Consider the following 120024-nt stretch of genomic DNA (forward strand, 5'->3'; position numbering starts at 1 on the left):
TTTAATAAGGCTGGGGCGAGGGGGGGGGGGGATTCCACATGCATTGTATGTGCCGTAAAACTTACAATTGTAAAAATTATGACAATAGTGTAAAGAAAATTAACGCTATTTTCATCTTTAATTTTTGATATCCAAAACAGTATCGACCGTTCTTATTTCCTCTTCAATCGCGATCACGCCTGAAGTGATTGTTCCTAATGATAATTGCGATCTTGATTGCAGACCACAATTTCTCTAGAAAGGGATGTTATCGTATTATATAAATCTCTTATCGACTTGGCAAGCGGGCGGCGTCCAGCGTTTTCCGAAATCCTCGTTTTTTCGTAATCCTGTCTCGTAGACCGGTCGAGACTCGAGCTGTCGTCTATTTTTATTGACACGTTATTAAGTATACACGAAGCAACGAAGAAGCGCGAGCGTAACGCGCGGCGTACCACCGTCCGCGACGTGCGTTTTATTTATAACCGCGGCGCGGCGCGGCTCCGGTCATGACGCGCGTGTCGAATATTACGCTACGCTTATCCTCTCTCACGTGCGTATCGCGGCGGCTCATTGAAGAGGTGCTCCGCGGTGATCGCGAAGCAGCCGAACGGTAAACAGTGGCGAAACCATTATCTTTTATCTTATCAGACTTGATTAAATTTGAGAATTAAATTTAAGAAATAAGGGTCGTTGTTTCGCAATGTTATATTTTATATTAATTCTGTCACACGTGCCTAAAAAAACATCAATAATCGATGAACGAACGAATAACAATTTGAATTCAGGTATGTCGTTAATTTTTTGGTATATTGGTATTTTTGATATTTTGAGATATGCAAGTAACGTATGACATCTTATGTGATTTGTTGATATTTTAATACACATTATGCGTTAATCTTACTCCTTTTGATACAATGGGAATAAAGAACGTATTTTTTTTATAAATGAAAAAATTATTAAAATGTTACTCCTATATTGTATTTAAAAGTAATACAAAAAGTTTGGCAATTTAAAAACTGGATCAAAAATTATTATTTCATAAGCTGTTTAAAAAATAATTAAGATAAAACGAGAAAATTTTCATTTAAACTATAAAATTGTATCGTTAAATGTAAATACTGACCATATTGAACTGTTTTACACGTAATAATATTCATTTTTATATAGAAAGTGTAAAGTTTCAATTTCAGAGACGATTCTACATACCTGATATATCCTTACTTAATTGGATGGAAGAGTAATTAAGAAAAGACACGTAACTTCTGATGCTAAAAGGCTGATTGATGAGAGACTGAAATGGTATATGAAATCGGGAAGCATGGCAATGTGGTTAACTTTAATAATGAGGATTTGATTTCTCATGTTTGATCCTGTACAAACACATTTTGCGTAATCACGTAGTAGCCTATTTCCGACTTTAAATCGGTTTTATTAGAGATGCATACACAAACGATGTTTCTTAGGTACGGCAAGATATGGCAAACTTGGAGGAATTTCTCTCTAAGAAAATTGTTGAAAATTGGTTTCAGTAGAGAATCAAGTGATTAAGCTTCCGCGAGATTCTCGTCGTTGGCATGAATTTCACGATAAATTTCTTCGCTCAAGTTATGTTATATGATCAATGCGGAAGAGTCCCTCAGCGGAAACCAATACGTATACAACGACGCTGGCGAAATCTATCATAACCACCATTAATAACACATTAATAACGTACCACCAGGAGCGTCATTAATTTCCTAATGACGACGGTTTAGCAAAAGGACTCCAACAAACAGCCTTAGGAATGACGTCACCCACAAACACGAACAAGCATAATTATATGTAGTCCACTAAATGAAACATTTGCAATCACTGAGAAAAGCATATTTATCACGGTTTTTGCCAATCTAATCTTACACATCACATCTTACGCACACACGTAACGCGCACGGAAATCGAAATTCAACTTGGAGTGGGGGATTGCGACTTTCACAATCGCAATATGAGACTGTGATTGACGCAACAACGGTTTGAAGAATCATAGATAGGTAATTTTAAATTCTCGACACACAGTTTTGCTCCGAAATCACGACGAATGAGGCGCGGGAACCTCATCTATATCGTTTTTTACCGTCTTAAACGTACGCGCGTATCTCTACGCACACACGTGGGGAATGCGAGAGCATGGCGGGGCGGTGGCGAGCGTCGCGACGCGCGTGCGATCACGTCACCAGGGCATCAACACACAAGATAAAAACTTTTGTATACTTAAATTTCGCTTATTTAAGTATCACACTGATGACGGCTGCGTTCATAGTGACGACGACGACGATGACGGCGACGCAGAGGACGATGACGTTCGTCGATCGACGTGACAACACGACGCGTAACTGGATCGAGAATGACGGACAGAAAGATGAAAAACAAAAGAGAATGGCGGGTAAAGAGAAATGATGTGACGAACGTGATAATGAAATGTATCGGTGCACAAGTGTGTGTGTGTGTGTGTGTGTGTGTGTGTGTGTATATGCACCCCGGCCACACCGGAAGAGTGAACGAGATGGAGAAAGTTGCAGCCGCGAGCCGGGTACAGATAAGCGGAAACGAGACGGGCGAGTTTAGAGACCGTGTGTTTTGCTCGCGGCCGGCGCGGCGAGAGCGAGCGACGCGCGCGGAACACGAACGAAAGAGAGAGTGACCGCGAGCGCGAGGCGTGCCGAGAGGAAGAAACGTAAAGACCGAGAGCGATCGCGCGCGGTGGTGAGAGAAACCTGGTGAAAGAACACTCGCGCGACAAAGAGAGAGAGAGAGTGTAATAGAGAGAAAGAGAAAGAAACGGTCTGCGGTGTGTGTGTGTGTGGGTGCGTTAAAGCTCGCGCGAAAAGACCGCGAAGGTCGTGAAGGAATCTCTTTCCGCGTACTCGGGATAAGTACGACGGGATAAATGACAGATGAGAACCAAAAACGGGAAGAGATAATGCTAGATGGGAGTGGGGGGAGTAAAATGTGCGCAAATCGGGAGGCCCGGACGACGAACGGGACGTGTCATCTATATTTATACGTATGTATGTGTGCGCGAGGAATACGTGCACGATGAATAATAATATGTAGGAGTCTCTCTCGATCGCCCGCGAGGGCGATCAAGCCGGGTGAGTCTTCTCCTCGTCTTTTCCTTGGTCTTATCAAGTTTCCTCCGGTGGTGGTGATCTGTCTGACTCAAGCACGTTGCCTCCGACGAAAGCTCCACCACCGAAAGCTCCGCGGGAGCCACACCGAGAGACACACACACAGGAAGGAAAGATCGTCAGAGGTATACAAACGAGAGAGAAAACTTGGTCACACACTGACGCACGTGTTCGCGGCACACATTCGCGTACTAATTCGTCGCGCTCTCTTTCACCGTGGAGGAGTCGTCGTCGGTGCCGTCATCGCGCGCGAAGCCGGCCCGACGATTCGTAACAACAAACGCCGCGCACTACTGTCGGTCGGTTGAGTTCGGTCGTCGCACTCTCGCGGCTCTCCTCCTCGGCTTCTCTTCCTCCTCCGCCTCTCTTCGCCACCGAATAATCCCTCCTGTCGCACCGCGGGGAACTGGCGCGCGCGCCACGTCCGACACCGTGAGGCTCACGTGGAACGACGACTACGACGACGACGACGACCACGACCACGACGTGCGAATCCCGGGTGAGAGAGAGAGAGAGAGAAATCACTTCTGTTGCAATGGTCTCCTCTCCCGTTGGTCGGTGTAGCCCAACGATAGGGAGACGAGAAGGAGCTCCGTCCCCGGCAACACCGATAACCGGGACCTTTCGCGCCGGCCGGAGCTTCTTGCGGAGCGTGGTGCGCGATTCTCTCTGTATATATCCTATACGCCGGTGGTTTCTTCCTCAGACGAGCGGATGGATCGGTGATGATCCAACTCCGGTCCACGACACACGTTTCTCCGCGTTTCTCTGACGATTGTTGAACGTTGTTGACGTTGTGTTGCGGACTACTACTATCACTCGCGGCACATCAAGTTTCGCTGGGTTGCACGACGACGATGACGACGAAGACAACAAAATCGCCGAAGAAGGCGACTCGGCAAATAGAGCGAGAGAATGACGATGGTAGAACGGGGGGGGGGGGGGGGGGGGGGGGGGGGGGGGGGGGAGGGAGAAAGAGAGGGATGACACGATGATGCGAAACGACGCGACGCACGAAGGAGAAGAAACGGAGGAGTTACGCGGAGTTTAGTCGACGGAACGAGACGTACGCGAAACACGCGCTCCACGGTTCGCGCCAATCTCTTCTCGATGTAACGCACGTCGTCGTAGGGAAGCACCACGCTACGTATTTCTTTCACTCTCTCTCTCTCTCTCTCTCTTTCTCTCTCTCCTCCTCCTCCTCCTCCTCCTTCTCCCTTTCTCCCTCGCTCTCCTTCCGTCCCTCTATTTTTCTCTTGCACTCTTTATTTTTCGCGCTTTGCGAAGTCGGTGATGTGCGAGGAGAGGCGAAAAAGTCGTAGAGAGAGGTATGACGGATGGAGACGTGTATGCACACGTGTGTATCTATCTGTACACGTGTTTATGTATATGTATATATTTATTTGTTTAATATATAATTATATATATATATATATATACGTAATGTATGTTTATCTATATATAATTATATAGATAAGACGTCGTGCGCGAAAAGTGCGAGAAAGCGGCGGGCCGTCGTCGCGCGCGCAGAGAGCACACACGAGATTACGGACAAACACGGAACAGACGACGAGGAGAGGCCAGGCGGCAGCGCGCGCGCGCGCGGCACTCTAGCAGCCGACAGCCTGCCGCTTGGGTCAATGACCTCTCCTCGCCGTCGTCGAGCTCCTCTACGCTCGCCACCGATCCCCCACCACTCTCCCACGTCCGCCCCACCAGCGTCGCGTTCCTACCACCACCGACGGAGACGTGCAACCGAGCGGCGCGGCGCGGCGGCGTCGTGACGCTCACGGCCGCCGACGACGGCGACGACGACGGCGTTTCGCGCCGAGTCGTCGCGCGCTAACGTCACTTCGTTGAGGGGTAAATTCGCACTGGGGCTGGGAAGGGGAGAGAGATGGTGGGGAATCTCGCGTACCCCGTTCGCGGCACCGTTGCTCGGCTCGGTGGGTGCGTGAGAGGGGAAAGGCCGCCGCCACTCCCCGCTCTCGCTCGCACTTGGCTCGCTCGCACCCGGGGTGGGGATCGCGTTCTCTGGAGGCGCGCACGCCGCCGCCGGGTTCACTGGAACAGTGTACCCTCCGAGCGGTGCAACGCTCTCTCCTCTCTTCCTGATTCCGTTTCGGAGCGACGCTTTCCCCTTCCCAAACGAGCGCGGCGAGAAGGCAGGAGGAGAAATACGTGAGGCGAGCGGAGGGTCAGTGATGACCGATTCCGACGATAAACGGGGGCTACGATCCAGGGTCAAATTCTATGCCCCCGATGCTGGGGGTTGCTGGCTACGGCCTCCGACGAAACTCGGTCTTACGTCTGAATTTGATCTTGGAACGAGGACGCGCTACGGGAACGCAGGCGAGCGATTTTGATCTCGCGGGGTCAGGCGAACTCGTTGTTGCCGCGATATGTATATCGCGTTCTAGTTATTTCTTTAAAAGAATGAAATGACCCATGAATTTTTTTCGACGGACGTATCAAAATTTAATGGCACGTAGTACCAGAGTGAAGAAACTTTGGCAATTTCTTTTTTTGTTGAACGGAATTTTCAATATTCCGTTTGATTTCGAATTTCAGATTAAATTTAACATGATATTCACGCGTATCTGCATGGTGAATTGCAAAAGGTTAACGGGGCTCGAATATACATATATTTAAACTCCCTCGCCCCTTGCGAAATATTTGCATTTTACTACCTCTCATTATGGAAAGTATATCTAAAGCATTTTTTCTTATTTCGAGTCACCACCAAATGAAAATATGATAATAAATAGTGAATAACTAACAGGCCACTGGGTTACTGTGTCATGTTTATCAAGGAACTCTAGTATCAGGGTCAAATTTTCATTGTCGCGAAAAGATCATTACGATAACATTGTTATCATGATGAGCAAATTTTTCCAATCTTCAAGCACATTCACAAATAGCAAATACTACGAGAACAACCTTTCTTTATCGCGACTTTCGTTGCTCGCGCGCTCTCGATCAGAGATCAAAGATTAAATTTTGAAGATACTCGAGTTACTCTTACGGAATCTTAAAATATATAGCTTACTTAAAAATCTTCAACACTTAATCCTAGTTACGGTAGTATTTTTCGCGGTCAATTCTTTATAACGATTTAAAAATGCTTATTAGCACCATTATTCTAATTGATTTGATTTTATCAATTTAATTCGTGATATTATTATTCCAGCTTTAGAATTGCATTTCAAAACCGACTGTATTTGGTATACGTTTAAAAAATTAAAAAATATATTAAGCACATTACCAAAGATTCAGCTCCGACTGAATAAAACGTTTTTCACTTATTTGTTTTATTCACATATCGGACGATTTTCACTTTTTTGTTCAAAATTTGATTTTAATAATCTTTTAACGCGAATCCGGAGTTAATATATTTTTAATAGAAATTGTAGTAAACTTATTACCGAATATAAGCTTACCCATTGGAATCTTTGAACATTAATTGAAAATGTTTTTGTGTAATTAAATTTGAATTAAAATATTTCAAAAAAGAGAGAGAGATTTATTCTCATTGAGTTTTATGATTTAATTATAACTTAGAAGCTTAAAAATCCTTTACTTCGATCGCTATATTAAAATTAGGTAAATATTTATTTTAGGTGACATCTCGCCGATTTTAATGTTCTTATGATATGTTGTAGGGGAGAGTGTCCTGAGTGATTCCCCATAAGAATTAAGTGGGGGACGGCATTAGTTTAGGAGATATAGTAAATTAAACTTCTATAATATGTAGAAAATACATAATATGTAGAAAATATATGTAGAAAATAAATGATGTAAGGGATATAATACAAATAGTATTATATCCCTTACATCATTCGTACTTCTCGCAGTCTGTTAACAGGTTTCAATATGCGACTGTACGAATTTCTAAGTCTTATTGATGATAACAATAAGTTATTGTAACTCAACCCATTTGTTGGTGTAAGATAGCTTTCGCTTCGCGTGGAAAGTCGAAATTTACGTGTAACGGTTCACTTATGGAAGTTATCATATCTCCTAAACTAATACCGTACCCCACTTAATTCTTGTGGGGATTCACTCGCAGGACACTCTCCCCTACAACATATCTAAAGAACATTGAAATCGGTGAGGTGTCACTTATAATAGATATTTACCTAAAATTATTTTTAAAAACATCTTGTTTTAAATCATTGATTTGAAATTTTGATTGAAAAATCTGCTGTAGTAAATTCAATAATCTATAATTAAAAGTTTCAAGAGACACCACATATACACGGTCAAAAAGCGGTCTGTTACCTGATATTTATTTGAGTCGTGTGCTCGAATATGTGACACGAGAAATTGTGTAAAGTAATTAATCATTGATCAGGCTGACGCTAACGATTACTTAAGAATTTCCTTTCAGGAGCTTTCTTTTGATCGAGCCGCTCAAAGTCAATATTAATCGACGGATGCCTCTGTGTTTTTCGCAAAACGATTTAGCGACATATCGTGATCAAGGGCGTTTATTGCGTGATGACGGCAAGTCACAATTTTAGAATTGTATACTTTTTAAACATATTATGCAAGTGATTTTTTTGAATAACAATTGTGACTAATGTTTCTGCCGATTTAAAAGCATGATTGAAGGAAAAATGAATAGATTTATTATTATTATTCATTGATATATAAAATAGCCGGCATGTATTTAATTACATTTAAAAAATGAAAATTGTTTTAATATTCTCATTTATTTTTATAATTTTAGTGCGAGAAAATAACATGCGTATATGCATATCGAATTATTTACATAATATGATTATTTTCTTGTAAATTATGTATGCGTGAATAAAATCTATGAGTGTGAAATAAATATACGTATTTATCATACATAACTTAACTCTTTATTTTAATATATGTAAATATTTCTCGATGAATATAGCAACCTATGTGCATAAAGTTTAATCGCGAGAAATGTGGAAATCCGATATCGCATTTCCACTCAGGAGTTCCAAATATTAACTCTTTGCACTTGTATCTCAACTCTCTGTCAATAGAGTATGTGGGGAGTATATCATGTTGATATATTTTATGTAATTTCGAAATATATATCGAATTTTGTCGAATGCTTAAAATTACTTTACCAAATATACATTGTTGTTACGTGATTGTAATATTCTATCATATCGTGCTATGCAATATATGTATGTGTATAGGTACATTATCTGTGTATCTATAGTATAATGAATAGATAGCCAAAATATGAAATCAATAAATAACGTCGTGTACAGCCACTTGAGCCATAAAATCAATAAATTATTTTCTAAATATTATATGATATAAAAAATAAAAAATAATTTAATTCATAAATTATTATATGAAATGATATTGTTTCTATTAACAAATTAACATATTGATATTTATTCTAAATAGAAATTGTATTCTCTTTTTTTTATTTTTCGTGTTATAATATATATTTATCATTGAGAAATCTTATTTTAAAAACGTGCAAAAAAAGCACCGAAAGTATTATACTTTCAGCAACTTACAGAGCATAAAAATCTCGCATTTATGTATTTTATTTTATTCTCTTATCATTATTATTAGTTAAAAATACGAATAAAAAATACTATAAATTAATCTACACAATCGTATCTATAAAATTAATTACCTGTATCTATAAAAATGTAATTCTTACGCAAAAGTCGCTTTTTCATACGGTCTCTTAACTTGACAAAATCATACAATTTATTGGCTTGTTCTCATTTAAGATACTTCACACGTTAAAGTATAGTGGCTGAAGTTTAAGGTCATCCGCGTATATTCGGCCACTCTCCCGGCCGAGTACTCTTATCGCCGTTCCTTAATGATTACGTTCGTGTACGTGCACATGAATGTGCGCTCTTGCCCACCCACGTATCGAGAGCGGCGCAGAGAACGAGATTAAGAGCAGGAAAAGAGAGCGAGAAGGAGGAAAGAGCAATCTGTTCTCTTCTCATTCTCAGGCGAGGGAGAGGGAGAAGAGGAAGAGGGGGCGGGGGAGAGAGATACTTGCACGATCAGAAAAGCGTATGCGAACGCGCTCAAGCGCCTCGCACCAGTCCAGTCCTTCATAGGACATTGACTTTGAGATATCGTTGACGACGACTAGCCGCGACGACGCTATCTCATTTCGGGGCTTATCGCACTTGTTTCGCTGTACTTATCTCCCCGCGCTATGTCTCCTTAAGTCACCACTCGCTCGTTCGCTCGCTGCCGTGCTGATTATTGCGGCTCGTGAAATTGTCGCCTCGCTCGCGTACATTTCCACGTACTTATAATACATACCTACTCGATTCCTTCTCTATATTCCTTGACGATCAATTGAATCTAGCAAGCACCTCTTTCCCATTGAATACTAGTAAACATGATTTCTTCTACAGTATGACATTTACAATAATTCATTTCGTTCACTTTTTAAAAATAATAGTTTTTTAATTTCCTTTTGTCACCCTGTATATTATTATTATTTGTGCGATAATTTCATTCATTCATGAAAATATAATGTAAACCAGACCTGTCCAATTTTAGCTACGGAATTCAAATTGGCTTATATAAATAAAGATATAAATTGATAAAAATCACCTTGTGACGTATCATCTTATGGCATTATTTTTCTCTGTTATTAGATTTTTAATTTTTATTGAATGCAAGGTTCTAGCGCGATTTTTATATTATATCTTTCTTTTACTTTTGTAGAATGTGCGTGAACGCTTATTAATATTAATTTTAATAATAAAATAATATTTGAAAGAGTATAAAGTCAATTTTTTAAGTAATTGTTTTGAGATATAATTTATATAATTTGTTTTATTTATTGCTTTTCGATGTTGAATTTTTAAGAAAAAAAATCTGTCGAAAATGTAAACAATAAAATTTTATATTAATTATTGTTCAACAATTTATTGGTTTGCTACTGAACATAGAAATTTTGAGAATTTTTTAGTAAATTAGTAGCAGAAATCATCGTGTGTTGCATTTTTCTGTCTCCATTTTTGCAGATCTGAAGTTCGAAGTTGCAGTAAAAGTGTTATGTGAAGCCTTGACACTAATTAGTGGGAGAATGGAATGCTTAGACAAATGCAGAAAAAAGTATGCATTCGTCGGCACGGGAATTAATATCTATCTATTTATTATTAAATCACAATGACATGTTAATGTAGTGATTATGGTATATCGAATAATTGCAACAATCTAGAAGTTTATCTTTTATTATTAATCATTCAAGCAAGGATTCTTATTGTCAATTTAAAAAAAATTTCGTTGAAATATTAAAAAATTTAGATAAATACATGTCTAAAGATAATTACGTAGAATACTGAAATTGATTGGGCAGTTAAAACATTCTGCAGCATTATTCATCATGCTTGAGCCTTACGTAATTATTTGGATAGTCCAACTAAATTATTTTTAGATCTGTATCTCTAGCTAAATTTTTAGATATTTTGAACCAAATTGTCATTTCTGTGCACAAATGCAATATAAAATATTTTTTGCTTAGATACTTATGAACAATAATAATATTATGTAATACTACAATTAGATTGCGCAAACAGTAACAACTATTAGTACATGATGGTAGTAGCGAAGGATAATAAAAAATCAGTATATTAAAGGACGGATTCCATCGCCGTTAGATTCGCAAAAACAAGCGAGAGTGTATATTATTGGCCGCAAGGTGGAGTAGCAATTTACATAATTACGAATAATATTCATCTGTAAGAGCTGAAAATAATAATAATCGCGTAGCAGTTGTGACGTAGTTTGATTTTTAGTTGAAAAAAGCATTGCTTAAGCTATGATTGCACTATTTAAAAATTGTTGGATGTTTGAATCACGCAGTTTATCACGTATTGCGATACAGTTGTTAATTTGTTGTAGGATAAACAGTATAATGGTGACAGTATATTGTGTATATGTATATACACAATAAATTATATACAGCACGGACAGAATAAAAAGAGAAAAAAGCATTGTATTCAATTTTTGAACGCTGTAAATTCCAAAAGCAATAGCTTTCTAGATTCATTTTCACTTTATTAACGTAAAATATTAGAAATCAATTTTCACGTTTTTAACTCTTCGACAACATAAATTTCAACTTTTCCATTATTATAGTAGTAGTTTTTGAGAAACAGAACAAATTTTGTATTTTGTTCTGGATTATATAAAAATCTGAAAAAAATTTAGTATTGTATATTTGTCAAAATATATTAAAATGCAAAATATATTTTTTCATTAATTATTATATCACATAAAAGTCGAATTTATTTTACTTATTTTGTACAAATTTAAATTTATCATAATTTACACTCAACATATCGATGGAGTTTTTAAAGACCAATTGCCAGCGATGAGTTATAATCTATTATGTATTAATTTTGTAATTCATGTTTTAAATAAAATAAAATAGGAGACAATCTTGACGTAATTTTTCTACTACATTTTTTCCATATAAATAAAAAACAAAAGATTTACGCATTCATGTGCCTATAATTTTTGTGTCTTACATTTTCCGTATTCCTGATTGAATGGCTACGTTTAGGAAGGATTTATAGGTCTCTAATGTACACTATACAGAAACTGTTATAATATATGACTCGATAAATTCTGCGCATATATGCATTCGCTAGAAGGCTACATCAACTCACGCACTCTCATGGCTCATGGCGATCCGAAAACTGTGAGTGTTCGGAAACAAATGTGAATTATCCGTCTATTCCAGAAATCTATGGATTTAAGCGACGTTATACGGAATATTCATCGATGCCGTATTTTCCTATCGTCAGCGTTTACGTTAGTGCGAAGGGTTGTTATCCGGAGTATCGATTCCAACTATATGGGAAATATGCAAATCTGCCAGCGACACTAACGAGCACGTGCGATCGTATAGAGTCAGCGTATGTCAGAATATGAGCAAGTAGAGCACGGTAGACTAAAGAGAAGGGGAAGAGAAAAAAAAAAATAAATGAAAGGATTCTGTCCCGGAATGTGAAGATTAATTCAATGTGAATCACGCGATGCAGACAGTGATAGCGCATACGATGAACAATCAGAGAGACAGAGGCAATTTATGTAACACTACCTGAAAAGTTGACGACCTTTTTGTTTGCAGAATTTCGTTAAAATTCATAAAACGAAATAGAAGATTTGCGTGCATTTATGGCACTGTAAAATATGTATACAAAGCTGAACGTTTAGTCTCTTGAAAAAATGCTTTCATGAAAAGGAGATCTGGTATTTTTTATTGCGTTAAAATATAGTTTATTCCGGACAATGCACAATTTTACAGATAATTTTAGTCAACCCATTTTTCAGTTTATATTCTAAATTAATAAAAATTTTTTAGAACGCGATCTATTTAAGAACATATTTTAAATACAGAAGCACTCACCGTAAGTATGAATATCTGAAAAAGAATAATTCTTTTTCATTCAACAAAAAGTGACTTGGAAAGAGGGAAGTGATTTACCCCTATGTTCGTCTCGTTTTCTAAAGTTCTAGATTACTTGACTTTTTCATGAGAAAAGAGAAGAATAGGGGATATCGACAGGTAAAAAGACACCAACATGTGAACGTAAATCAGTCAACGTTGTTTAACTAACGCTCGCAAGTGGTACGTCTCCAAGCTATACCATCTTTCTGTTTTCTGCGTTCGATTTCTCTCCCTCTAGTTTTCTTTTCCCCTCACGCGGCATACTTTTTCTTCTTCGAGCCGTTTGAACTGCAACGACCCCCGGCTGGAATTATATTATCGGCACTGCCAAGTTCACTTCTGTTTACATTCGACATGCCACACGTAACTGCGAGGATATGTTTTCTTACGGACTCGCGAATGATCGAATTGATCATGAAATTTTTATGAGAATTAACGGATTTGTCACAAATTGACGAAAAAATATATGATTTGAAAATTTTGTTATAAATGTTGTCTAAAAATTTGTGCGATTTTTAACAGTTTTTTAAAACGACTTGACGTATTTGATATTTTTATTTTATAAATGATAGAATATAATTAATATACCTACTTAAATGTCAGATTTTTGGCCCTTTGATACGAGTGTCGATGTAATTTACAAATTCTAGTTTCGTTGTTCCAAATATTTAGGGGAACACCCATAGGATCATCGTAAATCATTGTCGCGGCTACGATTGCTATTTGTAACGAGCGCTATTATCTTGTCGCTGGCCTTTTATTTCCAGGCATTTATTTTTACACGCATTTCCATTACAACGGTCGTGCTTATTCAACAGGTTTATAGCAAGGATGCTCGTAGTAGAAATCGCTCTCGAGTCCCCGCGCTTATGTTTCATAAATGGAGCAGAAATTATTCCTCACACATACACACACTCATATACATATACGGGTGCTCCCGCCAATGCGGAGAACGATAAAATCCGTGGCTAGTCGATGGCATTCGTGTAAATCTCACGTGTATTCACGAAACCGGGAAGGCAATAGATTAACGCTCAACAGGGTTATGCCGTATAGTGAACTATCTTAAGACACCAAAATTTAAAAAACGAAAGATTCAAATTACGCTAGGAAAAGTTGGATAGATTGCAACAAATTTTGTAATGGACATAAAATTTGTAAAATTATTATCGCAGAAAAGCAACATTATTTTTTATATTTTAGTATTATTACTCCCAATATCGTGTGATTATAAAAATATAATGAAAAATATTATGGTCATTTTCTTTTTTGTTCTATGTATATAGTATAGTTGAAATTTCACATTGTAAAAGACGAAGAAAAAAGTTTACTTGTCAATAAGAGTGAGAAAAGCATGAACAAATTTTTTGTTCATACATTGCTACCTTCTGGCAACGTTAAGGTTGCATCAGATATTATGGTGAGTGTTACTCGGTCGCAGATATCTAAAATTAGGTACAAGAGCATTAATATGTATTATTGCGACTCAAGCTGTCGGGAGTCCTTGATATCAGTGACTAAACATCTCGCCTACCTTATAATGTTGCGTTATGACTACCATGTTGCACGCGTTAATCGCCATTGCCATTTCTCTACGTCATCGTTGTTGCAACTCCGTTCTCTACGAATATTATCTGTAAATATTTCCGTTTGAAACTATCTTTCAAATTCATCGGACTGAAATACATGCGATATATGTGAATAGTGCTCCGATTTTCTGACTTTTGTATAATTTACGTCCAATAAATCTAATTATATGACTTACATAATAAGCCAATGAACGGAGATAACGCGTTTACGGCGCTCGGCAACATAAGCATCGTCGCGAATATATTTTCGAGCGAAACTTACACGATCAGATATCATTATGACGCAATCTTTTATTAAAAACCTCATTTTTAAAAACTGAAAATTAAACCGCTCTTTTTGAACTTATTCAATTTTCACTCATTTTGTCAGAATAAGATTCTACTCCAAAAAATTTAGAGAGTTTTTGGATTTTTATGTAACTTTACATTTATTTCGACAGTTTATCAATATATATGTAATTTACATGCTAATTTGTCTCATTTAGCGTTCTTACAAAATACCAGTCATTCAACTCAACAGTATCCCGATTATTATTACTCCTATTATATGCTCATTGATCTTTTAACTATCTTAGAATAGATATCATATCATGTCTAATTTTAAGCGACATTAAATTGTCATTTTAAATCTTGTCATATTTTCATTTTACATCAAATGTTTACATCAAATTAATATACCGAGTATATTAAATGATACGTATATACATATTACGCTGGCGCTGATTTGATCGGAGCGACTATCTTTACTTGATGTGTTTAACATCGTGCTCGGATTTTTTTTCGCAGTAAGTAGAAAGATGCTGTCCTCGGTACTTAAAAATATTGATCGCAATGTGAAGAGGATCTCGCGAAAGAACGAATGTTAGTATCTCGTATTTAAACGCATAAGCTAAGAATCAATAAGATTTAGTGCCGATAAAAGAATTTAGCCAGTGTAGCGTTAAATGCGAAACCGTCGGATAGAGGAAAGATTTTTACGTTTTAGAGATTTTTTCCACTCGTTCGTTCGCCGGGGCTACCTTGGAAATACCGCGTGTGGCGTCGTCGTTCGTGCTGGCATGCCGGAGGGCTGTGTATTATTGATTTTTCGAGAGCCACCACCGTTATCGAAACTCATCTCGATTAGATTGATTGGCCGGCGATGATCGCTCGGCGACCGCCTGTTTACATGGCAATATCGCGGACGCTGACTGCACGGTGATAAGCATCCAAGAGGATTATGACTAATGCGATTAGTAAGTATATATATATGCTCGTGATTGAGCAGTCTTATTTTCTCATAAGATCTTGAAAGAAATCAAGACAGCGTGGTAGTTCAAATTGCTAGTACTAATAATTGCGATTTATTTATTTAAGCAAACAATTTTGGTATGTTTGTATATTTGCGATCATTTTCCTATGTATACCTGCGATGATGTAGGTAGCGCAATTTCGACAGAAATTGATAGTTAATTGTTGATGAAAAAAAATGAATCTTAAAGAGAGAGAGAGAGAGAGAGAGAGAGAGAGAGAGAGAGAGAGAACAGTGGAGATATTTAAAAATAAATTACGAAGTAATTTTAATCAATAAACAATTTTATATTAACTTAATTCGAATTTTCATGTTAGTCTTAACTTTGAGGCTTATAATGGACTTATGGCTCCATCTTGTGTACACCAGGAAGAACTGGAATATTATAAACCAGAATTTCAGGATAATACATTTCAATATTAATATAAATTATTGTATATATGTTTTTCTGAATCTTAATTATGCACAATAAAAATATCTAAAATAATAATTAGAAGCACTACACTGAAAACTTATTTTTCAATTACTTTATCGCGTTATTGATCATTGCCCTTACATAGAAATATATTTATCATAGAAAGATAAATATGCATATGCGACGACAAGCATTTCATTGCTGTGATCAAATTTTATATAATATTTTATTTTGGAACGATTCTTTGGTTTTTTATTAAAATTAAAAAATTATAAATTATAATATTTAAATTAGTTAAGGGAATGCTGAAGTGACCAAATTATTGACACATTACAGTTTGTATAAAAATCCGCATGGAATAAAAAATTAATTTACAGGATTAAAGTAGACTTAAAATTATAAGGTGCTGCAATAAACTTTATACTAAAATAAAAAAATAAGTTAGAAATTTACTCAATTTTTTAAAAAATAAATAAAGTAGCGCTATACAGGATTTACAGATGTTTCGACTCCGATCGAGTTATTTAACATCAATGTTAAATATAATATAAATATAGTCGTAATAAAAACGGTTGAAAGTTATGAACAATGAGTAGAGATTGATACAGACTTATATGTACAACTCTGTCCAGATGCAAGTGATGATATTAAATCCATATAGTCCCTAGCTTATTTAAAAAAGATAACGTATCCTTTTTATCTATTATCATCATTACGTACAGTTCTTTTTTTTTTAAATAAAATGTAGTAAGAAGTCGCAGTAGGAAAATCTGATAAAATAATGAATATAGTATGTGGAGAAATAATTAATACTGAATTAAAATTTGATTTGTGTTTAAGTGAGACACAATGATCTATAATAATGTAACATAATATAAAAAATGAATGAAAAATGTCACTATTATCGAATTTAGTATTAAAAAGATCCGTACTGTCGACCTCAGTAAAGTTCGGCCGTCACTCCAACATTTCCTTAAATAAAGTTCGAATTGGATAAACTTGGAAAAAAGAGGGTCGTTTATATGTCTAATCGTATTTATTTGTTCATGTAGTGTAATAGTCACTATATGCTTAAATACAGGTGGTCTATTGCAGAAACGAATATACCAAAACTTAATAATGTACACGCTATTTAAGTGATTCTTTAAATAGATATTTATCGATTACATCGTCCAAGAAGAAAGGAGGATAGTATTAATATATTAATTTTATCAAATGTAAATACTCGACGAGTCGAAGAAAGTGTCTTCTAAAGGGGCGGTTTCCCGCGAACGCAGTACGGTTGTGGTTTTCCGTGATACGGAAGAATGGAAAATATAAAAGGAAATGATAGAGAAGAAGAAAGAAGAATAAGGATATTTCTATACAAAAGTAATAATGTGTGCGTCAGGCAAGAGGCTCAAACGCTCGGACAGGCGAGAATAACACTATGGTACAAAGTTGACGAGATAATACTTTTTTTTCCTTAGCGAGATTAAACTGATTATCTTTTCTCACGCTCCCTCGCACGCGAACTGACACTCTTTCATTCTCTCTTTCACGCTTTCTCTTTTTCCACCTTTTTCGCCTGCTCTCTCACTCGCTTTCTCACTCATCAGTCTTTCACACGCATTATACGACAATGGCTGCAATAATAATTGTTATTGTGATGTAAAACGTAATACATTAACGTTTTGCGAATGAGCGAGACCTTCGAAAAATCTAATTAATTGTCATGCGTTATGTGCAATGCTTATACACGCATAAAATTACGGCTTGATGTGCAAAAATTTTGCTTCAAACAATATCGAGTGAGAAAAACAATTTTCGAATTCACGTGTCGTTTTTCTCGAGTACCGTTCCCGATTGCGTCGCGTACATGGCGATAATTATTATCGCTTTCGTCGGGAACGGTAAAAGTAAAAAAAAAAAAGAAAACAATCAAATATCTTACATAAATCTCAATACTCTCTTTACAATGTGAAATTCTTCATCTTTGGTAGATACTACTAAATAAATATCGTTGCTTAGAATAAAGAATCATGCTGAACCAAAGGTAGTCGTTATTTGTTCGCGGTTCGTCAAGATAAAAAGAACGTTCGAAGATGGACGCGAAACGTCATTTTAAAAGTCCGCTTGCCTTTTTCGTTTGACTGACTTTTTCGTTCACCTTTTGGTTGTGGAAGTTCGTTTTGCTTCTTACTCAATATTCGATGATTTAAAAAAAAAAAATCGCGCGAGCTATTCGGCCAAATTCGTTCGTTTTAGAAAAGAAACGCAACGCAGGCTTTACAATCAAATAATAATTCGCACGTAAAAATAAAAGTCGCGTTTTACGGTCGTGAGAGACCGTGCACTCGAGGAACAAACTAGAAAAATAGACGCGCCTATATGTATAAATATGTAGGGCACGAGGTCCTGCAGAACGATCTCCGGTGCTCGAGGATGCTCCTATGTCGTATGTGGCGCGAACGTTAATATTATACTCCACAGGTATCACACTATTTCTAAACTGTTACGGTACGTGCGTCTGTGCGTAGATACAATAGAAGAAACAAGGGAGAAAACATATACGTGATTTGACGATCAGGACTTTTTCATGTGCCGTTTGAGTGCCCGCTGCCGTATGATTCTTAATTGAATGATCCAATTGGAATCGAACATCAATTTTCGTCGCGCAAGCAATGCAAACTGCTAGATACCATCTGATTTTTAGTACAGTAAACTAAAATTGATAAAACTCATGATCATTCTAGATGTTCTAGATAAGTGATTGAGATAAATACAAATAACAAGCTACGTTTTTTTAACTTAAACTCTTACGAATTTCGGGACTCATACTTTTCAATAAAGTTCAATTTCTATTTATACGTTCGCTAATTGAATAGACATGATCAAAATAATTCGTATTGAATCAATGAAGATGCAATCGATTCGCTTTTCGCTGCTGATCGAGGATCTTCAACTTGAATAAAATTAAAATTCAGTCTCGTTGCCACTTTCGTTTCGTTCGTGCCGAACGAAGCAAAGTCGCCGTTAGAAGACTTGCGGTCACAAATATTCATTTCAATGGTCAGCACTGTCGCGAGTCGATCGTCATTCATGTAATCAGAGCGATTTCCACGATCGAACCTTGGATGAGTCGCAGATTTTTTTCTTATCCGCTTACAAATAAACCTAGCTTAACGCTATGTCACATTATATAAATTCGACGAAAGTTGTCTACTTATTCGGTTTGCCTATTTACTAAATAGCCTCTATTTCTCGCACGCAATTCTCTCTTATGTCGCAATCTATTATTTTCTGGTACGATACTCCGCATCCTCGAGTTTCGTGAGTCCAGGTCAACACCGGATCTATTCGCGCTGCATGTTTAACATTCTTTTCGAGCGCGTAATCTCAAGATCGGAAGGTAATGAGTGTCGATTAAATAATTCGTGGAATTCATGCAACAAATTGCAACCAAAGAAGATCAATGCACCCCTCGCACTTCTCTGAATAAAGAATTTTCCCTTATTTCCTTCGAATAACGACGTTAATTCGCATAGACTTGACTAATGATTAGTCCCTTTTGGAATTCTTATCTCTTGCAACAAATCGACTACATCATAGAGGTGCTGCAAGATTATTCAGAGAAGATAAACGTCGTCATTGATGACGTCGTTTATAATGCGTATTGCAGTACAAGACTTCTATGAAAGAAAACATTTTCTCCGTTCGAAGATTTCTTCTTGTTTTCTTGATTTTCAATCTAACATCGCTTAACACGATGAGCTTTTAAGCTCGCCAATATCGGCGATGTTCTGTAGGAGAGGTGCAGCTTCATTGTTGGCCTGAGATTTGGCATTGTAGCGTTGCTTGCTCAGCGCCGAAAGCAGACTCGCGTTTGTCGACATGAGACGTGAGTTCGCGGCACCCAAGGCAGCTATTTGCTGTTCCTGCGCGTCGATCACGCGCTGTTTATACGACAACGCCGCCGACATCTTCTGCTGTTCACGACGTAGTTCCTCCTCCACGGAGATTAACCTGCGAGCAAAAAAGAAAATATTAAATTGGGATTGAATGCGTGATGACATCAGAAAGAAAGAGAAACGTTTGACAAAAGATTCGATAAAAGAACTAAAGCTCCTCTCATCTGAAATGTCCCTTGAAACGATCTTTATTCTTCCAGAGCTTATACATATTTGGATATGCCGAAAAGATTATTTCGAATGATTGTGTTTTATGCGAGGAATAAAGAGCGTCGAGGAATTAAGCTCTGCCGAATTAACTCTCTCGAGCTTCTGCTGTTCAATTTGTATAATTTTACTTTGAGAAAAAATATTCAATTTTTGATGGAATTCTGTCGTCTATTTGAAACCGAGAGACATTACAGCGAAGCTGAAAAAAAACCAAGCGCAACGCAATGCATAATTACTGAAACAACATCAAGAAATAAAAACAAAGTTATAAGAAGCAACAGTGTTTGGTGCATAATTTAATATACTCTTGGAAAAGGATAACTGGAACATAAGGTCTCCCCCGAAACTATATATGTTTGCTTTGTATCATAATCATAACGAGTATGTATGTATGTATAATGAAAGAGAGAAAAAAGAAATGTCCACACATTGGAGAGTTTGATACAAATGCCATGAACATCTGTTTGATGTACATACGGTACCCGGACATTTCTTTCTTTGCGATATACTTGGATAATTCTGTCATTGAATATCCGTGCATATGATCAAAATGAATGTGTTGAAATGTGAGTCATGAGATGTGTCGATGTTCGATGAGCGCTAATTCGGTGAAAAATTGATAAAAAAGACGTTTCGTGGTCCGTAATATCAAAACGGTAAACAAATTCGTTCCGAATTTAATTCTGAGTGGCGAATTTTCGAAAACCAAGAAAGAACACGATGAGCTAACATGTGAATATAAAAATGTAAGAAAAGCTTATAAATATAATTGACTCTTACACCAAAAGGTCCAGATCAAGCCAGAGTATACCAAATGCAGCGGATAGAATGCACAGGAACACACAATCAGTTAAACATACATCGTTTCGATAAAGTAGCCGTTCATATACGAGTGAGTGTTTCCCCATTAGTTCCGTTAGACATAGAAAAAGTGGTACACGCGATTAGATGACTATCGTTATCAATATACACGAAATAGGCAATAATTCTAAAACTAATATCTAATATCGCGTTATTTATTATATCAATAAAATTTAATCCGTCCATCACCACAAATTGTAAATATTATAAAATTGTATATTTTTGTTAGATATAACATTAAACGAAAGTTGTCAATTCAAATGCCATTCTATGTATATGACTGTAGAATTTCTTTATGGAGACTTCAAATGAATCTCACGATAAGTCGAGAAATGAGGATATGGAAGATCGAGTGGTTGAACGAGAAGACGAAGTAAAAAAATGTAGAAACGGTGATAATGATCACGGTGATATCAGGGTTCACACTCAGGCAAAGACTCGATAATGGGTTAGCAACGTTAGTGCGGAAATGAAGATGAAGTACCTGGAAATGATGCTCTTCATGTTGTTGTCGGACGCGAGATCTAAATCGGCATCCTCGTTGGCACCTAATCGCGCGCGCAATCGCAGCCGATCTACGCTATTCTGTAGCCTCTCCACTTCATACAGATCCACTTCGTACTAGAAACGAGGAAACATGACGTGTTAGTTACAAAGGATAGATAGAAAGAATATTTGTATAGAGAAATATTCGTTAGACGATTACAGAAAATTATAATCATTTATATGCTGTAGTCAGTAGATTCATAATAAAGTAAAGAATCTGTTATTTACAACTTTAAAAAATTGAAAAGTTGCAGATTTCTCCATGTTTAAGAAACAATCGTTAATTCAATTTATAGTCATCTCATTAATTACTCATAGTGCGTAAAACAAATTGCAAGTATTTTTCATATATTAGCTCACCTGATCGATACTTCGATGACTGCGAGATTTGCTTCTCCTGTTTGGGCAATTTTCTTCCTCACTGGTGTCCGATAGATCTCTTGTAGAATCGAGCGAGAGTCTTCTTCGGAGCTTCGTGCAGCAAACATCTTGCGTGTGTTCTGAATTATTTCTGTGAGTCTGATTGCCTTGTCGCCATTGGTTTTGGCCGTTCCTCTGATGATTTCGTACGTTATTCTTGGGCGGTGGCGAGGGGCTTAGATCAACGCCTCTTACACTATCAACGCCGCCGCCGCCGCTACCATCTCTCTCTTCCGAACTACTGCTGCCTCGTCTGCCTGTTCTCGCGTGATTCGAGTCCATATGGTAAACAGGATTGGCAAATGCCAATGGCGCCGTACTGAGAATGTGCGCGTTTGCATTGTTACTACTGAGATCCACCGGACTGGAGCTCTGACTGTAGGCGGCGAAACTTTGATAACCCGAGGAAGCCACATTGCTCAATTGCGAGATGGAAATTTGCGAGCCCTTCTGTGACTTGGATTCCGACACTTCATCATCCGCATATCTCAGTAAATCAGACAACTCATCAAGATTACCGTTGGCGGACGCGTTATTTCCCTTGGAAGTGTTATAATTATTGTTGGGTTGATGATTGATTGATAATGTGAGATTCGTAGGTGGATTGACGACCACGTTAGCATTTACTGTGGTCTTCGAGACATTGTTATAATTGCGCTGTTGGGTCTGATTAGCGTTCTCTTCCTTGTGACAATGGTTCCGGCTGGCCGATCTCGACACGTTATAATTGTTATGATTAAAATTGTCTTCGCGATCGTGAATATCGAGACTTTGCGCGAGACGTGCGATGTTGTGCCGATGCTGTTGCTGCTGCTGAGAAACAATACTACCGTTACTCGACTGGATGCTTTGAGGGGACGTGGTGATATTGTAATTGGAATCCTTTAGATTGTTGTGACTCTCGGAACGTGTGGGGCTTGTTGGATGAGTCTGGCAGTGATTGACGTTTGCCAGGCTTGCGCTGGTTGTCAGTCTGTAACCTGGTCCAGATCGATTGGGACCAAGCGGTCGATGTTGCCGCGTGATCGGTGTCGGCGAACGCGACACGAACGCCGGCGGCTCTAAAGGATAATCATCGGAGTTGATTTGCAGCTGCAGCTTGCCATTCGTTGGCATGTAAGCGTTTCGCGGTAAGGTCGCTGCTCTTGTGACGTTTGGACTACGCGAACTGTTGTGACCTAGAGTGTTAGTTTGCAACACCTCATTGCTATCCCTGATTGTACCATTTATAGTACTATGATTGCTCAGTGTCGACGTGGCCGAAATGGAGAGATTCGAGTTGCTGTTGACGATCGTCGGATCATTGTAGCGGAAAATATTATTTTGTAAGTTCGGATAACGATGTGTGGTGGGTACGGGACTCGGACCTGGTTGATCTAAAGCTATAGAGATTCTGTCGAGGATCTCGGGTAATCGCGATGGTGGCATCGATGGCGAGGATGGAGCTATCGTTGCCACACTTTCGCGTAAAAGAGCGTGCAGCAGAGACAATTGTTTACCCAGATCAATATACCCATCAAATTCAAGCGAGTTATTAGTTGGTGCATCCTTTGGCAGTGGATTCTGTTGAATGAACAAAAAGATTATATTTATATAAAACACATGTTTTTATACATGTAGTTATATATAATTATAGTTAGGTTTTGATTTTAGTTATAGTTTTAATTTGTAAAAATATTTTTTTTTTTTTCATTAATCTATTCAAGAAGAAATCTGATAATAAAATTAAATATGAAATAAAATATGAAATAAAATGTTATACGATACTTACGCTAATTAGCTGCAAGAAATTTTTCATAGACGGAGCCTCGCGTTCGAGTAAATCATTCATGAATTCCATGAAATTTTCCTTGCCTTGGAATCTCGTGAAGTTCGCAAGCGTTTGAAGAGTCTTAGCGACCAGAGTGAGATTTCTCGCTGCTTTTTCATTAGGATATTCTAAAGCAGAAATGATTTTTTTAAGAATTTTTATGCATTAAGTGTGTTTTCATATAATCTTTGTTTTACAATTATAATTAATGAATGTTTTTATAAATCTATACAAATATAATGCGTGTAGTAATCAACAATCCATACTGATCGAAAATCAATTGAGATATAATTAATGTTTTGATTTACCGTGAGTAATGTTGAAGAGAGACGGACTGAGAATTGCGGGACAGAGGAATCTTAGAAAGATCGATGCGGAGATGAGATTGTCTGCAATGTCCTCGCGACCTAAATCGGCCAGACGTTCACGGAAAATGCGGAAGCACTCGCGTAATTCTAGCGGAAAATGAGCGTGGCTCGATAATATTCTGTTCCAAGCCAGCTCTACGGCGTTGCGAAGGTTCTGTTGTTGTTTGTGCAACGCAGCGACGGAAGCGACCTTGAGTGGATCTACTTCGCAATCACCGCCTTCGACTGCACCTCTCACAACGGCTCCTAGAGTTTCTTGTAGATATCTGTCTCCGGTCAATTTCAAGTAAGCTTCCATTGCCTTCGTGGCTAAAGAATTCCCTCGAAAAGTGAGTCTTTCATCATCTGAAATAATAATAATAAATACAAAGTGAGAATTATAAAAATTGCAAATTAACAAATCAAAAATAAAAAAGAAATAAACTAAAAATTTTAAACCACAATCGCGCTTGAAACAAAGCTTAAGAGATATTAACAGTTTTATACGTAATTATTAGTTACATGAAGACTGACCTATTCGATGAATATCCATCATGACGAGATCAGCGAGAAATTGCGGCGCTTTTTTTTCCCGTTGCATCACCGCTACCAAGGCAGTCGCAATGTCTTCTTTCGCCTTGACGCCGATAACAGGTTCCAATTTTTCGCATAGCGATGCATAATCAGTTTTCAGATATTCCAGAAACTCTTGATAGACCTGAACTGGCAATATGTCAACTGATTGGAAACGGCATTTTACTCTTAGAGCAGGAGGGTCTTTGAGAGGTCCCTTGTCACCTACTACGGTATACCATTTCTCTGTTAAGTAACGCGATGTCACATTGTGCACTGGTATACTGACGGAACCTAGAAAAGACAATTGGTATGTATATCATTATGAGCATATTGCATTTATTACCGTGTTACGATCGTGATAATTTATTTCGTATAATTTTGGTTTCATATGTATGATATGATTTATATATATCACATTTTAAATTTATATCTATACATGTATATAATCGAACATTTTTCTATGTATAATGTATGAATGATATCAAATAAAAATTTTGATCATTAACTTAAGTTATTTAAAAATATTAAGATTCTTCGTGATCGAGTGCTTACCGATTAACACATTTTTGTCTCTTTTCTTTTTCCTGTCTGCTTCCCTGTACAGGTTCACCTGGATGGTGTTGACAGAAGGTAAATGATGGAAGTCGAAGTGTTCGCCCCAGAAACACAAGTCGGCCTTCAGTTTGGCAGTCGTTCGCGCATACAAGGTGCTGTCGAGGCAGACCTCGCAAAAATATCGCTTCTTCGCGGGCACGCCCTTCGCCTCCAGTAACCAGATTTGCAGCGAATTGTCCGTTCTGCGTGTCTGTTCCGCATCTGGCTGAACGGATTTCCTTAAGCTGCGCATACAGTAAAATAGATAATTTGTAGCTTGTACGTCCCTGCTTATCACATGAATAAAATTTTGGATCGAGTAAAGATCGAATAATGATATAAGAGACTTGTAGTGTCTCTCAGTTTTTGAACATGGCCGGAGACACTATCGCGTCTCCTGATAGATTTATTTGAGGATTGTTATACTTCAAAATTAGATATTGTAATGACATAAATACTGAAAGTATATATTTATGATAATGTTCTAGTTTGCATATGTATATATTCTCTTGACTCTCGATCCGTTTGCAGTGTATTACCGAGATGAGCACTTCTTCAACTTTGCGTAATTCAAGTCGAATGTCGTATTTATCAAGGACTCCGTAGTCGAGAAACTGTGCGGTAAATCTAGAGCGTCGCGTATAGTATTCAGTTTCGAAATGATTGAGTACATTATTCTCGCATGATAAAAATAAAACGACTGCTTATGGCGCGGCGTGCGGCAGGGCGATAAATAAAAAGCAATGCGCAACCCGATTTAACCGACCTGTGCAACCACTGGTCCCGTTCGTGAGCGGTTCTGCAACTGAAATACTTCGGCCCGCCAGTACTCGGTGTGACCTGGAAGCAGTGGGGCCTGCCGAGGAGACTCGGATGCAGCGGCGTCACCGCTGCGAGGTCCATCGAGGTCACCGCCTGACCGCACAGCAGAGACTCGTGCGAACGGCATCCTCGGAGACCGGCGCCACGTTGCTTTTGCCGCTCGAGCTTCGTTACGCTCTTCGTTCTCTTCAAAGGGTTCGACCGGAATGATCGCTTCGAAAAGAAGTTCTGTAAATGAGAAAAAACTTACTTGGTTAAGAGTTATCCACAGGATTTAGTATACGGTTCACAATTTGTGAGCATTTCGTGAAAAAACATAATGCATGTATAAATTTTATCTTTTTAGTGACATAGCAATTGTGTCTACAGAAATTGTATGTATAGCTATAAATGAAAGTAAAAGGAATATGGGCGTAGCCAAGATAATTTTGTGGGGGGGGGGGGGGGAAAATATTAGTTTACAATTTTAAGAAAAAATAAAATAAATTAGTAAATTAAATATGTAAATTAAACATATTAAAAAACGAGAAAAGTATTTTGAAAAGAAAACGTAACGATAGGAGCAATAAAATTATAGAGTTTCTTAATAAAGAATTCGGCACTCTCTGTCTTCCTCTCTCTATCTTCCGAATAGACTTTGCGAATGTTTGTAGAAGCCTTGGTTTTTTGCGATAGCCGTCCGCGCGATATTTACCCTCGCACTAAAATAGTTGACGATCATGCTGACAACTTTGTCATCTTCATTCTCCTCCATTGGCTTGACGCACATTTTTCTTCTCAACATTCGCGTGGTTTCGAGTAAATTCGGCCGTATGTGAAAAAGGCCGAATAAGTGTTTATGAACACTTTTATTAAATTTTATAGTATTTTTTACATCGCAAAATAAAGCGGCGCGTTTGCCAGATAAAGTATATTAGGATGTTAAAATATTTCATTAGCAAAACATTTTTCAAATAATCTGTCATTTGATAATCGATAATCCTGATACCTTTAAAAGTTATAAATTAAATATTATATTGAATTTTTATTATCAATTAATTTATTAGTATTATCGTAATATTCTACACGTGTATATTTTTTGCTCAATTTATATTGTCTATTATTGTCTAAATATTATCTTACTTCTGTACCGAGCTGTTTCAGAACAGAAATGCAGGTTTATTGCGGTTATAAAATAATTGTAAGATATAACTGCTTGCAGTATCCAACGTGTAAACGTTGTAGAACTTATTTTTGGATGATTGTAAACTTACTTGTAACATGTCTTCTGCGAACATTTATTTTTAGTAGTTTCCACGATTTTAAATTTTTACATAAGGAGCGTACAAGAGAATCATATAATTAAGATTCGCTCATCACTTAAAATCAGGCGCATTGCTTGCACGTGCAAAGTTTTTTCAATGTATGTGCTGTCCGTTACCAGGTCAAAGATGAGTGACGTCGAAGCATATTATCGTCGTAATAAGATGTCGCATGTGCACATGCATGTGAGATAAAGCTTGCCCAATGTCAGGATGCAATTTAATCACGTGTGACTATGTCTCGAATTTTGGTTGGAAAGTCCGGTGGAAATCCTCAGTTATTCTTTTCAGAATTTTATTCTTCATAAAATGTGTTCATAAATTTTAATTAAAATGTATCTTTTATAGCTGACTAGCGTGCAAAAATTTCATAATGACGCATTCCTCAATTTAACATTCCTCGGTAGGTTGTTCACTGGATTCTTTGAGAATCTTCCCTGGGCAATTGGAACCGTACGATGAATCATTTACAGGTAAAAAATTCTCGAGAAAATGAGCACTTTCACGTATCGAAATATTTCACATTCTCTTTCATCTTCTGAGTTTTCCGTATAGTGATTCTTTAGATGGCGAACATCTAGCATTATTTTTGCGAAGACAAAATCACGAAGAAGAATTTCAATTTCGATATGAGTCACGTTTCACGCACTTGCACATTTTGAAGACATTCCTCGGGCAGCTGTTAACCAACAAATGAATGAATGGTACAACCCAAGACCCAAGTTTCTTTGGATTTGAACTCAGGTATTCCTAAAGCTTCGAAAGCGACATCTCTAGCGTACCTGAGGTGCTGTATACATTTTTCGATCTTGTCAAATAACTTTGCAGAACTCGACGACTGATCCCAACCGGTGGGTGATTTAAATTAAAAAGCCCTTTAAATGGTTACAAGTGATGAAACGATCAAAAAGTGCTCGATCGAACATTTTTTATCCGTGATCGTACGGAATTTCACAACTTAGCTGATGAGTAGTGCCATGCATTGGTAAGGATAATGACCAATCGATGCATTACGTAAATGCATTTTGTTTCTTTCATTATGGAATGATAGCAAAGTCATGGAATGCGCATGGACAAGCTATGAATAAACGGACTTTCATTGTCAAGCGCACGAATATAAATTGTTTTCTTTTTAAATTAAGAGCGATATATCTAATCAAAACTAGGATAAATCATTTTTTATATAGCTTTGCATCAATTAAAACATATTGAAAATGTATGATATATACGTATACTAGAAAACATGCTAATTCTGTATTATTTTACCGTATATGAGACTTCATTATAAAGACTTTTTCGTTAATATTGAGATTAATAATTATTTAGATTATGTTTTAAGTCACGAAATTATATTTTTGGCATTTAGTTTTGACTATGGTTATAATTGCTTTTAAACTGCTTTGAAACGGCAGTATAAAATTCAAATAATATTATTTATTTGAATTAAGAATTATTAATTTTTAAGTTTGAATTATTAATAATTAATTTCTTTATAAATTATTATTTTTGTAAATTATCATATTATTTAGTAATATATCGTTTGTTCCAGATTTCGAGTAAAGTTTTTATCAGTGCATTACGGTTTCATGTGTTCAACTAAAAATCGGCATTAACATTTTGATGATAATAATTAACATGAACATCGTATAAATATTTATCGGAAATTCCATTAAAATATCTTTCAAGTTTATACTAAAAAGTTATTTATACGTAGAATCAATAATAAATTTTTTACAACAGTCTTTTAAATTTTCATTTATGTTACAATTTTTTATGTAACTCGGCACAATATCACGATTAAGTAAATTAAAGATTGTGGTTTCATCCTCCTACAATTTTGTTGACACTATAGTTACACGGTCAGTTACATACATCACATATGTGTGTATATGTTAACACGCTTCAAACAAATTCAAATAAAATTCTTTTTTAAACAACACAAAATAAATACAATCACATTATGCGTAATTGTAAATTTTTCAGTTTATATTGGTCAGTGTAATTTTTTAAATTATTCTATTAATAAATGTATTTCTGACGCGAAACAATGACAATTATAATGTTTTTATCCATCACCGTTTGACAAGATAACTGTTTTCTGAACGCGAATGTGCCGACTTTGTTCTGCGAGATTTCGAGAAAGCGGCGCGCGCGATTTCGCGGCGAAATCTCGTCGTCGACTGACGCAGATGTTTGCTCATCCGGGTAGCCGAAGTCAAGGGATCCTTGGGGCGCGCACCTTTGTGTCGCGACCGAAAACTCTGCCCCTACATTCAGGTAAGGTAAAACGGGCTAAACCCCTCGATTCCCCTCATAGTCCCTCTTCTACGACGCGCTCCTCCGTTCCCGACACCGGTAAGGACAAAAACGTCTTCGAGGGGTTCTCAAATCGGAGGCTGCAGCGTTCGCTGATTGAATCTTCCAATCGGTCTCACTCTATCGCGTAGAACGTGCCGCACATACGAAATAAGCGACCGATTGAATGTCTCAAACGTTTCCTTTATTGCACTTGCAATGCATATAAAGTTATTCATTTCCGTTATTTTCCGTTAATGTTTCAATATAATATAGAGGAACTAAGAATTATTTAAAATAAATGTGTCTCGGAGAAGATAGAGTCATGATCCCCTTGTAAAGTTTATTTAAAATTCTATATATTGATTAAATTTTTTATTTTCTTCAATTAATCGTAGCTACATATTTATTAGGTTTTTTGCAAATATGGAAGAAAGACTTTCAACATATAAAACAATTTATTACTGACATTCGCTTGATATCTTTTTGTCTTATTCGGATATCGATGGCAATCGGATTATTAAGCCACATATAGGGGACAACTGGTAAATAATTCGTTTCATAAACGGTAGCCTTCGACGTTCCTTAACCGGAAATAGCAGTGTAGTTGTCAAGACTTGTCCCGAAACCAGTCCGTTCGTCCTTTTGTTCCTTTAAAACCCTTTGCCAACGACCTTACAATCCCCTTCCTATCGAACACTGCATGTGTAGACCGCCATCATGCACCGAGCATCGATCGTGTATGAAAAACAGTGTACTAAAAAAGTTTTTTTAAAATCTTAATTGATGACTGAATAAAATATGCCTATCTTTTACTTTCCTATAGACAGTTTAGATTTATTTTTGATAGAATCAATATAAAATGGAACTCTCTTACAGTTTATTTATAATTTTTGATATTGTTTCGTAAAATACAATAAAATTAGTTTGTTTAATCATAAAGATGTGGGAAAATTTGCGTATACCTATTTAAATTGTAAATAGTAAGTTTTCTCTACAAAAAAAAATTTGGCGGGAAAACGATAGTTGCGACCTAATCTAGCACGTGAGAATTGAGAACACCTGCAAAGCCTGGATCGATATATCACATTGCATATTTTTCACATTCGAGTTAAATACAAAGTATTGTAATAACATGAATGAATAATAATTCAAATAACTATAAAACAAATTTTACGAAATAATTCTTGAAAATATTTAAAAAGTAAAGAAAAATTTGAGGAATCTCATCGTGATTGAAGAAAAAATAAAAATACAAAAACGGGTTATTTCACATTCAAAAAAGAAAACATTGGCTGGTCGCCGATTTGGGAGATTTGTAAAATCAAAATGTGATCGCGAAAGATTGAAATCCTGTTTTCGTGAATTGGCAAACAGAACATGCAAGGAAGAGCAAGAAAGAGATTTCTGGTCTGAAAATACAAGTAGTAGAAGTTTGGATGTGAGTTATATGTATAGGTGTACGATGTAAAATGGTGCGACAATACGTTCTCTGTTATCGGGAATTCGACGATCGGTATGGGAACATTTTCCCGAAGAAGGATGTTGATCTGATAACATATCTCTTGAAGTGTGCTTGCAGAGTAAAACCTTTGTCCGTTCGATCCGTTGCCGCAAGAAACACCCAAGTGCCGATAAATCTGTCCGAGAGAATCCGCGCGTGATTAGCGGAGATCTAATCCGCGAAGTTAATGTACTCGCTAAGACGCTGTTGACGGAAAAGTATTCTCGCGCGATAGCAATCTGTGACCTATCGGGTTAAAAAGAAATTCAATGCGCGATTGTGCGGCATTCGCTGAAGGGATCAAAAGTTAAATATCTTATAACAGTAAAATCTGGCGATCACGACATTCATTCAATTCAATGCAAATTTGACGCTATAAAAGTTTGTTGAGTGATCGATTACTACCCTATTAAGCGAATTACGACACTTGATTTGAAATCAGTGCACTCCGATAGATACTTTCATCATATTTTTAAAATGTTTAATGTTTCACACATTATATCATCATAGGATGCTTCTATATAATTTTATAATTTGCAAATCACCAAACATAGTTCGTATAAATGCTGATCGCAGAATGATGATTACCGCACACAAGATACATAGCTTTAATATTGATTTTACTACACATTCACGTTAAACAAATAAGAATTAAAATGTCTCACGTAACTTAATGATTATTACGTTTAAACGCACAATTGCTACTTTGATGTTAATAAAGTAGGAATTAGAATGCTACGCTAAATGAGCGAAGAAATTAGCGTACAAAAACATTTCACGCAAAGTCATTTCTGCTCCCGATGATGATCCGAATAGATAACGTGGCTAGTAATCATAAACTTTGCGATATCACGTGGACATTTCGCGCTAGAGAAAATTCTGTTCGTCGCACCAGGCGCGAATCACTCTATCATTACATCGATTGTCAGCCCGATAATATCGACAGTGAGAGGCAGGTAGATATATATGTGACGGCGAATATGGCCCCGTCCCCCCGTTCAATTAAATTAACGCGAAATTGTCAGACGAAAGCGATTCCCTCTCGCGCGGCGCGGGCGATGTTAAATATAGCCGTGAATCGGTTAACGTCAGGCGCCCATGGAAAATGAGATCGCTGAACCCACCACCATGTCGTCGTCGTCGCGGCGAGGCAGTCTATATATGGAGTACCAGGACGGTATAACGAACTAATTACAACGTATCATGTGTGCGAATACAGAGACATGGACATTTCGGCGGGATCTCGTGAATATTCAACGCGCCGGGCATTAAGTTAGCCGACGAGCCGACGTAAACTATGTACGTCCTCAGCTATCCGAGGAAAGCTCTTCTCATCCCGGCTCTTTCATCCTGGAGAATCAATTCTCATTCATGAGCGGCCAATCCACGATACATACAGAGTGGTCTATCTTAATTTACAAGAGGATATTGCATGTTAAACAAATGTATCAGAGATAAAAGTTACGCGATCGATTAATTTCATAGGTAAACACTTTTTTAATACAATAATCGATATAACTCTTTTTTCTTCTTTAAATATTTACATATATGTATATATAAAAAGGAAATCGATTCGATTTTCCTGGAAATATATTATTATATTAAACACAAAAATTTATAGACCTGTATTTTTTATATCGACCCTTTTTGATATTTTTATAATGAATGAAACAACTCTCTAAAATTAATGTTTATATTTGATTCTAAGTAATTATGAACGAAATGGTAAAATGTGTACATGGGAAAAAAACGTTATGGTTGCTGCACAACCAAAAATAAAGATAATTTTCTTCCATCAATATCGCAAAATATGTGTGCCAACGAAGTGTTAATAAAAAAAAAATCGAAAGATTAAATAAAAATTAATATTTTCCAATATAGTATATAATATTATTCTTCTCAGTTGTTAATATTTATAAATACTTATAAATAAACACAATATTTGCAATCTGTGTATTTGCAATGCTAAAGAGGACTCCAAAACAAAAGTCAAAGCGTACAATTAATTTAAAATAATAATGATATCATCCTTCTCATGAAATAATAAAAGTTTTAACATTACAATTTGCTGCGCCTTTCCACCGCGCTGTACTCTCATTAATCTTGAATTTCTTTGTTCATTACGTTTAAAAATTTGAGAGTAGGTATAATAATTATGTTACATTTAAATTTTATAAATAAGTTATACGAGAATGATACTTTGAATCGACGTGGAGTGCCATGTGTTAGGAAAATAGTATCATAGTATGACATTACTGAGTGAAGCATCCGCTTTTAACTAATTATGCGCAAGCAATAAAATTGACTTACAACAATTCTGTTTGGGGTGACATCCAGAGGCCGTGCGCCGAGCACGGGAGTGGCGGGCGCGCTACCCCTTCGACAAGCCTTCTCATATGATGTGTCTGAAACAGAATCGAACAACTCGCATGAGCGTGCGCTTAGACGCTTAGACTCAATAATAGTAATTGGCGTGTCGTGTTTCGGATACGCCCGCAGTAGTAATTCGGCCGAAGTAAGCTGAAACCACGTTGTGGCGATGATTATACAGTCTGCGCCAATGTTAGTTCCATTGGCTGCCATTGAGCGAGCAGTACTCGGAGTAACGCGATATGTTCGTTCAATCGTTTTGTTGCACAAAGCTACAGTTAATTTTGGATAAACATAAAGTCTTATAAATAAGAAAAATTTGAAAGTCAGAAATCAAACGCTTAAATCTTATAGAGTAACAGACGATATTGTCAACAAAATCGATCGGCATTATTAACAAAATATTTTATCATCTTTTGCTTCTATTCACTTTTCTTTAGAATTTCACTTATCTCACATATTTTCACTTCCGCTACTTTAGTGAGCTATTTGCACAATTTGAGATAGTTATTTTTTCTTTCCTTTATTTATATATACTATTACTAAATTAATTCTTTGCAGTTAATCCTTTCTATATATATATATATATATACAGGGTGTCCCATTTTAATCTATCGGTCGAAATATCTCCTAAAATACGCCAGCTATAAAAAAATGTTTCAAATAAAAATGGAATGGTGTCGAGGGGGACACATTTTAGTCATATTGTTTTTTTTCTAAGTGGAGGCGCTAAAAAGATATGAAGGTCACCTCCACTTTTTTAAATGGAATTATGTAATTTTTTTTAGATAACGTGATTCCTCTAACTATTTTGCATAAAAGTATTAAGGTAGAGATACCAAAAAACCAATAATTTTCGAGATATTTTACACTTTATTTTGGTACATTTTGACACACAATGTTAAATAACTCGTAAACTGTTGACTTTTTGATTATCGTACCTTAATACTTTTGTGAACAGAATAATGAGATAAATCAAATGGTGTAAAGAAAACACATAGTTGCTTTAAAAATAATATGTATGCAAAATGGATAATTTTTTAAATACGCAACTATGTGTTTTCTTTACACCATTTGATTTATCTCATTATTCTGTTCACAAAAGTATTAAGGTACGATAATCAAAAAGTCAACAGTTTACGAGTTATTTAACATTGTGTGTCAAAATGTACCAAAATAAAGTGTAAAATATCTCGAAAATTATTGGTTTTTTGGTATCTCTACCTTAATACTTTTATGCAAAATAGTTAGAGGAATCACGTTATCTAAAAAAAATTACATAATTCCATTTAAAAAAGTGGAGGTGACCTTCATATCTTTTTAGCGCCTCCACTTAGAAAAAAAACAATATGACTAAAATGTGTCCCCCTCGACACCATTCCATTTTTATTTGAAACATTTTTTTATAGCTGGCGTATTTTAGGAGATATTTCGACCGATAGATTAAAATGGGACACCCTGTATATATATATATATATTGTATAAGATATATTTTACATTGTAAACAAATAATTTGATTTATAATACTATTTCAGAAATTAGATTAATTTTTGGTAGACATGAAGTGAATATTCTCAAATTTAAATCATTATTAAACAAAACCTTTCAATTATATTGTACTTAAAACCACCATTACAATATTATTAAGAACATTAAAAAAAATGTTTAATTTTAAATTAGAACTCAATTCGCTTGGCTTACCTAAACATATTCGTCGTAATAAAAATAACAGCCAAGTTCTTCTGATAAGAAAAATGTTAGTTATTGTATTTATTTGTATTAACTACTTCAGACAAGTATACCAAGAATAAATAGGCGCGTACTTGACGTTCATATTATTTGCGTTTACTCCTTTGCTAGAGAGGGGTACTCGGGTAACAGAAATCGGTTGAGGGAGAAGAAACCGAAAGCAGCCCTGTAATTAACGCCCTTACAAGAACTTGGGGTACTTTTTAAGCCTTCCTCCTGAGCTTCTCTGTTTACGGTCAGCGGTTTAAACGGTTACCTTACACAAGAGTCTCGGATTACTCGCGCTTCTATGTAAAGGGTTCTAGACGTGTACAGAGTGTTCTCGCATTCAAGTTCTTATACGTAATCTTAAATAAAAATATTCTTTTTTAAATTTTATTTAAAGTATTAAAATTAGCTTTTTCGATCCCTTTATACATAAACAGTCAATTATACTTGTCACATGAATTGTCAAAATAAGTTATTATAAGAAATAAAGCCGACAGTATTTTTATCTTCAGATTGAAATATGAAGAAGGTAATTAAACAAAATTTATTGCTCACTTAAATACAAATAAATTTTATTATAAGTAAATTGATAATGTACGAAAATATATCTGACATTTTTTTCAAATAAACTCGATAATCTTACAATTTTTAAACGGTACTTTATTAAAGTAACGATAAGCGATACACAAACATATTGAATATGCCATGACTGATCGTAATATCGTATGTATGTATATAATACCTACTATACGCGTTTGGTTATGACGATGATAGTTTTGCGCACACACGATTCCTTCCATCACGATTACACGTGGAACCTGTAAAACTTTAATGCGAACATCTCGCTCTTTTTACGATGCAAGATGATAAAGATGTTCGGAAATAAATGCCTGTCCAATTGGAGCAATTCCGGTGAGAGGGCGTAAAAACATAAAAGTCGAGTGAAGATGTTACGCGTACATGTTTCGTGTGTTTATGAGTCTTGCTAAACATACGGAAATCACTTGAAGGAGATTACTTAAAGAAAAGCTCATGTATCACATATCTTTGAAACGAGGTATTTTCGCAAAGAAATTATTTTCACAAAAAAATTATTTTATATTTTGGTTACATGTAAAATTACTCACGATAAGAGCCAAATTGAAGACACTGCGGTATTTTCCACAATAATAAAGTTGATTGTGAAATTTTCGAGCATTTGAGGGAGAATTTTGTACATTTTCTACAGTAATTAATTGTTCCCGTTTATTCTTTTCAATATCATGTGTGTTACCTATTATTTGCATATAACAATTCTACAATTATATTCTTTCCATTGTATTATTGTCATACTGACCATATATATAATAATTCATCGCATTGCAATACTATTCTATTATTATGACACGTTATTGTTATCTTTATTAACACACAGATTGCGTCTTTATCGCGAAGTACTGGCGAAACAAGACGGCTGACATAAGTATCGCTGGTCGTGCGAAGCAAATCCAGAATCAACTTTTTACGAGCATCGTAAAAAGCTCTCTGCTCCGGCATGCTACCTGCTAATTAATTTCTGGTTTATACGGCTCATCGGCATAAAGAAAATGCCGCGGAAACTTATCGAGGATTAGAGTTGCTTTAAAATATTTCAAAGTCTCCGAAAAACCAACATTTACTATACAGATATTATTTCATAGAACAAAATAATCATTAAACAAATAAAATTATACAAGTTTCTGTATAGCTAACTTTCTTTGACATTTAAAGAATTATATTTAAATTGTTATTAAATTATTCAGGATAGAAATGTGATAAAAGATGGAAAAATAAAAGCAATAATAAATAGTTTGTTTCTTTGTGAAAACTGTCTTCACATTTTATTACCATACAAAAATAACTGGTATCTTATATTAAATACAATTAGTTAAAAATACTGATAAATTTTTTGAAAATAGTTGTATGGTCGTAAAGGATAAGAATTAATAACAAACTGAACGGATATATGTTAAAATAGAAAAAAAGTTAAACAGATAATCAAAATAATAGAGTGCATTTTTTCGCAATATACTATTTAATATAATATTAAAATACTAAAAAAGAAAATAAACTTTCGTTGAATAAAATATAATAAAATATTACTAAAATAATATTAAAAGTTATTTCATTAATTAAAATTAATTAATTCGAATTATTGAAAATATAGCTAAAAACATATCACAATTAGAAATTTTCTGCTCCATGCGTCAGTAAATGTTAATTAAGTTCACGATGAAGCAATCTCTCCTTCGTTCTCTTTCTTTTGCGATTTCGCCCTTTTTTCCTCGTGGCCTTGCAGCTGCACCGGTTGCATCGGCCTGGTGCAGCATGGGGAGAAACGCATCCTTTGTGTGCGCTCGAGTGGCCTGAGGAGGAGGCGACACAAAGAGAACTCGAATCGAAATCGAAATGCGACGACGACGGAATGAAATCGAGCGTAATGGCAGGAGTAAATTTACTCTCCACCTCGGCAATCCTTTCGCGTTTCGTGATTTAGCGCTAACAATCGCAGCATAAGTCAGCGATTATTTTAATGATCGAGAAACGAGCGAGTCGGTTGTGCGAGTGAAAGCGAGAGATCGTGATCAATCTCGAAATACTATATGTAGATCAATCTTAGACACATTTTTCAAGCATTGTGTTCTGAAATCTGACCAATCGAACTCCTAATCAAAAAGTGACAGTCGAAAGCGTACGATTGCGACTATTTTTCATAAGAGGAGTCGTTCCAGTGGAGGAGGGCGTGTGCGACACTGTCACAAAACGGTGACTTTATAATATGGCTTGTAGAAAAGAGGCGTTTCTGCTCCAATCTTTCAGATTGGAGAAAATTGACCTTGTCAATCATTGTGGTAAAGAGATTTAATTATTGTAATCAAAATGCTTACTTATTGATTTTTAATAGGGTTAATAACTGGCATTAAGTATCTATAATATACTACCTGCTTGTATTAGAGAGGAAAATAAAATAATTATTTTTTTAAATTTTATTTATATTATTGTTTTATTATTATTCAGCACACAATAAAATCTCAGAATGATAACAAATATAATTCAAAATTCAAGGCAGTATCACAATTTTCTCAAAATATAGATATGCAGATATATTATTTAATAGTAAGACTCTCAGTATTACGTTAAAAAGTAAGCATTTGATTTAAGAAATACATATCTATTTTTAATTAAAAAATTCTAATTTTAAAATAAATGTTACCAAATTATTAATTGCGTTATTTCAAAGTACAAATAATTGAAATATATTGGATGAAATATAATTACAAAATCTCGTTAATATCAATTACGCACATCTGGCACAGACACGCCTAGAAAGGAGTCAAACGATCTACCTCCCCATATCCTTTCTGTTCATATATTCGTACGTTTCTATTTCATGTATTATAGTATTATACCTTACGCACAGGGAGACTCATTAGTCCGCTATCGACGACTAAAAGGGACCAGTGCAATTTTTCATCGCACGACTGGTCATTAACGAGACGTATACGGAACTGTAACAATAGCAGTCGCCAGGCTGACTCGCGGATATTTATGAATTGATATGACGTGTGCTTATCGCGAGGGTCAGATAAATCATGTAGACGAGGTCGGCGTAATTGTTATGAGCGAAATGCGGACCATTTGGGGTCTCTCGTTTCACGACAAATGACTTGTTGCGAAATCGACGAGCGCGAAACGAATGTTCGTAGATCGATTTAGAAATTTGTACTCGTAACACAGTTTCTCTTGGATGCGATCATACGTACGTTACGTTTTAATGTTTAAGAATATGGATATATGGTATACATATTTTTAAAACTACTATTATTTCATAATTTTCTATAGACATACAAATTAAGTTAATCAAATTAATTCTATCAAAGTAAAGCAAAATAATTTGAAGATTAATAGAAATTTTCAAATTGTAATAAAAAATTGAGCTCTCTCTCTCTCTCTCTCTCTCTATCTCTCTTGCATAGTATATTCAATCAAACATAAAAAAACATACACTACTGCATCAATAGTGTATGTTTTGTATGTTTAATTCTGTATATAGGTACTATATATGCGATCTTTTATTATATTGTACAATTTGAAAATTTCTATTAATCTATTCAAATTATCTCGCTATATCCTCAATTTTACTATTTTACAGTTCTTGTATTTCATTTTCCTGTATTATATTAAATTTGTTCTATTTTTATTATAAATAAGGCATTCGATTTTCAATTTTTCAATAAAATTATATTTTAATAATATATTATTATATAATACGAATAAAAAGTGCTGACGTAACAAATAAATTTACTAAATATGATCTAAATATAGCTTAACAAATTTTATTTAAAAAATCTTTAAAAAATATAACTTATTACGTCTTTTAAAATAATAATTTTAAGTAAAACAAAGATTATTCACAAATTGATAATATGTGATTGTATATAATCCTCGTCAAAAAAATCGGTCTCTTAAATTCTATATCATGGTGTAATCATAAGTAACAAACCGCTTTTGTTTATTGGTTTTTCGATTGGAAACTTATATCGAATAAAGCAATTCTCTCTCAATAATAATCGAATGACTCGTTCGTGTCAATGTGACAACGGAAACGCGTTTCGAATTGACACTCATCGTTGTAACACGCGCGAGTTTATCGCAAACGTCATGTGCAGACAGCAGATGTAATCTGGACCGGAGGATACATGAGATGAGTGTATCCAGATTTTCACGGAAAATATTTTCTTCTTATAACAAAGTCCGAAAACTCATTTGCGATTAATTTTAATTATTAAATATTGTAGAATAATACTTGCAGAAACATAAGTTAAAATATCTTATAAAATTTTTAAAAGATAAAAAGTAATAAAGAAAAGTAGCAAAATTTTAAATATAGGTTTTTATTATAATTTTTATCTAATTTTTTATGTGTATTTTTTATTAGATTTTTTATTAGAATTTTTCATTAATAAAAATATCCTTTTTCGTGTGTCCCTTCGAAATTTCGTTCTAGTTCATCGTCGCACGTTGCGATTTCAATGCATGCATGGCATTTGCGAATACATCACGATACACCGTGCTGTTTACGGCGTTATTGTCGTCCGATAAACTGGCCGTTGTAAATAATTATTTGTGTATGCGTATCGCGTCTATACACCAACGCAGTCCGTCCACCAGCCATTGGATGTACGCCCATAGATAAGATCGCGATGCTAAGCTCGTTGGTCGACCGTGTGAGGAAGCAGTCGTGAATTTACGAGCTTCTTCTCGCTGCTGCTGTCTTTAAGTTCACCGAACATTTGTCTCATATGATTCCAAAGAAAAAATAACGTCAAGAAATGGTAATAACATTGGATTCAATACAAGCACACATTACCAGAGAAATCTTACAAAACTGTAGTCACTAGTGTATTAATAATACACGGAAGGAATGGTTTTGCTAAAGTAATCTAAAAATTTAGCGATATAAATAGATACAGATCTGAAAATATTACAATTTCGTTTAGACCATCAAAATAATTACGTACTCTAAAAGTATTGGTGTAGATTTAACACTCATGCGGAGTCTATATACATATTATGTAAACAAATTCATGTAATTCCATTTAAAAAAGTGGAGGCGAACTTCATATCTTTTTAGTGCCTCCACCTAGACAAACAACGTAACCAAAACACGTTCCCCTCTCAAAATCGTTCCACTTCCATCTGAAATATTTTTTATATAATTAAAAACAAGTGAGTTACTTAGATGATCTGTTTTAGATACTTCTCCCTATATATTAGACAAGGTGTTTCGGAATCTTAGAGGAAAACTTCAAGAAATGATATATCTTATCAAAACAACTTTTGTTAAGGAATTTGTGCTCTCCAATGCGCGCATTTTTTTAAAATTAAGATCATTGCACGTATAGAAGTTTAGTTGTAATTATAAGGCAGTAAAAAATGATTAATTTGATACCGTATCGAGACAAGCGATAAGTTTTCCTGTTGGTTAATCATAAGGCGTTAGTTGTAATATTTCGATGAAAATCTTGCGACTATAATCATGGCTTTGCCAATCGTGTTACTCTTGCGCACAGATCGCGGCAACGCTTGCTCTGACATGATAGTCAATTAATTATATCTTTTTATGATTTTACGGTTATGACTAAAACTTTTACGTGCAATGGCCTTCACGCGTCCTTGTTCGGACCGGCTGTTAGGTACGCAATTAATCGATCGTGCGATAGCATTGCGCGTGTCGTTTGATAGTATTAATCGAGTTTTTTATTGTCTTCTTGTAAAAACAAAATCGATAAAAATAAAAAACGTAAACTAGTGCTCTAGATCGCATGCAATCGGACGAGTAGCTTTTTAGAAAATGCGTCGAAGAACACAAATTTTTTAATAAAAAGTTCTTATGATGTGAGATTTACCATCTTCTAAAGTTTGTCCCCAAGTTCTAAAATACTTCGCATAATATATGTGAGATATGCATATTTTGTAATTCACGAGATTTAATTCTCTAGCTGAAATTTGTCCCTAAGATCCTGAAACATTCTGTATAATGTAAAATATATTTAATATTATAAAAAAGTCAATTTTTTTTATTACAACCTCTTTTTATTTTGCTTGATTAATATGCTCGAGCGACAGATGTTTTGCTGATGCCTCGACCCTCGAAACGTGCCTCGATTCAGCACACGCGCGAGTAACGCTGTAATGAACGTTCCGCCTTGTCATTGACGCTTATTACGATATCCACACCTCTCGAGAGGTCTTTCGTGTGTTATATCTCGCACCCGCGTCTCGTCCGAGGATGTTATATGCATCCTTTTGTGTTCTCGCACACGTTCTTGTGTAACGTAACGTTCGCTTTGTCGCGACACAGTGGATTGACAGTCGATATTTTCCGGTTAATCGCAAGATTATACTATGTCGGATGAATGAGCGGCATCGATGCTTTATCTCTATGTGCTCCAGTACCTATATGTGTATGTATATTGTAGGCACAAGATGATTCGCGTCTTACAATATGCCTACGGAATATCGACGCATAGTAGTGGCTAATTCGACCTTAGATAACAAATCCTCGAGCTGCCATTGAAAGCTACTTACTACAGGGAAATAATCTTTAGGATAATCTGCTCTAATGAGAAACAAAGTTCACCGAATTAATTCATCGTTCATACAGATAATTAAATTCATCTTATCACATCTTTCATAAAAGATATTCTCAGGAGTAGGAAAATTTCAAAGGTATTAATTATCAAATTATTATCTTTTTTACAAGAAAAAAGATATACTATAAATCTCATTATTTCTCTTAGATACATTCGTATAATACTTAGACGAACAAATAGTGTATTAATTTTAAGTCGCTATAGAAAGTTATATTTAGAAATATGCGATAATTCGTAATATTGATAAAAATAATTATGGATCCGAGTCATTTCAAGAAATTCAAGAAGAATCTCAACGTTCTCCAGAAACGTCTCGGACTGCTTCTATGTTCTGCTCAACGCTTGGCACTCCGACACTCCGGCACTCGGCCAAGAATTTCTCCTGAATAGATGAGAGAGCTATTCGGAGGACAATGCACCCAGGCAATGCACTATCGGCTATCCAATCATTCTCTTATTGAATTTCTCTTAATGGATCATCAAAAATTTTGTCTTTTGCATCCGTGAAACAACGACGTTAATATTACAGCGTGGAAATTTAAAGATGCGCTTCACATACTTTTACATATTAAATAAGTATTATTTAAAGTTACATAATACATCGAAGAAGGTAAAATTAACTTCCATGCTGCAATATAATAAAACAAATCAAGACTATTGGATATTTAAACATAAAAAATTTGTTTTAGCTTAATTATAAACCCCTTCAGAATCTGTGTACATCAAGTTTCAAGATTATTCGTTGAAATTATTTAGTTCTATCAACATTAACCGAGATCAGAGAGATGTACATAATAATGTACATTTAAAAAAATAGTTAAAATTTTGTAAAAAATTAAATTTTTAGAATATATAAATTATTTAAAGTGTCCTTGAATTGAATTAAAATTGTATAACGTAGTTCCATTAAAATCAAGTTAAAAGACGGTTAATTTAGAGGAACACTTGTGTGTGTGTGTGTGTGTGTGTGTGTGTGTGTGTGTAAGAATAAGATTTTAAAATTCGCCAAAATTGTATATCTAGATAACAAATTTCAATTTTTTCTGAACGGTGATATACGGAAGATCAGTACGTCGTTGGCTATAAAGAGACGTGTCAATCGCGTCAGCATAAACATTTACCGCGGCAGCAGCACGTGCATAGCACGTTTCTTCATTCTTACTCACGCGAGCGGAACTTTCACACGAGACATGCTCGCTCGGTTTCTCAGAGCCACGGGCCAGTCGGTCTTATAAGCCAGACGCATCCAGAGCATCAGACACTGAATCGCCGCGAGGTGAAGGAACGAGACGAAACGAGGTTCCGTGACTAAATGCGCGGAGAGAGATAAGAGGGAGAGGGAAAGGGAGGAAAAGAATAAAAAAAACAGACATGGTACGGGGCACTGGCCGCTTCCAAGCACGACGTGTGTATCTTGTCGTACGTAAGGGCCCTGCGGGCATAGCGGGTCCTCGTCGTAGGCTGAATGACTACGGGGCCTTGTGATGGCGCGACCAGTCGACGATTGGTTCCATCTCGCTCAAAGACCAGTTGACTTGTACAACAAAAAGCTCCATTGCACAACTTTAACATATACATTTTTCTCTTACATTTTTAGAATTAATTGAGAAAATTTAATTTAAAAAAAAAAAAAAATTTTTTAAATCATTACATAAATCAGTAAGATTAAGGGAAATTTCTAAAGAAAAGTATAAATCTTTTGAAATATTCAACATAAAAATTTTAGGCAAGTTTTTGATAATTTAAATTGAACTTGTTAAAACTCGATTTTCGGAGATAGTCAAGAAATCTATCATTGAAACTAATAGTAAGTCGTTATATATATTACGATTTCTTAGAAAGAAATCAAAGTGTGGTTTGGGCTTAAGTCGATCACACGGACGAAAGGGTTAGTGAAACTTATAGGTAGTCCACCGTTACTAACCAGCGCGATTCATGAGATTCACACGCCATTAACTTTAGGACAATTGCTAATCCGGCGAAAAAAGAAGGCCAGTGAACGTGGGGCTGGCACTTTTAATTTATCGCTTTATTATGTACTACGCGGGGGACTCACAATGCCCTGGTCATTAGCAGGCATAAATACAATGTAATACTATTGTGCGTGATTTAGCGTACCGTCACAGGATCCAGTTCATGAAGATTTGCGCGTTCGTGCGCGCGACCTCGTATGCAAATCTCGCCACTCGCAGATGACATTAAAGATCGGCCATACGTTTACGAGTCTCGTTAAGAGCAAACTTTCTGCTATTGCGAGTAAATGTCAGCGATCTTAGAGCCACGTTTTATATATGATCGCGCCTTGATTGCAGTTGGGTTGCTAGATTGAAAATCGTTCAATTAAATATGTATTTTCTCTTCGTTACATTGCTATTTTATCTACTGACTGAAATAATTAACAAACTAATAATAAATTAAAAATACATAAAGTATATATACATTTATTCAGCCAGTGTTTCTCTTTTATAGTACTTATATATTCTATAGTATTATTATTTTACCATCTTACAAATTTGTTGTTTGTATACACTTCTTATATTTTTAAAAATATATATATACATATATATTATATAATTGCATGTGCAATTTAATAAAATTGAGTGTTTTATTAAATTTTAAAATTTATGGAATACCTATGGATTTGCGCTGTTCAAAAGTCTCTCTCCCTCTCATCATTGCGTTTTAATTTTTTCGGTTCGTTGACAGACACGCGCTTCTAATGAAGTGGGTGCTATATCGATTGCTTTGGATGCAACGCATTTCGATACACACCCTCAAGAAATGAATCGTGGATCGGTATTTTCATGTCTTCCACGAGTTCCCCCCTCACAATTTTTTTTGCGGTAACGTTTCATCGAGAAATCATCTCGATAGCTCATTGCGAAATGGGATGGTTTTAAGGGCGTTTTCATCTGTCCACTGCGCCATTGTCCACTGCGGAATTATTTATAGGCAGAGGATGACCAAACACAATTTACACCGGCGCGGCGACTACGCGTCGCAAAATGAGCAGCGGTGTGGTCCCATTGTGCGCGTCGCCATAAACGTCGATTCTCGCATTTCTATGTATATACGTATGTATGGGGGTATGCGTGCAGTCTCGTTGCGTTTCTCCATACAATGTGCGACTCGCAAAGCATGGTTCCACGAACAATCCGGTCTCCGATTGCCGATTCCCGAGGTATGAAGAGTAAAATCGTGACGCCGCGGATTCAATTGCAAGCTTGGGATGTTCTGTGATTGCCCTAGTCGTTACGTTTGAAATGTAATGTTTTGCTTATTAACAATAGACACGGTGTTTCAGCCCTACAGAACACGTTTTCAATCCTAGAATAACAAATTTGAGATTATTTTTTGTTCAGAATTTTGTGATTATTAACGAGAGAGACAGACAGTTTTCAATCCTTGATAGTAAGTACTTTAATAATCAAATTTCGACTAAATAGATAAATTTGAAAGAGTTAAAATTATAATTATAAGTTATAAAGTTAAGAATCTAAAATGTAACTATAAGTTAAATTAAAATTAATTAACTTTTTAATTTAACAATACGCAGTCCTGTCCAAATATAATAATGTCACATATAGAATAATCTCATATATTTCATAAAGCGATATAAATTCGCCAATAGATATATCAGTAAATCATATTCAAATATATCATTTTATTTTTATTCTATCTGGAGACACGGTAGTGTCTCGGCGCTAAGCCAGGCGCAGCGACACTGCCCCGTGTAGTTTTACTGCATTGTATGTAATGCATTACGTACGTGCTTACAAGAGACTATAAGTACGCGACTATATAGAAGTATAAGAGATATTTAACATGTGTTGTTACTCTCTAGCTTAAAGACCTGTTCATTCCACATACGTTGTAGTATGCTCACGTTCAATATGTCGCAACTTCGCCTAAACAAGTAACGGGAAGAGAACGCATTGTAATTTGAACAAACGGATTCCTAAATATCGACATTCGGGGCGCGAGCCGAAACTGCTTGTGAACGCGATCGCTATTGTTCGCGAGACTATAAATTCACGCATACATTCGCAACTAATCTGTCGCTCTCCAGAGAGTTGCACATTTGGAACACCATAGTGCTTACATGCCTACCTACCTATTCGGTGCTGCACATGACAGCGCATAAATTCGAAAGTCATTTGTCACGTGAAAGTCGAAATATAAACACATATTTTCTCTTCCTATATTTATATTTTCTCGATGTGTGTGATGATATATATATATGTAGTGTTTCTCTCCCGAAAACTCAAATATATACATACGTAGTATGCATAAAATTGTATTTTATACGCGTTATGTTATATATTAAAAATATAAAAATCTTTAATGATAAAATATAAGAGGTAATTGATTGTTACAAAAATTATTGTACAACTTTTAATTAGAGACGTTATGCAATCGAAATAAATAAATTTATTTCGCAGATAAGACTCGAGATCTCTACAATTTTCTCTGTATACTCAAAGTTTAAAAATAACTGTAAAATAATATTTATTGGAAATGCGCGTGGCGGTCCACTTGACGGAACAAATCGATTGCACTAAATTATTTAGTCGTTATAAGTGAAATTGCGCCTATCGATTCTACCAGCACTCGCGTTCCTCAATTATAGTCTACATAAGAGAAGTGTCTGGAAAAGTCCGACTTGGAAAGCAACGGGATATTATGTACGTTTTGATCCAATTAAGTCAATGCACCCGTTAATATTCTACCGGTTTAGTAAGCCGATCAATCGCAAGTCCCGAACCACAAGTGTTACGCTCATCGGATATTCCATGGCAACTTTGCAGCGCTTGTTACCGAGTTGACTCACATAACTTTGGCTTGCAGTACCGCTGCACCTGCATAGTTTATCATGATACCATAAAAGGAGCTTCGACATAATTAATTCTTGGCATTAAATAGCGTGATAAATAACAATTTCCTAAATTTGCTACAAAGCAGTATTTCTGGTATACTGCAGTTTATACTTTTCGTATTTCAAAATTGCTGCACAGAAATTATTACGCCAAACAAATCAAACACACCACAACTGATGTTCAACGGACAGAATTCGATGCATTATGTGAGGCGCACACACATTGTAGCTGGTATACAAATGAGTAAAAGGTGGGCTTTCAAAGTATCGATTCGCAGAGAGCACAGAATAGGCAGATGTCGCCGTTTCCTCCGCTCGAGTCTTTTCCGCTTCGGATAGCGCGTCCCGCACGTATAATTTCCGTCCGAAGCCATTTCACTTTTAATAAAGCCGTTCCTTTTTGCTGTATCGCAGCGCTGACTAACAATTCCCGTTTCACCGCGCACGAAATAAAAAGCGAAAGAAAAGCATGTGATGCGTTTTACTTTAATTAAATCTTAACAACGAGCGACGTTTATATGTCGTGATATATGTGCAATAAAAATTATTAAACACATTATTACAATGAGATTATTAAACACTGATGGTGAGATTGGTTTTTCTATGATTTAACTCGAGATCTCTACAATTTTCTCTGTATACTCAAAGTTTAAAAATAACTGTAAAATAATATTTATTGGAAATGCGCGTGGCGGTCCACTTGACGGAACAAATCGATTGCACTAAATTATTTAGTCGTTATAAGTGAAATTGCGCCTATCGATTCTACCAGCACTCGCGTTCCTCAATTATAGTCTACATAAGAGAAGTGTCTGGAAAAGTCCGACTTGGAAAGCAACGGGATATTATGTACGTTTTGATCCAATTAAGTCAATGCACCCGTTAATATTCTACCGGTTTAGTAAGCCGATCAATCGCAAGTCCCGAACCACAAGTGTTACGCTCATCGGATATTCCATGGCAACTTTGCAGCGCTTGTTACCGAGTTGACTCACATAACTTTGGCTTGCAGTACCGCTGCACCTGCATAGTTTATCATGATACCATAAAAGGAGCTTCGACATAATTAATTCTTGGCATTAAATAGCGTGATAAATAACAATTTCCTAAATTTGCTACAAAGCAGTATTTCTGGTATACTGCAGTTTATACTTTTCGTATTTCAAAATTGCTGCACAGAAATTATTACGCCAAACAAATCAAACACACCACAACTGATGTTCAACGGACAGAATTCGATGCATTATGTGAGGCGCACACACATTGTAGCTGGTATACAAATGAGTAAAAGGTGGGCTTTCAAAGTATCGATTCGCAGAGAGCACAGAATAGGCAGATGTCGCCGTTTCCTCCGCTCGAGTCTTTTCCGCTTCGGATAGCGCGTCCCGCACGTATAATTTCCGTCCGAAGCCATTTCACTTTTAATAAAGCCGTTCCTTTTTGCTGTATCGCAGCGCTGACTAACAATTCCCGTTTCACCGCGCACGAAATAAAAAGCGAAAGAAAAGCATGTGATGCGTTTTACTTTAATTAAATCTTAACAACGAGCGACGTTTATATGTCGTGATATATGTGCAATAAAAATTATTAAACACATTATTACAATGAGATTATTAAACACTGATGGTGAGATTGGTTTTTCTATGATTTATTCAGATAAAAGCGTCGTATTATTATTGGACGATAATTTCCCACGAATAATCGAGGACTTACAGAAGTCGAGAGCAAATTTTGAATGAGACGCTGATATCTAAGTCTATTCTTACTATGAAATAGTAAAGATATTAATGAGCAATGTCGATATCGAGAGAGAGAGAAAGAGAGAACCCGGATTAGCGCAGATATATAAATACCGACAAGGCTTTCAATTCGCTAGGAATGCATTTAATGGCATCTAAGGCATCAATTTACAGCGTTTATGTTTCCTTTTCTATTTTACATTATAAGAAAAATCATAATTACAAGGAGTTGCACCGTTATCGTTAACGTTATCTTTAACTAGAACGCAATAAAACTTTCTGATATTTTTAATAAAAAATAATTGTCTTAATAAAAATTTACATAAAAAAGCGTAAGTAGAGCTTCAGCGACTACCACTAATTATAATACATACATATTTCAAGGATCTTCGGTGGAGCAAGTATCCAAGGCGAGCATGCATAAATAAATAATTAATTGCAGCGTTTGCAGGAAATCGCGACACGATTACGTAAACTCCAACATTACTGCTTTATCTCGTATTAGCGTACCTCGGATTTCCGGATCTATGCTCCGGATGCTAGTTAAAACATTTCCTGTGATGACTGAAATCGGACATAAATGTTTTACGTTTCAATTTCTACAGGCGCACGAAAAATGCAGCGTTAGCACAATCTGGGTTTTTTTAGAGTTATTGTAGCTAAAAGAGTGTTTTACAATATTTAAGACAATTATTTTCTTATATTCTTAATTAAAATAAAAACTGAACCACTCGAATTCTTCAATTAAATTCATTCGAAAACTAATCTATTTTTTTTTCAGAAATCACATGACTGCATAATTTTCCAAACATAAATGTTAATTATTACTACATGATTAGTTTTTGCTTGTATTGTTACCGTAAAATTAATAAATTGCCGTTCGGCTAAATCTTGTTCCACAGTCGAGTGGAAAAACTATAAAGAAAATATTAAATTTTTGCGTTTTCCGCAATAAATTTCCCCCGTCATACACTTTGAAAAAAAGAAAGGATCTAAAGGAATCGTACGAGGTTTCTTCCTCATAATGATACCCATGTCCTTCCATAACGACGAGGTTTCCTGTTCGACAATTCCTTCGGCTTCTTTTACTTGTTTCGTTCAGCAAGTTCGATCGTAAGTACATCAAGGTTTCTCACTTCTGCTTAAAGAATTCCGAGAAAGAAGCAAGTATTACAATAGCTCTCTAGTCCCTTCTCTCTTAATGGACAATGATATCACGACAAATAATTGATTGACGATATTAGACAGGAATCATAGAAAGCACTGATAAAAAGATAAGTGTGAAAATACTGGAATTATTTGATCGGCACTTTGCAGTTAATTTAAAATAGGTTATCAAACCTGTTTAACGTTTCACTATATGAGACTACATTACAGAAAGCATTCCGTATTACGTGTGAGACAACACCAATTAATCCTTTAAAAGTGCTTATATTAAGTGTTAACTGTATTCGTAACCGATGAAAATTATTAAGACCACTTTCATGGTGAGCAGATCAAATGCCGTGCACTAATGACTCCTTTTTTACGTTTGGGTGCGCTAGTGCAAATTTCCTTTTAGCTCGGTTTCAATATGCGCGTCGCGCACCAACTTTGACTAGATATTAGATACTATATGTTGTACTATGCCGTCTATACCGACTATACGGTAGGTCAGTCACGTTATGCAAGGAGCGTGGGATCGCTTGCGCCGTTACGGGAGCGCATCGTGCGCGTTCTCGGCACGCCACGTGCTTTTAGAACGCAATGTGACGCGTAAAGTTGCACTGAAATAAGTCTAAAATATTTCCTGGGGTTGCATCATGCCCACACTTATGGAATTATTTTCTGTTTATTTTGAATATTTCTGCATCTGGAGTTGATAACATTTTTGCGAAACTGAATCGAGGAACCGAGTCTTTCATGCATAAATGGCGAGAAATATTACGTATTAATGAGGTTTTACTGACTTCTGAGTTAAGTTTATGATTGACAGTAAACAGAATTTTGCTCCTCGTTTAATTTGTAAAAAGACTTTAATCTGATTTAAAAATATTTTGAGGCTGAACTCCAAAGATACTTATATAAGAAAGGGAGAAATATCAATGCTCTCTAACAATCAGAGAACTTACGTATAAAAAGAGGTTAGGTCTGAGACATAATTCTGGGACATTCATTTAGTACGATTGCGAAAGCGCACGCAACATCCAGGAAATCCTTGACGTATTTCTTAAATGTTAGCAACACACTGCACGCAATATTCTCGTAAAAAGTATTACGACATTTCACGGTGTTATGCAAAGGTACTGGGAAATTTATCTAATTGTAAGTTACTAGAATTCAGGTAGCACCCCTGATGCAAATAGAAATTGGAGTTTAAGTCGAATGTAAGGAAAGAGTAACAGAAGCGTAAACGAAATTTCTAAGAGGCGTAAATTGGAACAATGAAACGTAAAAGAAGCGTTTAACTAAAAGGTGGCATGAAAGTTGGACATCCAGGTCATAAGGGGCATATAAGGAGGAGCAGATAAAACTGAACTCGTTCTATATAAAAAAGTAAAAGAAGAAGAAATACTTCTCGTGTAGATTATGCAGATTATAAATGGTACGTGCTTGCTTATACAACAATATTATACATACATATATAACTATAAGATTATTATAAAGTACTTATAATTTTACTTGCAAATGTCATTTTGATAAAAGAAATTATAGTGAAAGTGTTAAGAGTGTTTCTACAGCAAATGCAACGTTAATGCTAGCTGAAGAAATTGTATAAAACAAAGACAAAGATTTTATTTCCTATAATCAGAAACCGGATAAGAAACTTTCTCCACATGTCATATGTCGTTTAATCGCTTTCGATATTATAATTGGCGGTATGGAAATTGCTACTTACTGGACAGATGAAACGAAATAGTTTCCAAGTTTACTCAACCGAAAAATAAATGTGATTTAAGAATTATTTTATGTACGTAAATTAATTTCTCAGTGAAATTTTCACACAATGATTTATATTTAATCATATTTATTTTCTTTGTTGAAAGTGACAGTTTTAAAAGAATAATAATTAATTACAATTAGAACGTAATTTATCTCATTATTATTTTATTATGCTCTGCGGACTTCTTACTCGTTTTTGTTGTAGTTTTCGATGTAGATTATTTTATTTTCAAGAGTAAAAATACTGTACAAATTTAATTCTACTAAGACTATCTTTAAAGCAAAGTTGCAATATTGCTCGTATGTGAGCATAATATTGTCGATTTAAGATTAATTTTTTTTTTCGTGTAATTTCAACGTTTTTCTTTATTTTTTTTTAATTGAGTATACTCAAAAATTTAAACTCTACCTAAAAAGTAATTAAGAATTTTGCAAATTCTTAACTATATATTTAGCAAAAATAGCACATCTTAAATAAACAGAAAAATAAATAATAATTTTGTAGCAGGACTTGGTATTATATATTTATTCCGATTTATTTTCGATTCTCAAAAAGATGAAAACATCTACAGTCTAGTGGCCTAAATATACCTTAAGTATGCACGGGAGAAGATGCACGTACGAATTATTTGAAAACCCCTGGGGGGGAATTGATCGTTTCGCGAACGAACGAGGATGCTCGTTTCACGCGCGCGACGCGACGTGCGAAACGCGTTGCGCGCCTCCGGGCGAAAATCGAGATTAATTCGAAAACGCGCGACGAGAAGAACTCGGCGTCGGCGATTTACGGCGCACGGCGTAAGCCGACGTTTAATTAAAACGGAATCGACCCTCCGCCCAACAGAAACGCCATGTCCCACGGCTCGAACACGATGGTATTTTCGAAGCGGAGGCCCTTCTCCTTTGTACATAAGCGCGTCGTGTCCGCGAAACTGGTTTGTGCCGAATAATTATTCCCTCCCAGGTAAACGTGCTTTATCTCGCTATGTGGGTCCAACGAGTAACTGCAGTTCTCGGCGCATCTCTGATTCGCAGTTACGCTACGCGATGACTACCGATACAACCATCGGCGCTGAAATCAGGTAGATCTATTTTTCCTTATCGCTTTTTCTTGATTTGCCTAATTAAAAAAAATTGAATAAATTAAATTCAATAATATGTATAATCCTCAAATATAATTTTATATCTGTAAATCTTTTTTTATAAGATAACTTCTGAATAAAATTCACTCCGCGATTTTTACCTCATATAAGCCCGATGTACATAAGAATGTGGGTCGCAGATCGCCAGACTAAAAACTAACCTAATACATATATTTTAATTATAAATAGATTGCAGAACGCAGGATTTATCTTTGGCATAAAGTAACAGAAATACTTAAATGATTTTACCATTATTGAAGGATATGGTAATCACAAAATAAGTCATTGGACAAAATGACGAGTGTAGCATTCTTGCAGCATTTCTATCGAGTATCTTGAACGTGTTCACTATGTGAACAAAAAGCCATGTGGTTTTGTACGTTAAGACAAAACGCTCGTTTTGTGCGGCTCGTGCACTCGCTTAGCAGAGCTGGAGGCAAAGTACACGTGCTTTGTAGTATTTCCAATAGGAAGGGCTTTCTCTCGTTCTTTCCCCCTTCATTGGTCAGTCCAGACCATTCGATAGGGCTTTTGTGGGCGCTCAATTTAGTGCCGGTATCCTCATGTGTGAATGAAGAGAAAGAAAGTGAGAACCCTTGTGCATGCATTGTTGTGCATTTCGTGAAGTATACTCGTCATTCGGTATTCGTACCAGTAAGCTCGAATGGAATGATACGCGGATAAATTAGGCTAGCGTAAGCCCTTTTGAACCGTAAATAGAGCGAGCGTGCCAACCGATATCTCTAACGATGCTTGTATTAACGCGTGCTCGAGGGCGTGCATTAATGGATTAATAAATCCCTCATCGTAGCGATTCCCCATGCTGGAAATAGAGAAGATAAATATTGGAGAATCAGCATTTATATTCCATTAATAAAGAAAAAAGCTAATTAGGATAAGCATATATCAAAATTACAGTTGAATGTACCAAAACATTTCTTTCAATCAGGAAACACTTCGTTTAATGTTTATCAAATAATTTTTGAACTATAAATGATGAAATACAATTCCTAATTTTCTTTGTTACAATCAAATAACATAATTAATCGAATATTTTTATTGTTATCAAAATTAAGGAAACTTCATTTGTTCAGAATTATAAGATGGATTATTTAATTACCAAAATTATACATATAATATATTAAAAATGGTAATTGTCTTTATAGAAAAATTGAAATATATTAATTTTTCCTTGTCTTAGTATTTATTTCAATACGAATAAAATATCGATGATCTTCTTTCGATGTTCAAATTGGTACGATATTATCTAAATCTAAAGCCCCCCCCACGTAGCTTTCACGAAGTAGCGATTATTCTCATAGTGTGAGATCACCTTTAATCAACTCCAGCTCTCGAACATACAACCATACCTGTTATACGACGGGTGCACACCGAGTTCTAACGATCGTTCACAATAAATCGCCGTCGTTAACGCTACGAGGGTTCTCTACATTTTATTTCCGTGTCAGCAAGCTCGCGCTCGTGAAAAAGCGCGGCGAGAACCGAAAGATTTATGTCGAACGATGCTAATCTTAGAATTAAGTACAATGGTAATTTAAAGTGAAACTGGTAATGATAATGATTAGATCGAGAACACCAGTTGAATCTAGATTTAATTTTCCTAAATTTTTGCCATTACTGAAATTGTTCATCAAGATAAGATGTCTTCTAAGTTCTACGAAAAGTGGGTTAAGTCCTTGTTACATCAATCCTCAAATTATATAACAATCAATTTAAAGATGAATGGATACAAATGAAAAAAATTCATAATAATTTTTCCTGGAATACGTGTAAATACGGATAAGATTGCCAAGTTTGTATGACCTAAAATCGACGGACGCAATATAATTACATATCATGATGGTTTTTAGAAGAAGCGGATAATATACATATAGGATGTGTCCAGATAAAGTTATTATAGTTTCCTATACTTTATAATTCATTGAGAATAAATGCGATTTAAGTTAGAGTACAGAATATGATCACACAATCCTGGAAAATCGTCTACCAAGCCTGTAATAAACAACCGGAAATAAGCTTGCCACGATGCTTGCGTCGTAATCACTTTTATCATTATTCTTCTTTAAACCATATGCTTTATGACAGACTGTTGATAGCTGCAAATGTGACATATCTTCTCTCTTTTTAAAACTAATATGAGAATAGGGCTACGAGCCTTAGATTCATTAAAATCTTTAATTCTATTAATTCTATTAATTCTAATATATTGCGAAGAATATCACGTAATGTTTCTCTCTTTTTATAATAACAATCTATCTTGATTTACAGATTACAAGATTTCTCTTTTAATCATTTTAATATTTATATTCAATCAAGTTGCATGATATACCTTTCTGATACTTAATTCACTGTACTACATATTTACTTAGACTTTCAAGGCTCTACTACAAACGTATAATAACGATAAAATGTTTCTTACTTAAGTGTTATTTATTTAAAAATGTTCCCATTTCTATTTTTATGTGCGAAAGCACATAAATGATATTTTACTAATTTTCTAAATAACCTTAAGTTTAAATATGCGACGCAGGTGTCGTAAATGGTAATTAAATGACCCAAGTGTACCATCCTCCAGTCATGTGCCTTGTCTAATCGATGTACGCGAATAGCGCTAGCCATTTATGTATTTTTCCATTATTCATATCATTCTTGGGTTACCTTGTGTCATGAATCGTCACGATGGCGAGCGGGAACGTCAAATGCAGTTAAAAAAATAAGAGAACAGGACGAGCAGCACGCTTCGAGCGCGAGCCACTTATCTACATTGTCGATCGCGACATCCCGCTCCGGTAATGCCGATTATCGCGATAATAATTAAGCGTAATTGGAACGCAGCCAGGCACGCGACCCTCGTCGTTCTCAAGCAGATGCGTTCCTGAGCACATTGCGAAAACGATCATAAATGTCGTCCTTGCATTCTTCTCCAGGTGAGAGAGCCGTTGCAGGTGCGCGAACACATGCTGATTCTAAATATAAAGAAAAAAGGAAAAAGGCACAATGAAGAGATGAATAAAAAGATGAAACAACAATGCGGAACTAAACTAAACTCGGATATTTGGAGATACACAGCTTATCAGGATTCTGATAAAATCGAAACAAATTGAACTTAATTTTCTGAAACAATCATCGATCTATCGAGTGTTTAGATTCGTCGATGATACAGAGTGATCATTAGCGATAAGATCACAAAAAGCGATAATTTAATGCGAATAACGTAGTAATTGATTGAGCGTTGTAATCTCTAATCGTATATCGTACAATTTATTGCGAGGAGGATTTCTTCTCATGTAGATATCCCTTTTTGTAAGATTTGATAGATATTGATTTCATTTGCAAACCCTAGAAAAAAATTAATTGCCGTGCAAAAACCATAAAACAAATTATGTATTTATCTTGAAAATACGAATCGATATTCCTTAATCTTTGCTATAAACAAGAGCTCGATTGCGCTCTTGAGAGACAACTCAAAAGATGCACAACTCACTCTGCAATAGCAATAATTAGTTCAATTTCTACAACTACAGACGCGTTCACCGAGTACTCCCGAGTACTCCATGAGTCGAGTGTAATTAAGCAGTAACGACCATACACTTAGAGAGTGGCGTACATTTTCTCTTTCATCTCTGTTTCTTTAATGATCTTCTTTCCTCTTTCTCTCTCCCCCCGTTTTTTACATATTAACTTCCCCTCTAAATGCCTAAGCAATAAGTCACGAACCCAGTTATACTCCACTCAGCGCACATGCGAGGCTGAGATCATCGACACTTATGGTTATAATACTTTCCCCGGTCGATGTCTTATCTCTCTCGTCTCGTCGGTTCTTTTCTTCTCTTTTCTTTGTAATTTCTTTCTTTTTTATGTCTCTCACGCAATTTTTTTTGCACGTCGCATATACTTCTCGTTCGCAGCTTCGACAAAAACGCGTAATATTGTTCTCGCCGATTACTTGTTGAAAGCTACAAAAAATGTAGTGTATAAAGAAAATTTACCGTGTCCTAGATAAGTCGATGACGTTTTAAATCATGGCAGTACAAAGTACGACATAGCAAAAAGAAGCAGAAAGTATATTAAAATCAAGAATATTATAGTTGTTATTCCTCATGAAATCGATTCGCAAGTCTTTACCTCCGAGCAGCATATATTTTAACATGACACTATCCGACATGTATGTTGTGGAATAATATTACATTTTTATCTTTATTCTATTCGTATTCCAACAATATTAAATTTATATTTTTCCTTCATTTATTTGAAATTTGAAAATAATCTTGAAGTTACTATTATATTTAGAATTTTAACTTCTATTAATGTCTATATACAATGTACAATATATGTATATATACGAATATACAAAAATATGCACAGTACATAAAAATGTAAAAATATACAAACACACAATAAAATGTGCTACGTCTATAAAATATATGTCATAATAAAGAACTATCTCGTCATTAAATAACTATCAAATTTATAATTATTTTTAAATTATCAGTTAAAAAATATTATGTGATTAAAATATATTATATATTTAGCATTTTTAATTATAAATTTAATTGTCTACAAGTTATTGAAATGTGCTCTTATTTAAAAAATTACACATAAGCATACGTTTCTCGTAGTTTGTGAACCGGGAACATCAGTTGTTACGACAGACTCAATTCATTATTCGTGCATCTGCTTCCTCGCGATAGCGCACGAAGAGGCGTGTGGATCAGATGCGATATATTCGCTTGTGTGCGTACATATATTCCCGCGAGATATAAAAGTACCCAGTCTCAAATAAAACCGTGTCGACGCGAGAAATGCAGCTGTAAAGAAGGAGCTTTGAGAGCTCGTTCTAAACACACGCCGATTTTGCAGTGGCTTCTTTGCCGTATTGAAGTCGAAATAAAGTTCTTACGAATAAACAACACGCACACGTGCGCGCGCGCAGTTTCAAGTTATTAAGTTTCAAATATAAGTATCATAAAATTCCAATCTCACAAAAGTGTTTATTGAATTCTAAAAACGTTTTTAACTTCTTTATACAATTTATTATTTTTAATAATAGCGTTTTTGTTTTTATAAGAAAAAAGAGCTTAATTTTTTCATGGATCCAATGATTTCACATTTGCTAACTTCAATAATAATTTAAGACTGCGTTAAACTGTGGTTGCAAAAGTGCATTACCCTCCTCAAAATAGAATACATTATATCGCTATTTCTGGCGTTTTGCTCCAACGTATAATAGAAAGTGCGAAAATAAACAGTGGATTTAATTGATTTTCTGTCTATATTATCGCCGCGTAATAATACTTGGTTTCATAAGGGAACGCGCAAATAATATTTCCTACCACGGTGATATAAAGCGCAATATAAGCAATTGTGGTAATACATTTCCATGGCTATTTTATGAAAGTCATTGTTCATTTCGTAGATGTATTTGTTTCAATCAAAGTGAAAAAGAAACAGAGGCGTATACTTCTCTGGAATAGGTATTGACATTGTCGCTTATGTTTTGTAAAAATCCTCTCTTTAAACTCACCTGAAACAGAAAAGAAAGGGAAAGATCAGTGTTATATTCCAATGTCAAAGTATAAATTAATGACATTAGAGTAACGATAGATTAATTATATTATTAGTTTTTTTTTTTAGATAAATTAGTTAAAATATTATACAAAAATATGAAATTTTTATGAGCATTTTCAAAATTTAAAAAGAAATTATTACTTTTCGTTATAAAATTTCACGTTCTTTAAATAAATAAATCATTATTCATTCATTTAATATTAAATATTTATTAATAATAAATATTTTTTATTATACCATATATACAATAAAGAGAGAGAGAGAGAGAGAGTTAAATTAGATAATTGTGTTATCAGCTACATAAATTAATTTAAAATTAATATCAGATGTACCTGATTTTTTTAAAACGCCTCTAAATCATCCATAAAACAAGACATAGGCTATTATATTTATGTTTATATTATTTCTATATTTTATATAATTGTTACTAATCTATATTAAGTAATATATAATATATAAAATATTGATGAGATATAATTTAGACGCATTCAATACGCATTCAGCAACTCTCTTCTACATTTAAAAGCGTAATCATTTCTCATAGAAATATATTAATTACATTCATTTGATCAATTTACAGTACCCTCAGCTAAGACTATATCAATTACTAATTAGATATGTCTCGTTGGCGTTCATTTTTATTACATTATTTGTTAGCTCGTTCAAGGCACTATTGTGGTAACGATGGTATCGTTTTCTCAGGCGAAAAAAGAAGGCCACTCAGCCGTGATCACACTCGAGACAAACCAAGTGTTAGAACGAAAGACAGTGATAAATGAGAAGCTGGCAAGAAATACATGGCATGTCAAAAAAAAAGATGATTTCTCGAGAAAGCGAGAGTGACCCGAAAACGTCGCGCGCGAGTGGTGGGAATTAAGTCTGCAATATATTTTGAAAGGCGTCAGGCTTTTACTCAGAATTTTCAGTAGCTTATCGTTTTCCGAGGGGTTCCACACTGTTTATCGGATATTGACGCACGCAGATATCGTGCTCGTTAGAGCATATGGAAAGAAAGAGTAAAAGAACAGTTACGGGATATACCGGATTAGTAGTAGGAGAACCCGGATTGACTTCTATAAGTGAAAGTGACTCGACGTGCGAGAATTATCATGCATTACGCATGCATAAAAATATTTTTCTTGCTATTTTATTCGTAGAAAATGTGTGTTTCGGAAAATAAACAGTAAATTGCAAATTTTAATAACTATAACGTTAAACAAACATAATGTAACTCTCAACCTACTTTTACATAGATATTAATACCTATATATACTTAATGCTTATTTTTTTGTAATTTACAAAATAAGATACGAATTTTTTCGTTCAAAAAGTGACTAGTATACAAATAATTTGAGGTACAGATACATTAGTATTTTATATTATACAGTATACCACATTTTTTTCGAAGTCACCATAAAGTTTGGTAGAAGCTCGGTAGTTATTTCGGATAGTTATATTGTTAGTCTAAAGCATTAAACGTGCGCAGATAATCTCGTCATACACATGACTAAGAGAATTCTCTGAGAAAGCAGGATAGTTCCTATTTCCAAGTTGATTCAGAGGAATAGCTTTTAGTCCGACGCCGCTTTAATTATGTATTTTGCCACGGAGGGAGAAACAGCATTTCTAGAGTTACGGTCGCACCATGCGTGATTCATCGTTCATTTGGTCCACCATTGTATTATATATGCCGCCATTTATTCGTCGGACTGGGTAATACGTGCAAGTGCACGCTCTATTTCTTATCGTCTCGTTTTCTATCGTATGACGCACGCATAAGGGCTATGCCCTTTTTCGAAGAGGAGCGGAACGGGTGTATAAGAAGTAAGGAGAAAAGCGTTTGATCGTAAGCTCCTGGAGCAGCAAATAATATCGATATAAGGCATTTTATTGTCGCCAGTTCGCCACCGTTACTTTTATCGCCGACCTTGTTGACAGTATACATGACAAATGTTCTTATAGCCATATATATATGTGTACGCACATATAGTTTACCGTGAAATAATAATAATTTATTCGTCATATTCGTGGTCGTGTCGGTCCACGAAATATTCAATCTCTAACGGCGACGTTGTTTTGCAACAGAATATTATCAAAAACGGAACATCTTTTACAGCGGTTTTTTAACCTTTTGACTCTCAAGTGAGCCATATAAACGATCTTTTTATATATAAAATAATTCTGCCAGATTTTCTGATTATGAATTTTTCTAATTAATTTTTAAGTTATAAGTTTTTGTTTGAAACAAATAAATGTAAAATAAATACAATTATCATAAAGATATATAACTTATTTATTCGGGTAGTAAGTCGTTAGTCTCTCTTGGAAATATTACTTTATAATCACTTTGAAGATTTAACTTTTATTTATTATTAAAAAATTAACATCTCAATTTAATAATATTTAATAATATTTAATAATATTTAATAATATTATTTGTAGAGTTGTACAATAAGTACTAGAATATACTATATACTAGAGTACACTCTAGAGTATATTGTATGTTTCATTATTATAATTTTGAAGATATACCATATTAATATAAACAAAAATAAATGGCGTTGTATTTACATAACTGATATGTTTATTTACTATATTTTAATATAAAATAATTTTTTAACCTCATAAACATGCTATTACACAAAAAATTTTTTGGGGTCATCTGTTGTTCTACTTACAAACTTATATATGTTTGAAACTTATGTATGAAAATTAGCATAGAAATCGAAAGATTAAAAGATTATAATTATTAGTAAATGTTCATAAATAATAAATAATAATCAGTCTACTTCGTCATGGATTTTTCAATATCACGATGCGACGTCATAAACGCGAACGAAGAAATTTAATTTGTGATGTCTCTCGTGTCTAGTCACAATCGTGAATGTGCCGCAAAACATTGCAGCTGGTAATCTTGTCGTTACGCGACCGTGAAGAATCTAAGAAGGCTAAGTTTAACAGCCAGTTAATTAGATTCGTAATTAATAGAAGCACGCGTGCTCGTTTCGCTGACGGATAAACAGACAATGTGAGGAGCTGCGAAAATTTTTAAATGCGACTTTTTCCAGATGCGTACGACGATCCACTTTCCCATTTAAACGCATCGTCGAACCTTTTGCGAGGGAAAACCGGTATAATTTAATAACGCTATTCTCACTGTACGTATGTATTATTCACCGCCACTTTTACAACATTTACGCTCTGCTTTTGCCGGATGTCCCACTTCTGTAGCTACTGTTGCACTTACTTTTCCACGTTACATTCGCCGTCCAGCTTCATTCCCGGATGCACGAGTCATGCATAATATTCAATGATTTTTTTCCTCGATCGAAGACATTAAGATTATATACAGAGATAACGTACAATGGGAACACAGTCCCGCGGCTTGAAAGTAGAAGAATAAACGTGCTATTTTTAAGTATAACGATACTTTTTTTTTATTTCTAAGTGTTAGTTTAATAATAATGTTACTAATATATATAGGATATTTATCATCAAGAGTAATTTAAATTGCAAAGAAGACTACAGTTACAACACAGACGTATGAGATTCCTTATTATTTCCTGTCGGAAAACAGAGGCAAATATTTATTTGGCAACTGCTCTCATTGACGATAAATCTTCCCTGAAGAAATATTCGGGAAGGTACGGAGAAAAAATATTGGCTTTGGGGGAAAAACTCCGAAAATTGCGTTAGGGGAAGAACGGCATGGATATAAATAAAGAAAATTTATTTTTACACAGAAATGCAGATATATGACATAAGAGATGCGAATTGAAAACGTAATTATTGCAGATGCAAATTTTCTTATCTGTATGTTTTAAATTAAGTACAGATAGAATACTTAAACACAATTAAGAGAAAATTAATTCAAGCCATTAATTTAAGTCGAGTTTTCGGTCAAAGCGGGATATTAATCTCGCTTAATAACAGATTAAATGCCATCATATTATGACGTTTTAGCATATATAACTTCTTGGAATTATCAAGATTCCTGAACTATTTTTGTATACAACTAATACAACTAAAAATTGTATTGTTATAATACATCTTTCATAGTTACATTCTTCGTCAAACGCAATTTTAGGATCAGAGTGAATTTCATTGTATAAGATAGTTTATATGCTTATCACTATTTGGTACCTATTATACATATTTCGAACAATAAAGAATTATAGACTGTTTAACGTCGAGTTTAACGTATTTTTAAATCATTGTAATTTTACTATACCTTTTAGTAAAATAAATCAAGCATATTTTATAATTTATTGTGGAAATATTAAATTAGAAAGAATTACATAAAATTTTTTGAAATACTGTATTATCCCACAATTACCACAATTTTTAAGTAAGAGCAAATTCCTTCCGTCTACTGTCGGTAAAGTAATTAGTACAATTAATGAACAAAAAAATTATTTGCGTCACTGAAATATTTAGTAGAAAAAAATTCGGCTAAATTCGACATTTATATCCAAGTATTAAATCTCTAGTATTGTAATGTAAATGTTTAAAAATATTGTCGTTCTTTTTAAATATTTATTATGTACTTGAAAGAATTTTATTTGCGATGTGTTTAAATCAGGACATCGCAATAAGTGTTTTCCAGAAAATCACGGTGTTTCTGACCTAGTAATTAAGTTTCTCTGTAATAAAGTCCTAGTTAGATGACATCGAAGGATCGGTTTCTGGTTTGTGACGAGGAAAAAGGGACAGTCAGGGTCGTTACTCTCGGCGGATGACGAGGCAGGAGTTCACGGGTCTTCGTCGGAGTAAACGTGACTCATCGGCGTGCCCTAAGGAGAGAACTAAGAAACGTAGTAAGGAGGAAAGCAATGTTCTCTATGTCGAAGCTGACTCGAGAGTACATCCGGACGCGAAAGTCGATTCACGCTCTTGGATTGCGGTAAGAACATGATCATATTGATCATAGCAAATCGAGTGTTTCGTTCCGCGTAGTACCCTCGATACTGCGAGAATTATTGTAAACGGAATACACCGGATGTTTCCTGTACATAATAAAATATATGGATTTTTGATAGATTTATATTTTCCTGTCAGTAAAATTTGTGATAAGATTGAGTACCTATATGAAAAAAAGAGTCTGATTATAGCCACCAAATGTTGAGTAAAATAATTTCAGCCAAATATTCAGGTAATATAAACAAATATAATTTTACTTTTACAAATATTTAGCAAGTATTACCGTTGATAATACCGTTTGAAAATATTTACTAAAAATATATAAAGATAAAATTATGTTTAATTATACATACAATATTAAAAATTTGATTGAAATTATTTCACTCAACACAACACACACATTTGGTAGCTATAACTAGATTCTCATCTTAGTGCAGACATATACCGTTAGATATCAAAGAAGCAGTGTGGTAATCCAATCCTTTGAATTAAATAACATTATGTTTAACTTCTAACACATCTACGATGTATGTCAGAATGTAAATCAATCCATTTCCGCAGTTAGTTTTAAAATAAACAACATCCGTATTAACACGTATGCGTTATTTAGTAAATAACAAACTAAATTTGAATAAAATATAATACATATTCTGAAGTTAAATTGTTTAACTCCGTTGTTTTAATTAAATTAACGCTATATTAAGTAGAAATAGATCATGGAAATAATAAAAAATATTCCTATACATATAATTTCAGGAGTAATTATTAATTTGATATTTTTTATCACCATAATATTCGAGACCTAGCTGCATTTTAGAATGCAACACACATTGAGAATCATGAAAATCACGATCAAAGCAATAACATGATATAAATCAACTATGTTATGCTATTTCTAGGATTTATAGCGTCATCTTTCTAAATAAACTATCACAGAAGGGCACGTTGGATCGATTCGTGAATTATGCAGATACAACAAGAAAGGGGAGTGATTGATAGGATGCAGCATCAATAGAATGACGCTTGCACAAACATGGTGCGACAAAGCTCGAAAAAAGTTTAACTTCAACGGCAGTGGGCCGCAGAACCATAGGGACATTCATCTAGTCGTGATCTGTGCCATAAAGTAGCTTTCGAAGTGATTAAAAGGGAGATGGAAGGGAGAGGTGCAGTGGTGCTGTCACAATGGGATATTTTTGCGGATTAAGCTGTTCTTTATGTGTTCATTGTTCATGAATCAGGCCTAACCATCTCTATGCGTACATAGGTGACGAAGGCAACTATGTAGGTCACGCAACTCTTTTCTGTGAATGAAAATCCCAACAATGGAGGATGATCCTTATCGAGTAACGTAATTATGCAAATTAATACGGAGGCTCATTTCAAGGCGTAAATTGCGGATAAGTCAGATGGTGTGATTTGAAGCACACAAAGGTGTAAAAAAACGTCACATTTCTCACATTTCGTTACAAGCTTTTTAGAAGTTACAGAAACCGACAGTTGCACAATTGTGTATTTTTCGAATGTTCCTCCTTTTTTAATGATCAATTGAGAGATTTGATCTTCCATTACTAAATAAAAAATTATTTTGTTAAGAGTATACTTATCTCACACTTCATACTTTACCTATAATTAAAAATAATAAACGTTATCTCTTCCTCTTTCTTTCTCTTCTTTTTTATCAATGTTTCAATTTAGCATACTTTTACAATAAAAATGTTTTTAATTAATGATCTCAAATTCTAACTAATTGAAAAATATATATATTTAAGTTTTTGCTTTTTCCAAAAATTAATATTATGATAATTTCTCTAAAAAATATCTTATCATTTCTAAAAAAAAGTATTTTTTCTAGATGAATAGAGAATACACACTTAATAATTAAATTAATTAAATTGAATATTTATTGGTCAGAATGTTCTTTGATAATGAAGGAAGTGATGTTCGGACAAACGATGTAATTATCTTACAAATTGACAAATACTGATATTAATTCTGCCAATTTGGCAGGAATGGAAATTCCATGGTTTTGCAAAGGCGGAAACGCTCGCCTCGTCGTTTCTGTGGTTTGCAATTCTCGCGACGAGATGAAACGTCGCGCTGCAACGCTCTTGAGTGTGGAAAAGCAAATCGTGCGATAATAGCGGCTGACAGATTCAACCGCAAACTTAATTAACTATCAATAACTACGTTCGCATTATACCGTTGCGGAAATTATAACTCCTATTATTGAAAGTAGGTCATACAAAATTTTTTGCTAGTAGCAATTTCGTACAACAACAATTTTTCAACGGCATATGTTTATGTGTTGTATGTGCATATTTATATTCTGTTCAGAAATTATAAAGAAATTATAATTTTATGAGACTAAAAATTGTGAAAATTACATAATTTTCATTGTAATGAAATATTTATAGTGACATAGTTGTTCATTAATATATTTTAGCTTGTGTATGTGTGTGTGTGTGTGTATGTGTAAGAAAAAAAAAAACTTTCTCTCTGCTTGTAAATTGTACAAAAAATCTTTAACGAAAAAATGAAACATACCGATGGTTTATAATGGTTGATGATATTGTTTTAAAAACGTGACTAAGTTAAAATATTCTCACAGAAAGTGACAATGTTTCGAATAATTGCAATTCTCACGATATTGCGTGTCGATTCGGAGGTCAGGATGACTCATGTGAAAAAAATTATGACGGCATTGTGTAATACGATAATCGCGAAAGTAGAAAGTATGATGCGTTGATTAATGACAATCGTGTGATTAATTGCGCTAATAAGTTACTGCGCGCGTGTATGCGTCACTAATCAGCTGTTGTAATTAATCGGCAAGTTCATTGCTCCATGCAAGCAGATTCACAGTGATTCTAGTACATGTTAATCACTGTTAAATTCATAATGTAAAAAAATTATACCCAATTAGAATTATTTTTAATTATTTCTTTAGGTCACCATTGCTCTTATTTATATGTATAACTTAATTTAACTCAAACTATGGAGTTAAATAATTTAATTTAGGCTGGATTGTACCACCTTTTGGTAAACTTCAGCTCACTGTCTTACTCCCTTATGCTCTCATTTTTTTACTTTTTTGTTTATCCAATAAATAAATAATTACATAGTTTATCTGTGAAGAAGACCAATCAGTCCTTAAGAAAATGTATGTATAGTAGAATTAAATAGTAAAATTAAATTTTACTCTCTGGTTTATTATTTACTAAGTGCACATGTTAATATGGACATAGTTTACTTTGAAACCAATTACACAAATGGATTAATTTACATTTTGACATATATGAAAATAAAAAATAAAAAAATGTTATTTAACTTGTAGAATTGCGTTGCTATTACTTTTTTGACATCTAACAGTAATGGCACATGTTTTATTTTATGTTATTTCGCATGTAACTTTATTCGGAAAATGACTTTGTGCAATCAAAATTAAAATAATAATAATAATCATAAGCTCACAAAAAATCACAACATATGATGTATTTCCAATTATTTTTTGTATTAAAAACTTATTTGTTAAGTTTGAGATACTACAACAAGATCTATTGTTTAATTGCAGTAAGTATCAAAATAAATAAAAACAAATAAAACATTATTTGAAAAGTTTTTCCCTGCAATTGTTATTTTTAAAATCTTTTAAGTGACAAATCTTGAATTATTCATGTATAACGAATGACGACATAACAACGGAAAAGTTTACAAATTGAATAGAGAATAGTTAGTTAATTCTGTATCGTCATTGTATTTGATTTCGTAATGCCTGTACATTTTTTTTCTAGTGAACCGTGCTTCCTTTTCAGTCAAGGCGACATGTAAATTTTACCAGTTTCACCCCCGCGCAATTTAACGCTCAATTCTGTCGCTAATCTCACAGCAAATTACTATCTCAATTGATCGTGTCCTCGACAATGCATTTGTGCTAACCGTTACTTAATAGCATCTGACTGCATTGTAGAGAGAGAGAGAGAGAGAGAGGACATGTGTATTGGGCACTTTTCTGTGGAATCTATTGCAACCCGACGTACACCCGTCACGCATTCGCCTGATGTCATTTCCGGCAGCGCCATTCAAACGCAAGGAAATAAGGCTTTCGTGCCAATTATGCCGATTGGAGGCAGCTTGTCAATATTTGGAAGCAATAAAATAAACTATATATTTTTTTTCACGATATCTTTTAATATCTAAATATAATGTTTTATTATAATTGTTTTTTTAACTAAGTAATAAACAAAATTAATTTATAGTGCAGCGAATTAGTCTACAGTGTTCTCGAAGTTACCGATGCCTATCATAGAGTCATGTCCGGTAAACCGCTTTGAACTTGATAATGTTAGCTGCTGTTATCATGAAACACAAAGTGGATTATTTAGAAACGAGATGGAAAAATGTGTCGCGATATACAATCGCATCGTATCGCCGGTGATACGTTTCGACGTGATCCTTTTTCTATAATAGTATGAACAATGCTTAAGTTCACTGACATATGCCATAGGATGCTACATATATTAAATTAGTTACTCCAAGTAGCAAGTTTTGAAATTTCGTGGATTAATATTACAAAAATAATAAACTGTAAATTTCATAACAATAAATAATAATAAATAAATAAAGGAAAAAGTTATATCGATACAAAGTGGATTAATGGATTAATTTTTACTTGTTTCTAAGCTTTATTTTATTTATGAATCATTCACTAAAAAAGAAAATATATTTATTATTTTAAATAACTTATAATTAAAAGAAATTTACTGAATAAACAATCCGACAGTTTTGACTTTTAGATTGCTTTATTTGTCTACGTTGCAATGCGCCTATCTTCCTCTGTTGATGTCGGAAAATTAGAGTGCAGCAACTGGGAAATTAGCATATTTATTGTCGAGTTGTATGGCTTACAGACGTAAGAGTAAACGAGGGATCCTACTGCACGTCATGGAATTTTTATCTTCGAGGGGAAAGGAATAGTCACATTTGCATACGTCAACCTCGTCGTTTTCGCGCCTTTGTCAATCATTTTTCGTTGAATTCTCCACGTAGGACGTCCTATATGGAAAACTCTATACCGAGTGGCGCATTATTAGCGGTCAATTTGCATTCAATATTAATTGGCCATCTTTGAACTTTAGTGGTCATACGTGCAATCGATAAAACAAGATACCACGTACAACTGACACACGTCGATTCGCTGATCAGAGTTCAGTAGACCGGTCGCGGTATAGAACATACAGAAAATCGCGTGTCGAGAAGAAGCACATGTGTAGCGAAATGATCAGCTTGAATGACGTACGCACGTGCGTATTTACCGCATACATATGTTAGTATTTATGGATTTATAATACCTACAAGATCTGGCTACGACGATTGAGACGTATAAAAATATGCAAACAGCACAAATAAGTGTAACAAATAATAAACGAATATGATGTTAAATAATATAAAAAAAATAGCAATAAATACTGTTATGGTTACCATTAGTTTCATAAATTAATGACATCGCCACAATTAAATTAATTTTTAATATAAATGTAAAAATGTAATTTTCTAAAAATGGTAGCTGATTAATCGATGATAATGAAGTCGAATTATGCTCATGGAGTTCAATCGATTGTTGCAGGTATCGATTCATGCCGCGATACATAGGACACAGAAATATATCTCTGCGGAATATCGATTATTTACAAGCATCGTTTTCTCACCTGAAATAAAGAGAGCTGTTTTAATCCGTGACCTTTCTCGATAACTGTTATAGCCACGCCCTATTTCCACGACAATAACGAAATCCTTTAGCATATCGCTTGATTTAAGATTTGCTCAATGAATCGAACTAAATCGTTCGTAATTATCGCATATTCCCTCAACTGATTTTATCTATCGTTTATTTAAGTAATGCATGTTCATCTCATATCAGCAGTCACGCTTTCACATTTTAGATTCCTATATCATATTCTTACTTACTTTTATTATAATATAAGTAATAATTAATAATATGCTATTTCCCTGCCAAAGAAAAGCTTTGAAGATATATTTAAAGTCTCAATACGTAGAAGAAATTAATACTTAAGATTCATAAATCTGCACTAAATCTAGACAACAAACTTTCAATGAAAGAATGCTACTATTGTTCTGTAACGTTCGTGATAATTTTTCTAAGAGAAATTCGTTCTGTTTCTTGGGTAACTGCGATAAAAAATTGGTAAATAATCGGGTATTAAAAAATAACAGGTTTCGTTACAGACTTTTGGCATGTACAGCAGCGTACTACGATCACTCGCTGTTCTCACGCACAAACTACCACCGCCGCGGGGCGAAAGGAAAGAAATCCGCTCACTTCGTGTAATTGCGGTCTGTCGACTGTTAGCTTGCCTTGACTAACAGAACTTTGCTCTAACATTGAGTTGCGATGTGAATCGGTTATATAAATACACATAAAGAGATTCTAGTATATTGTTGGTAGCTATCGATAAAAAAATAAGAAATGTAAATGTATGTAAAACTCTATTTATAAGCAATTGAATATCAATAGAATATGAAAACTTTTTCTGGACGTTATTACTGTTTTACCTTCTTTTACAATGTTTAGAGTTAAAAAATAAAACATTTTATGTCTAATTTTCACGTTATAATTTTCGATATTCGTTATTTTATACACACGGATTAAAAAATTTACGAATTGATATAAAAATTGAACAATTCAAGTTTTCTTATCCATATGAAGACTATAAATAAAATCAGAACTGAATCAATCGCGAAATCGATCGTGAGAAAACGATAATGAATCGCTAAGGAATCTCTAATTTCTTTTCTGGAAACAGAATCGAAGAATCTCGCCATACCGGGAAATCTGATGGGAATAGATTTCCAGCGTATTCTCACGTTCGGTCGTTCGCGAAAGACACTCTTTCCCGCCTGTGAATTCAATTCAGTCTATTCTTGTTAATACTGGACAGTGATACATGAATTTCTCGAAATATTTTTATTCCTCTTCCATATAATATTTTATACTTCGTCTTATATTTTAAAACAATAACGCTGACGCACACATTAAGATCGAAAGTTTATGTTTTTGATACCTTAATATAATTGTAATTTATAATGCGTCCATTAATGCCGCATAATTTGTACTGCCTACGACAAATGTTATTATTTGAATTAGGTACCATTAAATAAATCGTAATTAACGTTCGAAAGTTTAATTGGTGATGTATAAACTGTATGATGATATGGAAGGCCACGAGTTAAAACTGATACCAGTTATAATTAAGTAACATCGTGTCGAAATTGTTTCACAACGAAACTCATATTGAGCAATATGCCTTAAAGAAATCTGGTTCAGTCTCACACACAAAACTTTTCGTCAATCAGACACATCGTTAGTATCTACTATGAGGTCAGTGTAATGGTGTTTTGCGAATTCGTATGATGAATGATGTCATTATCTCGTAACGTCATTGATATATCGTTTGTTATCACAGCTGTAGTAACATGGAATATTTATTTCAAAATGAAAAATTTAACCACGGACAGAAATCTATTAGAGGAAATAATAGTGCTTTAAATAAAGTACAATAAACTTAGAATATTAAAAAATTTCTCAATTTTGAACTCTCTTTTTTCTATTATATCTTAAAAATTCTTATAATATTAAATGTTTTAAAAAAAAACTTATTGTATTGATATATTTAGGAAGCTTTTTAGATCGAAAAAGCGCTGTTAATTTCGCGTGAGTGCGTCGTGGAACCGATATTCCTGCATTTTCACAACAGAAAACATTTGCGTGTTACTCCCGTTTAATCCCATGTCTCTTCCGAGCGAGTGATTCAGTGAGTTCCCCATTTGTGCAGAAATAGAGAAGGAGAAAAAGATTAGAACGGAATTTTTTCATTTCGCGGTGGTTGCCTAAATAAAGTTACCATTTGCGGTGTCATTGTAATTTTGTCATTGTAATCTGGTCAGATCCCTCAAATACTCATTTATAAGATTAATTAATGAAGTATACTTTTTTTTTATATAAAAATTCAGAGAGCAGAATAAATATAAAAAATTGTACTCGTGTCATGGTTTGAAACACAATAAAATCCTGAAAACTCAGAAAATAAACGACATCGAATGGTGGCAGCGCGATATCTATACTTTTTCTACGCCATGCAATATGGTCCAAACAGCAATATCGCGCGATACCGACCTTATGGTGTTTTTGTAAAGTAGGTATGCTTATCATATGCGCCTGTATAGAGAAGTAAAATTATAAATTCATGAAAAATCTATTTCGCACTTGTTATTATTGTGATAAAGAATTTTATGTTAAAATGGTTTTTTAAAATGAACATTTGCATTTACGAGGCAAAAAAAGAAATATGTATTAATATAAGATTTAATTATGTAAAAGATATTCAGTATAAACAGTAACTTAACTTATTTTTAAAAACACAAAAATATTAATTATTTAAATTCTTGCAAATTCTTGGAAGATTAATTGATTTAGAAAATTATTATTATTATTATTGAATTTTCTATATAATTTTTTTCAATTAGAGTCTTAAATAGTGATAAATATATTAATATAGAGAAGTTTGGTCGAGCGAGCTATAATCACGGCGACTTTTTCTTTCGATTTGAAGTCGAGAAGGGCAGGTGGTTGAACGAAAGGCCCCTATATAAGTAGATTCTCAAAAATGTCGATGCAGGTCCTTGGATTGCAATCAACACGATTTGCAAACGGTGGGGATTCTCTGTTGTTAGCGATCACGTGTTCCAACTAGTTAGTCACAAAAATCTCGGGGACCACATTCCTGTCAGGCTTATTAATCTTGCCAACCGTTGCCAAAAATAACATATACCTTTATATTGCTTTAACAACGATATCGTATCGATTAAATGCACAATTTATTACAAATATTACGAGGACAATTAAAAAGAAATACTAAAATAAATACAAAACCTATTCACAAATAAAATAAATCCTTTTTCCGATTCTTCTATTTTTTAAATTCTGATGTTATAAATTAATTTTGTAAAATGTATAGCTATTAAAAATCTTAATAATTACATGTTAATACATATTTTACAGAACACACACACACACATTAAAAAATATAATTAGAAATAGTTTCTTCCAAGTAAAATTTAAAAATAAAAAGCAATGTGAGCCGTAATATTCTCATTAGTTATTACACATATATATTTCTTGCATTTATTTACTGGTTAAATTTTTATTTTTTACAGTATAGCTACGCGCATAGCGAAAGGTGAACGGAGAGTAATGACTCGTTTGAACAACTTATGAGTCAACGTGTGTAATTCTTCGATTCTTTAATTAAGATGGTCTTCGGCTGACGGGAAATAAAAGATGTGCGATGGCGGGCGTCGCGATGCAATTTCTGCCGTCCTAACGGTACCAACGAATTCGTCGACAGAATCGCGAAATTCGATCTTCTGCTCTTTCTCTCCTCTTTGTATCGGCCTGATTTACGAGACCACCGTAAAAATTCTCTCGTTCATTTCTGTCACTCAACCCGTCCAATTTACCGTACAATTTTCAACATATACTACACGAATAGAATCTATGATACGATCTACCAGTGACTGACATTTCTAGTTCTCTTTAAATTGTGCAAATCGTGTTCTACGAATTTGAAAATATAGAAATTTTACGTCACGAAACATAACTCTTAAATCCAAACTCTTAGTACCAGTTGAATTCACATTCTATTATACAAACATGAAGCGATATACTCGAACGAGAATATACCTTATTTTTAAATTTTAAATATCGCGTGAACTTGATACCTAAATGGACTTTTTTCTATAAAAAAAAAAAAAAAAAAAAAAAAAAAAAAAAAAAAAAAAAAAAAAAACGTTTACGATAATCTGTTATATGATAAAAAAAAATAGCGCTTTTTCCGTCGGTATATGCTCATAAAAATGTATAGGGCTAAAGAACTTGGTTGAGTACAGTTTGCAATCTACTGGTCGTAGTATAAATCATTCTAAACTTGGTGATAAAACCTTCGCCACGTCCATCGCATTTATTCCATTCGTGTAGTAACGTAAACGTTATTTACCACTTTGCCATTCTTTCTGTGGATCTATTGCGCTGCACCATTTCCTACTTCCCGACGAAATTAGCATAGAGAGATCGTGACGTTGGAAAGAAGGTGAAACAGTCGTGGAGCAGTAAATGGCATCGAGAAAACGGCGTGCGGTGTGTCGCAATGGCGCTTTCGTGAAACCATGCGGCAGATTCGCTTGGTTTCGTTTTATCGGCACGTCGGAATAATTTCATAAGTTTAGAAACGATGCAATAAGCTCTGGCAAAGTAGATTGTGGATTTAGACAACGTAAGATCGCTATGAAACGTTCATGTGAAATGTCTTACACCTTATTTATGTCCATGTGAAACGTTTTACACCTCTTTCTCTCGCTACGGATCGGATATCTTTAGAAACAATTTCTGCTTTCGTTGAGAATTTGTGACAGGCAATATTAAGACATTTAGAAAATATAAAAAAGTATTGCTTAAAAATTTCTTAATTGAAATATTATATAATAATATACGAACCTCTCATTCAATGCGTTATCTGTTTAGATACAATTTTTTATCTTTTATACATATATATGTATAAATAAATTATATAATATTGTATAAATTATAGTATTATTTCTTTTGTTATATTATAAATTTTTATATTACGAACGGCTTGTTCTGTATTTTATTAGACTAAATCATGAATATTCTTTCCAATGATACTATTCACGATAAAAAACAACGTAATACACAAGTTGCTGTTCTCGGAATAGAAATAAACGAGATATACGAAGGTACCCTAGATCTGAATCAATAGATCATCTTTTAAAAACACACACACATATACAGTTCTTAATTAGTCCGAAATCGATTTTTTTTTAGCAAAAACGTAAATAATCTAAAAAGTTATAAATAATTAAAGATGAAGAAAAAAAGATCTCTTGTTTCAAATACAGGATAAAATTGATATTAATCCATTTAATAGTAAATTAAGAAAATTAAATTATAATTTAATGAATTAAAAAATCAATAAAATATTCGATATTTAAATTTAGGAATTAATTATAAATGACATCGAATTTAAAAAGTAAGATCTGGGACACTCTGTATATGTATATTATTTTTGCTGATTCTTCATTGTACCATAATAAGATTCTCGGAAGCATTAGATCAGCCCTGTTAAGTTTCGCCAATATATCAAGATAATTTTATGGAGAGCGAAGAGGAAAATGCGAGTAGACGCTCCATCATCCGCGGTACTAGAATGAAGCCGAAGGAAGATTTAATACGCGCGAACGTGTGTATTTACTTCGATAACCGTGTTTAGCTGTGTGTGCTTTGCGTTCTTCACAATTAACTCGAGGGAAGGAGAACATGCCGATGTGAAGTGCGACGATTCATTCGCCGTAGTTTGAATTAGATAAAGCCTTGTCGTTTATACTTTAGCTCTTCCGATCTCTAAACCGTAAATTATTTAATGCAAGACTCTTGCTTTATTTACAGGGCGAAACGCGATCTATAATTTTAAAGACTTGAACGAAGCATATTTCTTGGAACAGAGATTTGCAGTGAATCATATTAAATAATCCTTTCACGATCAACATTCTTGCCTACAACGTATATTCGACTAACGATAAAAAGTGTTGAAAAAAGAAAGTTTATTATAATGAATACGTTTTGACAGATAATTTAACATTTCGTTTAACGCTCGTTAATTGTTATTTTGATATATTTTAAAAACGCTCTAAAATAAGAGTACTGAATAATTTTAAGAATAATTTAATAAATAATTTGAGAGTATTGTTTAGAGAAAGATATAATATTTATCTCCACTCTCTCTTAAGATAAATAAGATAATTCGGTTTATAAGTATAGATGACAAATGAAATGAGAAATATATTGAAAATGTTATGTGAATGTTGAGATCACTAATGTTTCCGCGTACGCATTATTTTACGCGTAAATATTATCATCGCCTGCAAAAAGCTGATATACTATCAAGAAAGATATGACAATAATGCGTAACGCCGTTTCGCTTGCGTATATAATCATTACGCGCATATGCTTCCCTTAAAAGTCCCGTGACTCTTTCGGTGATGAACGTACTCTGTAATTTTGCGCTTTGTAATTATGATTATACTATGGCTCATAAAAGTTTAATGCTTTGATCGCCATGTTTAGACTTTTAGAGCATAATGTCGAGTGAGTACACTTAAAACTGAGTGCAACATAATATATACCGTTTTCACGAAAGCAAAAAAAATATTTTGTTACAGTTTATGTTGCAAGAAAGTAACAAAATCATAACGCACATAATTTTTAAAATTTTTAATTAAAAAATGCAATACTCATGTTAGAAAAAAAATTAATAAATCAGTTTAAGTGTGTGTGTATATAGTTTTTATATTATTTAAAAAATAAAATCATTTTTAATTTCACTGCAGGTGCGTGTGAAAAGGATTTCTTTGCGATAATCATGGGATAAGTATACCGTTTGGTCATTTATAAAACATTTTCAGAAGTGAATAACAGATCTGTGTTTATATATATATTGCATATATCGAGACCTTATCAAGCGAATCTTTAGAATCTGTTATCGATAGAACTCTTTCAATGTTCTCATAAATAAACTTTGCTATACTGTTAAATGCAGCTTTGGGAACAGCGTAACGTGTAATTATTGCGTAATTATCAAGACGAAAACAAAAATCGTTTAGGGGCTGAGGCTGACGTCAGAAACCTTGCGGAAGTGGCTAATTACCACTCGTTGCTTACTCGCGTAAACCGGCGCATCCGGCTGATTTATTTGAAGACCATTCCAGCGATTTTAAGTACCGATATGATTGACCTTGCGAGTAAGTTACTATTAAATATCTTACTATCCAATCACTAAACATATAGACCTCATATCGTTTTGCGCTTCGATTCATTATAATAACATAATGTTGCAGTAGGATAATTAATGTCGAGTATGTATTGTATAAATTCAATTAAATTTCTTCATGGTCTTAACGTTACCTTTAATATGATATTCACGATGAAAAAGGTTCCTTTAAATATATTCGTAAAAAATATATACGAGTGAGTTAATAACTAACTTTGATTTTTGTCATCTTGTTTGTGAAAGGTAAAATTAAAGTTACTTATTGACTGTCCTATCGTACATAAATTTTTTTTATCAATATAAAGTAATCTTAATATTGTAAAATCTATTTGAACTTTTTGCTAAAATCGAAAAAGAATATTTCTTTTAAATCTGAGACAAAAAATATTCATATATTTTGAATGATAATGTTTAGCTGCTCTACTAAAATATTTAATAGATATATGACAAGCTGTAAAATTACTCCAGTGATTCAATGAACCACTTTCATTATATGAATCAACATCAATCTGGAATCACATTAGCGTGGTAATCAGCATAATGTTCAGCATAATTATGCTAAACAATATGCATCTTTATCGGATATTTAATTTATTGCATCGACGATCCGGATTGAGAATCTACATGGTGTGTTAATAAACCGGAAAGACTCGTTTGTCTACCTGAGTGTATTCCGCCGTCGATATCGGCGTCCTCGAAGACGGACGACTCGATGCATTCATCATCTGCGACAGCGGGATCCTCGGTGGTTTCTTCGTTCTTGAACCTATCGTTATTTGCACGAACATCCGTTTTCTCGACGGTACAAGGACTATCGACGGAAGCGTGCCTTCCGAGACGCACTAACGTGCTGTTGCTCCTTGCTAACTTTGTGCTGTGAGTTCTACGGATCAGAAGATTCGTAAGAGTCGTGTTCTGCTTGATCCTGGGCTCCTGATGGCTGCTCCTGTGCTCGCGGCTGGATCCGGCCGACTTCGGAGCCGACTCGATGACGATTCTCGCTGCGGGTTTCTCTTCGGCATTCATCGGCTTCTTTCTACACCCGGCATCGTTCTCCACCTCGAAGCAGGCAATGGTGTTGTTTAAACGATTATCCTTTCTATTGCTGGAGTCCTTCCTACCGGTGAATCGGCTCTGGAATCGCTCGATGGTCTTGAACGATCTGGTTCTCTCGACTTTCTTCCTCTGTTCCGTCTGACCACTGGACGTCGCGGACGGCCGTTCGCACTTGGACGCCTCGAAAATCCTCGTCAACGACTGCACCTTCCCTCTTATCTCGGGCAACGTCTCATCTGCATTTCTCCTCGACGTGAAGCCGTCGTTGTTACTCAAAGTGCGCGTAAGCGATCCGGACGTTGACGTCTTAGCCGTACTGCCGATGGGAAAGGTGTTGCAGGCAAATTTTTCACAACTGCCATCTGTTGAGTGGCCTTTAGTCAGCTTTGCAATCGGTTGATGCCGCACCGGCTCGCTGCCGTCCAATGGCACGTAGAACGTGGATCGCCGCTTTGGCGACTCTTCAGGATTCTCAGTGGTCAGCATGTCTTCACATTTCCCAAATCTCCTCAAAGCGATGTAGGAACCACGTGTAATTCACGGCGCAAATTGCGTCCGATTATCGTGACAAGTTATCATGCCTATTTGACACGGATTATCAGTGCGATATTCAGTTTCTTTTCACACGCGTTGAAAGGATACCGACGTTTTTTCAGTCGAGCTCTGCGCTTTTTTATCTGTCACGTTTGTGTCGACGTCTATTTTATCTTGTGGCGCGCTGTTCGTAGTACGTAGATAGTCACACGCATTGTGTTAGCCATACCGCGCGATACTGGGGTCTCGATCGCAAACGGTTCTCTCTCGATTGGCTCCAATTCGCCCTCCGACTCCGCGCTACCGCATTTTTGCGTATCGGGTGTCTGCGTTCGGTATCGACTGCGGAGCGCGATGTCAAGGGTACGCTATCAAGATACTAGCAATACCACGATAATGTGCTTCTTGGAATACCCTCTCGTCCTCGCGGGTGAATTCAAGTCACACACGATCTTCAGAGTCGTGGTAATAACAATGATTACATCTCTTCTTCTTCTTCTTCTTCCTTTATCTTTTTCTCTTGGATTTTCGTGACGGTCCTTTCGTCGCGCTGACTTGTTCCTTCGGAATATTTCTTCGTCGCGTTTTCCCTCTCGACACTTGTGCTAAATATAGATAGACTATTGAACAGCGTAGCCGAAACGAGTGAAAGAGAGAGAAAGAACGCACATGTGTCGTTAAACCAAGACGAATATCAGCTGGCTGCGTTATCTCTATACGTCGATTCTCGCGGATGATGCGAGGCGTTGAACTGTGAATGCGCGCGACCCTCGTCGTATTTTCTCCGTGGCGGCTTCTTCCGCAAAGAGCTACCTTTTATCTGTGTCTTATTTAAATTTGTTTTACGTTCGTTCGCGTGTACGCAGCAGTGTGTTCTTTCCACAAGAAATTCTTCCCTTATTCTCCTCCTAATCTTCCAATATTTCGCATACATACATATGTATATACTTTTTATGTTTCTTTATGATAAATTTTTAAATAATTGTTACGTGTGCAACTTCTTTATGCCTTCTATTATGTAATTTATAATTAAATTTGCGATTTTTTTATCGAAACATTTACCATTTGTCGTTGGCGGGGCATTTATCGACTATCCTATCTTATCACTTATAATAAGGTTCTCGTTATTTTTTTGCTGTCTTGAAATGTGCTGAATTTGTGTATGAAGAAAGATATTTTTAATTTTTTTGTAAACTTTTTCTGCCGATATTTCTTATTTTCTATTTAAAGAAATCGTCTGTTAGAACTTCTGTTAAAACAAATCTTCCGATATATCTGCTCCGAAAGAAAATCGTAGCTCACGTCAGAAGAAACGAGGTAGGCTCAGCAAGATCGGATGGGTCTATAGAGGACGCGGAGAAGATTCGCTGCAGAAGAAACCGATGGAAGAGGAGATGCAGCTGCAGATTGCAGGTGGAACTGGTCGAAGAATCCGCGACGATCGCGGAGAATTGCCGTCGGTGTAGATAGGATGTATGCCGTTGGAATTGTTGGCAAAGCCGGTCGAGATTTACGATCGCAGTGAGCACTCAGGGTCTGTCGAGAGGAGAGGGAGGGGATTTGCACGACGATTTATAGAAGTTCGATTATAATCCATTAAATTCACTGAGGAAGAAGAAACGGAGTAACGCGACTCCGAATCACGGGCGACACACCTGTCGCTGATTATTCGCCGAAAGTTTATTCATGCCACAGCTTACGACGATTCCTTTGAGTTCCACGAATTCCGATACGTAATGCATTCCACGTTCGGGCAGGAGGAAGAGCGATCGGTCGCCTCCCTGTTCACTCCGAGATACACAGCGTCGCACATCACAGAGATAAAACTCTTTTCTCACCGAGATACGATTGCATACCTTTCGCGACACACACACACACACGCGCGTGCACACATACACACACATACACACACGACGCTGAATTTACGCTCGAACTATCCGCGATAATACGATTTACCGCGTGCGGAACACCGAAGCGACGCAGCTCTGTCCTCGAGCGACAGTCGCACGGCTGCTGCGCTAAGAAAAGTAAGAGGTGTTCTCGCGAGTTGTGGCGATCCAGCTGTCAGGATCGCTTTTTTTTTTTACGAGCTCGCGAACGACGATTGCCGCCCTTCTCTCTTTTTCTCACCGATCGCGTCGTAACGCAATCCACCCGCGTGCGAGTGGGAGTGCGTTTCTTTTACCGTCCGTTGTCGACAAACGCGTTTCTTCTGCGCGAAAAGCGCGTACGACAGCGTGTTGCGCGCGATCAGTCCGCACCGCGGACGGACTCACGGCTATCTGGCTCGACGAGCCGGACTTAATCCGAGCGTGCCACGAGCGCCTCTATCGGCGGCAGTCTTCTCGGCGCTCGTAAACGAGAGAAAGAGAGGGTAAGAGAGACAGCCGACCTGTCGGAGGATCGGCGACGAATGCACGCGCGTCGACTGTACGCTGCACTCGACTAGACTTCCAGAAGTGCACGCTTGTATGGTCAGGATGATCCACGTCAAGTGCAGTGATATGCTCGGATAAATGAAAGGAAAATCTATCATTTTCTAAGGAAACAAAAACAAATACTAAAAGCATATAACAACTCTCTCTCTCTCTCTTCCTCTCTTTGAAAAAAAAACTATAAAAAATAGAAAAAGATCTTTCTAAATATAAAAAGAAGTATAATTTATTTCTTTTTTGCACTATAAAACTTTGACTCAATTAAGACAACTTTAACTCAGTCAGAGTTCAGCTTCGGCTCAAATTAAAAAAAAATGCTTAGACAGTACGCATGTCCGAAATCAGAACATAAGACGTGTCTTACATGTCTTCAAAAAAAGTTTTAGATCCGGATTTTGACATGCATTCTGAGCATTGTCACAATTGGGTCAAAGTTACTCCATTTTATAATATCAATTTCCGCAAATATAATGTGAAGATAAATTTTGTACATTTGTACTGTAATTTTTAAAAAATAAGAGAGAGGTAGATTAAAATAAAGTTCAGAGTTGAAACGACACTTAGATGCTACGTGATACTGCGAAAAAAAAACAAGAATCGCTTCTGACAAGTGTCAGCTTTAATTGACGACCAGCGAGGGAACTATTAAGAGTCTAGACTTTAGAGTAAATTAAATAGAATTATGTGAAGTGAGCTCCGTTATCGTGAATTAAACCTACCAGTTCACTATCTCGTTATACCTACTTCTCGTCGACCTGATTTTGCGCAACAAAAATTTCTCTACAATTTTCAATAGATTGGAACAAGTCATTATTTATTTTACAAGCATATTATTTATTTTCTGCATGTGATCAACGATATTGCAATAATGTGAAAGTGTTTTACGGACGGATCATGAACACCACTTGAAGTAATTAAAACGTAATGATAACCAGGGAGGTAACTTCAACTGCGGGATGTCTTACATAACGACGTGCTAATTGTTACGCGGGCATACAATGTATAATGTTTCCACTATTTGAAATAGAAATCCTGATTACAACCTCGGGAGATTAATGCTGTATGTGCCAAACAAATTATGCACGCGTAGTATTGCTGTATGTACATATGAAGTAGTAAATTCTAAACTAATATATAGAAATAATAATTATATGTATTATTTATTCAAAAAATAATAAAATAAGAAATATGAATGATACGACTTATAATAGAGTGACGATCTTTCTCATTGAATTATACTCGGTATTATTTCATTTCAAATATATTTTTTCCTCGATTAATTTTCGATCGATCAATTTTGAAATATAGTGACCGTTCTACTATTACGTGATAAGAATCTTAAAAAAACGGCAATAATTTTCTCCAGCAAATAAAATATATCTAAGAAAATTTCTATGACTCAACCAAAGTCATGTCCGTAACTGTTTCTTCGTCATTCTACTGCTTCTTCCGAGCCGCTCCATTTCAAAATCAGCGTAAAATCGATCATAATTTACGGTCATTTTCATTCCCATGCAAGGTTGTTTTAAGAAAAAATATTAGTAACCGTTTAAAAAAAGACTGTAAATTTCAGTAATTGATAATTTTATCTTAAATTTATGTAATTACATTAATTTAATATCTATTGATTGTTTTTTTTACGAGCGATTATACGTTTTCAGTTCCATTAGCAAAAAATAATTGCATTATTTATATCCTATAATTTTTTTTTAAAAAGAGACGAAGAGAGAGAGAGAGATTTACATATCTTCACAAATTTTATTAAATTTTTATGTTTCTGTCGTAATAACGATCATTAGTGGACAAAATTACCAAATATTTCAGTGAAGAAAAAAAATAATAAAAAATTCAAGCTTTTTGTCAGTTTAAAAATTCATACAGCCGAATTTATATGTAGACGTAGAAATGCGTTCAAGGCTAGCAGGCAAAAGGACTGAGAAAGGATATGACTCGATAAATAACGCCGGCTCAGTGTGAACCGTTCGGATTTCAAAGCCACGTTCTCGTACCTTGATAACTAGTCTCTGAGATGGCTTAGGACGATTTATATGTCGCGATCGTCGACGAAAAGCTCTCTCGAATTTCAGATATCCATGCCGATCGAAACGCAAGTTTCATCAAGACAAAATATGTGCAAAATATGAGAGAAAGAAGTTTCAAATTTATTTACAAATTAAATAAAGATACTATCATGATTTGAGATCGACTTCAGTAACGCTGCTTTCGTTTACAAAAATATTACGTGAAATTTTCATGATCTTTATCTCGTGTTTTCGCTCGAAGTTGTTGTTTAAAAAATAAGAAGCCCTTTCAACCGTGTTCATATAGCGTTTCAGTAGATAATGCATTTATTTGCTTTCACAAGTGTCTCTCTTTTTATTTCCACAATTATAATTTATTCTAATCATAATCGGGGAAAACGTGTGCGTTCACGCGATAATTCTTTGAAATGCTCGTTGAAAGTAAACTCGTGTGAAAATTTCACTTTTACGCGTTACACATCTGCTCCTAGTTCGTACAATTTTCTTAATCTTTTTTTCTCTTTATTTTATCAGGCAAACCAAAAAATTCATTTTCTAACGTGAGATAAATAAAAATTTCACATAAAATTATATTCGTATAAAATTATAAAATTGCATATATGTATATGATTGATCAAATCTCATTGTGACATATAAATTTTATTAACTTCTTGATACGCGCATATAACCTTTTTAAAAAGTTTAATAAACTTATAAACTGCTCCATCAAATCACAATTTTTAAATCAACGAAAAAGTTTAATTTTCCAGTATTTTTAAAGTTATTTGGTTTTTAATATGTAAGCTAAAATAATAAGAGAAAGTAGTTCAACGATAATATGTAAACTTACAGTTACTTAAACAGTTCATATGCAATTTGGTAAGTCATATATATTGGAGAATTGAGCTATTTTCTGTCAACAACAAAAAAATTGTGACAGAATGAAGCAATTTTTGGATTCGGTTTAAGAGCGTCACAATATATAAGAATATCATAGTTTAATCTTCGGAACAAAAAACTTTTTTACGTCTGTATAATCATGTTTGTGATCAATATCCATAAATTATTTTCTATTAAATCCATATAAAGATAGATCAGAATATTTATTGCCTTATATGTAATATATGTTTTCACCATATCTTTTATACGTGTTGTAAAACAACCCTTCACAGCTACTCCTTTCACTCTTATAATCGAAGCCAGTTTGATTTTTATAACAGATTTATCGATGTTGCAACATATACCAATTAAAATATGTTTGTATGTATAATTAACGCAATTAACGTTCATAATCAGTTAAGTGAATTGCGAAGAAGTAAACTCGAAATTTCACTGACATTTAATAACTACGTATTATATAAAACGTAACTCCAAATTATTTTACTGAGCTCAAATAAATCTACAAATTCTAAATGTTAAAAAGAAACAGCACAAATATAATTTAAGCCATTTAAGGTATTCTCATTACAAAAATTGAATACAATTTCTCGTAGAAATTCAGAAATATTATATAAAATATTAAAATATTGGAAATTTTGAATTGCATTTTTGCATCTTTAATTTATGCCTCCTATTGCGTTCAAGTCACAAATTTTTACACCGAGTCACAATGCAACTTCCGCGTGTCGTGAGACACGATCGTTTGTATCGTTTGCGACATCACTAATTGTAATAATGCGCAAGATCCGGCGCTGGCGCTGATGAACGCGCTTTCCTCATCGTGGAGATTGACGCGCTATGCCGCCGCCGCTTAAAATGAATAATGACCCGGAGCCGGGTATACGGATGCGATTGTAAAGCGAGCAAAGCGAGCAATCTCGAGGATTGCGGATTCTCTTTGCGCTGCCCACACGCTGCACACAGGAAATTTCATTTTGCATGTTACGACCGGATTCGTACTTTCAGATTTATTATGCGAACAAAGGTACTTCTGTATATAGAAAATTTCATTATCGAAAAAATCTATTTCATTATTGAGAATGCGCTGAATTTCCGTGCTAGCAATAGAAATTGAACATCTTTTTGACAAAAAAATGTATACATTTCACGAACTAAAATTTATGACCAGAAATTCTATCTGTGCCTTTATTTAAAAATGTGAGAAACTTCGGAAAAGACACGAATGTTGGACGTTCGTCCCTTTCCATTTCTGAACCTTTTGTTAGGTGTATAATGCAATTAGCATTTTATGACAGTGCTGCCTAGGAAATGCATTTACAAGCACGTTTTCGACGTCACTACTTATCTGCCTCGCACCGAAAGCAGACGTCTAAGCACGTGCCTTTGAGGCTGACGTTCGCAACATCCGCCGTGCACAACAGGGAATCTTAACGACCTGTACTTAAACGAGTAGACAGCACTGATCTTAGTATAATATGGCAATTAAACACTTTTTTCTAATAACGAGATTAATAGAATGTTTGAAAGAACGATTGAAAGAACGTGAATCGAAATGAGAAATTTTCGCAATATATACGCGATTCATTTATCATAATAAAATTTTCATTGTCATGACAATTGTGGTAGATGTATAATATATAAATTATATATCACAAAAAATGTATAATCAATATTAGAAAAAGTCTGTGATCAACATTCCAAACTCTGACATCTTCTTGGTCTGCAGAGAATTATCACTCTTGGGATCGACAATACAATTTTCTTCTCCTCTCCATTTTTGTACTTGAATCTTTTTTTGTCATCATTATTCTGACTACGTTGATCATTCAGAAGATAGTTTAAGTAAAGAACCACAACGTTAATTTAAGTATTTGTTTTATTATCAATATATTGTATTTGAAGTTTGCACATTTTATTTATTGCGCTATACTAGCTGCGTTCTTAACGTGCGGATTAATCGTATTTACTCTAATTTTATAAATTTTTGCGAGTCCAAATTAATATTAAGATTAGTTAATTAAGCTCAATGTAAGATGTGTTTTAATATACTTATACTTTCGATATTATACCTACGTTTCATCAAAATTAAATTATAATTTGCATAACAAGCTAAAAATATAGCTAATATATGTATTATATGTAGATATGAGAAGAAAATATTCATTTTTCCGTTAATGTATTTGTGTGTTTGTAAACTTCTTATATGACCCGAATCTTGCGATTATACATCATAAAAATTGTAATTGCTTACAGGAAATTACAAGATCGCAGTCTCGCACTCGATCTCAGAAATGATTAAATGTTAAGCATAACTTCCTGTACGGTACTTCGGTACAGCGGGACTCGACGCAAGTATGGGGAATTAACGAAGGATACGTAGTGTATGTTTTTGCCGGATATATAAAATAAGATTATTAATATAATTATCGATTAATTTAATAATCGGTAATAATTTGGAAATAAGTGCATACACAACTATATATCGAAGATAAAGAAAAAACTCTTTTGCATATAATATAATATAACATACAATATTTGTACTAAGAATGCATTAATGTGAAGATATTTCTTTAAGGTACTTGCAATATATGAGGGTCACGTTTATTGCATCGTCAATTAGTAAAAAAAAGTATACACACGTAGATACGTGATTAGCGCGACGTAATTATTAGCCGTGGCGTACAAAGATGCGGCGCGATTGATCGACTGTACATTCCATTACGCATCCTATTATCGACGGCAATTAACGTGGCGCTATCTCAATTCCGGTTCCTCGACTGTACGCAGGGAGTAAACGTCGGATTTTACGGCGAGATTAAGCAGGGGAGAAAGGAGAGAAGAGGAAGGGAGATTAAGGGAGCGAGCATTGAAGGAAGATGAATAACGTGTGGGAAGATGGACCTTAGCGGAGTGCGTGTAGGCGAAGTCTCAACGACCGTCACCGACCATCTTTCGTTCTTTTCATCCCTCACTCTTTTTACAGTTGCCATCTCGTGTCTTGACAACGCTGCCAAAAGAAGGATGATGACGAAGATGGCTTGAAGATCAGTAAATCTTATATGTTTTAATCTGTTAATTTATGATAATTCATTAATATACAGATACTGAACTATAAATTTTATCACCACAGTATGATCTTTGCATAAAAATTAAATCAATTAAGATAAAGATTGTTACTCAGATACATAGGAGCAAGAATCACGAACTTGTCGACATAGCGACCATTGCTCCCGTTTTCTACAGAGCGAAAGGCCCTGCGGCTTGTCGCATGTGCGAAGTTGCTTTTATGCTTGTTCTACCGTTCAAGCGGAACGAAACCGCATAGGTGCTGTCTGTTGCGCTGTTTGAACAAGCGAATACCACGACAAACTGATATTTTGTGCAATATTTAAACACGAACTTGCCGAACTTATCTTTAAACTTGTCGAATAGTTTTCTGATTATCTGTAGAACAAAAAAAATATCTTTGCGTTGTAAAAAGTATTGTATTTTCTTAGGAATCAAGATATATATAGATTTAAATGGTGAATAAAACGGATGAAAAAAGAACTGATGAATAGATCGAATTTGGAAATATATTCGATCTTATTTCCATTCACTTCGAGAAGACGTCGGCTTTGTTAATTTCGGTTAACTTCAAGTGATAGCGAAGTGTCAAAATTTCAGTTACAATGCACAAAATTTCGGAAGTTACAAAGTAGACAAATTAACAGTTTGAAGAAATCCCCAAAAATTTTTAACAAAGAACGCAGAGAAGCGAAAACAGCAGATTTTTACAAGATGACAAAAGTTCTCGAAACGATCGGCAAAGTTTCCCAAATTAACCTGTATGTTTAATAGTTGTAATAACACTTTTGCTTAAAAGCCTTTAAGTATACAGAGAAACAGAAAGATGAAATCGGAACAGAAAATTAAATCTTTACTCGATGGTGAATTTTCGTAAAGTTAAATTTATGCAAATTGTCGTAAAATCATCGTAGAATGACAAGTCATGACATAAAGTTATGGATCGTTAAAAAATGATGTACGTCCTTGTGATATGATAATGAATATTTTAGCGTACATCATAAATAATCTATTAGTGTTTAATACTCATAATAGCCCTATACAAAAATCGCACGTTATCGCCGTTCCCCTTGTTAAAAATGATTATTCATTATTAGACCCTAAAGTGGGATGCATTATGGGCGTGCAGTCATATGAAATCGAGCGAAAAAATTTGTACAGAGCCGAATGAGGGCAGCTGTAACATAATGTATGTGTGTGTCGGTAGCTTCTTTCTCCATAGGGGAGTAGTGGAGCTATTTGCATATGCTTGCCGGACATTGGGTAGCACATGCTTATTTTGGGATTTGAATCGATTGACGGGACGAAGAGATGGACAGACAGACGGACCAGTTTAGTGACCGGTGCAAAATTTGTAGGCATTCGACAATGCGAATCGCATTCGTGATCACGTACCGCGAACCAACTTTCGTGACTGGCATTGTCACGCATTATTCCGGCCTTACACCTCCATGTGTCGATTATCATAGTCATTGTGCGTGTGTGTGCCATTTTCAGTCATTAATATAAATAGAATTTTTCGTTTCTCACATGATTAAATTAAATATCTCACATCTATTTTTTTGCTCAGTTTTTTTTTCTTATATAAGATATTCCTGTTAGCTAGTTATTCCTGTTAGGTAGTTAGTCAAGTTATGTCTGACATTTGTGATAAAATTAGTAAACGTATAAACTAAAGAAAGTATCGTGATCTCGAGCAAAAAAATTAATTGTAATTATTTCATAGAGTCTAACTTTAATAAGATTTTAAAATCTCTGGTTTTCCTTGAAAATTCATAATAAAAGATAAAATTGTACGCACTCAAGTATTAATATTAAACAAAGATGCATCATATTACACATGGTACTTGTAAGATTTTGACAGTTACAAATATTCAAACGACAATGTTGAATGGCGCCATTCATTCGGAAACGTAGCGTTTTATGAATCATGAGAGTCCTTTCATTCTCTTAGCAATGCCGCAAAAAAGACAGGACGATGGGTCTGTATTTCGCTTGCGGGCTAAATCGTCGAGAAAGAAATGTCACAGACTCGTCTCAGTAATTCGCGGTGACGTATGTACGTACATAACTGTAAATGAGTCATCATGAAAGGGAGACTTCTCTCTCCCGTTACAATGCTCTCTTTGCCTTTTTGCCATATTTCCCACTTTTCTGTCTTCTGCATATCTTCTTCTTTCGAGCAGCTGCGTCCTACGAGATCGTTTTCTCTTTTTTATTTCTCTCATTCTGCCTCTTTTATCTCGCTTTCTTATTCATCGCGAATACTTTTCTCATTCTTTAACGTGCGCCATAAGTAAATACCGTGAAGCTGCCACTTTGTCATGCGTATTTTCTATATATAGCCGGTAATTAAAATATCAACGTATCGCACGATTGTAATTGTTATGGTCGTGTTTATTGTTACTATCAATACTTATTAGGACAAAGACTTTTCTTTTAAACTGGTTGATGATATCAACTATTTTTATTTATTATTTCATATATATAGTTATTTTTTATTTTCGACATTACGCAAAGTTTCGATCATAAATAAATCTGTATAAGTTAAAGTTGTCTGCATTAAAGTTGTTATATTGTATAAGCATTAAACTTGTTTAAAAAAAAAAATGTAGAATGTTATCCATGTTAAAAAATAGCCGCTACATTATTCAATTATGCGACGGTAAATGCAAACTGGAATTATCGCTTGTCGAAGCGGTGCGAAATGCAAGCTGCCCAACGTAATGTGATTGCAAGCAGATATTCTGTAGAAAAAATATCTCTCCACCGGTTAACAAGCCGGTAACAGGCAGCACAGTCAGCGGTCGAAGTCGTCGAGCAATACAAGACGCGTAATTCGAATCCGAACGAGCATCGCGACCTTGAGAAACTTTACCACGTATGTACCACAAAGATTCTGAGTCTTTCTTTTATTTTCTCTCGATTTAGACGCGATCGGAGACATTTAACGCGAAATTTATCAAAGGTGTGGCTACGGGATTTAAAAAAGTAGAGATTTCTAAAGATTTTCGGACTACCGCAAGATAAAGGCGTCATAAGTTCGAATACCAGCTGTATATTATTCGATTCAATAGTCTCGCGGCCTTGCATATACCTTGCTCATCTACCATCATAATTCGCAGTATCCACCGAGATGCACCGTGTTAGAGTACCACTTCAAAGTCTTTCGACCGATAGAGGGCCAAGATCATTCAGACGGCCGCTGACACTATAGCAACCGTTCGAAATTCGTATTTATTGGTGAAAATGTTGTTCGCGATTCATTTTCAAAGTAGAAAACCGTGAGAATCGAACTGATATATTGATCGAATGAAAAATCGGAAACTTAACAGCTTGAAGATCGAATCAATAAACAATGATAAAATAGTATTCTTTTTAAAAAGAAATATCGTAAATAGATTCAGTAATATAAAAAATGTCAAATAAAATAAAAAAAATAATGAATGAATAAGCAAAATATTCCGATTTATAGAACTATTAATACATATACAGGGTGTCCCGAATTTAAATGACGAAACTTCGGAAGCGTGTAGGGCATCGGTCAACTAATTGTAAGACAAAAAGTCTTTTAGAGATGTGCTCGTCTTTGCTCCGTTTTGAAGAAAATCGCAAAAAAGACAAAACGTAGTTTTCATTTTTGTGCTTATTTATTATTTATTCACGTTATCATTTGCTTGTAATTCTTGCAGGTATGCAAGCGTATCATCAGTACGAACAGCTCGTGCTGCAACCAAACACAGTATTACAACTCTCTGGAAGTTTGATCATTTAAGTTTGAAACACCTTGTATATACCTATTGACATTAAATCGAAAGATGTTAAAGAATATATCCATAGCTCAAAAACAACGAAGTCAAAATATTCAAAATAGAATAATGCTTTATGATAATAATACTAGTATGTGACGTATCTCTATAAATATTTGATATATTTTATACATACATTATATATACTTGACCAGCAAAACAATGTATGTAGCAAATCGCTAGGAAATTGTTATCGCACCGATTTTTTATTATTTTCAGAATGATACCGCGACGCGAAGACATAAAGCAGCAATTTAGCTCGACTGATTTTTCTCAAATTGGGAGTGATAAATTCATCTTACTTCCAGCAACTAATATTCTAAAATTTCATAACCACATTGATGACTCAACAGCTTTAACTGGTAGAGTTAAAGTACCGGTGAAAACTGTCTCTTCTGCGATTCTAAAAACTGATAAGCACGAAAAACAACTCGGCGGCTCTAGTTCCAAAACATTGCATTGTCCTTCATCAAAAAATATTTTAAAGGCATCCTACTATGATGATGACAAATTATCTACGCAGCCAATGATTTTTATCAAATGCATTACACCCAAGGGTCCTTTGGCTAGAATTATTCATTGTTCAACAAAGACAAGCAAAGATAAAACTAATTATTGCATTCATTTAGAATCAAAGTTAAAGAAAGACAATTCTTGCAAAATCATTCAGTCAATTGATTCCACTAAGAAGATTTCCGATAAAAAAACGAAAGTTCCTTGTCAACGAGCTCTTTCCAAACAAAGTGTTTCACGGTTTCGGAAGTCGAAACCGGAAGTGACACATCATTCCCCTCCAGACTGTGAACTTGCACGTCCAGATAAAGCAGATTTGAAAATTGATATCTTGTTCTTCCCAGAGATGAAAGATGTACTTTCTCGTATAACACATAAAAACGGTCTTGATCCTTTCGAATTACCAAGTTCCGTCAAGAAACTCTCAAAAAAATACAAGAAATGTTCAGCCAGTTGTTGCCAGTCAGTCCGATCAATATCCAAGGACGTTTGTAGCGATTTCTTTCGCACTAAAGCTTTGGCATTAGATGCAAAGTCTTTGCCGATAGAAAGATGTACGATGCAAAAACGTCTCAATGATCAACGACTTCAACGTCTGCCTTCAGAGCAGATACTGCGAACTGAGGTCACGCGGATAGAATCCGCCAAGTCGGACAAAGTACCCACATGTCAGAAGTCAGCGGTAGCCTTTAGGCGTGCTTGCTTAAAGCCTAAGATTTCCGGGGATACATCGCGCTTGCCTAGTTCGCAAGAGTTGCTCGCTCGCTACGGGAAGGATTTTATTCCCATCTATCAGTTGGAAAGATACGAGGCCTGTCGCACCAAAAGAAACGGTCTTCAAGACGAATGTGTTCCACCGCTATTGAGAACTATATTGGAAAAAGAGGAGCAGCAACGTACTTTGGACAAGTGCAGCAAGGGAAAACAGAACGTAGATCAGAAGAGAATGAGTGAATCAATGGACCCAATTAAATTTTTGTTGTATGTAGAATAATATTTAAAAAGAGAATTAAAAATGAATTTTCTTGAACAAATAAATTGGAAAACAATCACATACACAAGGATATATTATTAAACTGTTAACGTTATTAAACTGTAACTTTTTAATATAAAATAAATATCATATATTAAAAATTAATATTAAAAATTTATCAATATTAAATTAAAAATTGTTTTCTTTGAATCACAGAGAGAGAGAGAGAGAGAGAGAGAGAGAGAGAGAGAGAGAGAAAAAAACTCTTAAAATATTCAAATCGAGAGAATTGTATGCAGACATAGTTTATATCGATTGCAATTGTTATTATCAGAATGCATTCGGCGTAATGCCCGCGCACTTTATACAACTGCGATATTATATATGCATCGTATAATAGCAGAACAAATATGATTTAATCTCAATATGGTGAAACTGAAATTTTTTAAACCGGTTATATAAAACGTGCTTTCTCTAATTTAATTTGCTTCCATTTGGCAAATAACACGGTTTTAAAAATATTAATATATGCGATAAAAATTTACAAGATTATAATACTGCATTTAATACTAAAATTAGAAATTAAATTACTAACGTAATTTTTTTATAAGATAAAAAATATAGTTTTCAATGCTAATACGTTAGTCGTATTCTACAGAATAGAAAAAGTTACGTTATGTAACCTCGGCGATACATCTGGGGTGTAATTTGTTTAAAAAATAGGAAAAAATTGTGCACAAAATATTACGTCAGATATTTTCGTTTAATGGGATAAAAGAGGATCTCTGCAGGTTGAAATTTCAAAAAAGAGCTCAAAAATAACAAAAGTCTGAAAAAGCGGTGTTAATTAACTACTATAAGTAACATAAAAATAACGTTTTCGCATTTGAAACACGACAAATATGATATGAATGTATAAATGTCACGTGTAACGGATTAGTATTCCTTTCACACAGTTTCCTCACATCGAGTACATACAACCAAACGCTTCTACTTTGTGATTCTCTGCGTGCCGCGACGGGCAAGTTACGGCGATAACAGAGAAATAAACAAAACGTTGAGCCAGCCGGAAGTCGTCGCGTGTAGGTGCTCACTCGCGCGACGTTGAAAGGCGACTTTATTTCCGGACCGTCGAACATAATACGCCGAAATACGCTGAAGGTACATATGCTTGCTCGGTAACAGAATCTAAAATTAGAGCGAACTATCCCGGCTTCTCTGCACTTCCAACGAATTCTATTTACATACGTTCACATAGCTTATAAAGTAGTATTTGTAAATCGTATTCATATTCTTTATTATTATAAAATATATAATACAATTCTTCATTAAATAAAAAGTATAAAAATATAAAAGCTTATTCTTCTTCTTTATATCCTATTATTTTCATAAAAAATGAAATTCAGGCCTGTATAATCTAACAAAATTTAACGTCGCAATTAATATAAATTTAATTACATTTGTAATATATAAGATAAAAATGTCGCTTGACATTGCTTAAAAGAGTTAACAAAAGAGATATAAAGTCTATTACTAAATTTGTATATTATATAAAGAACAGTATTTAAAAACTTTGACGACTGGCTCAATTGTTTTCGTAATCAATTTATTCAGGGTATGTAAGAGAGAGAATCAATAAGTAACTATATCGAGATTTGGTTTGCGCTTCGGCGAAGGTTTGCCACGATAAAGCTCGCGCGAGCGAGAAACGCGTCTTATGCTGGGCTTAAAAACGCGGCGCAGTGGCCCGGGTGGTCTACGATGAGATCCACATGTGAATCGATACGAATGCACGTGTGGAGACACCGGAACGGCTCGCGTCGGACAGGAAATACATATAACGGAGTGCGCAATCTACGGCTGCGTACGTGCTACCACTTCCGTTACCGCTGCTCTCCGGAGGCGAGCATTTGCATCGAACATATTTGCATCGCGATGACGGGTCCTGAATAGAAAGGAAGAAAAGAGAAGAAAAAAAAAACGCGAGAAACAGCAACGCCGGAGTAACCATGTCGGTGTTTCACGCGACTCCTCCCTTTATCTACCATACCTTATGCGCGCGTTCGTTTACAAGATACTCGTAAAAATTCCGCGCTATCCACCACGCTAGGAATGCTCTCACCGACGCCTAGGAATAAATTTGCAAATACTATTTAAATGTTTTACAAACTCTCTCGGCATCGTGCCATTCAGTGAAGCCGGCACAGAGCACTGAAGTTTTGAAACGTAAAAAATTTAAAGAAAAGAATTAATCGCTACTTGTGAAGACTTTTAGTTATTTGAAGCGTTTTAATATTTTTTTCTCAATATTGAATACAGTCGTTATAATTTCTTAAAGACTTATGCAATACATCAAAATTATGCGGATTCTTTTAAGCAATTGATTAAAAAAATTATTTTCTTTCTTGTTTTATAATTATCACACAATTACTTTGTTTTACACAATAAATAAATTAATACTATTTATTGTGAAAAACAATAAATAGTTTTAATTATATATTTCCAAATATGACAACGAAACATATGACAATATTTCTACCGATAAAGAGAGAGAGGAACATTTTTCTCTATTCCTTTAATAAAAATAATAACTATACTCATTATTATTAATGCTACCAAATTTTCACTTCTTCTCTGTGATATGATAGGCTATTATATTTTTTTTAATCCTTATCTCTCATCATTCAGCATCCGTGTTTAATGTTGGTGTTAAGTTCACGGAAGATAGAAGTGATTTAATGCGTAGCAATTAGTAGGGAGAACCAGCGCAAGTAGTTAACAGTTACGTATATCGTTCGAAACATAAACTTTGGCTACGATCAAATAGGCTGATGAAGCTTTTTTGCCACTTCCAGGATATCATGCACACAGTTACAAGGTGTGCCTTGGAAGTGCTTGTATCTTTCTGACATATCGTCGACAGGTATTAATTCACTACTGAGTACGGTTTCAAACTCCGTATTGATGCGTAGCGTAGGACGACTGCACTATATAATTTATGTAGGTATGTGTGATAATTATAACGAGTGGTAAGTCACTTTTTGTCTAGATATATGGAGATGGCATGATTCGTACAAACTGCATATAGATATCTTCAATGCAATATGCATCATTATTACTTGTATATTGTAATGCAACTTTAAGTTAAATAATAATTTGGAAAATAATAGCTAATAATTTTTTTTGCGTCATTTTTATTTTATGGCGTTTATACAATAAAAAAAAACAGAAATATTGCAGAATATATATTTACAAAAAAAGTATAGGTATATCAATATTAAAACAGATATCATACTTTTGTTCTCTTGCAATTTATAAACATATAAATTTTACTTTAAGAATTATTATTTTTATATTTATTTAAATTAACTTCTGTTATTTAAACATTAAAATATTTAGGATTTCTAATATTATACAAATACTAATATCTATAAATTTAATTTAAAATGGAAAAGTTTTTTGCTCATGAATTTTATTTTGTTCATAAAACAAACATCTTTCTTTCCCTATAACTTTATGCTTTTGGATCGTAAAGATAGAAAAAACAAACAAGTATGTAAATCAACTATCGAAATGGAATGTAAAATAGAAAACGGATATTTTTCGATAAGATACAATAAGTTGAAGTACAAAAAATGATGTGGAGATAAGACAAGCGTGATATGTGTGTGTGTGTGTGTGTGTGTGTAGATAAAGCACAGCGAAGGAATGTGAGTGTGAAGGTGGAAATCACGTGTGACTAAAAAGTACAATATTGTCAATAACAAGAAACCTTACAGAAAAAAAATGGATATCGCGTTAACTGAACATATTTTTCTTATAAACTAAACGCGACATCTAACATATAGGAAGTTTTCAAAAACAAAGTAGAAAAATTGACAATGAATATATAATGGTATACAAAATTTTATAGAAAGGTTTTTGCATGTGTCTCTTAACCTATGTTCTCATCTTTTTTATTTCTTATTTGATTATGTACAATATACTTCTAATTTAAATCGTAATATTATAATATGATATATATATAATAATTAATCGAGTAATTCATCCATAGCCAAAATTTTTAATTCCTTGATGTTAAATAAAGGTCTACGATTTATATATAAAAATAAATACGATTAAAAAAAAGAATAAAGTTTATTGAAAATAAAATATATGTAATAATTATATAATATTTTCAGTATTAAAAATAAAGAAAACAGAATTTTTAATTATATGTGTTTTATAAAATTAATAATTTAATTCTATTATATACAAACAAACACGATTGAAGTAATGATAAATTAAATAATTCATGTACTTAGATAAATACGTATATGTATATGTATCATACATTTCTACCTATACTTTTTATACAATTATATACACTATTTATTTGTATTCTAACATCAAATCAAACATCGCAACACTCAAGATTCAATAATATTTCCTGTCAACAGAAAAAGGGAATCGAAATATACTGCTACATCCCTGGCACAATGACACGAAGAAATAGTACGCAGAGAGGAATGCACTAGCGAGAGAGAGTCAGCAATTCCAAAGTGTAATGTAGTCGACATCAGACAGAGAGTAGGTGACTATGCAGCCGTAGAAGATGCTCGATTCTAGCAAGTTGAAATACAACGCAATGCAACCTATCGTCGCTATGCATCTCAGCTACAAAGAAAATGCAAACTGATAGTACGGAAAAGTCGCCATATATCGTGCGCGCTGGTAATTATCGTTACAAATCGAAGGGAGAGGATTAATTTGCAAGTGTAAAATCGTGTTGGTGACAGTCATTCAATTCGTTGTGTAATTTCTGTTATGTTACAACACTTTCTCTCTCTTTCGTCTCGTGGTACATTGTGCGCTGTGTTGTTCGTGACATTGCAGAATCTCATGCGGGCTTCTATATGTTTCATAGCAAATTTTCTATTCTGCTGTCAATCAGCTATGTTGAAACGTATGAAAACGTGACGGGAGAGAGAAATATTATATTATTATTAGATCAACAAAAGTATTATGCAATATTGTTCTTAATTATTCGACTAAATATATATAAATCAATAAATCATATAAGTTTTCATTAAAATATAAACATTGATTGCAACAATATTATTCTTTTAATAATACTGCTATATTCTTCAGAAAGGCTGCTTCATTAATCATATGCTTAGGTACGTATTAGGCTATTTACATAAACGAAGGAACAGCCTTTGCTGTGCACTCATAAATTAACCGCAAGTGGATAAATTTTTGTAGAATAAGACTACCGCGCCGCACAAGCCACTTAGCGTAAAATGGAAGAACTATGGGCATTTAGGCGGGATAATGTTACGTCGCCTACTTGAAAGATAGATGAAGGTTTGCTGGGAAAGACGTGGGAAAGAAGTGAGATTTAAGAGACTGGCTACGAGCGACGTATTAACGCAATGAAATTAGCTCCAAGAGTACCAATGAGTTAACACAATATTATTTAAATTTTCTTTGCGAATTGTTTTTAACAAAATAACATTCATTACTCGGGTTGTATATTAATGAAAAATGAAAACATAAATATTTTTAAAAAATTTTTGAACAATTGCTCTAAATAATGCTTATATATTTTTCTTTTAGAAAGAAAATAATTAGTAAAATAAAACGATGTTTATTTGACATCTTCTGCACTTGTTCAGTCATTTATCAATCATCAAAAACAAGTTAATTAATTATACATTGTAATCATTCAAGAAACCTTTGCAATAGATCAACAATTTTAAAACTCACTAAACTATTATAAAAACAAACATAAAAGATATTAGCTCGTAAAATATGAAAAATAATATGAGGAATCTTTATACAATAGTTTCCATTTTACTTACGAAGATTTTCGCGATTGGATACGCATTGAAACCAAAGCAAACTACAGATATTAATAATACGGACCACCAGTGTGGATGCTCAGGTAGAGTAAAAAGCAAGCACATAATTTCCACAATGTTTAATGATTAACGAGAATTCTTCGAGATCATTAACCGAGGAAATACTTTCCGCAAAAGTCAAGCGACGCTACTGACTCTGATCGATCAGTTGTGTGGATATTCGGGCGAGGATAGATCGCGAAAAGAGATCTATCGTTGGATAGACGGAATGATGAAACACGTATATGGGCAAAAATGAAAGAAGCAAATTTAACAGACTTTAAGTGGAAATTAATTTGCTTGTGCGTATGATTGTGCTATGAGTTCCAAATCGAGGAGTACGATATCGCCTCGTATACGGTCAATGATCCAACGAATAGACGACCATATACGACGATCTGATCGTGATCTTCAAGTGCCTGCCTTATAGGGGATGTATGACCGTTAATACGATGATACACGTGTCGGAAGAATGTGGAGAGTATAGCACAATACTTCGATCATAGTCAATACGCTACGTTAATTAATAAGATATCATCTTATATGTACTTTTCATGAAAATTTTTGCCCATTATTTCAAAAAATCGAAAAAAGTTATATATTATTAAAATATTGTTGCAAGGGAAATTTTCTATAATTCCTATAAAATATCATATAAATAATCTCCAAAAATCTTGTACTAATTGTGAAAAATTAATTAGAAAAAATTTAATTCTAATATTGAGTTAGCTTCTACTTCAATTTTTACTATTTTATAATGTAGTTCATAATCTGGCTATGGACATCAAAGTCAATATACTAACAACTTTTGAGATAAGATATAAGAAAATGTGTAACACTTGTGCTGTATAGTGTAACTAGCGAGGTTCATGTGTACCAGAAATTCTTCGAAATGTCTCATTCAGTCTCATCATTTACTATAAATAATTTAAAGAAAAACAGTATTGATACAAAAAGTGTGATTATTTTAATGTTTTTACTTTCATACAGATAATATCGAGAGTAATAACATGAAAATAATTATTTTCTGTATCGATACTTTTCTTTTAAATTAAGTAAAAATGATAGAATTAAATGATACATTTCGAAGGAATTTCAGAACATATTAAGTTAATAATTATATACTACAGAGCACAAATTTTACACCATTGATTTGATACATACATATCTCAAGAACTGTCCCCATTATTGAATATAATATTTATAACATTTTTTAAATTCAAATTATGAGCTGTATTATACGTGAAAATCAATTCAATTTATCGTGACTAAATTTTCTATGCAATTTTTTAATAGCTTATTGAGTTATCCCTTTTACAAAGATTATTAATTCTTTCAGTGTTGATTATACTTATTTTATAATAAATATTATAATAAATTTCGTATTAATATAAAGAATTTTCTCTGAAGTTTTAAATTTTAAGTGCATGTCTCTGATACATGGAAAAAGTTAACATGTTATCTAAATGTAGATATATATAATTTAGTATCGGTTATTAAAAATATTATCAAATAAAATTAATTATATATATATAATACTGTTGATATTTTGTGACATAAATAGTTTAATTATAGAAGGTTTCTGTTTTAACTATCAACAATTCTTACAAGTTGCAATGTTTCCAATATGATCCGTAGCTGACGCCACGTCGCCACGTGCTATTTCACAAGTTTTCCGTGTACCGATCCCAATGTCGATAAAGTCGCATTCTGTCGAAATGTTCGTACAGCCTCTGACTTATTCGACACTTGATAATATAAATATTTTGATATAATATATCATATCACACAAATATGTAATGTCTAATAGACGGCATTATGATGTCTTTAAGACATCTTTTAGACACGCAGTTGTAGGATATTTTTCTAATATATTCAAATTTTTTACACATGATATACATCTTTTATATGTATATTAGTATAAAATATTTCATAAAACATAAATGTTTCTATTTTTTAAAATTTCGAATATTTTGCAAAATACTTATTATAAGTAATATATTTTTAAAATTAATCAGATTGATTGAACTATACGAGACATTTTTATTAATTCGACGATGTATGCAAACGTTATAAATGCTTTGCTACCAGAAATTCGCCATTTATCTTCCGCGCCAAGAGACATTGCAGTAAAGTGAGCGGAAAAAAATCTAATTTGGCCACTCGACGAACAATTAAATTTTTACGGTGCGGATGAGAAAAGGCCAGGAAAGTAAAAATGCGTCAGCACGTTTCTACCCGTAAATTTCATTCCCGTGTTGCTGCAGATACGGATAACGAAATTGCGACATGGAAAAGAAAAGTATGAGAATTCGAGAAAAAAAATATCAATTCTACGAAAGTGTAACTTAAGTCGTTTTCTTACATAATTTAAAAAAAAATTTATTAAATACTGAAAACTTATTATTACGAAATAATTTTTGTCGGTAATATATTCTAAATCAATAATTGTATATCAAGCCTACTTTTTCTTCTAAAAATAGACTATGATAAAATTATGTACTATTTTATACTCTGATACCTAAATATTGTTTTTATACTTAAACAATACTATTATTCGTTGATTCATGAATTAGCAATCGTGTATGAGAAAAAAAGAATGCCAAGGTGTTCGCAATCAATTGATTACCTAACGAATTAATTTTGTCATTATCTTCGCGCCTACGAGATTCCGACCTTGCGATCAATTTATCTTTGGTATGTCTATGTACGCTTAACAATGCGCAATAAAGACAGCAGCGAATCAGAGATGAACGAGGCTCTCTCATTATCATTACACTTTCGCTCGAGTGCTCGATGTTTCTCTTCTATCATCGTAATTGACGTCATTTTTCATAAAATGCGAAACGTGATGTAACACGGATATGACATCAATCACTATAAGCATAATTAAATCAGGATTTTCCACTTTAAGAATATTTATTGATTAATATTCTATTTTATAAAAATATCTTGCAAATTGTTGTATAATATTATCTATCTAAGTTATCGCTTTATGTTTTGCTATTGTACCTATTATAAAGATTTATTAAAAAGGCATACTTTATAAAGATTCTTGTTACTGACCGCACGTACCTCGCAAGAAGTAACACATCTGTGAACGCATTATCATGACATTTACTTGAATTAACATATTATCGTGCATTTGTATGTTCAAGAGCGCTTATATTTAAACATCCTTCCTTTTCAAGTCGACGGAGACAAAGAGGCGAATATTCCTTGACGCAATGTTATATGTGCATAGCCGTTATTGTCAACGATAGATCATTGTCATTCAATGAAAAGTATATTGTTCTCTGTAGAAATTACAGAGGCGATTAGTGTAGGCTGTGCATTAACGGTAAATTTAAGTGGGACGTTTGAATACCCTTGATTGATTTACTTACTCAATAAGGAGTATTATCGAGGTGTTAATAAAGAAAGAACTCTCATGTTTATAACGACAAATTTTAACTTCGTTTTGAATATTGATATCTTTTCAGATATTTCGAATAAATTTCTTGAACGAGAGTTTAAAAAGGGAAGAAAAACGAACGAAATATGAAAAAAGAATGTGCTATCGCTCGAGACTCACCTCGAACATTGCGGTCCCGTTCTAATCGAGCAGTTCTAGGTAAGGATCTGCTTTTAGACTCACCTGTAACAGAAAATGATCACGTTTATTTATTTATATTATTTGAGGTAGCTGTTATGCATTGAAATATTCAAAACTGCAACAATTGTTATTTTTCTTATAATTTCATTATAAAAATCAGTTCTTGATCTATCATGAAATTTTATTTAATACGATTTTGTGAAAAAGATTTATATTTACAATGTTGTATATTTAATCTTGTTAAGAAAAAGATTTGTCAAGATTATCGAACGTTACATATTAATAATAAGAAACACTTGCAAAATTTTTCATCGTTCTTAACAATAGCATCGATAATTTATCTTTAATTTTCTTCGAAATTAAAGCTGTATTTCTTGAACTCATTCAATTAATCTTTGTCAAAAATGTCAAACAATTCAATTTTCTTTATATTATCTGCAAATTTGTATTATTCTTATTAAAATATATTTACTATATTCACTCTTTTTTACGAATTGTCATTTTAGTTTCTTGAAATTAATTAATACTTTCCAACAATATAAATTAACATAAATTAAATAGATCTTATAAATCCATCATCCAGTAACTGTGTCACAGATTTTGAATGTTGACTTCGAAGGGTTAATATCGGTATCGATATAAAAAGTATCAGCGACCCTATTCGCGATGAGAGAAGTCGACTGTACGCATCCACGATCACGGAACCAGAAGTCTGCCGCGTTCTGCCGCGCCGGTTCTGTTATGCGACTCCGTTTCGCGGCTTTTTCGCGAGGACAGCTTTTTCATGGCGCGTCGCACGGCCGTAATGGACGCCCCGACCGTATCCAAGAGAGCATGCTCCAATTCTCTCGAATCCCGACCGCGCCAAGTGCGGCAGGTAAGATGTCGCATCCGCGCGCGCGACCGGACACTTTCGTCTAATTGCGCGCGCCAAACGGTCGTGCTAATTACAGACCGCATTTTTTTTATACCGGCGAATATAATGGTTGTGCTGAGTTGTGCCACGATAGCACAACTCAGATATACTGTATCGATCACATGGAAGCACTACAAACCCGATTTATGGGCAAAAAACCGAACACGGAGGGAAAAACTATTTTTAGTCATAACTTTTGGTGTTATGAAAGAACGGCTGAAATCTTTGCGGCACAATGTAGCACAAATCGAGCACAACTCAGCACAATGTTTATTTTGCCGATTAAACAAAATGGCGGTGCTGGCGAAAAAACGTTTTTTTCAATTTAACGCTTTGTTTTTTGAGTTATGTCATTAATTCTTGCGGCACAATGTAGCACAAATCTAGCACAATTCAGCACAAATTTTATTTTATTTTTTTTTCAAAATGGCGGTGCTAACTTTACGCACATGAATTATTGAGATTTTCTATAAAATAATGTGTAAAATATTATAAAATTATCATCGTATCATGTATCGATATATGACACGATAACAATTGCGATTATGTACAATAAGACAGGTGCGGGTGTTTTGAACATAATGAAATAATCGGCAGCATTTCTCAGCTTGAAAGAAGATCTAAATGCACGTCTCTCTTTCTCTTTCTCCCGGAATGGCTGTGGTGGATTTTACGTGACAGTATAACAGTAAAATACACATGACAGTAAAGTTATACACAAATATTACGAGATCGTCTAATGAAACCGCGAACATGAGTTATATCCTCAAATAAGCTCTAAGATAAATGCGTATTTGCGTTTAGATTCGACTGAAACCTAATTAAATATGCGAAAATGTATGGCAATATCCGCTGCGATTTAATAGCAAAGTTTTTATTTATTTTTGTTTGTATTTTTAATACAATTTAATAGCAAAGTAACGAAATAAAAAGAAATAGTTTTAGCAAAAATAGTATATTTTAAAACAATTAACGTAAAACGAGAGAATGTATCCTATAATTAATAAGAATAATCTTTTGCACTTGTTATAATTTTACTACTGACAGTAATTACTAAGTACAACGATAACGGCAGAAAATCGCGATGCGCACTAATGATAATTATTTCGCGTCTTGAAAAGAGAAATTTATGTAGTAATCCTGATTTATACAAATTACGCGATTCAAGAAAATCGTGGCTCTATAAATACTTGATCGTGCATACATCCTGTTGCTACTAACACTTTCGAAAGCAGCAGAATCAGTTTCGTTTATCGCAAGTGCAAACGCCGGTGTTTGAAAAAAAAAGGCAGAATGTTTTTCTAGCTTTCTTGCGCACCGCGACAAATGATTGATCACCCATCGTCTATGGACGTGTAACCATCATGCAAACCAGATTTACGACATTATCTATAATGTTCGAGAGAGAGGATTTTAACTTCATCCGGAACGTCTGCTACTAATGATTGCTAGATGCATGAAACTTGGAATACTCTAAGCTGTATGTTTATTTTCGACGCAAATAAATTTATTCTTAGGAATTTCGTGCAACTTCTTAGACTTTTCGATCTCGTGTAACAAGTTCCTTCCTCAGAGAAAGTATAAATAAGTTCATAGCTAAAATCATCTCTTTTTTAACATTTCATTCACTTGTCTCATGGCTGCAGCACTAGTTATGATCTTAGAATCTAATTACACTCTGGATCTATTACAAAAAACACCATGTGAAAGTATCGACTTTCTTAAGAAAATTAATATAGACATTCAAATAAAGAGATACTGAAAGGGAATACTACTAAAGAAAGTCGTATGAGATAAAGTTAATTACAGGTACCATAAAGATAACGATATTGTATGCATTAATTAGTTTGTAAATATTAGACATAAATACAAATAAATACGAATATGTCAACAAAATGTCATATACATATTTGTAAATAAAGTTTAAATTCACAGTTTAAATTTATTGTACATGTAATTTAGTCTTATTGATTCAGTGATTTGTTATGTTTAATTAATACTAATAATAAACATTAAACAATAATGAATGTAACCAGAGAAATTGAATATTCATGTCTTTTTTTAAAGAGCAAATATTGTATAAGATATTATCATTCGATTTATATTACGTAAATGATTACAAGAGTTAATCAGTCATTGCATTTATAATCGTCAGAGTAATTATAACGGCAATAAAGCATTTATCAGTAACAGTTGTTTTGTTCGATGAACACAATATCTTTTCTTCTTAGAGAAATCAAGAATAAAATTTACAGTGATATCAGTGCACTAATCCATTTTTAAATTTTCACTTTTTTTCGTCTCGGATTGTATATTACAATCACATAGAGGAGGGGAAAGAGTTTGGATAATAAGATTATACGTTTCATGCAAGTTAGGAATATACGATCGAGGAGAATCGGCCGGTCTAGCAAGGAATACATAGAGGACACTGCAGTTTCGATTTTTCTCCGGCGTATATTCGAATGCCATTTTACGATCATTCTTACAATCGTTACGAGACGTTTGCGTGCGCAAAAGCGAAACGTAAAAGCGTTTGTGCAACTTCTTTTACGGTAGTTACTCGCGTAATCGTTCACGCCGAGAGAAGCACATCAAAGACGTCGTAGAGTACGTTTATTCTAACGAGTAATTACTATAAGTAATTACAGATAGTCGTCTTTTAACGTAATCCTACGCGATCAATAATACTGTCAGTATTAACAAATACAGATAATATATTATTGCTCGTGTGCGATTAATATTGATAGATTTACGCAAAATACTGATAGTGATCTGGTTTTTTCATCTCAAATATCAGTATCGCTTTGTTAGAATCCATATTATAGTACAATAGATAATGTACAATATGTTAAACCAAAGTAAAATATATTGTCAATAATACTGATCGTGTGGTAAAAAATAAAATACTAAAAATATCGATGCATTCTGTCAGTATTATTGATTATATGTATAAAAATATCACTAATCAATATTATTGATATGTAAGGTCACTTTTACATATAACGTTACAGTTTGATCCAAATTTGTATTTCACACAACGTGCTCCTTATATTTTTTCTGAATAATGTACATAACGCACCGCGGCAAATGATTCATAATTGTCAATTTACTTGTCGCCATCATATTTCGAGAGACATACAGCGATACACGAAATGGCACGCGCCGTTACCTCGTTTGAGTCTCACCTGCACGTCAATGATTATACGACGTGCAACGGTCTTACTTTACTACACAAACACCAAGGTCACACGTCACTTTGCCTAGTCAACCAAGTTGTTCATGAAATTTAATATTATTTTTTTATTTAAATAAATATACGCTTTAAACATTCTGTTTCAAATCAATTATCAATAAATAGCATGACTTCTCAATTTCGAGTAGTTTTCTGTTTCGGCCAATCCGTGTATATATTATATACATATACATACATATATATATATTATTTCGAGTAATCAATCTCAAAACCAACTACATCTAATCAGAAGTTTAATTGATATGACATGAATGTTGCTAAGATACAAAAATCATTGTCTGCAACTATCACAAAATAATAATTAATAATTTCCACTCTTCACTATTTTGATTCCTATCCCGGATGAATAAATCACGAAAAATATCTGCATCGATAAGCAATTGTTGTTTTGTGAAAATTTAAATTAACGTTATATATACTCTCAAAAGAGAGAGAGAGAGAGAGAGAGAGAGAGAAGTTTTACTAAAGTGTCAATATATCTCTTTATTTGGCTTAATTTATTTATATCATTTTACGCCGTAATCTAGTTATAAAGTTGTAATTAAAGTGAAACAGGTAGTGTGGAAAATGGTGTAAATGATGGTGCCCGCGTTATGAAAATGAAATTCACCGTTATATTTTCGTACAATTTGTGCGCTATTTCATGAGATAACATTTTTGTAGAAATTATATTTTAATGCTTGACAATGCTATGTCTCTGAAATCGTATAATTACGCTATGTATACATACGCTGGGAAAGTACTCCCTTGGTTTTGTCATTTAAATTTTAATAAAACTGCACAAAGGTGGAATTATGATTAATTCAAACGCGTGCACTTTTATATTTCACATTATGTCATTTATTGAACATGGCAAATATCTCTGTTAATACGATAATCTTTTTAATGGTTATACCGGCGTGGAGTGCCTTTGAAAATAGTATGATACATGAATCAAAATGCGTTATCGGACTGTTTGGACATAAAATGTCTGACCGTATGTGTGTGTATGGCGAATGAAACAAGATAATACAGACATTTACCAAAAAAGAAACAATTCGCGATATAAATTACTCGACAGAGAAAATTAACGGGATTTCCACTTTAAATGTTGTGTACAGGTTAACGGGATAGAGAGTTGTTTTTGTTATAACACATATATGTATACACGTATGTTTTCCAAATTTATACTAGAATATAACAATAAAATCGCGGAAGATTTGCCTAGTCATTTAAATAATGTTAATTAATGAAAGCGACGTTTCGACACGAGTTTCATGGAGATCAAACATACGTTTAAGGCGCTTTTACCAGCTTGCTCTGAGAAAGACGATGCACCAGAATCGAGTTTGATACTTCAGAAGAGGTACCGCACAAAACATATATCGCGCGTGTAACGGGTCATCTTTTTCCTTGGTGACGTTCGATTCGAAGACAGATACAACATTGGACTGTTAACAATGTAGAGACTTGTCAGATATATAAAAACAAAATAAAAAATAAAAGATAAAGAAATACAAAAATTGAGGAGAAACTTAATGTCTAAAAATTTTTTTAAATTAAAATTAAATTATAACTATAATTAAAAATAAATTAAGAAATGCAACATATTATTTCATTTGTACGTCTACAACAGACGTGACTCTGTACGGTCAAATAATTTAGCAGCCTTCACGTTGCGTGAGCTAGCTGTGTCAGTGATATTCAACCTTTCTTAACAGTCATTTTTAGAAGACTATTTTCAAAAATGGACAAAATTTTGCACGACGCGTAATGTTTATTTTGTTAATATAAAATAATAGAAAATATAATTTAATATTTTTAACTATTAGCCGGCAGAGTGCAAAAATTCATAGAGCTGCAAGTTGAACATCACTGGTCTAACGAAATATGAGATATTATAGAAGCCGCATTTATGTAAATGAATTGTAAGCGATTGCCTTTGGACTTGTTGGTAATTGTTTATATTATATTGTATATAAGCAATTTTTCGCAGTAAGAGCTTCTCTCATTACAAACATATATACGATCAACTTTATTAAGATTTTCTATTATATAGACATTATAATAAAATTGTTGATTATAAAATTCGTAAAATTGGATATATCAAAAATATGGAAAAAGCTATTATTTAATATCCACTAAAAAATAAAGAAAATAGAACTTATTGATAAAATTAATGTTCAATAAAGCCGTGAGAATAACTTACAAACAGTTTATGCTTCAATTTCACTGCAGTATGTAATCATTATACAATTAATAATGAATTGTAATATAATAGATGCTCGAGATGCTATTTTGCATCGTTGCGTAATACACATATTTGCATTTACGATTAATTGTATATTTACAGTTAAACATTAAATATTTGCAAACTACATCCTATTATATCCTTGCGTCCATAAAAGCTTAAAAGATTTAATTAATTAAATAAAATCGCAATTTTTACTTTACTACTTTGTTATATACTGTGAACAACAATGTAAATTATATCCTTAACACAGCTTCATAAATTGGATTTTATGTAAAGGATATAATTCTATTATATATCCTTTACAAAGCTATTTTATAAACATAAGGATATATAATTTATAAAAGAGATATCCGCGCGTGTACCGAACTCGGCAAAAATAAATTAAACATATTTAAAGAAATATTGTTTCTTATAATCATAATTAAAAATAAAAGTATCGTACGTCTATGGCAGTTCCCAATATCCTGTTGTACGTAGCGGATCCTCATGTCCACGATGTAGATAATTTGATATACGTCGAATCGTCCTTGAGTTATTATTAGGTCATTTATCTAAGAACCATCGCGCGACTGAAGAGTTCATTCTAGCATCATTCTTTGCTATTTGAATGTTACTTGCGATGGCTTATCCTATCGTATCTTCATCTGCTGTTTCGTAAAGCATCGATTATGCCATGAAAAAATCGATGAGTTCTTTTCAAAGTTTAGAAGAGTGTTGAGGATGTAAATTACATGATGACGTTCGAAGAACTTTCACCAATCTTTCGATTTTCTATCAATTCTCGTTGGTGGAAAATATCTTTCCTGACATTAACGGTCGCGTTAACGTCAACTATGATCCTTGTGGTATAATAACGAATTTCATAGAAAGTCTTCCTATTCACCTAAGATGGATAGTACCAATGAGCAAAAGCATTCAGTTATTTTGCAATTCCTCGGTCAATGCATTATATTATGTGACGTCTGCTAAATGTACACATATATTACGTATAGTGGCTTGGTGGCGAGACAATTTGCGGTAAGTAAAGCATCTAAGCACATCTTGTAGAAGTTGTGAGAACATACGTCATAAACACTTAACTGGTAGAATACTATTACAGTCCGTGTTACTAATATAAATCACTTAACCTACACTAAATAGCATATATAATTTCCTGATTGAGAGTCAGTCGCTTATATCCTGGGCAAGTTACCACTGTCGTTCTGGTTGAGAGATATCGTTGTCAGATATGTATACCGTTATCAGCTTCTAGCTTTGATCATATTTCATTGCAACATGTTTATTGCAAGATGAAAAAAGAAATAGTATTATTTTTTATAAATTTTTAAATATTAATTGCCTTTAAAAGTGTCTTTTACATTATTTTTAGTCCTAATTCTTAATATATGTATATAAAAAGTTATTGTAAAAAAACAAATCTGACAGTAATTTAGTCTTCTATTCTCTTGATATGTAATAATCAATATATGAATAGATCCATAAAATGCAACACAACATTTATAAAACGTTTTTCGATAATTATGGTTAAAAAAATTGGTAACAATTAATTTAAATAACTCAGAAAGAATCACTTATATCGATGAATACTTCAAATGTATAACGATCTTTGATCAATCATCTTGAAAGATTGAAAACATTTCTACACTTGCAACAGAATGACGCAAGAAATTAGTTACTTTATTCACTGTTCACGTATTCACAAATAATTTATTCATCTCACATCCGTGACAAATTTTTTCAACGACAAAGAATCACATTGAGGATCCGAGACATCAGATCGAGACTCACAGTCACCGAGAGTCCTCACAGCCGATCCGAGACAGTGAACACGATACAGTCGGGAATGGACTGCGGCGAACGGAGGCTGCGTATGAAAGTAAATATTAACGTGGTCTCTCCCTCGCTTACACTTACTCGTCGCCGACGTGTGGTGTGCGATCGTGATCGTGAGTATCAACACGAGCATGCCACTCTCGTGAATAGCGTGTCACATGGGTGAGCTCGGGTATGCGAACCAGTACGTGTCATCTGTTTAGTATCAATCGCAGTACGCGTATTTCCGTCCCGCGACTTTTACGACGCGAGAACAGACGCGATAGACGATCATATGTCTTGTAATCGTTGTTCTGAAAACAGTCTGCAGTTTCAGAGTCCAAAGACCAGATTTTCGTAAATTTTATAATGTTTTAAAATATTCGTCTATTTATGTGCAAAAAGGGGAGGGTATATATTTAATATCAAAATATATATCTAAGTGTATATATATATAATATATAATAAATAGGTATTTTTAGGAAATAAAAAAGTAGTACATACACAATAAATAATTAGAAATAAAAATTAATTTTTAATTATGTTTTCATTTATATGCTAGGATTGTCGGTATAAATAACAGATAAAATTTTTCGTTCAAAAATTTTGAGCAAATAATCACTTTTTTCTTCAAAGAAAAGTTTTTCTCGCAGTCTAAATGTGAAAAATAATCGTATAAAAAAGATTCAATAATTTGACAATGCATAGAATTGACTGAAAAGGAAATATACACAAGACCGTTGATTCAATTAAACAATTTTAAAATTGCCTAGTAATTATTCGAGCTTTCTTTCGTATCGGGAGGTATCGGTTATTGGAAAAGGTAAGCGCAACTTTAACGAGCGTAGGCACGCGATATACGAGTATTGCGTAGGACTCACCTACATATTTATTAATCGTGTACGTCATTATCCTACGCACCCCCAGACCGTTCGGTGCCATAAAAAGAATTGTCAAAGTAAATGTTTTCGAAAACATTTACTATCCGTGATACTTTAAATTCATGTACAAAAATCGACGCAGTCTGAAACATGAACTGCTATTATCGTTAAAACTTCGATAAACATCTGCCATTACATCTATCTGAGATATCCCCTTCAATAACATAACGATATCGCAATTATTGTATCGGCGATTTACTCGCGATTCGCCTACGGCGAATGTGCAGCATGCAACTCCGTATTTTAGATACCTGATTCAAGGTCGTCTTGGTCGGCTCCGCGAAGGCAGGAGTGAAAACTGCGAGACAGTCGGCGACCGCCAGGTGAGGTACCCTCCGTCGAGACGCTCTGCATCCTTGATAAACGCTTGTACTCGCAGAGTAGTTCTTCTCAAGTTCAAGTAGAGTCAAGATAAAGTGAACGGGATCGTGTCATATCCTTTTTTTTTCCTCTTAGTGATTTAAACCGCGAATAATAACGGGAACCGAATAATTAAGTACTAATTAACTGCTAATGCGAGCATACGGTATCACATCACGCATACGATATCACATGCGTATGCGAGGGTGTAGGTCGCGGGCAATCTGTTAGCTATTGTGCTTCTCCTCTTCGTTCTAGTTCACCTGGAAAGAAAATCCAACGGTTCGATCGTCGTCGATCCGGCGCGACGCAGATCAATATATAGCAGACGTTCTCCAAAGTAACAAAATGTGACCCATGATCCAAGTTCTGGGAAAATCTAAAGAAATTGATGGGATGACAACCGAGGCAATCGAATATCTACGATCAATCTATCATCAATTTCACCGGCATCCCAGGCTATTTGTTTTGTTCCCGTTTTGTTCTCGGAAACCTCGCCACGAAGGGACTATTTGTTCACCAGACGTAATCTCTCTCTCTCTATCTCTCTCTGGTGGTATTAATCAACTTGAAAAATATGTGCCTGCCTAGTCCGCACCACGCCAGCCGAACATTTTCGTTTGCCATATCAGCCGAGTACGGTGATACGAGAAATGAAACCTTTCCTATATGTATATCGTACGCTCCCGGAAAATAACTCCGGCCATCGTGACGACGACGTATAAATCACTATACATTCGCACGTAATTCACAATCCGTCTAGTATAATGATGTTGCGCAACTGCGGACTTGTGGACTGACGAAAGTTACCTTCGTGTCGAAGTGTATCCAAAAGCGGCTAATGGCACTTTATTTTTTCGAAACTCGCACGATATATAGATGATATCCTGCAAATTATAGTTACGTGTCTAATACCGGACTTGTATTATGTAACAATAATTTATAGGTATGAATTTAAATTATTTAAAACAGGGACACGCGCGATGACTTTAACTTAGTTCTTAAAAAAATGCGAATGTCTGCGTTATATTTGATTTTTATTCGTGAGAAATATCAATATGTCGGAGCTATATAACTAATGTCATTCCAGGATTTGAAAGAATATTTTAATTATGTAAGATAAATAGATTCACAGATACATTGAAAGTATAATCTCCTAAATGCAATCTTTTGTTCCACAGGTAAAACGGGTCCACAGGTTTTTTAATTATTCAAAATAGCTATATTTTTAGATACCTATAAGTTATACTTAAAAGAGTTTATACCTCTTTTATAATACATATAACATTTGTTAAATTTTATTAATTTTAGTCATGTAAATATTTTAATTATGCTCGTAAATATCAGATTTTCATCCTATAAAAATCTCAAATAATTTATAAAATTCTAGTTTAATTTTTAATTAAAAAAATAAGAAATTACATTGGAAAAAGAGTCCGGTTGCATTAATTGGAATTTTGATTGAAAATGGACAAATCAGAATTTTTTCGTTGAATCTATTATAATTCTAATTTAGAATTATAATAGATAATAATCAAAATTCGAATTATAGTAAAATATAGTTAGAATCTTCTTGCTCACTCATTTTCAACCAGAAATTTTTGTCAATGTACCATTAGGAATACAATTAGGAATTCTTGATATACGCAGACTCGAGCAATTATTTTACTTAACAAGCGCGATTGGTCGATGCATAATTTATATCGAGCGCGTAGGTGCATTCGTGTAAGCAGATGTAGGTGTGGTTTTTAAGTAGGATAGTATAGGCGTGTGTAATTAAAAATATTTGTACGTGGAAAGGCAGAGCCTCGGGCAGAGCGGTATTTTAATTTCGATCGAATGCCGCCGATGCAAATGAGGATTCTCGAGCGACGTTCGGCCCAAACAGGTAATTCGCACGATAAATTCCTAATCGATCACCAAGTATAGTCGATAAGATGAGTCAATTAATTGAGAAGACTGAGAAGATCTGGTTATCGCAAGAATATTATTGAGATATTATTTGTACTTTATTGCTATGAGAATTTGATCGTTATATGTAGTGCTTAGACAAATAATGTTGCCTTTAACTCCATCTTTTTATTTAATTAATCGTACGCTTCAGTTCTCAGTTAATATATCTCAATTAATGTATCAAAAGTGCTACGAGTTACAAAACAGAATCCGAATCAGTTTGAACGCAATTAAGATCGCAAACAGCGTAATTAAGTCATGAAGATGCAACCTTCGTTTGTACAATGTCTATATTTCACGTGATATAGAAAAAATTTAATATATTTATTTAATGTAAGCGCACTCGCGTTTTCAGTATATTATTTTTCACGATTAAAATGCTAACGGCGAGAAGGAAGCGTAAGTTTCAAAGATTCGTCCGTGAATCCGCGAATTTATCACGCGAGTTATCCAGTTTTCATGGGTCTGACCATGAAGCGTGAAGGAGTTTGTGATTAGGGAGCCTTGATATAACGTCGCGAATATGATATTCGTCATAACCACCTGTTGATCGTAAACTATAGTTTCCGCAGCGCAACGATACGATGCGCGGTTAGCGAACTTCTAAAGTACGGATCGGTGTGCTTCATTTCGCGGAGCTGATTAACGATCCGAGCGTTCATGGTAAATTAAATATTAATCAGATAGCTTAAAAACCATCATAATAATAATGAATAGTAACCGTAAATAACTGTACGCGAATAATCCAGGAAAGTCATAATCGTAAAAAATTGGACTCTACGATTTACGATGTATATTAATGTGGAATACCGCGAATCAAATAAATCATTCAAAAAATATTTCATCTCTTCTTAGTTTTTAGATTAGATACAATTCTCTATGAAATCAATAAATAAACTCTTTTTAATAATAAATCAAAATAAATAACAATTTCTATTTGATACTAAAGTAAATTACAATTTCATATAATATGTAGATGAATATTGTTTATATTATTTATATATGTGATATTGTTAAAAATTAGCGCGCGTTAACTAGCTAAACTCAGATAGTCTCTCACAATTAGACATTTTGAATTGTTGGAACTTCGTTGAATATAATATTAATTTCATGTAATTATATTTGATTTGATAACATAAAATCTTATAGAAAAAATTATAATATATCAATTATGTTCAAACACTTTTTAGATTTTACATAAAATATGTAAAACACATTAATAATATGCAAAAGTGCAAGAAAAAATATAATTAATAATAAGAAACGCCATAATAATTGCCAAACACATATTCGTACCATTTATAAAAATATCATTAATTACCTCGTTGTTAATCGTATAATGATCATTAGTGTGGCTCATTAGAACACAGCGAATGCTGTTTAATCGGGGATACCGAGAGATTTACGGACTTCAGCTGAGGAACGTCAATTACGAACAGACCATGCGATTATCTATCTCGGTAAATAGCATAGGAGTTTCATGCGAATGCTTGTCGCGAGCTTAAGCCTTCGTTTTCGTCGATAGTTTTCGATGTTGAAACATGTTGTTGAATTCACAGGGCATGGAATATATTTCGTAGAACTAATTAATGTGCGTCTGTCCGTGTTAGCTCCGGTAATTCAGAGCGGATCGACGTGAGAGCTAATTGCACTAATCGCACACGCTTACGACGATTTACGGAGCGGCGGAAGTGCAATTATATCTTCGAAATTACAGGTCACTTTTCGTATTCAAGAGTAACGAATGAAAAGTAAGTTGTGACATACTTACTTGACATTAAAAAAAATCAATTTTATCAAATTTTATTTAAATTTGTAAATTCTACGAAGCAAAACAAATAAAATAAGTACGTGATATAATTATCTTCTTCGTAAATTTGTAAAATCTGAATGCCTCGTACGATTAGAAAAATATTAAGCAAATTATTGGAGTCTGTAACTAAAATAGGCGACTTTATTTTTGAATCGCGTTATACGCTTCCGGACATTGAATTTAATTACTAGGAACGTAACGAGCTAATTACACCTATTGTTTGTGAGAGGTGCGGCGTCATTAAAGTTCTGATGGACTCACACTGACTAAAAATACTTTGATGAGTTAATTAAAAAAAAAATATGCTCTACAAACACACTTTATTTTTATGTCATTTGCGATTAAAGATGTAACTCTACTAAACTACCGCAGTAATATCACAAGTTAAATGACTAACAATTTAACAATTTTTTATGCTTTCTGCGCATTTTTAAAGCAATCTTAATAATGTTGAATGACATATTAAAATCTGTAAATTTATTCATATGTAAACATATGTATTAAAATCTGTAAAACATTCATATGAAAACATATGTAAGTACTTTTTATTTTCCCAAAAATGAAATTCAAATTATACTAATATTTAATATTAAAATATTTTTAACGTACGCTTAATATACATTTAAAAAATAGCAGACGCAAGAGATATTGCAAGGGACTTTATACTAAAAAAGTTAAGGAAATTTTTATTCTTTTTTTTATTTTAGTATAAAAGTCCATTGCAGCATCTCCTAATTTTATTTTTTATTTTGATCCTATCTACTTTAATCTTGTAAAACAATTTTTGATTTTGTTTAGTCAAGTCGGAGATTTACGACTGTAATATCAATAATTTGATCACTGCAGCATCCCCTTAATATATAACAAATAGATATTTTTATTTTGCAAGTACTATATGCACTATTGAAGTTATTCCAACATAGAATAATACGTACAAAAACTAATTTAACATCGCGAATGTAATTTCTTCGCACTTCGTTTGCAAGGTGAACGTTTGCGATATCCTTTTAGTTTCGTCTCTTTGGTTGCTCGTCAAAAGCCCCTCGTTGGTCAGTACATCTTGGATCTTCTCTATTTTAAGCCTCTATATATCTCTATAACGAAACGTCGCGTCGACACGAGTGCTCTGTCGCGCCGCAGTGTGGCAATCTTTAAGAAGTCTCTAAGCAACCTCGAATCCGATCTTACTTTAGCGTGAAGTTCCTCGGATTTTATCATTCTAACTCGCTTAATCGGATTACGTCGATCTTATTCATTGATCGGCTTTCTAGGAACTTCTTCTCTCCCGTTTATGCAGTTGCAAAAAACAAACCGCTATGAAGTTACGATAATAAAACAACCGACAAACAATACTACAATGTTTTATCCGCAAACTTACGGAAACAATAACGAATAAAGATAAACATGTATATATAAGTGTGAAAAATTTACTTTGCGCGCATAAAATTTACTTAGAGCTAGATTTTTCATCGCTTGTCTTCACTCGTTTCGCCTTTGTTGATCAAAATTTAGTTGAAATATTTCAAAAATATCTTGGCAACCTCTCGAGCTTCACAACTAAGTGTTTGACGGTCGCAATGTAATTGTAAACGACTTACGCTTCGTGACTTAAATCTAACCGATAAATGTGTCATTTAATGCATAAAATCATTTCCGCTACATCGATTTTAGAGATCAAAAATTATGTTCAGATTATGTATGTAAACATTATTCACTTGTGTAAGCTCTAAATATTTAATAAAGTATTTATATTTGGAAATACATTTATAGTTGTATAATAAATTAATTTTTTATGTTGGTTATGTATTTATAACTTGTGTAATTTTTAAATAAACGAGCAAAAATAATGCTCTTTAAAATCTGTTTGAAATAATTTGTCTGAGCATTAATAATTGGAAAATAGTGTAAAAAATCCTGATTAAACCTGCACTTCATATTGCATAATGATATATTTTTAATTTTTATACAAAATGGACTTTTCGCAGCAGCTGAGAAGAAAAATATTATGACAGAAACGTTTAAAAGTAAAAGAGAATTATACATAGCAGAATATTCGAGAGTGGTGTTGAAGCGGATGCTTGGAAACTTTTGGCATTGTTAGTTTGCCTAAATTGAAACTGCGATAAATTTATTCAATTAAATTCGTCATCAACGGGTGAAATTATCGAAAAGCTGCGCGAGTCAACAACTTACAAATGCAAATTGTTAGTTATTCACATACGAAATTAGAGAAAAATTTCTCAGTAACGTATTGTCAAAACGTTTCTCTTCAATTATATGTAAGTTGTTCTTTCGATAAAAGACGTGTCATAAAAAACTCCATTCTCCAAAGCAATAACGTTTATGACCGGAACAATTTCTCGAAATGCACTCTGCTATTGTACGGCGCCCGCGTAAATTCAACTCACACGACCACGTCTGCGAAACTATGGCATGTGGGAATTGTCGCAGATTGCCGGCGCAGACAAAGCAATAAAACTCGTGCCATCAGTCGCTTCCGTGGTTATCAATGGGTATAATAACCTTTTACATTCTGGATCTATATGGAATCTAAATAATATATAATACTTGATACATGTAATACATCACTGCTATATTCATAATGTTTGAGATTTCTTATTTTAAAATAAAAATTATCACAAATGATGTAGCAATATATTAGCACAGGATGGGGCTTTATCATCAGTTTCAACTTTAATGTGAAAAAATAATATAAAAATTTACGATAGTAAATAATATCTCTTTGCAATGCTTACAACTACATTATTATCATGATTACTCCTTGAGAGCAAAAGCACAACCTTTAGATATTCAAAGAGTATTGTTCAGAAACAAAAACATTAGCGGGAGAAATGGACGGAAAGATTTATTCTATAAATAATTAATTAATATTTTATACAAGAACAAATAAATTTATCAAGATTTAAATAAATTATACATCTAAACTCTCTCTCCTATAAATTATTAAAACAGATGTCATATATTTGAGAAAAAAAAGACATAATAAAGAAAACATAATTGCGGAAATCCACGTCTGAGTGGTCTAACTGCGTTACTGGGGAAATATTTATAACGATAAAGAAGTACGTATCATACGATTGCTCGTTAAATCTAGTAGAAATTGATTTGCGCTTGACTTAGCTTCCATTCTCTCGCACGTGCGCGTAAAAGGAACGTTCCTCCATATATTGCTTTTTCTGATGTATCTAACGGCGGCCAGATCGTCTTGACATACAGTGCGCCGCGAAACGAATTATTTTACATATAATCACACTCCAAATGCTCCGACATACAGCATACTTCCGGAGAAAACTTGGCCGCACGCGCGTCGTGAGTCGTGAGCGTGATTTACCGTAGTCTATGGATCTGAACTTACTGAGTGAGTGGGTAAAGGCCGAGAGCTTTTTCCTGCCTTTCGAAAATTACGATCGCAATTTATATCCTCCACGGGCGCCGTTCGGCGGATTTACGAGCGGCGACGCGCGAAACGAACAACACAGAATTCAAAAATATTTTCCTCTGCAGAAAAAGAAACCTCTATCGTATTCTTACACGAAATTGTGAGAAACTTGTCTCTAGAAATTTTATTTCAACTCACGGAATTTTGTGAAGAACGAAGCTATTTTTACCGATTAAAAAGATGGAAAAATATCGTTTCTAAATTACTCACTAAAAGCACTCGTATCGCAACGCCGTGATTTTCACTTTGATCTTCTGATCTAATCTTCTAAAAACAGCTTTCAATATTTCATATATGTATAATAATAACAGTTAACAGTTCTTTAGCTATATAAGTATAAGTATTATATCTTATAGGTATAGGTATTATCTTACATTCGTAAAAAAGGTAATATTTTTTCTTCTAATTATAATGTTATGTATGCGGGAGAAAAATATGATATCTTTCTTCTTATTAGATCAGCAAGCCTCTATAGTTGCATAAGAACTGTACACCACAATTTCGTAATACGAGAAACGCTAATCCTCCACAATAGAAGGAAAGTGAAATATGCGACGAAGTCGTATGCTCGTGTCACAATTAAGAGAAATGTATAATTCGATGTCAATGGAGAACGTTTTCACTCGTATATTCCGTCTGTATTTGGTTAATGAACTACGTGCATGTTGCCATTTACATTCGTATAAATTAGCGTATAATTTATTGTACACGCTCGCTCACTATTCCTCCGTTAAACTAAAAGGCATTTTTATCTAATTCAGTAATAGACAAAAATTAAATTTCGCAGGACTACTATAGCTATACTTATATTCTTTAATAAAGAATCTTTAGATATTATATCTAAATAATTTAAATAATAATCTTTTATTACAAATACGTTTTCAATAATCATATCTTCTTTAAACTTGTCTGTCTAATTTAAATGTTTAATATCTTTTTAGTATATGATATTCTATTATAATATCCAAGACAGATACGTCTCGATGTTTTAAAGATTATAGGGGTCGTGAATCAAAAAGATAGTAGCGCAATAAAAGGTCAACGATCTAGCCTAGCTCATTGTCATACATAAAATCTCGGTCAGATACGGACTCAATCACATAGCACGCAGCGTATTACATAGTGCTTGAACAAAGGATATAGAAAATAATTCAATATAATCTTTATGTAAAATAAAAGTCTGCTATTAAATGGATTTCATTAAATAAAACTAATTTGTTTCTTACTTTAAAAGTGCCGCGAAATACATATTAATAAACAGAATGTATATACTAGTTCTTTAAATTGTTTTAAAAAATAAATTCTGTTAATTCATTTTATTTCAAAGATATTTAAAATCAAGTAACAGTTCTCTCTCCAATAATAAGTTCTACATATTTAAAAAAAGAACAACCGCTCTATTGCTAATAATTGCTTTTATATTTACTTTTGTAGAATGCGCGTTTATAGTTCGTAATTAAACACGAAAAAGCGTCCACCTAAGCGCCTAGCCTGTCTTGGAACTAAACACTCAAACTTCCTGAAAACTTCTCGTTGTTATTGCGGAAGCCAATCCCCCGTCATAGTAGATGATAAACAACATTGTACGTCTGTAAGTTGGTAACTAACTTCCGCCGCCTTTCCTACTGTATTTGCTGATCTCCTATTTGGAGACGACTCCGCATCATTCATCGTAAACTTAGTTGGACATTCAGAATCATTTATGTGACACACTTCATGAGTTCTCAATAAATCACACGCAAAGTAAAATTAAGTTACGATTTTGTAATTACAAACAATAATTACATATAATAATCAAACTCTCATAGACTTTAAATTGCTCACATTGGAGTAATCAAAGGTACTAAAAAAAGTATATTTTCATAACAAATAAAAAAAGGAATGATTTAAATATGTTTTAATTATTATTATATTGTAATATTAATTATATACAACAAATTTTAATATTTGCTGTAATTACAAATATAATAATAATATAATATATATATAT

At 34.2% G+C, this 120024-nt stretch overlaps 2 protein-coding genes across 3 annotated transcripts; one reads left to right on the top strand and one right to left on the bottom strand.

The window, feature by feature from the left end:
* Positions 1-18692: 18692 nt before the first annotated feature.
* Positions 18693-79433, bottom strand: raskol (Ras GTPase-activating protein raskol). Its single transcript, XM_018536940.1, has 10 exons — positions 77169-79433; positions 33427-33521; positions 25961-26244; positions 25153-25439; positions 24559-24891; positions 23986-24390; positions 23639-23805; positions 21808-23430; positions 21386-21522; positions 18693-19885 (listed from the first exon to the last, which is right to left on the bottom strand). Exons 1-10 carry the CDS (start codon positions 78046-78048, stop codon positions 19621-19623), a joined length of 4476 nt encoding a protein of 1491 aa, XP_018392442.1. The 5' UTR covers positions 78049-79433; the 3' UTR covers positions 18693-19620.
* A 7659-nt stretch (positions 79434-87092) lies between these two features.
* On the top strand, positions 87093-91882 carry LOC108771607 (uncharacterized). Of its 2 annotated transcripts, none has more exons than XM_018536938.1 (2): positions 87093-87279; positions 90547-91882. In XM_018536938.1, exons 1-2 carry the CDS (start codon positions 87233-87235, stop codon positions 91832-91834), a joined length of 1335 nt encoding a protein of 444 aa, XP_018392440.1. In that variant the 5' UTR covers positions 87093-87232; the 3' UTR covers positions 91835-91882. The 2 variants fall into 2 exon arrangements, with proteins under 2 accessions (XP_018392440.1, XP_018392441.1); XM_018536939.1 differs by lacking the exon at positions 87093-87279 and adding an exon at positions 90341-90418.
* The last annotated feature ends 28142 nt before the right edge of the window (positions 91883-120024 follow it).

The sequence above is a fragment of the Cyphomyrmex costatus genome, unplaced genomic scaffold, assembly GCF_001594065.2.
Source record: "Cyphomyrmex costatus isolate MS0001 unplaced genomic scaffold, Ccosl1.0 scaffold162, whole genome shotgun sequence".
NCBI lineage: Eukaryota > Metazoa > Arthropoda > Insecta > Hymenoptera > Formicidae > Cyphomyrmex > Cyphomyrmex costatus.

What these genes read in the sequence shown, in the direction of transcription:
- raskol (XM_018536940.1), bottom strand. Translation starts at nt 78,048, where the DNA reads ATGCTGACCACTGAGAATCCTGAAGAGTCGCCAAAGCGGCGATCCACG. An exon ending in GATGGATATTCATCGAATAG is followed by an intron (nt 24,391 to 24,558) that starts GTCAGTCTTCAT and finishes TTATTATTTCAG; the next exon opens with ATGATGAAAGACTCACTTTT. An exon ending in ATTTCTTGCAGCTAATTAGC is followed by an intron (nt 23,431 to 23,638) that starts GTAAGTATCGTA and finishes TTCATTCAACAG; the next exon opens with AATCCACTGCCAAAGGATGC.
- LOC108771607 (XM_018536938.1), top strand. Translation starts at nt 87,233, where the DNA reads ATGACAAAAGTTCTCGAAACGATCGGCAAAGTTTCCCAAATTAACCT. An exon ending in AAAGTTTCCCAAATTAACCT is followed by an intron (nt 87,280 to 90,546) that starts GTATGTTTAATA and finishes TATTATTTTCAG; the next exon opens with AATGATACCGCGACGCGAAG.